Source organism: Bufo gargarizans, chromosome 2 (assembly GCF_014858855.1).
Source record: "Bufo gargarizans isolate SCDJY-AF-19 chromosome 2, ASM1485885v1, whole genome shotgun sequence".
In the NCBI taxonomy this organism is placed as follows: Eukaryota; Metazoa; Chordata; class Amphibia; order Anura; family Bufonidae; genus Bufo; species Bufo gargarizans.
Genome location: NC_058081.1, coordinates 686,590,090 through 686,734,268, shown reverse-complemented (window position 1 = coordinate 686,734,268; position 144,179 = coordinate 686,590,090). Strand labels below are relative to the sequence as shown.

Sequence of the window (144,179 nt, the reverse complement as noted above, 5' to 3'; positions counted from 1 at the left end):
ATAGTCTCTGATAGGGGCACGCAGTTTGTTTCCAGATTCTGGAAGGCTTTCTGTTCTCGCTTGGGGGTTCGGTTGTCATTCTCTTCTGCTTTCCACCCGCAGTCGAATGGCCAGACAGAGCGCGTCAATCAGAATCTGGAGACATATCTGCGTTGTTTTGTGGCGGAGAATCAAGAGGATTGGTGTTCTTTTTTGTCCCTTGCTGAGTTTGCTTTAAATAACCGTCGTCAGGAGTCCTCTGATAAGTCACAATTTTTTGGTGCATATGGGTTTCATCCACAGTTTGGGACTTTCTCGGGAGAGGGGTCTTCTGGTTTACCTGATGAGGACAGATTCTCCTCGTCTTTGTCATCTATTTGGCAAAAGATTCAAGATAATCTAAAGAGCATGAGTGAGAGATATAAGCGTGTGGCTGATAAGAGACGTGTGCTTGGCCCGGACCTGAATGTTGGTGATCTGGTGTGGTTGTCTACCAAGAATATCAAATTGAAGGTTCCCTCCTGGAAGTTGGGTCCTAGGTTTATTGGGCCTTACAAAATCCTGTCTGTCATCAATCCTGTTGCATACCGTCTTGATCTTCCTCAGACTTGGAAGATCCATAATGTTTTTCATAAGTCCTTATTGAAACCTTATGTTCAACCCATTGTACCCTCGCCTTTGCCTCCTCCTCCGATTATGGTTGATGGGAATCTTGAATTTCAGGTCTCTAGGATTGTGGATTCTCGTCTTGTCCGCGGTTCTCTTCAGTACCTTGTTCAGTGGGAGGGGTATGGTCCTGAGGAGAGGATGTGGGTCCCAGTGACGGACATTAAGGCCTCTCGTCTCATCAGGGCTTTCCATAGGTCCCATCCTGAGAAGGTGGGTTCTGAGTGTCCGGAGTCCACTCGTAGAGGGAGGGGTACTGTCACAACCAGACAGCTGAGAAGCTCTGACAGAGGCCTTTCAGAACCTCCTCCTTGAGTTTCTGTGTTGTGGTATTCAGCTCCTCCTCTCGTTAGCCTCTCTCAGCTGTCATGTGTTGGACTAATTGCTTCCCTTTAAATTCTTCCCCAGAAGGCTTTTCTGGGCGGCTTATACTACTTCCTGGAGTGTGTGTGCACGCTGACTCTGTCCTCCTGTTTGCTTCAAAGCTAAGTGTTGTACCTTTATCTGTTATTTTCTGTTTGCTGGATCCCAGGTGACCCTGACTCCCTCCGTATCTTGTGTAGGGAGCCGGTGGTCGTGTCCCCTCACTATTGTAGGGTGCTCAGGGCTTTATAGTCAAGGTTCGTGGATATGCAAACCTCCACCATTCGGATCTTTGCATAGGCTGAGCAGCCAGGGAAAGTGCTAGGTCTTCTGCAGGGGTCTCCCTTGGTTCCTTAGTTTTTGGATCCAGCGAGTCGTTTATACATGTTGCTTTGCCTTGTTTCCTGTACACCGTCCGTGACACTGTGAGACCATTAGATGTAATCTGTGTGAAAACATGGGCTATCCTCACAGAGATTGCCCATATGCATGGCACAACATCTGTAAAGAGCTTCCTGATGAGGAACTGGTGGAAGAGGCAGAGGCTGTAAAGGAGGAGGCCTTGATGTCAGGGACAATACTGACTAGGCAAGAAGTCCAGCAGAGGTTGGATATTGTAGATCCAGAACATCAGGACTGTGCATGGTGACATGGAGACTGTCCCTCAGGTCCAGCAACAGTCCAATGGAGCCTTGTCTGTATCACCATCTGTACCTGAGGAGATTAAGAGCATATGGGCAAACGGAGGGAGAAAGGCACGTCCTCCCATAAGCCAGATTACAACATGGGCCAAAGGTCCAATAAAAAAGTCAATACAGGTGCAGATATAATGGTGATATCTAGTAGGTATGAGGTTCTGACAGAGTCAGATGGTGACTGTGAGAGAGAGCTACAAAGGATAGACAACCAATGTCAAGACAACACAGGAGACCCCCCAACAAAAAGGAGACCCAGTGCCTTAGAAGATAAGGTAGAGTAAGACATTTAAATAAGACATTTTATATCGACGATGTCCTTTTAATCTGGAAGGGAGATCAAGATAGTCTTAATAGTTTTTTAATGGGACTCAATGACAATAATTTGAATTTAGTTTTTACCCAAAATATTAACACGACAGAAATAGAATTTTTAGATTTGGCAATTACGAGGGCAGCGGATAAATACATCTGCAAGACATATCAAAAACCCTCCTCTCGAAATGCTTTTATCTTGCACTCCAGTTGCCATTTGCCTAACTGGCTGTTAAATGTACCCTTCGGACAATTCCGTAGGCTGAAACGGAATTGCACCGAAGAGGCGCAATTCGAATTGGAAGCAATGCACCTGAGGGACAAATTCCTAGTGAAACAATACCCAACCAATTTATTAGAAAATTCATTGGAAAAGGTTAGGAAATTACCTAGGAGTGCATTATTAACTGTAAAAACAGTAGAACCAAAAGAAACGGATTCCCAATTCAGGATTATTCTGCCATATACAACACAGAGAAGAAAGGTGGAAGAAATTATTAAACGGCATTGGCATCACCTACTACAAGATAAAATACTAGGTAGGTTAATACCAGCCAGACCACTAATAACATACACAAGAGCAGCCAATTTAGGGATAAAAGTTGCCCCATCGATTAAAACTAGGAAAAGAATAACATCAAACTCTGGGAGATTAACGAATTTAAAAGGTTTTTACAAATGTGGACACTGTATATGTTGCAAAACCACAAAAATCCCTAGGAATGTTAAGACAGTATCCTCCACACAGAATTCTTTTACATGGGAGATTGAACAATTTCTAACATGCAACTCAGAGAGTGTGATCTATTTAGTTAAATGTCCGTGTGCAAGACAATATATTGGACGGACAAAAAGGACCTTGAGAGTGAGGATATCGGAACATATTTCTAATATCAAAAAGGGGTACGAAAAACACTCACTCTCAAGGCACTTTAAAGAAGCCCACGGACAAGATCCATCAGGCCTGTCATTTGTAGCACTAGAAAAAATTGATAGACACTGGAGAGGTGGAAACCATATCGAGCGGATGTCTAGGGCAGAATCCAAACAAATATACAATTTTGGAAGTCTAATGCCAGGTGGTTTAAATGCAGAACTGGAAATTTTTGGATTCTTATAGATTAGGTGGTGTGCCCCTTATTCAAGTGGAGATCACATGTTTAGCCGTTTACCGGCTCTGTGGTCTCCTCTTGTTTGATGTGCACACCACCAATTTCGTTATTCTCCAACATTGATATGAATATTATAAGAAAGATAAAAAGAAAATCTATAGAGGATGAGGCCCTTGAGGATATAGATGCCTTTTATGAATGAATATTTGTCATAAATTACTATGTTGTCCTTAAATTATTTTTAAAAAAACATTGATCCCCTGGACTATACCTTATAGTATATGTATTTTTATATATTTTTTCATATCATTTTATATATTGAGCATTATTGTTGTGATTTTATATTTGTGAAGAACTGTGAGTTGATATATTTATACTAACAAATAGGTTGCGGTTTGAATGCCACAAAAAACGCATATGCGATTTTAAAACCGCACCAAAAATCGCACCAAAAAACCGCAATGGGAGGAAAAGCGATTCCAGTCCAGATTTTGTGGATTGCTGATGAAGATATAAAAGGAGGGGATTTAACAACAGGGATATAGCTACTGAGGAAGAGGACTGAAGTCCTCGAAACGCGTTTAGCGTTATATCCCTGCCAACAACAAGCTTTTTACAAGCTTTCTACATGATCGACGATATTTGAATTACCTTCTACAAGTGGAGCGCTCCATTTTTTACCTACTCTGCAGCTCTCATCAGATCTTCGGACTGAAACACTCAAATCCCGCGATAACTCCGGTACACCACGTGACAAACGCCGGAGAGCGGAGACGCCGAGAGCGAGCAGAAGCAGCACAAACAGACGGCCGGAGATTCGTCTGGGAGGGTAAGCTACAATATTTACCCTAGAAACCGATCATATATCTCAAATTGGAAGTGACAAGATTGTTATACGAACTGTGAAAGAGAAATATAAAGTGAGTGATACTACTCCCCAACAGCATTTCATACAGCTTGTGGACTGGGCTACATTTTGCATTTAAAGTGACGGCATTGGTATCAAATTGGACATTACTGCCCAAACAGGCAAAGAATTATTTATTCTCCAACAGAGACTTTATTCATTTTTGGTGCGGTTTATGATCCAATATAATAAGATACTTTGCATTTTATTATTTATTTTTTAGGGGATTTTTTAATTACCATTTTTATATTATATGTATTTCATTGTTATATTAACGGTATAGTGATTATAATAAATTGTTGTTTGATGTGAAACCACATAGTGAGTGCCAGCCGCCTTTTTTCATTTAAACAAGTGGCAGACAGAGCAACTCAGACTCTGACCTATGATGATGGGGGCTTCACTGCTTTTATTATATTGTGCTCTGATGGCCGCGTTTTCTTTAAAAATAGCTTCAAGTAACATGAACAGTATAAAAGTAAGGAGTACGACACACACTGTGTACGACTATCTCAGGTACTGTATCTTATAGGGCTTTTAGGTGAGGCAGAAAGAGATTGGAGGTCTGGTCCTTCTTTCTGATCACTGTCTGTGGAGCCTTATGCTGGGATGACTATCATATTTACAACCAATAATGGGACAGTACATCAGTTAACAGAGGTAGCTATGGGAAGATGTCTGGTTCTAGAAGTCACTATTCATGGTAGAAGGCTCTGGCTCATTAATATCTATGGTCCACAGTCAGTGGCGGAAAGGATCCAGTTGTTAAGTGAGGTGAAGCAATATCTCTTTACCTCAGTTCCTGTAATAATGGCTGGAGATTTCAATGTCACTAGAACATTGGGTGACAGATTCTCTGGCCGAGCAGTGACCAGGGACTAAAAGCTTTAAAATAACATGATCTTGCAGGCAGGCCTAAGGGATGTCTTCACCCAGGGAGGTAGAAAGCCAAGCTTCACATACTCTTGTGCTGACAGAAGAAGAAAGTAGATTTGGCTTTTGTTAGTCTAGCAGACACTGTTAGTGGGATGAAGTAGCGAATAGTTCCTTATTCAGATTATCTGGCCTTGTTTTTCTGCTTGGGATCCATGAAGCGCCCTGATATTGGTAGGGGATTATGGAGACTTACCTCCAGTCTCCTGGAGGATCATTATATCCAGGATTGTGTCCACTCTTTTTTTCAGCATCAACTAGAGAGAGTGGACTTTTATGACAACATGGCTAACTGGCGGGAGGACGCCAAGGAGGAGATCAGATCCCTCTTAAGGAAACTGTCATTTAAGAAAGGGAAGAGAAAGCACAGCCAGTATCTCAAGCTTCAGAAATAATTAGTCACTGTATGTGGTGGGTGAGGATGAAAAACAAAAGATCAACCTGTGGCAGGCGCAGCACTATGAAGTGCCTTTTGCGCTGTGGCATTAGAAGAATTTTGGTATCTCTATGGAAACAGTAGGCTTAAAGAGCACACCAAATGCTTGAAATAACTTCTTTATTAACTTCAACTTTTCTTCATATAACACTGCCGCCTCCGCAGCAGATAGTCCATGTACATAACACGTGTTGAAAATATATGACAAAATGGCGGTATGATTAAGATGGTGTTCAACTGTTCGATCTTGTCATTCAACATTAAATGGTGGATATATTTCTCTCTTCAGTATCTGTACTGTCTCTTTAAGTTATTTAAGCACTTTATGCTCTCTCTGAGAGGTATATCTGAAGTCTAACTAATAGTTCTACTTGCAGTATGCAGTTAGCAGTGACTATTTGCAGATTGGTTGAGTATGATCTGGTATGGTTGCATGCAATTTGTATGGTTGCAATTGAATTTTCAATTGGTTGAACTATTTGGACCTCTTGTTCCCATAAAACTCAGCTTTCAGTGGAGTGAATGTCTCTTCAGCTCCTGTCTCTGTTGAGTAATTATTCTAGCAGCAGGAGCTGGGGGAATTCCCAGACAGGCTGCGTGTGAGGCTAGCTGTGATTGGTGAAAACTCTTGCTGTGTGAGAAGCTGGCTGTGATTGGTCTAGACTTCTGCCCAGCAACAACAGATTAACACTATGCCTTCTGTTGTTTCTGCTGTGTCACTGAGTCTACCTTATATTACAAAATTAATCTTAAAGGCATATTATCTTTTTCTGCTTCTGTGAACACAAAATATAACAGTTATATGACATCCAAAACATGAAGTCACAGTAAATAACTCTGCTTTGGTCTTTAACACATAAACATAGGAACTGTATTAAGGCTATTGGCAGATCTACCTGTATACACATATAAGCTATACTAGCAACCTAGGACAGGTCTTAGCTGGCCAGCTACACTTCCACCAAAATTAAATATAATTCTATGTACTTAGTGGTAGGACTTGAACATTAATTTGAGGAATTTTCCATCAAATTCTCACCTCTCAAGTGTCTTTTATCACTCTTAAGTAGTACAACTAACTTCTGTATAGGACGTTCCAACTTGAGTGGAGTAGTGACTTCTAGGTAAATCTTCTTCTTTTACTAACACTATGTCACCAACTTGGACATTTCTTCTAGGTGCTTGCCATTTACTTCTTAGCATAAGATTGGCTAAGGTCTCTTTCCTCCATCTATTCCAAAACTGTTCTGATAGATATTGAACTCTTCTCCATCTCCTTTTAGCATATAAAACCTCTTTGGTGAACTTGCCAGGCGGTGGCTGTATGTAATCAGACTTAAGGTGAAGTAGATGGTTGGGAGTTAAAGGGTCCAAACGTTGGATCATTGATGTTATCAACTGTAAGTGGACGAATGTTAACAATAGACATTACTTCATAGAATAGGGTCCTAAGTGAAGCATCATCTATTCTTCTGGTCTTCTTTTTCAACACTGAACTTTTTCTTACAGTTTTGATTTAAAATAAACTGCAATTCAGGGTTCGCGCTTGAACTTCGTCAGTAAGGAACAGTTCACACACAGCAACACTTCCACGAGACGATTTTATCTCGATTCAAAACAATTCCAGCTCCTCGGTCTCGATATCCACCAGCAATCACAGCTCTTTTATCCTTTAAAAGGAACACGACAGTGCAATACCCACGGGTTATTGAAACACTACGTATTTTATTTTACTTACAAGATTGACACTTGTTCACATCACATATAAAATCTATTTGCCCAACCCGGGTTTCGCTAGTTACACCAATGCCTTATTCAACATGCAGCATAAAGGCAGGGCAGAGTGCTGGTTGCAGTGTGCGATTGCATTTTGTGTTTTTGCGTTAATATATACGAGTTGCCCCCCAAAAATACTGATTGATGCAGGGGTGTGATATACCTATAATATACTTTCTATATAGTGCATTTGAACTGTGCAGCAGTTGTGTGTGGTTCTGCTGAGATACCGCAGCTATATAGAGGGACAAAAGCTATTGGAACAACTAATTGCAACTGGTGTGATATTTTTATCCAGTGACCGCCTAATGTACCTCCAGCCACAGAATCACAAGTTCTTTTGTGTCAGGTGAATGCCTAATTTTTGGGGCGTGTACTTCAGTGGCCTAAAATAAAAATTTTCGAGTCTTCAGCATGGCACATTATTAAGAGTTTCCTTTTAATACGCATAAAAATGGCCCCTGATTAAAATACATATTTTTTGTGGGAAATGTTGCCAATGATCCCCCTCTGGTATGTCACTGTCCATATTGTGGACTATTTGTGTACTTCTAGTAAGTGTTTGCTGGCTGCAAATATGACCTTAATGTTTTTTAGGCTCGCCTGCCATTAAAGTGAATGGGGCCCGCGGTTCGCGAACATTTGATCGCAAATGCGCGTTCGCGAATCGTCCCGGCCGATGTTCTTCCATCACTACTCATCATTACAGTCATCAAATAATATCCCTGGAATAGAACCAGAGTGTCCATCAGTAATAAGCCATTCCAGCACACAAAAGCAGTGAACCTCATCATGATCTGAGATGGATCAAATCCCTGGAAGTCAGGAAAAAGAAGAACAATGTGACATTGTGGAGGAATGTGTATATGGATAGATTATACTTTAAATGCAATTGGATTATGCTTGATTAATATTTTTCTATCCTTTTAACAGAAATGGAATCATGATAAATTGAGATGATGAGTTTACTCTACCTATATCAAATGTGTATTATTTCTGTTTAATGACCATTGTTTTTGAAATGTTTATTGAAATGTATATTTCACATTTCTTAGTTTTTATTAATAAAAATTGCTCCTGTGTACAATATTATAACTACTATAATACCGCTCCTATATACACGAATATAACTACTATAATACTGCTCCTGTGTACAATATTATAACTACTATAATACTGCTCCTATGTACAAGAATATAACTACTATAATACTGCTCCTATGTACAAGAATATAACTACTATAATACTGCTCCTATGTACAGGAATATAACTACTATAATACTGCCTCCTGTGTACAAGAATATAACTACCATGGGGGCGGAGCCTAGCCACGCTGCTGAATGGCCGCACGAGCTTGAGCTCCTCCAGCATTCCGGCTCCTTTGCCCTATATAAGCTTATAATTTGCCTGATTATGGGGAAACCTGGCAGAGAAAAGAACAGAGGAAGCTCAGAGTCTACCCCACTGCACTCCAAACAACCTGAGATGGAGAAGTTCCTTCGGAAAACGCTGAGGATTGCTGCGCAGAAAGGCCCCAATATGGCGGCATCTGTTGCTCATGACTCCGATGCAGGAGAACTTTCAGACGCAGGCAGCGGCTCCGATATATCAGACAGGAGGCCCAGAGACCCGCCTCTCTCAGAGCGGACCCTCCGCCGGGTCCTTGAATCTGCCCTCTCGCCTCTAAAACAGGATCTGTCCGACATTAAGGACGATATGAAGCACCTGGGTCAGAGGGTGGTCGTGCTAGAAGCCACGCAAGAAGCCATCATGACCTATGAGGGCAAAGCGTTGGAGGTGCTGGCATCTCACAAGGCCTTACTAAACGATGCCTTCCTGAAGCTGGAAGACCAGGAGAATCGTAGTTGCCGGCGTAACATCCGCATTCGCGGCCTACCTGAGTCGATTGCAGCGGAGGCCTTACCGACAGTGGTGCGCGAATTATTCGCCATGATGCTTGAACCTGACAGAGCGGCGGGAATCGTGGTGGAGCGCATACACAGGACGTTGCGCCCTAGGCCTAAGCCGCAAGAACCGCCACGTGATGTGATTTGTGGCCTATTGAGCTACGTTGACACCGCAGCCCTCCTGAAAAGACGACGAGAGATGGAGGTACTGGAGTATGAGAATACCCCGATCCAGATGTTCCAGGATCTCGCGCCATCCACTTTGGCCAAGCGGCGCCTATTCAAGCCTCTCCTGGATGTCCTGAGGAAAACATCGACCCCGTTCCGATGGCTGTACCCCTTTGGGCTGGCGGTCTCCAGGAATGGTAAACTACTTACCGTACGCTCACCAGCGGATCTTGACTCTGTTTGGAGGTCCCTGGACGTCCCTCCGGTGGAAATCCCCTCATGGCTACCGGCCGACCAAGATGGCCCCCTGCCCATACCACCTCGTGTGACCGCCTGGCAGACGGCATCCGCGGGCAGGCCGGACCGTTCGGGACGCAGCAAGATGGACAGGGTCCTCACCTGACTTGGACCGTGGCGGCATTGGCTGTGTTCGTAAGCATAAATCGCTGCTATTTTACTTCTCCAAACTTGGAGATGACTGTTTTTCATCCTCCTGTTTACCCTGGTTATCAGAGGCGAACTTGGCCTTTTCTCATTTTTCATTTTTTATTTCTCCGGCCTATCTCTTATTTTGGCTTAACGTTTTCCATATGATGTCATGCCAGAATTGTGACGTCTCGCTGTTGCTAATGGACGCTACCTCTAGGGCGGCGAACTTTGTTCCTCATTTGCAGGGTGAAGACCGGACGGATACTGGTGCTGGACGTATTTTTTGTTTTTGGTCTCTTTTGTTTTAGACCATAGGTGCTTTACTTGCCCCCTCGCCAGTCCAACCCTGTCTTGGCTGGTGATAAGTAAAGTACTAATCCCACCTCGGACGGGTACTTTGTCCGAGCTGATCACTTGTCAGTTTAACATGTTTAATGTTCTCTCCCCTATTTTTTGTTCTGTGTTCCCCTCTCCTCCTTCCCTCCCCTCTGCTCATATCAATTGTGTGCTTTTCCATGCTTCTGTGGGTGTCATATGCTTTTATTCACCGGACTGTATGCAGAAATGTCGTCTATAGTAGTCGCTTCACTAAATGCACATGGGCTGAACGAGCCATGCAAAAGGTCCCAGACACTATCTCTCCTTCTGAGGGATAAAGTCTCAGTGGCTTTTCTGCAAGAGACCCATTTCAGAACGGGCAAAATTCCTAATTTTCCCCCTAAAAAATTTGCCCAGTAGTTTCATAGTACACATGATTCGGCCAGTAGGGGGGTTAGTATAGCTGTGTAGCTGTGTATAAGTGCCTTCCCTTTAAGCACGCGGCCACCTCAGCAGACTCCGAGGGTAGGTACATTTTCGTAAAGGGTGTTCTAGGGGATTCCCCAGTGACCTTTGCCAATTTATACGCTCCCAATAAAGGCCAAGTACCATGGCTCGTTCAGACCCTTGCTTTATTGTCCTCCTTCTCAGAGGGTTTATTAGTTTTAGGGGGCGACTTCAACGTTGCCCTGGAGCCAGCGGTGGACACCTCGGCGGGCAGACCTTCTGTGTCTTATAAGCTCTTGAAAAGGCTAAAAATCTTCCTGAGAAAACTTAAAGTCTTGGACGTTTGGCGGACCTTGAACCCCAATGGCCGAGATTATACATTCTACTCGCATGCTAAGCTGTCCTTTCACAGACTGGATTATCTGTTCCTGTCTGATTCGCATATACGTAATGTCTCTGGAGCACGGATAGGTAATATCACATTATCCGACCATGCCCCTGTTATTATTAACTTCTCCCTGTCCGGTCCACAGAGGAAAGAGCGCTTATGGCGTGTCAATGATACTTTGATTTTAGACCCCAAACATGCTTGCAAAATTAAGGCCTTGATCTCAGAATTTTTTGCGCTTAATGACACCCCAGACTCCCCTCCTTCTCCTTCCATATTATGGGAATCCCACAAGGTTGTCCTAAGGGGGGAACTCATTGCTTTGGGGGCTTATGTGAAAAAGCAAAGGACACAAGCTTTAGATGCCTTACTGGCGACCATAGCCCGCCTTGAATCCTCCCACAAAGAATCACAGGCTATACGCACCTTAGCAGAGCTAACTGAAGCCAGAACGCGTTTAAAAAATTTATTGAATGTCACTTCTGCAAAGCTGGTACTGCGCTCACGTTTTAAAGCCTATGCCCATGGGAATAGAGGAAACAGACTGATGTCGGCCATTGCCAAGAAGCAGTTTTCTGACTCCTTTGTTTCCTCTATTAAGGACTCCAAGGGTAAGGTACATTAATCCACCCCAGATGTCGCCAAGGCGTTTTGCACCTTTTATGAGGCTTTGTATAATTTACCCCTTCCCAATGGGACTACCCCCGGTAATCTCTCTGAAGCCACAGATAAATTTTTGCAGACCCTGAACCTCCCTTCCATATGCTCATCCAAAGCTTCCCTTCTGACTAGACCCATCTCTGACTCAGAAGTTCGTAAGGTTCTCATGTCTATCCCATCAGGTAAAAGCCCCGGCCCCGACGGATTCTCCATTGCGTATTATAAATCCTTTCAGGATGTTTTAATCCCACGTTTCAAGAATTTGTGCAACTATCTTCTGACTGGGGGCTCCCTTGCTCCTCACTCCTTATTGGTGCACATTACTGTCCTCCATAAGGAAAACAAGGACCCGACTTGCTGCAGTAACTACAGGCCGATATCTCTGCTTAATAATGATGTGAAGTGGTGGGTGAAGATCTTGGCTACTAGGCTTCAGGATGTTCTGCCTGACATTGTACATGAGGAACAAGTAGGTTTTGTCCATAGCAGACAGGGGTCTGAAAACACGGTGCGGCTTCTCCATCTTATAAATTGGGCCAAGAGATCCTCTAAGCCTTTGGTCTTGGTGAGTACAGATGCGGAGAAGGCCTTCGACAGGGTCAGCTGGCACTTTATGTCGCGGACCCTGTCGAAGTTTGGCCTCCCAGACCAGTTTATTAGTGCCATTAACACCCTATATTCGGCCCCCTCTGCCATGGTCAAAGTCAATGGAGCATTATCCCCATCATTTCGCATCACCAGTGGGACGAGTCAAGGGTGTCCCCTCTCTCCTGCACTATTCATATTAGTGATGGAGACCCTTTTGTGTAAAATTAGAGCAGACCCGGTCATTAGAGGCCTCCAGATTGGCCCCTATACTCATGTTACTGCAGCATTCGCGGATGACCTTTTAGTCATGACCTCCAACCCTACAGAGGCCTTGCCCAAATTGTTGAATATATTTGAGGATTTTGGATTCGTATCCAATTTTAAAATAAATTATGGGAAATCCATGGCACTTAATATCTCTTGCCCCCAAACTGTGGTCAATAATCTTAAGCGCAATACCCCATTTACCTGGGCCTCCAGAGACATTACTTTCTTGGGGACGCATATTTCAGCTAATGTCCAAAACCTGGCCTCCCTCAACTATGTGCCGCTCTTGCAAAATGTCCGCACCCATCTACAGAACCTGAAACTCCCATTTGTTTCGTGGATTGGGAGAAAGAATTACCTTAAAACTTTTATCCTCCCCAAATTTTTATATTTGCTGCAATCCCTCCCTATTTGGCTACCAAATTCATACTTCACAGAGGTCCGCCGAGTGTTCACACGCTTCCTCTGGAATGGCAAATCGCTGCGTATTGCCTATTCTATCCTCACCAGGGACAGGAGGTTTGGAGGCTTTGGGATGTCAGATGTAAAGTCATATTACGCTGCTGTTCAGTTATGTAGATGTGTGGCTACTCTATCCCGCCAATCTAGCTCCCTTTGCTCACGTCTTGAGTCTGTACTGCTCACCAACCAAGACCAGCTTACTTTGTGGGGTGTTAGGCCCTTCTCAGCCAATCATTACGCCTCCTCCCCGGTCTGGAAGGGAATGCTAGTAGAATGGTCCAAAATGGTCCAATCCCAACTGTTTAGCTTTCCTAATCCCTGTATGCCCCTCAAATTACTGCAAAGCTACATCCACCCTTCTGTGTCAAACCCCTCTGGGATTTGGTCTAGGCTTGCTGACTTGTCCCTGCGGGATGTCCTTCTCCCAGACGGTAGTTTGCAATGGGACTTAATAATGGACCGCCCTGAGGTTAAAGCGGCTCCCTTTTTCCATTTGGCGGATTTCAAAAGAGATGCTAAATTGTGTATTGGACCCTTCGCTGGCAGCAGCTCCCCTTCTTGGCTTGAGAAGAAAGTCCTGGCTCCTAAGCCTCCCCTTAGACCATTATCCCAGATGTATAAGGAAATGCTTTCCTCCTTACCACCGGAGCTCGGATATGTGACCTCATGGGAACGAGAGCTTTCTTTGACCCTAACAGAACCGGAGAAAGCCTTTGTCCTGTCCCACTCGCACGGCTTCAGTCGTTGTGTGAGGATTCAGGAGAATTCTTTTAAGCTCCTTAGTAGGTGGTATAAAACACCTGAATTCTTACACAAGCTTAACCCTGAAATCCCCGTAGCATGCTGGAGGTGTGGCATAGAAACTGGATCCTTGTCACACATCTGGTGGCTCTGCCATAAGATCCAGCCGTTTTGGAAGCTGATAGAATCCCAGATCAATAGTGTATGCAAAACTAAGATCATCTTGGATGCCAAACTTATCCTATTATGGTGCCCTAATAGCACCCTAACTCCCGCTAAGAACAATCTCCCAACGATGTTGCTTACAGCAGCTAAATTACTAGTCCCCTTTTTATGGAAAACTGATTCCCCTCCGACTCTTCCTATGTGGACTGATAAGGTGGATCAAATCTACCGTTTTGGGGAACTAGCGCACTGGGAAACTAACTCACGCCACTGCTTCTTAAAGCTATGGTCCACGTGGAAAGTGCATAGGAATTTTTCCTAGTTTTCTACCCCCTCCTCCCCGATTGTTCCCCCCCTGTACTCTTTCTTTTCCTTTTGATGTATATCTCTGATGACGGCGACAATCGCTTGTATTGTTTACACATGATATGTAAGCTGGATGACTATCCTGAATCTTAATGTCACTGTACTGATGTCATGTGTGGGCGTGTGGCCTTGATTTTTACCTCAATAAAAAGAAATATGGTTAAGAATATAACTACCATAATACTGCTTCTATATACACGAATATAACTACTATAATACTGCTCCTATATACACAAATATAACTACTATAATACTGCTCCGATGTACAAGAATATAACTACTATAATACTGCTCCGATGTACAAGAATATAACTACTATAATACTGCTCCTATGTACAAGTATATAACTACTATAATACTGCCTCCTATGTACAAGAATATAACTACTATAATACTGCTCCTATGTACAAGAATATAACTACTATAATACTGCTCCGATGTACAAGAATATAACTACTATAATACTGCCTCCTATGTACAGGAATATAACTACTATAATACTGCTCCTATGTACAAGAATATAACTACTATATACCTTGATTCTGGATCCTAACCACGCTTGCAGACTCAAGAAGTCGCTTTCTGAATTTTTTGAGTTTAATGACACACCAGACTCCCCTCCCTCTCCATCCATACTTTGGGAATCCCATAAGGTAGTAATAAGGGGGGAACTTATCGCACTGGGGGCTCATGTGAAGAAACAGAGGACACAGGCACTAGATGCTTTACTAGCGGAAATTGCTCACCTGGAATCCTCTCACAAGGAGTCACAGGCCAGGCGTTGTATGGCAGATCTTACTGAGGCTAGGGTACGTTTGAGAAACCTATTAAATGTTACTTCTGCTAAGCTGGTCCTCCGCTCCAGATTTAAAGCCTATGCGCATGGGGATAGAGGAAACAGACTGATGTCGGCGATTGCCAAGAAGCAGTTCTCTGACTCCTTTGTATCCTCTATTAAGGACCCCAAAGGCAAAGTGCACAAATCCACGCCAGATATTGCCAAGGCATTTTGCGCCTTTTATGAAGCTTTATATAATTTACCTTCCCCAGAAGGTGCTACTACTGGTGATCTTTCAGAGGCGACAGATCAGTTTTTGCAATCTTTGGATCTTCCCTCTGTTTCTTCAACCAAAGCGTCCCAGCTGACTAGACCCGTTACTGACTCTGAGATTCATAAGGTGCTCATGTCCATCCCCTCGGGCAAAAGTCCGGGCCCGGACGGCTTTTCCGTCACTTATTATAAGACCTTTAGAGAGGTCTTAATTCCTCGTTTCAGGAATTTGTGCAATCACCTCCTTACTGGAGGCTCCCTAGCTCCTCACTCCTTATTGGCGCACATTACTGTTCTTCATAAGGAGAATAAGGACCCGACTTGCTGCAGTAATTATAGGCCGATCTCCTTGCTTAATACTGATGTGAAGTGGTGGGCGAAGATCTTGGCCACCAGGCTACAGGAGGTTCTGCCTGACATTGTTCATGAGGAACAAGTTGGCTTTGTCCATGGCAGACAGGGGTTGGAAAATACAGTACGGCTTCTCCATCTTGTGAATTGGGCCAAAAGATCCTCTAAGCCCTTGGTGCTGGTCAGTACCGACGCGGAAAAGGCCTTCGACAGGGTCAGTTGGCAGTTTATGTCGCGGGCCCTGTCGAAGTTTGGTCTTCCAGACCAGTTCATTGCAGCCATCTATACTCTATATTCGTCCCCCTCTGCCAGGGTCAAAGTAAACGGCTCATTGTCGCCACCATTTCGCATCACGAACAGGACGAGGCAGGGGTGCCCCCTTTCTCCTGCATTATTCGTTTTAGTGATGGAGACCCTTTTGTGTAAAATAAGAGGGGATCCTGATATTAAAGGCCTCCAGATCGGTTCCTACACACATGTTACTGCAGCTTTCGCGGATGACCTTTTGGTCATGACCTCCAACCCTAAAGAGGCCTTGCCCAAATTACTGAATATCTTTGAGGGCTTTGGATTTATATCCAATTTTAAAATTAACTATGGGAAATCCATGGCACTTAACATCTCTTGCTCGCAGGCGGCGATTAAGGCTCTTAAACGTGTGACTCCATTTACTTGGGCCGCCAGAGATATTACGTATTTAGGGACCCATATATCGTCCAATGTCCAAGATTTGGATTCCCTTAACTATACGCCGCTTCTGACATCTGTGCGAACGCATTTACAAAATTTGAAACTACCATTTGTATCCTGGATAGGGAGAAAGAACTACATTAAGACCTTTATTCTTCCCAAATTTCTGTATTTGCTGCAGGTGCTCCCTATTTGGCTGCCAAATTCATATTTTACTGAAATACGGAGAGTATTCACTCGCTTCCTGTGGAACGGGAAGTCTCCGCGTATAGCTTATTCTGTTCTCACAAGAGATAGGCGGTTTGGAGGTTTTGGGATGCCAGATGTGAAGTTATATTATACTGCCGTACAGCTCTGTAGATGTGTAGCCATTATGTCTCGCCAATCTACCTCCCTCTGCTCCCGTCTTGAGAATGCACTGTCAACGAACCAAGAGCTACTTACTCTATGGGGGATTAGACCTGTTTCAGCCAATCACTACTACTCCTCTCCGGTTTGGAAAGGTATGCTGGTTGAATGGTCTAAAATGGTTCAGTCTCACATATTTAATTTCCCTAATCCTGGTATGCCACTTAACTTACTACAAAGCCATATTCATCCTGCTGTGTTAAACCCCTCCGGGATTTGGTCTAAACTCGCTGGCATTCCTCTGCGAGATGTCCTTCTCCCGGATGGCAGTTTGAACTGGGATTCATTGGTGGATCTTCCCGAGGTCAGAGCTGCACCCTTTTTCCACTTAGCTAATTTTAAGAGGGACGCCAGAAAGTGTATGGGTTCTTTTACAGGCAATAGCTCCCCCTCCTGGCTTGAAAAGAAGGTATTAGCTATCAAGCCTCCCCCTAGGCCTTTATCGCAAATGTATAAGGAAATACTTTCTTCATTACCCCCGGAGCTAAACTATATGATCTCCTGGGAACGGGAGCTCTCTCTGTTACTTACGGAGCCGGAAAGGGCATTCATCCTGGCTCATTCACACGGCTTTAGTCGATGTGTTAGGATCCAGGAAAATTCCTTCAAACTTCTTAGTAGGTGGTACAAGACCCCTGAGTTTTTGCATAAACTAAACCCGCAGGTCCCTGAAATATGCTGGAGGTGTGGTACAGGTACTGGGTCTTTGTCGCATATTTGGTGGCTTTGTCACAAGATTCAACCATTTTGGAAATCAATTGAGGCATTGGTTAATCAAATATGTAACACTAAGATATTAATAGATGCTAAGCTAGTGCTATTATGGTGCCCTAACAGCTCTTTTACTCCTTCCAAACATGATCTACCTACGATGCTGCTTACAGCGGCTAAGTTACTTGTCCCCCTTCTATGGAAGAGTGATTCCCCACCGACTCTCCTTATGTGGACTGACAAGGTGGACCAGATTTATCGCTTTGAGGAGCTTGCACATTGGGAGACCAACTCACGGGCTCGCTTCTTAAAACTGTGGTCCCCATGGAAAGCCCATAGGAATTTTCTATGATAGAGCAGAAGTTATTTCACTTCCTCGTTTCCCCCCCCCCCCTCCTCCCTTCCCTCCCCCCCCCCCCCCTTCCTTACTGTTCCTCCCTCCTTTTTTCCTTTTTTATCTTTTCTTTATTATGTCTTATTGATTGAAGCAGGATTGCTTGTATTGTCTATACATGATATGTATGCTTGATGTCCACATGGCTACTTGTTGTCATCATTGTAATGTCATATGTGGGACTTGACCCAGATTTTTTGCTTTCTTTCAATAAAAAGAAATATGGTTAAGAATATAACTACTATAATACTGCCTCCTATGTACAGGAATATAACTACTATAATACTGCCTCCTATGTACAGGAATATAACTACTATAATACTGCCTGCTATGTACAGGAATATAACTACTATAATACTGCTCCTATGTACAAGAATATAACTACTATAATACTGCTTCCTATATACAAGAATATAACTACTATAATACTGCTCCTATGTACAAGAATATAACTACTATAATACTGCCTCCTATGTACAGGAATATAACTACTATAATACTGCTCCTATGTACAAGAATATAACTACTATAATACTGCTCCTATGTACAAGAATATAACTACTATAATACTGCTCCTCTGTACAAGAATATAACTACTATAATACTGCCTCCTATGTACAAGAATATAACTACTATAATACTGCTCCTATGTACAAGAATATAACTACTATAATACTGCTCCTCTGTACAAGAATATAACTACTATAATACTGCCTCCTATGTACAAGAATATAACTACTATAATACTGCTCCTATGTACAAGACTATAACTACTATAATACTGCTCCTCTGTACAAGAATATAACTACTATAATACTGCTCCTATGTACAAGAATATAACTACTATAATACTGCCTCCTATGTACAAGAATATAACTACTATAATACTGCTCCTCTGTACAAGAATATAACTACTATAATACTGCTCCTATGTACAAGAATATAACTACCAAGTCCGGTTCAGTTGGGAACTTTGTGTTTTCTGACATTAAAATGCATGGTAGATATTTGCATTTCACTTACCTATGCAGGGCATGGGCGCATGGTACATGAAGGGTATTTTGCACATAGGGAGCAGAGCGTAAAAGCCTCCGCAAACAATCAACACTGGATATCACTTAATGACGTGACCTCATGTATTTTGTATACTTCTGCTTGTCTCCCATTACACTGTATAATTTGACTGTGTACAGCTCTGTCTTGCATGGCAGAATGGATGCTCAACAGATGTGTTGAAACCTTTTGCTTGCTTACCAATAAAAAGAAATTTGACAAAGAATATAACTACTATAATACTGCTCCTCTGTACAAGAATATAACTACTATAATACTGCTCCTATGTACAAGAATATAACTACTATAATACTGCTCCTATGTACAAGAATATAACTACTATAATACTGCCTCCTATGTACAGGAATATAACTACTATAATACTGCTCCTATGTACAAGAATATAACTACTATAATACTGCTCCTATGTACAAGAATATAGCTACTATAATACTGCTCCTATGTACAAGAATATAACTACTATAATACTGCTCCTATGTACAAGAATATAACTACTATAATACTGCTCCTCTGTACAAGAATATAACTACTATAATACTGCCTTCTATGTACAATAATATAACAACTATAATACTGCTCCTCTGTACAAGAATATAACTACTATAATACTGTTCCTATGTACAAGAATATAACTACTATAATACTGCCTCCTATGTACAAGAATATAACTACTATAATACTGCTCCTATGTATAAGAATATAACTACTATAATACTGCCTCCTATGTACAAGAATATAACTACTATAATACTGCTCCTATGTACAAGGATATAACTACTATAATACTGCTCCTATGTACAAGAATATAACTACTATAATACTGCCTCCTATGTACAAGAATATAACTACTATAATACTGCTCCTATGTACAAGAATATAACTACTATAATACTGCTCCTATGTACAAGAATATAACTACTATAATACTGCTCCTATGTATAAGAATATAACTACTATAATACTGCCTCCTATGTATAAGAATATAACTACTATAATACTGCTCCTATGTACAAGAATATAACTACTATAATACTCTCCTATGTACAAGAATATAACTACTATAATACTGCTCCTATGTACAAGAATATAACTACTTTAATACTGCTCCTATGTACAAGAATATAACTAAAAAAGAAAAAATAATCACTGAAAAAATTGCCTAAATGGGAGGAAATGTTAAAAAAACCCAAACACTGTGGCGTGTTTATAACAGGGGGAGTGATCCGGACCACATGCACCACAAGGGCATCCTACACAAGATGGGATAATGTGTGGATGCAAATATAAAAATACATAAATCACTGCGAAAGGTGCACCACAATGATATGCAACTGACAACTCTGGCTAATCCTTCAAGCTGATGTTAAGAACTGAGACTTTAGCTATTGTATTCCAGTCAGGAACACATTGGAGCCATTTTGCACCACCATCAAGGTATCTCAGCGTGACATGGGTTCCTACCACTAGACTACCTGCGGTGTGTGAACACGGCCTGAGAGGTGCTAAGATACAACTTACAGCCAAGATCCAACATACCTCCATAGTGAGATCACTCAGGTAGTGGGAGAGATGATAAGGCTGTAAGCCCCGAATATAACTACTATAATACTGCCTCCTATGTACAAGAATATAACTACTATAATACTGCTCCTATGTACAAGAATATAACTACTATAATACTGCTCCTATGTACAAGAATATAACTACTATAATACCGCTCCTATGTACAAGAATATAACTACTATAATACTGCTCCTATGTACAAGAATATAACTACTATAATACTGCTCCTATGTACAAGAATATAACTACTATAATACTGCCCTGAATATACAAGAATATAACTACTATAATACTGCTCCTATGTACAAGAATATAACTACTATAATACTGCTCCTATGTACAAGAATATAACTACTATAATACTGCTCCTATGTACAAGAATATAACTACTATAATACTGCCTCCTAGCTGTGAGGACGTGTGTCAGTAGCTCTCCTGAGGCTTTGGATGTCTGGAGAAAGCCCAGGGCGGGGCCACTCTGGATGGGAATGCTCCCCAAGCAAGGCCCAGGCTTCAAGGCCTATTCTAGGAGATAATTCCCAGACTTCTCACCCCATGGATAAATATCCAAAAGTTTCTTTGGAAGGAAGGAATGTTCCGAGTGTTGCCAGTCCCAGTGCAGCAGGAAGCAAAGATGAAAAGAAAGTGTTGGAAGTAAAGAAGGAAACATCCCTGAGTAAGAGCATGGCTGCAGGTGTGCAATCCACCCCACCCGCAGTCAGACAGAGGAGAACATCCCTGGAGAAGCAGACCATGCAGGAGAATCTGCAACACCCTGTCCTGATGCGGTCTGACCGCACACGTTATGGGAGTGGGAACAGCGCAAAAGTCGCCAACACGACAGATGAGACCAGAGGGAGTACTGCAGGAAGGCTTCATGGGGCCACAAGTGCGCTCACTGGGACGAACCAGGGGCCCAGTCCCCAATCTGGCGATAGTGACCACGGCTGCACCAAGCCCAGTGCAAGGACCAAGCAGAGGGACGCCTGTGAGGAGCCATTCTGTGAGTACACTGCCGACACAGCCCCCCAATACTCAGTGTGCACCAGAACTAAGTCTGGCCGAGCGGATCCCAGCTCTGGTCAAGAGACTAGAGACATTAAAAAAGACAAAACTACAGCTGCAGAAACAGATAGATTGTGTCTATAAGTTAAAGGCAGCAAACCCCAACAATCAGGCTGTTCATGACAAGAAGCCGAGCTCCCTCGCTGTGCAGCTCGCTGACACTGTGCAGGACATGGAGGCTGTATTGGAGCAGATGGGACCAGTCGCTGAATCCTTCAGGAACCAGCAAAGATTTGAGGGACATGAGGAAAGACCTGCGCCAGAACCATCTCCATCTAAACCCAAGTCTCCAACCTGTCCAGATGACACCCAGCAGGCCTGTGCAAGACCAGTCCTCAGACCAGCCAGCTTCCCTTTTGAGAAAGGGAATTTGTACAGAGAAGTGGGAGAAAGTGTCCCCCTCCTTCTTCTCTAACATCTCGCGCGTGCGCACAGGCTGGCGCCAGTGTTCAGGTCATCGGGAGGTTGAGCGAAGTGCCGGCGCATGCGCACTTCGCTCCATGAAGCCGAACGGAGAAGTCTGCACGGGCGCATCAGGCACAGGCCTGTGCGCATGCGCGAGATGTTAGAGAAGAAGGAGGGGGGAGTGAGGGAGAGCCGGAGGCGTAACAAAGGATTCTGAGGCGGCGCTGATGTCAGAAAAGGAGGAGCAGGGCACGAACGGCGGCGGGTGCGGGCAGCATCTGGAAGACATGCACATCCCCTTGGGCACCTTAGTTGGATGAATGACAGGTTAGTTATAACATTTTTTTCACAAAATGAGCCTACAGATTTCAGTTATAAGACCACATTAGGAATCACTAAAGCTCCCTGAACATAACCATATTTTTAAATGGAGGGGCAAAAAACTGGTGACAGAATCCCTTTAAGGATGATGGTGGGGAGGGGGCTGTACAGTCTGATGCACAGCACTTCCCCCCTTTAGTTACACCAGAAGTATCAGACCCCATAGTGCAGGCGGTCAGCAGCCACCACAGCGCCCCCAAGTTCAGCAGGAGGGTGGAACTGGTGGTGTCTCCTCTGGTAATGCCTGGAGCCGTGGGTCACCATCCTTCACATCTAATGTGAACTATACAGGTCAGGCTTTTAAGAGGAGGAATGTGGTCAGGTTCAGACATAGAGGGGCCAAGGAGGAGTGGCCTGACAGGAGGTTTGTGGTCCGTGAACTTCTGTGCCACCAAATGGGTTTCCTGCCATCTAACATCCAGTGATAAACCTTCCTGACAGGCAGGGGTATGACGTCAGCTTTAAACTCATGTCTGACCTGGACCGCTTCTGGGCTCATTTCGCCTGGGTGAGAGATGCTGATGGCTGGAATAAGTTCAGCCTCATCCCCAGCTCTAGACCAGACACAGCAAACGTCACCATAATATTCTGGAACGAGTCGGTACCACACCAGGATATTGTTGTATGGCTAAAAAGACACTGTGACCTAATGTCAGATCTGACCAAGACCAGGGACGAGGATGGCATATGGACTGAGGGGTGGAAGGTCCTGGTAAAGTTATGGCAGGTTAACAACATTACCCAACATCTGCCCAACTCATTCTTTATTGGCCGGGAGAAAAGGGGTATGCTTCTATGCGGGTCAGCCTAGAAAATGTTTTAAAGGGATTGTCCGGTTTCAGAGCTGAACCCGGACATACCCTTCCGCCCGGCAGTGTGTTCAGTGACGTCACCGGCTCTGAGGGGCGGGCTTTAGCTCTGCCCGAGCCTCAGCACAATATGGGTGACAATATAGGTGACATAGTGCCTGACCAGTCCCAGCCAGGAGCCACTGAGGGGAACAGGGAGGTCACTGAGCAGGTTGTGGGCACGTCGTCTTCTGTCCCAGCATCAATAAATCCACAGAAAAGACGGAAGAAGGACAAAACCAGCCCTAAGCCTGAGGGGGAATGGACCACTGTCCAAAAACCTTCCAAAAAGAAAGTAGACCCCGGGTCAGGTGTCATGACCATAACAAATAGGTACGGTGTCCTATCAGAGTCAGACGCTGAGGAAGAGATGGAGAGAGAGTTAAAGAGAGTGGTAGATGAATTTAATGAGGACCAAGAGGGCGACCACCCCACAAAAAGGAAACCCCCGCGATCTAAACGTCTGTCCGAATCAGACATGGAGACAGGTGGTCGGCAGGTGGGCTTAGACTCAGATCTATGATGATGGGGTAATATCTCTGCTACTTGTGCTTTGCTTTGCTTTGATGGCTGACTTTAACCTTAAAGTGTTTTCCAGTAATGTGAACAGTGTCAGAGTGAGGAGGACCAGGCATGCGGTTTATGAACATCTAAGGTCTCTTGATGCTGATGTATTCTTCTTACAAGAGACACGTTTAAATACTTTAGGACTCTTACGGGAAGCCGAGCGTGAATGGCGGTCTGGTCCATCCTTTTGGTCACTGGCTGTAGAACCAAGTGCCGGGGTCTCTATCCTCTTTAACACCAATGATGTAACTATACATAGGTTGACAGAGGTATTGATTGGAAGGTGCCTAATTCTGGAAGTTACTATTCGGGGTAGGAGGCTCCGTCTTATCAATATCTATGGTTCGCAGACAGTGACTGAAAGGATTAACCTTTAGAATGAAGTGAAGCCATATCTCTTCACATCTATCCCTGTCATCATGGCTGGGGATTTTAATGCCACCAGGGAATCTAGTGGCAGGACCTCTAATAGGCCTCTTACCAGAGACTCCAAGGTCCTAAACAGAATTATTCAACAGGCCGGGTTGTCAGATGTGTTTGTGCAGGGTGGTCGGAAACCAAAATTTACTTATTTTTGTGGTGAAAGAAGAAGTTGGATAGATTTAGCTCTGGTGAGTCCTACAGAGACCATTGGTGAGAAAGATGAGAGGCTCGTCCCTTATTCAGACCATCTGGCCTTATATTTCTGTTTGGGTGTCACAAAGTGTTCTGGGACAGGTAGAGGGTTATGGAGACTTAATTCCAGTCTATTAGAAGACCCTTCGGTTCGGAGTCATGTTCACTCTCTTATACAGTGTCAGCTAGAGAGAGTGGACTTTTATGGCAAAATGGCCGACTGGTGGGAGGATGTCAAGGATGAGATCAGATCCCTCTTAAAGAGACTGTCAGTTATAAAGGGGAAGAGTAAGTATGGCCAGTATCTAAATCTGCGGAAAGAATTGGAGTCACTCTATTCGGCGGGAGGGGGTGACCAACAAAGGATAGACAGTCTGATATATGAGATGAGGCAGTATCAGTACAGCAGGTATACCTCCCTGGTTCTTGAACAGGATTATGGGACCTTAGGGTCTCCTGAATTGCCGGGAGCGAGTGGCAAATAAATCTGTCACCAGTCTCACTGACCCCCAGGGTGTTTTGCAAGAATCTCGGGAGGGTATCCTGGGGGTGGTGAGATCTTACTATGCTGACTTGTTTCAGAGGAAGGTTTTGGATAGTGACAAGATGACCCAATTCTTGGAGGCAACTCCGCTCCCTGATACTAATCATTTGGACTTTTCTCCTTTAACAGCAGATTTGACGGTGGCGGAGGTTAAAGAGGCCATTGATAAGTTACATCTGAAGAAGGCACCAGGTCCAGATGGGATAACAGCAGAATTCTATAAGACATTCAGAGACCTTTTGGCCCCAATCCTTGTGGATGTATATACAAATTGTCTAGAAAGTCAGCTGATGCCTCCATCCATGAGAGTGTCCTCGCTGATTCTGCTGTCCAAAGGTAAAGAGCCGAGTGACATCAGTAACTGGAGGCCGATTGCCCTCTTGAACGGCGACAGAAAGATTCTGGCAAAAATTCTGTTTTCTAGATTAGTTTGTCTGTCCTCAGCACTGTTGGCAGGCTGTCAGTTTGGCACAGTAAAAGGGCGGAACATCTCTGGAGCAGTCATCTCGATAAGGGAGATGTTTGAGAGATGTAAAGCCCTGAGGTGTAGAAGATATGTCGCGAGTCTTGACCAGGCTAAAGCCTGACAGAGTAGATCGTGAGTATCTATGGGCCACTTTGTCAAAGTACGGTATTCCAGGGCAATTCATCGATTGGCTGAAGACTTTGTATTGCGAGGCTGAGAGCTTTCCTCTGGTCAATGGTCGTCAGGGTGATACCTTCAGGGTTGAGGCAGGGGTGAGACAAGGTTGCCCACTGAGTCCGCTGTATGAGAACAGCTCACTGTGGGTGAACAGTGTCAGGGACTGGATATTGCCTTTTGCAGAATCTTGGGTGCGAGGCGGCAGTCTCAAGAGGGGTCGATGGACGAGTGACTACCTCCCCCAGTACCTAGACTATGGGCTGAAGTGTGTGAGAAGGTGGAAGATAGAGAAGTCCTACATTGAGGGTAAGCTAAAGAAAGATCTATTTGTGAGGATCTGTAGGGCTTTCTTTTGTTCTCCACTTGTCTTGAGGGATTGTGTGACTAGCACTTTACAAGAAAGTCTGAAGCTCCTCAATGGGAAACGTCTTCCCGCCAAATTCTTTGACATAGCTTGGTTGTTATTACTAGTGATGAGTGGCAGGGGTCATATTCGAATTCGCGATATTTCGCGAATATTTTTATAATTTCGTCGAATATTCGAAAATTCACGATTTTTTTTATTGAAAAAAATCGGCAAGGTAATGATTGTGTAATATGCGAATTTTCGTAATTCAAATTTTCGGATTCAAAATTTTATTGCGAATTTTTCAACTTACAACTATTAGACAAAGAAGATTATAGCACTATATTAGCTAAATTGCTCTATATTCGATTTTTTGAATATTCGCTATATTGCTATAACAGTTTTTTCGAATATTCGTAATATATAGCAATATAGCGAATATTCGAAAAAAACGAATATAGAGCAATTTAGCTAATATAGTGCTATAATCTTTTTTTTTATAGTTGTAATTTTTTTCCAATCTGAACTTCAGATGAGAAAAAAATTACAACTATTAGACAAAGAAGATTATAGCACTATATTAGCAAAATTGCGCTATATTCGTTTTTTTTTCGAATATTCGCTATATTGCTATAACTTCGATGCCGATTTTTTCAAGAAAAAAAAATCGTGCATTTTCGAATATGACCCTTGCCGCTCATCACTACTCCTAAAGTCAAGTATATTGCAGCCGTCTTATTGGCCCACAAGCTAGAAGCAGGAAGGGATCATGTGTACTGATTAAAAAAATATAAAAAAATCGGGAAAAAAATCGGAAAAAAATAGAATATTCGAAATTACGAATATATATATAACTATATTCGAAATATTCGCGATAAAAATTCGAAATTCGAATATTCGTGATCAACACTAGTCATTACATGGAAAGCTATTTGTTAGGGGTAACCTGACATTTTTAAGTGTTTCAGATAGGAACTGTCCTCTCGGTTGTCAGCAGGAGGAGACGATGGAGCACTTCATATCTGACTGTAGGGGTGGGAGGAGAATATGGGAAGAGGTGTCACAAAAGCTAAACATCCCATTACTGCAGTCCCTGACTTATCCTGATATCATCTATGCTGTTCCATCCAGAAATAGGAATGTAGACAGGGGGACAATGTACCTGATAATTTCTGTCATAAAATATTACCATTGGCACATGAGAACCCGCGTGTCTATACACAATGAGCCATTCCACCACACCACAGTCGTAAACCAAATAATGTCTGAGCTCCAGTGGGTTAAGTCATTAGAGATAAAGAGTAACCCGAATTATAGGAAATTATGGAGAAATGTGTCTTTGGTTTAAAACAGAAAATATGTTATTTGTTTTTTTGTTTTTTGTTTTTCCCTCTTCTTTTTCCTCCCCAGCAAATGTGGACTTTCTCGGTTTAATATAATTCTATAGGCATTCTAGTTGAGTAGTCATTGTGTGTACAATGCCTGTTATTTTTGGGGTTTTATATTGTAAGAATGTATTTTTATTGCATTTTTTTGTTTGTTTTCACAATAAAAATTGCCTCCTATGTACAAGAATATAACTACTATAATACTGCTCCTATGTACAAGAATATAACTACTATAATACTGCTCCTATGTACAAGAATATAACTACTATAATACTGCCTCCTATGTACAAGAATATAACTACTATAATACTGCTCCTATGTACAAGAATATAACTACTATAATACTGCTCCTATGTACAAGAATATAACTACTATAATACTGCTCCTATGTACAAGAATATAACTACTATAATACTGCTCCTATGTACAAGAATATAACTACTATAATACTGCTCCTATGTACAGGAATATAACTACTATAATCCTGCATCCTAAGTACAAGAATATAACTACTATAATACTGCTCCTATGTACAAGACTATAACTACTATAATACTGCTCTTATGTACAAGAATATAACTACTATAATACTGCCTGCTATGTTCAAATATATAATACTATAATCCGGCATCCTAAGTACAAGAATATAACTACTGTAATACTGCTCCTATGTATAAGAATATAACTACTATAATACTGCTCCTATGTACAAGAATATAAGTACTATAATACTGCCTCCTATGTACAAGAATATAACTACTATAATACTTCCTCCTATTTAAACGAATATAACTACTATAATACTGCTCCTATGTACAAGATGATAACTACTATAATACTGCTCCTATATACAAGAATATAACTACTATAATACTGCTCCTATGTACAAGATGATAACTACTATAATACTGCTCCTATATACAAGAATATAACTACTATAATACTGCTCCTATGTACAAGATGATAACTACTATAATACTGCTCCTATATACAAGAATATAAGTACTATAATACTGCCTCCTATATACAAGAATATAACTACTATAATACTGCCTCCTGTGTACAAGAATATAACTACTATAATACTGCTCCTATGTACAAGAGTATAACTACTATAATACTGCCTCCTATGTACAAGAATATAACTACTATAATACTGCTCCTATGTACAAGAATATAACTACTATAATACTGCCTCCTATGTACAAGAATATAACTACTATAATACTGCCTCCTATGTACAAGAATATAACTACTATAATACTGCTTCTATGTACATGAATATAACTACTATAATACTGCCTCCTATGTATAACTAATATAACACTTGTAGATAAATAGATAAAATGCCTTTATACATGTACCTCTTTGTTAGTTTTATTTTTACATATAATCATAAGAAACAGACATCAGTGAAAAGTATCTTTGTTTATTAGACGTCCGTAGTACAGCTTTATGGTCTAGGTTCTTGGAGAGGGCTTTCCTCTTAGGCGTTTCTGCATACATCCGAATTTTCTGTTTCCATCACATAATTAATCCACACCAGATAGTTGAAAACTTTGGTGTAGACTCCTGGTTTATTTGGTTGTCCACAGATTGGATGTCCCCATGATATGATCCCACATAGCTGTGAAGGCTCTGACCTACAAACCAGAGGGCCCCCAGAGTCTCCCTGTATATGAGAAGATAAAGTATAGTTATTTGCACAGGATAATTATGTTCTGTCTAGAGATAAGCAAATGTCCTGTAATTCGTTTTATGTCCAATTTTAACAAATTAGTCCAAAATTTTATTTGGGTCTGGATCAATTCTGCTCACATCAAAAGTGTTTCAATTGCCCTGAATATTGGTGTATGACACTCTGAGGTCTCATGGGTCTTTCTCTCTTGCATTTGTTTTCAGAATTTTCTCTCTCTCTCTCTTCTTTTTAAGCTTATTAACCTCCTCCCGTCACACTAACGCCGAAAGGCGTCATCTCTGCGGCGCTCCCAGGTCACACTAACGCCGATTGGCGTCATCTCGCGTGAGCCGAGATTTCCTGTGAACGCGCGCTCACAGGAGCGCGCGTTCACAGGATTGCGCAGTTCACAAGTTCATCTGCAGCCTGCCGGCCGCGATCATTGACTGGCAGGCTGTGGATTTTTGAATCGTCCAATGAAATGGTTATGTCAGACGCTATTTTGAAAATAGCGTCTGATATAACTCCTGCCTGGTCCTCTGGTGGTCCCTTTTGCTTGGATCGACCACCAGAGGACACAGGCAGCTCTGTAAGTAGCATCAAATCACCACACTACACATTAGATATTACCCTGTCATTTATTTAACCCCTTATTTAGCACCTGATCACCCATATTAGACTCCCTGATCACCCTGATCACCCCCTTATCCACCCCCCTGTCATTGATCACCCCCCCCCCTGTTAGGGTCCCTCATCCCTGCCAGGTAGTTAGCTACTTGCTAGGTAGTTTAGCGCCCAGCCCACCGCACCGCAGTCACTGATTTGTCGCTGATCAGCGTCATCGCTGTCGCTAATCAGCACTAGTACTATATAGTATCTGTAAGTGATCAATACTGATCGCAATCAGATCTATATAAGTACATTAGGGTCACCTTAGGTTCTACAAAAAACGAAGTGTTCGCCCGATCAGGCCTGATCTTGTGCGCACACTTGCGTTCAGTCCGCCCCACCGCAGTGACAGAATTTTTTTTTTTCTGATCACTGCAAAAACCGTAAAATCGCTGCGCCGCTATAAAAGATCACTTTTGAGCTTTTTGGATCTTTATTAGCGATCGCAGCTTTACTTCGCAAGCACTCCTTTTTACTAGGTAGGTTTGCTCTTTTTCCTGGGTAGTCTCAGAGGAATACCCCCTAAATTTAGTGAACCCAAAATGTCAAACAAGGGGTATTCCGCTGAAGAGGCCTACAGGATTCTGACCGTGATGGATGAAAGCGATGGGGACGCCTTATCCGCTGAATCCAGTGGTTCAGAATATGAACCTGTAGACAGCAGTGGCACTCTAACGGCTAGTGAGGATGACGAGGTAGAGGTCCCTGCTACGGCCAGACGTACCCGATCCCATGTAAGAGTTCTGCCTACCCTGCATGATGATCCTCATTTGCAGCAGAGTGGTGCTAGCGCTGATCTTGTTTATGGTGCGGCATACACCAGCAGCGCAGCACAGCCTGGACCTTCTACCAGCACTGCCGTAGTCCCTGGTGAAGTGGCGAGCACCAGAAGGGCAGTTCCAGCTGGTACGGTGGCACGTGCAATAACTCCCCCGTCGCAGCCACCGCGTTCACAGGCCCGTAGAACCCTTAGTCTCCCAGAGGTGCTGGCAAATCCTAATTGGCAATCCCCTGATTCCGCCGCACCCGTATTGCCCCCTTTCACCGCCCAGTCTGGAGTTCGCGTGGAGACGGCTCATTTAGGATCGGCCCTTCAGTTTTTTGAGCTGTTCTTCACCACGGATCTCTATGACCTAGTTGTGGCTGAAACCAACCGCTACGCCACACAGTTTATTACCGCCAATCCGGAAAGCTACTATGCCCAGCCTTTCCGGTGGAAACCAGTCACTGTTTCCGAGTTTAAATTTTTTTCTCCTCAGCATGGGTCTAACAAAAAAAAATGTATTGCGGTCATATTGGTCTAAAGACCCAATACATTTCATGCCCATGTTCTCTGCTGCAATGTCCAGGGCACGTTTTGAGGTCATCATGTGCTTTATGCATTTTGCGGACAATAGCACCTGTCATCCAAGAGGCCACCCTGCTTATGACCGGCTCCACAAAATTCGGCCCCTCATAGACCATTTGTCATCCAGATTTGCAGATGCGTATACCCCTAATCAAAACATCTGCATAGACGAGTCCCTAGTACATTTTACCGGGCGCCTTGGCATAAAACAGTACATCCCCAGCAAGCGCGCCCGGTATGGGGTCAAACTGTATAAGCTCTGTGAAAGGGCCACAGGCTATACATATCGTTTTAGGGTCTATGAGGGAAAAGACTCAAAACTGGAGCCGGTCGGATGTCCTGACTACCTGGGGAGCAGTGGCAAGATTGTCTGGGACTTGGTGTCACCCTTATTCCACAAGGGGTACCACTTATACGTGGACAATTTTTACTCAAGCGTGGCCCTCTTTCGGCACTTACATATAGTCGGAATTCAATGCTGTGGTACCGCGCGACCTAGTCGCCGGGGCTTCCCCCAACGGCTCGTTAGTACCCGACTTGCACGGGGGGAGAGGGCTGCCTTGTGTGACCAAGAACTGCTCGCGGTGAAGTGGAGGGACAAGAGGGACGTTTACCTTCTGTCCACCATTCACGCAGACACGACTGTACAAATTGAAAGGGCAACTGGTGTCATTGTGAAACCCCTCTCTGTCCACGACTATAACCTTCACATGGGAGGGGTGGACTTCAATGACCAGATGTTGGCTCCCTATTTAGTTTCCCGCAGAACCAGACGCTGGTATAAGAAGGTGTCTGTTTATTTGATCCAATTGGCGATGTACAATAGTTTTGTTCTCTACAGTAAGGCTGGGAGAACAGGATCCTTCCTAAAATTCCAGGAAGAGATCATTTCGGAAATCCTGTATCCAGGAGGGTCCGTGCCCCAAGGCCCTGATGTAGTGAGCCGGCTACATGGCAGACACTTCCCGTCTGTCTATCCTGGTACCCCAACTCAACGTTCCACAAGAAAAAGATGTCGTGTCTGTAGCAGGGGTGGAATAAGGCGTGACACCACCTTTTTTTGTCCTGACTGTCCTGACCAGCCTGCCCTATGCATAGGGGAGTGTTTCCGCAAGTTCCACACTCAGGTACACTATTAGCATAGGGATTGCGTACACAGGACAGGCACACAGGGGTCTTAGGGCCCTTTCACACAGAGCTGCCACAAACCTCTCCTTTCACCTGGGACAAAGTGCATAATGCACTTCGCCACATGTTTGGGCGATTTGCGCTTTGCACATTGTCCCATGGGGAAGGAGAGGTTTGTCCAATAAAGGTAAAAAAAACAAAACAAAAAAGAAAAAATCACCGGTAAGCAAAAAAGTTATTGTTCTGTTTCAAAAGTTTAGAAAAGTTAATGTTCTCTAAAGTTAATGTTAATAAAATTATTGCGTTGCGGCCTGGTTTTTTCTTTTTTGTTTTCTTGTTTTTTTACCTTCCAGGTGGACAAAGCGATCAAGCAGCTGCAGCACTGATGTGCATTCTGACAGAAGCATTGCGCTGCTGTCAGATTACACGCAAGTCGGTGTATGCGGCGCTGCAAGACGAGATTTCTACTCTGCAGTAACAGATACGTTTGCCGAAGCATACGAGCTGAGGAGGAGGCGGCGTTCCTATGCTTTGGCAAATACTTTGTATGTAAAAAAAAAAAAATCCCGGCAATGATTTATTCATCCACATCGATTGATGTGAATGGAGAAATCTGGTTTGCCAGGGCATACGAGCTAAGTGGGTATGGATGTAGGGCGGAGCTCCTATGTCCTGGCAGACGCCTTTCCCCTCCATTTTGTTTTTTGGGCAGAGATTTTTTCATCCACATTGATCGATGCGAATGAAGAAATCTGTGCCGTTCATTTTTTTCTTTCACCCCAGAGGCTGAACGGAAAAAAAAATCTCATTACCCGTATGCTCAATATAAGGAGAATAGCAGAAACTCCTAATGCAGGCCATACATGTAATGATTGCGGAGACCCTCAAATGCCAGGGCAGTACAAACACCCCACAACTGACCCCATTTTGGAAAGAAGACACCCCAAGGTATTCGCTGAGGAGCATATTGAGTCCATGAAAGATTTAAATTTTTGTCCCAAGTTAGCGGAAAGTGAGACTTTGTGAGAAAAAAACAAAAAAAAAATCAATTTTTGCTAAATTATGCCCAAAATTTTTTTTTCTATGAACTCGCCAGGCCCCTCATTGAATACCTTGGGGTGTCTTCTTTCCAAAGTGGGGTCACATGTGGGGTATTTATACTGCCCTGGCTTTTTAGGGGCCCTAAAGCGTGAGAAGAAGTCTGGGATCCAAATGTCTAAAAATGCCCTCCTAAAAGGAATTTGGGCCGCTTTGCGCATCTAGGCTGCAAAAAAGTGTCACACATCTGGTATCGCCGTACTCAGGAGAAGTTGGGGAATGTGTTTTGGGGTGTCATTTTACATATACCCATGCTGGGTGAGAAAAATATCTTGGTCAAATGCCAACTTTGTATAAAAAAAATGGGAAAAGTTGTCTTTTGCCAAGATATTTCTCTCACCCAGCATGGGTATATGTAAAATGACACCCCAAAACACATTCCCCAACTTCTCCTGAGTACGTTGATACCAGATGTGTGACACTTTTTTGCAGCCAAGGTGGGCAAAGGGACCCACATTCCAAAGTGCACCTTTCAGATTTCACCGGTCATTTTTTACAGATTTTGATTGCAAACTACTTCTCACACATATGGGCCCCTAAATTGCCAGGGCAGTATAACTACGCCACAAGTGACCCCATTTTGGAAAGGGAATACCTTGGGGTGTCTTCTTTCCAAAATGGGGTCACTTGTGGGGTAGTTATACTGCCCTGGCAATTTAGGGGCCCAAATGTGTGAGAAGTACTTTGCAATCAAAATGTGTAAAAAATGGCCTGCGAAATCCGAAAGGTGCACTTTGGAATATGTGCCCCTTTGGCCACCTTGGCTGCAAAAAAGTGTGACACATCTGGTATCGCCGTACTCAGAAGTTGGGGAATGTGTTTTGGGGTGTCATTTTACATATACCCATGCTGGGTGAGAGAAATATCTTGGTCAAATGCCAACTTTGTATAGAAAAATGGGAAAAGTTGTCTTTTGCCAAGATATTTCTCTCACCCAGCATGGGTATATGTAAAATGACACCCCAAAACACATTCCCCAACTTCTCCTGAGTACGGCGATACCAGATGTGTGACACTTTTTTGCAGCCTAGGTGGGCAAAGGGACCCACATTCCAAAGTGCACCTTTCGGATTTCACCGGTCATTTTTTACAGATTTTGATTGCAAAGTTCTTCTCACACATTTGGGCCCCTAAATTGCCAGGGCAGTATAACTACGCCACAAGTGACCCCATTTTGGAAATAAGACACCCCAAGGTATTCCGTGAGGGGCATGGCGAGTTCCTAGAATTTTTTATTTTTTGTCGCAAGTTAGTGGAATATGAGACATAGTAAGAAAAAAAAAAAGAAAAAAAAAATTCATCATTTTCTGCTAACTTGTGACAAAAAATAAAAAGTTCTATGAACTCACTATGCCCATCAGCGAATACCTTACGGTGTCTACTTTCCGAAATGGGGTCATTTGTGGGGTTTTTCTACTGTCTGGCCATTGTAGAACCTCAGGAATCATGACAGGTGCTCAGAAAGTCAGAGCTGCTTCAAAAAGCGGAAATTCACATTTTTGTACCATAGTTTGTAAACGCTATAACTTTGACCCAAACCATTTTTTTTTTACCCAAACATTTTTTTTATCAAAGACATGTAGAACAATAAATTTAGTGAAAAATGTATATATGGATGTTGTTTTTTTTGCAAAATTTTACAACTGAAAGTGAAAAATGTACATTTTTTTGCAAAAAAATCGTTAAATTTCGATTAATAACAAAAAAAGTAAAAATGTCAGCAACAATGAAATACCACCAAATGAAAGCTCTATTAGTGAGAAGAAAAGGAGGTAAAATTCATTTGGGTGGTAAGTTGCATGACCGAGCAATAAACCGCTAAAGTTGTGGAGTGCCGATTTGTAAAAAAGGGCCTGGTCACTAGGGGGGTCTAAACCTGTGGTCCTTAAGTGGTTAATGCAATGACAGCATTAGTAAATAATGTCAGAGTGACACTCACAAACAGCTATGGGTATATGCTTGGTTGATGGTGTTAACAAACAGTGTGTTTTAAAACACACCGCAGTGTTACATTTGTTAGGCTTTATTAAAATTTAAAAACATTCCATAAATTCTTCCTTATTGGGGACAGATGATTACCGATGTTTATACACACACGGTAGTTTTCAAAAAAGCAGTGGCTTGTTTGGAACAAGCATCCCAAAATTCTCCCTCTCTTTGGGAGAAGCAGCAGTGCAGTGTGAAACCTCAAGGACAAGGCAGGAGATGTGCTGCCGTTTAGGAGTAGTAGTGGTGGCAGGAGGAGTAGCAGATGTAAGAACATCAAAACAGTATGGAACACGATAAACAGGTAAACAGTAGCAGTGACATTATTAAGCTGGTGATAAATAGCCACTGTCAGCAATGGCAGATGTATTCATTTTCATCAGGCACAGATGTGTGGAAAACCACACAGATCCAAGTGGCTGATTATTTTTGACAAATTTAATGTTTTGCATACTGGCACAGGACAATTTTGCCCACTTGTGTGTGAAGATGGCACCGGATGCACTGAACACCCTCTCTGAGACAGTATATCGATAGCAAGTTGGGCCAGTTCCACCAGTTGGGCCAGTTCTAATCTTCCTCCCCAGAGGTCCATGGGATCAGGGACATATGGACATTTTTTTGAAGGCGCAGGACTGCATGACATTTGGATAATTACCACAACTATGGCCGGAACTACACCACCAGTAACTTGACCAGGTGGGAGTTCTGCTTGGCACAAGCTAATTGTTGGTCTAGAATAGCTTTCTCATAGCCACATAGTCCGTTATGGATGTCTCATGATGGAGTGGAGGACAAGGAGGAGGAGTCTCAGCTGATGAAGAATCTTATGATAATGGTGACAAGGATACTGTACTGCTTGATAATGTGGCATAGCTGCCATGAACAAGACCAGGAGAAGAAGGACAGAATTGTTCTGGTTAGAAAAACATGACAGCTTTTTTTCCCTATTGGACCCGATGAGCCGCCTCATGTGCTGCAATAGAGCCTTGGTATCTATGTTTGTGCTTAAACGTCCAAGTCTTATTTTCATCCTGTAGATCTTGCACACGACAGTGGTTTTGTGTGCCAGCCTGTGTGGAAAAAAACGGACATGCGGGAAATAATCACACAGCTAGCAGCAGCTGAGCTTGGCCTAGATCTGGCACGTTTCAAATCTTCACCAATGGTATCAGCGGCATCGCCAGTTCCCCATCTGACCACAATAGAAGCAGATGTGGTCCGGGTAGTTTATTTTTGAGATTTTGGCTGTATACTGCCTCTGCCCTTTATTTCCACTGTTGCTACCACACTACTTCTCTGATGTCGCCTCCTCCTCAGCTTCACAATCCAGCTGCCAGGTCCTATCCAATACACAATTATCATCATAGTCCTAAATCCTCACCGCCACTTTTATCAGATTGTGATATGCCATTGTGGGCTTCTTGTCTCCTACCTCCACCAGAACCTCCTCCTTGTGGAGACTAAACACTGAAACATCTCACACAAGTCATTAACAGCAAGACTTCCGTATTTTCCATAGCACATGGGGTGTTGTTGCCTCTTCTTAGAAAAATAATTATATTGATGCAGTAAAATGCTTTAATTAAACCGGTATATTAACGCAGAACAATGCATTAAATTAAACTGCAGTTTTAAACATTGACAAAATTATTAATGATTTTAAGTAAGAAAAGGGTACAGTTGCACAATGTTTGCAGCTAAATATATGGTGCTGGAGGTGCTGGGAATATACCTATAAAACACTTATAATGAATTTGGAAAGTCTTTAGACCATTTCACTTTTTTCACGTTTTGATCACATCGTTGGCTGAGCTCACAATGGCATCTGTGCTTCTGAGCTAGCCAAGAGCCTGAAGGATTAGCCAACATCCTGCCCTCATTGGCTGTCAGACTGTCAGCCAATAAGGGTGGCTGTGGGCAAGCCCCATTCACTCCCCGGGTCATGTGATCCTCAGTCTTCATCCTCCCTTTCTTGTTTACCTTGCATTTTAACAGTTAAATGTTGGGAACTGTTTTGCGAGATTCGTCCCAAGTAAAACACCAAAATTTCAAATGCTTATGGCTGAAGAATTTTTGTGAAATTTGCAAGAAATACAATTAGTTTATAAACAATTTTCACATCTCCAGGTCCATCACTGATAACTGACAGCAATCTGCTCTAGAGACATTTAAGAGGAAAGATAATGGCAGTGGGTGAATTGATATACAGCTGTGCGGATACAACCATACCTTCTTCAGATAGTGAGAGTAGAAAGGGGGGACGCAATATATTTTCAAAAATGAAATTTTACCTGGCAGGAATCTATGCCTCCTTCAAGAACTCCAGCACAAAGCATGTTCTCAGTAATACCATCATAGAATTCCTGACATTCGGCATCAGAAAAAGTGGTAACGTTGGCACACATCAGTACATCGGGGTGCATCACTGCAAGAAAGCAAACGTAGAAAAAAGAATTTAACTAGTGCACATGTCATTAAAATAGTGTCGAACCTTGTATATATAACAGGAGCAGTATTATAGCAGCTACATTCTGATACATAACAAGCAGGAATATAGTAGATATATCCTTGTACATAGGAGCAGTATTATAGTAGTTATATTCTTGTACATAGGAGCAGTATTATAGTAGTTATATTCTTGTACATAGGAGCAGTGTTATAGTAGTTATATTCTTGTACATAGGAGGCAGTATTATAGTAGTTATATTCTTGTACATAGGAGCAGTATTATAGTAGTTATATTCTTGTACATAGGAGGCAGTATTATAGTAGTTATATTCTTGTACATAGGGGGCAGTATTATAGTAGTTATATTCTTGTACATAGTAGCAGTATTATAGTAGTTATATTCTTGTACATAGGAGCAGTATTATAGTAGTTATATTCTTGTACATAGGAGTAGTATTATAGTAGTTATATTCTTGTACATAGGGGGCAGTATTATAGTAGTTATATTCTTGTACATAGTAGCAGTATTATAGTAGTTATATTCTTGTACATAGGAGCAGTATTATAGTAGTTATATTCCTGTACATAGGAGCAGTATTATAGTAGTTATATTCTTGTACATAGGAGCAGTATTATAGTAGTTATATTCTTGTACATAGGAGGCAGTATTATAGTAGTTATATTCTTGTACATAGGGGGCAGTATTATAGTAGTTATATTCTTGTACATAGTAGCAGTATTATAGTAGTTATATTCTTGTACATAGGAGCAGTATTATAGTAGTTATATTCTTGTACATAGGAGCAGTATTATAGTAGTTATATTCTTGTACATAGGGGGCAGTATTATAGTAGTTATATTCTTGTACATAGGAGGCAGTATTATAGTAGTTATATTCTTGTACATAGGAGCAGTATTATAGTAGTTATATTCTTGTACATAGGAGCAGTATTATAGTAGTTATATTCTTGTACATAGGAGGCAGTATTATAGTAGTTATATTCTTGTACATAGGGGGCAGTATTATAGTAGTTATATTCTTGTACATAGGAGGCAGTATTATAGTAGTTATATTCTTGTACATAGGAGCAGTATTATAGTAGTTATATTCTTGTACATAGGAGGCAGTATTATAGTAGTTATATTCTTGTACATAGGAGGCAGTATTATAGTAGTTATATTCTTGTACATAGGAGGCAGTATTATAGTAGTTATATTCTTGTACATAGGAGCAGTATTATAGTAGTTATATTCTTGTACATAGTAGCAGTATTATAGTAGTTATATTCTTGTACATAGTAGCAGTATTATAGTAGTTATATTCTTGTACATAGGGGGCAGTATTATAGTAGTTATATTCTTGTACATAGGAGGCAGTATTATAGTAGTTATATTCTTGTACATAGGAGCAGTATTATAGTAGTTATATTCTTGTACATAGGAGGCAGTATTATAGTAGTTATATTCTTGTACATAGGGGGCAGTATTATAGTAGTTATATTCTTGTACATAGTAGCAGTATTATAGTAGTTATATTCTTGTACATAGGAGCAGTATTATAGTAGTTATATTCTTGTACATAGGAGCAGTATTATAGTAGTTATATTCTTGTACATAGGAGCAGTATTATAGTAGTTATATTCTTATACATAGGAGGCAGTATTATAGTAGTTATATTCTTGTACATAGGAGGCAGTATTATAGTAGTTATATTCTTGTACACAGGAGCAGTATTATAGTAGTTATATTCTTGTAGATAGAAGGCAGTATTATAGTAGTTATATCCTTGTACATAGGAGCAGTATTATAGTAGTTATATTCTTGTACATAGGAGCAGTATTATAGTAGTTATATCCTTGTACATAGGAGCAGTATTATAGTAGTTATATTCTTGTACATAGGAGCAGTATTATAGTAGTTATATTCTTGTACATAGGAGCAGTATTATAGTAGTAATATTCTTGTACATAGGAGCAGTATTATAGTAGTTATATTCTTGTACATAGGAGCAGTATTATAGTAGTTATATTCTTGTACATAGGAGCAGTATTATAGTAGTTATATTCTTGTACATAGGAGTAGTATTATAGTAGTTATATTCTTGTACATAGGAGCAGTATTATAGTAGTTATATTCTTGTACATAGGAGCAGTATTATAGTAGTTATATTCTTGTACATAGGAGGCAGTATTATAGTAGTTATATTCTTGTACATAGGAGGCAGTATTATAGTAGTTATATTCTTGTACATAGGAGCAGTATTATAGTAGTTATATTCTTGTACATAGGAGCAGTATTATAGTAGTTATATTCTTGTACATAGGAGCAGTATTATAGTAGTTATATTCTTGTACATAGGGGGCAGTATTATAGTAGTTATATTCTTGTACATAGGAGGCAGTATTATAGTAGTTATATTCTTGTACATAGGAGCAGTATTATAGTAGTTATATTCTTGTACATAGGAGGCAGTATTATAGTAGTTATATTCTTGTACATAGGGGGCAGTATTATAGTAGTTATATTCTTGTACATAGTAGCAGTATTATAGTAGTTATATTCTTGTACATAGGAGCAGTATTATAGTAGTTATATTCTTGTACATAGGAGCAGTATTATAGTAGTTATATTCTTGTACATAGGAGCAGTATTATAGTAGTTATATTCTTATACATAGGAGGCAGTATTATAGTAGTTATATTCTTGTACATAGGAGGCAGTATTATAGTAGTTATATTCTTGTACACAGGAGCAGTATTATAGTAGTTATATTCTTGTAGATAGAAGGCAGTATTATAGTAGTTATATCCTTGTACATAGGAGCAGTATTATAGTAGTTATATTCTTGTACATAGGAGCAGTATTATAGTAGTTATATCCTTGTACATAGGAGCAGTATTATAGTAGTTATATTCTTGTACATAGGAGCAGTATTATAGTAGTTATATTCTTGTACATAGGAGCAGTATTATAGTAGTAATATTCTTGTACATAGGAGCAGTATTATAGTAGTAATATTCTTGTAGATAGAAGGCAGTATTATAGTAGTTATATTCTTGCACATAGGAGGCAGTATTATAGTAGTTATATTCTTGTACATAGGAGCAGTATTATAGTAGTTATATTCTTGTACATAGGAGCAGTATTATAGTAGTTATATTCTTGTACATAGGAGCAGTATTATAGTAGTTATATTCTTGTACATAGGAGGCAGTATTATAGTAGTTATATTCTTGTACATAGGAGCAGTACTATAGTAGTTATATTCTTGTACATAGGAGGCAGTATTATAGTAGTTATATTCTTGTACATAGGAGCAGTATTATAGTAGTTATATTCTTGTACATAGGAGCAGTATTATAGTAGTTATATTCTTGTACATAGGAGCAGTATTATAGTAGTTATATTCTTGTACATAGGAGCAGTATTATAGTAGTTATATTCTTTGTCAATTGTCTTTTTATTGAAAAGCATCAAGAAAAAGGAGCAACATCCAATGATGAATCATTCCAATGTCAATACATACAGTCTGAATTGCAGTTGACAAGTGCATAGACAATATACATAAGACATATGTAGGATGTACATTCCATGTCTAGTTCAGCAATTACAGCAATTGACAGTCAAGATGTAACCTGAGGTAGGCATAGTAAACACGAAACGGTAGGGGGCGAAGGGGGGGGGGGTTAGGGGGAGGGGCAGTGGAAGGGGGGGGGATACAAAATGTCCTTAGAACTGGACAGATACGGTCTCTGGCTGTTGAGATACGGTTTGATGAATCCAAAGAAAGGAAGACATATGACGTCTTTTGTTCCCACTAATGTGTCTGACACAACTACAGGGCTCGTATAGGGTTGTGGTTAGGGATGAGCGAACTCGAACTGTATAGTTCGGGTTCGTACCGAATTTTGGGGTGTCCGTGACACGGACCCGAACCCGGACATTTTCGTAAAAGTCCGGGTTCGGGTTCGGTGTTCGTCGCTTTCTTCGCGCTTTTGTGACGCTTTCTTGGCGCTTTTTGAAAGGCTGCAAAGCAGCCAATCAACAAGCGTCATACTACTTGCCCCAAGAGGCCATCACAGCCATGCCTACTATTGGCATGGCTGTGATTGGCCAGAGCACCATGTGACCCAGCCTCTATTTAAGCTGGAGTCACATAGCGCCGCCCGTCACTCTGCTCTGATTAGCGTAGGGAGAGGTTGCGGCTGCGACAGTAGGGCGAGATTAGGCAGATTAACTCCTCCAAAGGACTTGATTAACTGATCGATCTGCAGCTGTGGACCATTGAGCTGCTGATACTCAATTGCTCACTGTTTTTAGGCTGCACAGACCGTTTGTCAGTCTCATTTTTCTGGGGTGATCGGCGGCCATTTTGTGTCTTGTGGTGCGCCAGCACAAGCTGCGACCAAGTGCATTTAACCCTCAATGGTGTGGTTGTTTTTTGGCTAAAGCCTACATCAGGGTGAAGCTGTCACACCAAGTGCATTTAACCAGCAATAGTCTGTTCATTTTTTGGCCATATACAAAATCAGGGGCAAGCTGCGCCTGTCACCAAGTGCATTTAACCCTCAATGGTGTGGTTGTTTTTTGGCTAAAGCCTACATCAGGGTGAAGCTGTCACACCAAGTGCATTTAACCAGCAATAGTCTGTTCATTTTTTGGCCATATACAAAATCAGGGGCAAGCTGCGCCTGTCACCAAGTGCATTTAACCCTCAATGGTGTGGTTGTTTTTTGGCTAAAGCCTACATCAGGGTGAAGCTGTCACACCAAGTGCATTTAACCAGCAATAGTCTGTTCATTTTTTGGCCATATACAAAATCAGGGGCAAGCTGCGCCTGTCACCAAGTGCATTTAACCCTCAATGGTGTGGTTGTTTTTTGGCTAAAGCCTACATCAGGGTGAAGCTGTCACACCAAGTGCATTTAACCAGCAATAGTCTGTTCATTTTTTGGCCATATACAAAATCAGGGGCAAGCTGCGCCTGTCACCAAGTGCATTTAACCCTCAATGGTGTGGTTGTTTTTTGGCTAAAGCCTACATCAGGGTGAAGCTGTCACACCAAGTGCATTTAACCAGCAATAGTCTGTTCATTTTTTGGCCATATCCCAGTCTAATTCTGTCACTAAATCCATACCGGTCACCCAGCGCCTAAATACTAGGCCTCAAATTTATATCCAGCTAAATCTGTCCCTAGTGCTGTAGCTGGGCGAGTTATTTAGTGTCCGTTCAAGCACATTTCTTGTTCTGGGTTGAAATACAATTCCCAATTTAGCAATTTCATAATTTAGTGGTTCCTGCTATATCAGAGCTATTTGAAATCTATCCCAAAAAGGGTATATAATATTGAAGGTGCACATAGGGTCATTCAGAATAACTTCACACACACCCGCTACTGTGTATTTCCAAGTCTAATTCTGTCACTAAACCCATACCTGTCACCCAGCGCCTAAATACTAGGCCTCAAATTTAAATCCCTCTAAATCTCTCGTTACCGTTGTCCTGTTGTAGCTGGGAAAGTTATTTAGTGCCCGTCAAAGCACATTTTTTGTTCTGGGTTGAAGTACAATTCCCAATTTAGCAATTTCATAATTTAGTGGTTTCTGCTATATCAGAGCTATTTGAAATCTATCCCAAAAAGGGTATATAATATTGAAGGTGCACATAGGGTCATTCAGAATAACTTCACACACACCCGCTACTGTGTATTTCCAAGTCTAATTCTGTCACTAAACCCATACCTGTCACCCAGCGCCTAAATACTAGGCCTCAAATTTAAATCCCTCTAAATCTCTCGTTACCGTTGTCCTGTTGTAGCTGGGAAAGTTATTTAGTGCCCGTCAAAGCACATTTTTTGTTCTGGGTTGAAGTACAATTCCCAATTTAGCAATTTCATAATTTAGTGGTTCCTGCTATATCAGAGCTATTTGAAATCTATCCCAAAAAGGGTATATAATATTGAAGGTGCACATAGGGTCATTCAGAATAACTTCACACACACCCGCTACTGTGTATTTCCAAGTCTAATTCTGTCACTAAATCCATACCGGTGACCCAGCGCCTAAATACTAGGCCTCAAATTTAATTCCCTCTAAATCTCTCGTTACCCACCGCTGTACTGTTGTTGCTGGGCAAGATATTTAGTGTCCGTCAAAGCACATTTTTTGTTCTGGGTTGAAGTACAATTCCCAATTTAGCAATTTCATAATTTAGTGGTTCCTGCTATATCAGAGCTATTTGAAATCTATCCCAAAAAGGGTATATAATATTGAAGGTGCACATAGGGTCATTCAGAATAACTTCACACACACCCGCTACTGTGTATTTCCAAGTCTAATTCTGTCACTAAACCCATACCTGTCACCCAGCGCCTAAATACTAGGCCTCAAATTTAAATCCCTCTAAATCTCTCGTTACCGTTGTCCTGTTGTAGCTGGGAAAGTTATTTAGTGCCCGTCAAAGCACATTTTTTGTTCTGGGTTGAAGTACAATTCCCAATTTAGCAATTTCATAATTTAGTGGTTCCTGCTATATCAGAGCTATTTGAAATCTATCCCAAAAAGGGTATATAATATTGAAGGTGCACATAGGGTCATTCAGAATAACTTCACACACACCCGCTACTGTGTATTTCCAAGTCTAATTCTGTCACTAAATCCATACCGGTGACCCAGCGCCTAAATACTAGGCCTCAAATTTAATTCCCTCTAAATCTCTCGTTACCCACCGCTGTACTGTTGTTGCTGGGCAAGATATTTAGTGTCCGTCAAAGCACATTTTTTGTTCTGGGTTGAAGTACAATTCCCAATTTAGCAATTTCATAATTTAGTGGTTCCTGCTATATCAGAGCTATTTGAAATCTATCCCAAAAAGGGTATATAATATTGAAGGTGCACATAGGGTCATTCAGAATAACTTCACACACACCCGCTACTGTGCATTTCCAAGTCTAATTCTGTCACTAAACCCATACCTGTCACCCAGCGCCTAAATACTAGGCCTCAAATTTAAATCCCTCTAAATCTCTCGTTACCGTTGTCCTGTTGTAGCTGGGAAAGTTATTTAGTGCCCGTCAAAGCACATTTTTTGTTCTGGGTTGAAGTACAATTCCCAATTTAGCAATTTCATAATTTAGTGGTTTCTGCTATATCAGAGCTATTTGAAATCTATCCCTAAAAGGGTATATAATATTGAAGGTGCACATAGGGTCATTCAGAATAACTTCACACACACCCGCTACTGTGTATTTCCAAGTCTAATTCTGTCACTAAACCCATACCTGTCACCCAGCGCCTAAATACTAGGCCTCAAATTTAAATCCCTCTAAATCTCTCGTTACCGTTGTCCTGTTGTAGCTGGGAAAGTTATTTAGTGCCCGTCAAAGCACATTTTTTGTTCTGGGTTGAAGTACAATTCCCAATTTAGCAATTTCATAATTTAGTGGTTTCTGCTATATCAGAGCTATTTGAAATCTATCCCTAAAAGGGTATATAATATTGAAGGTGCACATAGGGTCATTCAGAATAACTTCACACACACCCGCTACTGTGTATTTCCAAGTCTAATTCTGTCACTAAACCCATACCTGTCACCCAGCGCCTAAATACTAGGCCTCAAATTTAAATCCCTCTAAATCTCTCGTTACCGTTGTCCTGTTGTAGCTGGGAAAGTTATTTAGTGCCCGTCAAAGCACATTTTTTGTTCTGGGTTGAAGTACAATTCCCAATTTAGCAATTTCATAATTTAGTGGTTCCTGCTATATCAGAGCTATTTTAAATCTATCCCAAAAAGGGTATATAATATTGAAGGTGCACATAGGGTCATTCAGAATAACTTCACACACACCCGCTACTGTGTATTTCCAAGTCTAATTCTGTCACTAAATCCATACCGGTGACCCAGCGCCTAAATACTAGGCCTCAAATTTAATTCCCTCTAAATCTCTCGTTACCCACCGCTGTACTGTTGTTGCTGGGCAAGATATTTAGTGTCCGTCAAAGCACATTTTTTGTTCTGGGTTGAAGTACAATTCCCAATTTAGCAATTTCATAATTTAGTGGTTCCTGCTATATCAGAGCTATTTGAAATCTATCCCAAAAAGGGTATATAATATTGAAGGTGCACATAGGGTCATTCAGAATAACTTCACACACACCCGCTACTGTGTATTTCCAAGTCTAATTCTGTCACTAAACCCATACCTGTCACCCAGCGCCTAAATACTAGGCCTCAAATTTAAATCCCTCTAAATCTCTCGTTACCGTTGTCCTGTTGTAGCTGGGAAAGTTATTTAGTGCCCGTCAAAGCACATTTTTTGTTCTGGGTTGAAGTACAATTCCCAATTTAGCAATTTCATAATTTAGTGGTTTCTGCTATATCAGAGCTATTTGAAATCTATCCCTAAAAGGGTATATAATATTGAAGGTGCACATAGGGTCATTCAGAATAACTTCACACACACCCGCTACTGTGTATTTCCAAGTCTAATTCTGTCACTAAACCCATACCTGTCACCCAGCGCCTAAATACTAGGCCTCAAATTTAAATCCCTCTAAATCTCTCGTTACCGTTGTCCTGTTGTAGCTGGGAAAGTTATTTAGTGCCCGTCAAAGCACATTTTTTGTTCTGGGTTGAAGTACAATTCCCAATTTAGCAATTTCATAATTTAGTGGTTCCTGCTATATCAGAGCTATTTGAAATCTATCCCAAAAAGGGTATATAATATTCAAGGTGCACATTGGGTCATTCAGAATAACTTCACACACACGCTTCTGTGCATTTCCAAGTCTAATTCTGTCACTAAATCCATACCGGTCACCCAGCGCCTAAATACTAGGCCTCAAATTTATATCCCGCTGAATTTGAATACAATACATTGGGCCAAATAATATATTTGTTGTTGTGGTGAACCATAACAATGAGAAAAACATCTAGTAAGGGACGCGGACGTGGACATGGTCGTGGTGGTGTTAGTGGACCCTCTGGTGCTGGGAGAGGACGTGGCCGTTCTGCCACATCCACACGTCCTAGTGTACCAACTACCTCAGGTCCCAGTAGCCGCCAGAATTTACAGCGATATATGGTGGGGCCCAATGCCGTTCTAAGGATGGTAAGGCCTGAGCAGGTACAGGCATTAGTCAATTGGGTGGCCGACAGTGGATCCAGCACGTTCACATTATCTCCCACCCAGTCTTCTGCAGAAAGCGCACAGATGGCGCCTGAAAACCAACCCCATCAGTCTGTCACATCACCCCCATGCATACCAGGGAAACTGTCTCAGCCTCAAGTTATGCAGCAGTCTCTTATGCTGTTTGAAGACTCCGCTGGCAGGGTTTCCCAAGGGCATCCACCTAGCCCTTCCCCAGCGGTGAAAGACATAGAATGCACTGACGCACAACCACTTATGTTTCCTGATGATGAGGACATGGGAATACCACCTCAGCATGTCTCTGATGATGACGAAACACAGGTGCCAACTGCTGCGTCTTTCTGCAGTGTGCAGACTGAACAGGAGGTCAGGGATCAAGACTGGGTGGAAGACGATGCAGGGGACGATGAGGTCCTAGACCCCACATGGAATGAAGGTCGTGCCACTGACTTTCACAGTTCGGAGGAAGAGGCAGTGGTGAGACCGAGCCAACAGCGTAGCAAAAGAGGGAGCAGTGGGCAAAAGCAGAACACCCGCCGCCAAGAGACTCCGCCTGCTACTGACCGCCGCCATCTGGGACCGAGCACCCCAAAGGCAGCTTCAAGGAGTTCCCTGGCATGGCACTTCTTCAAACAATGTGCTGACGACAAGACCCGAGTGGTTTGCACGCTGTGCCATCAGAGCCTGAAGCGAGGCATTAACGTTCTGAACCTGAGCACAACCTGCATGACCAGGCACCTGCATGCAAAGCATGAACTGCAGTGGAGTAAACACCTTAAAACCAAGGAAGTCACTCAGGCTCCCCCTGCTACCTCTTCTGCTGCTGCCGCCTCGGCCTATTCTGCTGCTGCCGCCTCGGCCTCTTCCTCCGCCTCTGGAGGAACGTTGGCACCTGCCGCCCAGCAAACAGGGGATGTACCACCAACACCACCACCACCACCTCCGTCACCAAGCGTCTCAACCATGTCACACGCCAGCGTTCAGCTCTCCATCTCACAAACATTTGATAGAAAGCGTAAATTCCCACCTAGCCACCCTCGATCCCTGGCCCTGAATGCCAGCATTTCTAAACTACTGGCCTATGAAATGCTGTCATTTAGGCTGGTGGACACAGACAGCTTCAAACAGCTCATGTCGCTTGCTGTCCCACAGTATGTTGTTCCCAGCCGCCACTACTTCTCCAAGAGAGCCGTGCCTTCCCTGCACAACCAAGTATCCGATAAAATCAAGTGTGCACTGCGCAACGCCATCTGTGGCAAGGTCCACCTAACCACAGATACGTGGACCAGTAAGCACGGCCAGGGACGCTATATCTCCCTAACTGCACACTGGGTAAATGTAGTGGCAGCTGGGCCCCAGGCGGAGAGCTGTTTGGCGCACGTCCTTCCGCCGCCAAGGATCGCAGGGCAACATTCTTTGCCTCCTGTTGCCACCTCCTCCTTCTCGGCTTCCTCCTCCTCTTCTTCCACCTGCTCATCCAGTCAGCCACACACCTTCACCACCAACTTCAGCACAGCCCGGGGTAAACGTCAGCAGGCCATTCTGAAACTCATATGTTTGGGGGACAGGCCCCACACCGCACAGGAGTTGTGGCGGGGTATTGAACAACAGACCGACGAGTGGTTGCTGCCGGTGAGCCTCAAGCCCGGCCTGGTGGTGTGTGATAATGGGCGAAATCTCGTTGCAGCTCTGGGACTAGCCAATTTGACGCACATCCCTTGCTTGGCGCATGTGCTGAATTTGGTGGTGCAGAAGTTCATTCACAACTACCCCGACATGTCAGAGCTGCTGCATAAAGTGCGGGCCGTCTGTTCGCGCTTCCGGCGTTCACATCCTGCCGCTGCTCGCCTGTCTGCGCTACAGCGTAACTTCGGCCTTCCCGCTCACCGCCTCATATGCGACGTGCCCACCAGGTGGAACTCCACCTTGCACATGCTGGACAGACTGTGCGAGCAGCAGCAGGCCATAGTGGAGTTTCAGCTGCAGCACGCACGGGTCAGTCGCACTACAGAACAGCACCACTTCACCACCAATGACTGGGCCTCCATGCGAGACCTGTGTGCCCTGTTGCGCTGTTTCGAGTACTCCACCAACATGGCCAGTGGCGATGACACCGTTATCAGCGTTACAATACCACTTCTATGTCTCCTTGAGAAAACACTTAGGGCGATGATGGAACAGGAGGTGGCCCAGGAGGAGGAGGAGGAGGAGGATGAGGAAGAGGGGTCATTTTTAGCACTTTCAGGCCAGTCTCTTCGAAGTGACTCAGAGGGAGGTTTTTTGCAACAGCAGAGGCCAGGTACAAATGTGGCCAGCCAGGGCCCACTACTGGAGGACGAGGAGGACGAGGATGAGGAGGAGGTGGAGGAGGATGAGGATGAAGCATGGTCACAGCGGGGTGGCACCCAACGCAGCTCGGGTCCATCACTGGTGCGTGGCTGGGGGGAAAGGCAGGACGATGACGATACGCCTCCCACAGAGGACAGCTTGTCCTTATCCCTGGGCAGCCTGGCACACATGAGCGACTACATGCTGCAGTGCCTGCGCAACGACAGCAGAGTTGCCCACATTTTAACCTGTGCGGACTACTGGGTTGCCACCCTGCTGGATCCACGCTACAAAGACAATGTGCCCACCTTACTTCCTGCACTGGAGCTTGATAGGAAGATGCTCGAGTACAAGCGCACGTTGGTAGACGCGCTACTGAGAGCATTCCCAAATGTCACAGGGGAACAAGTGGAAGCCCAAGGCCAAGGCAGAGGAGGAGCAAGAGGTCGCCAAGGCAGCTGTGTCACGGCCAGCTCCTCTGAGGGCAGGGTTAGCATGGCAGAGATGTGGAAAACTTTTGTCAACACGCCACAGCTAACTGCACCACCACCTGATACGCAACGTGTTAGCAGGAGGCAACATTTCACTAACATGGTGGAACAGTACGTGTGCACACCCCTCCACGTACTGACTGATGGTTCGGCCCCATTCAACTTCTGGGTCTCTAAATTGTCCACGTGGCCAGAGCTAGCCTTTTATGCCTTGGAGGTGCTGGCCTGCCCGGCAGCCAGCGTTTTGTCTGAACGTGTATTCAGCACGGCAGGGGGCGTCATTACAGACAAACGCAGCCGCCTGTCTACAGCCAATGTGGACAAGCTGACGTTCATAAAAATGAACCAGGCATGGATCCCACAGGACCTGTCCGTCCCTTGTCCAGATTAGACATTAACTACCTCCCCATAACCATATATTATTGGACTCCAGGGCACTTCCTCATTCAATCCTATTTTTATTTTCATTTTACCATTATATTGCGATGCTACCCAAAGTTGAATGAACCTCTCCTCTGCCTGTGTGCTAGGCCTAAATATATGCCAATGGACTGTTGCAGTGGTGGCTGACATGAAGCCTCATTCTCTGCTATGACATGCAGACTAATTCTCTGCTGACATGAAGCCAGATTGTCTGTTACGGGACCTTTCTCCTCTGCCTGGGTTCTGGGCCTAAATTTATGAAAATTGACTCTTACAGTGGTGGGTGACGTGAAGCCTGATTCTCTGCTATGATATGAAGACTGATTCTCTGCTGTCATGAAGCCAGATTGTCTGTTACGGGACCTCCCTCCTCTGCCTGGGTGCTGGGCCTAAATATATGCCAATGGACTGTTGCAGTGGTGGCTGACGTGAAGCCTCATTCTCTGCTATGACATGCAGACTAATTCTCTGCTGACATGAAGACAGATTCTCTGTTACGGGACCTCCCTCCTCTGCCTGGGTGCTGGGCCTAAATATATGCCAATGGACTGTTGCAGTGGTGGCTGACGTGAAGCCTCATTCTCTGCTATGATATGAAGACTGATTCTCTGCTGACATGAAGCCAGATTGTCTGTTACGGGACCTTTCTCCTCTGCCTGGGTTCTGGGCCTAAATTTATGAAAATTGACTCTTACAGTGGTGGGTGACGTGAAGCCTGATTCTCTGCTATGATATGAAGACTGATTCTCTGCTGACATGAAGCCAGATTGTCTGTTACGGGACCTTTCTCCTCTGCCTGGGTTCTGGGCCTAAATTTATGAAAATTGACTCTTACAGTGGTGGGTGACGTGAAGCCTGATTCTCTGCTATGATATGAAGACTGATTCTCTGCTGACATGAAGCCAGATTGTCTGTTACGGGACCTTTCTCCTCTGCCTGGGTTCTGGGCCTAAATTTTTGAAAATTGACTCTTACAGTGGTGGGTGACGTGAAGCCTGATTCTCTGCTATGATATGAAGACTGATTCTCTGCTGACATGAAGCCAGATTGTCTGTTACGGGACCTTTCTCCTCTGCCTGGGTTCTGGGCCTAAATTTATGAAAATTGACTCTTACAGTGGTGGGTGACGTGAAGCCTGATTCTCTGCTATGATATGAAGACTGATTCTCTGCTGACATGAAGCCAGATTGTCTGTTACGGGACCTTTCTCCTCTGCCTGGGTTCTGGGCCTAAATTTTTGAAAATTGACTCTTACAGTGGTGGGTGACGTGAAGCCTGATTCTCTGCTATGATATGAAGACTGATTCTCTGCTGACATGAAGCCAGATTGTCTGTTACGGGACCTTTCTCCTCTGCCTGGGTTCTGGGCCTAAATTTATGAAAATTGACTCTTACAGTGGTGGGTGACGTGAAGCCTGATTCTCTGCTATGATATGAAGACTGATTCTCTGCTGACATGAAGCCAGATTCTCTGTTACGGGACCTCCCTCCTCTGCCTGGGTGCTGGGCCTAAATATATGCCAATGGACTGTTGCAGTGGTGGCTGACGTGAAGCCTCATTCTCTGCTATGACATGCAGACTAATTCTCTGCTGACATGAAGACAGATTCTCTGTTACGGGACCTCCCTCCTCTGCCTGGGTGCTGGGCCTAAATATATGCCAATGGACTGTTGCAGTGGTGGCTGACGTGAAGCCTCATTCTCTGCTATGACATGCAGACTAATTCTCTGCTGACATGAAGACAGATTCTCTGTTACGGGACCTCCCTCCTCTGCCTGGGTGCTGGGCCTAAATATATGCCAATGGACTGTTGCAGTGGTGGCTGACGTGAAGCCTCATTCTCTGCTATGACATGCAGACTGATTCTCTGCTGTCATGAAGCCAGATTGTCTGTTACGGGACCTCTCTGCTCTGCCTGTGTGCTAGGCCTAAATATATGCCAATGGACTGTTGCAGTGGTGGGTGACGTGAAGCCTGATTCTCTGCTATGATATGAAGACTGATTCTCTGCTGACATGAAGCCAGATTGTCTGTTACGGGACCTTTCTCCTCTGCCTGGGTTCTGGGCCTAAATTTATGAAAATTGACTCTTACAGTGGTGGGTGACGTGAAGCCTGATTCTCTGCTATGATATGAAGACTGATTCTCTGCTGACATGAAGCCAGATTGTCTGTTACGGGACCTTTCTCCTCTGCCTGGGTTCTGGGCCTAAATTTATGAAAATTGACTCTTACAGTGGTGGGTGACGTGAAGCCTGATTCTCTGCTATGATATGAAGACTGATTCTCTGCTGACATGAAGCCAGATTCTCTGTTACGGGACCTCCCTCCTCTGCCTGGGTGCTGGGCCTAAATATATGCCAATGGACTGTTGCAGTGGTGGCTGACGTGAAGCCTCATTCTCTGCTATGACATGCAGACTAATTCTCTGCTGACATGAAGACAGATTCTCTGTTACGGGACCTCCCTCCTCTGCCTGGGTGCTGGGCCTAAATATATGCCAATGGACTGTTGCAGTGGTGGCTGACGTGAAGCCTCATTCTCTGCTATGACATGCAGACTAATTCTCTGCTGACATGAAGACAGATTCTCTGTTACGGGACCTCCCTCCTCTGCCTGGGTGCTGGGCCTAAATATATGCCAATGGACTGTTGCAGTGGTGGCTGACGTGAAGCCTCATTCTCTGCTATGACATGCAGACTAATTCTCTGCTGACATGAAGACAGATTCTCTGTTACGGGACCTCCCTCCTCTGCCTGGGTGCTGGGCCTAAATATATGCCAATGGACTGTTGCAGTGGTGGCTGACGTGAAGCCTCATTCTCTGCTATGACATGCAGACTGATTCTCTGCTGACATGAAGACAGATTCTCTGTTACGGGACCTCTCTCCTCTGCCTGGGTGCCGGGGCCTAAATATCTGAGAATGGACTGTTCCAGTGGTGGGTGACGGGAAGCCAGATTCTCTGCTATGGAACCTCTCTCCAATTGATTTTGGTTAATTTTTATTTATTTAATTTTTATTTTAATTCATTTCCCTATCCACATTTGTTTGCAGGGGATTTACCTACATGTTGCTGCCTTTTGCAGCCCTCTAGCTCTTTCCTGGGCTGTTTTACAGCCTTTTTAGTGCCGAAAAGTTCGGGTCCCCATTGACTTCAATGGGGTTCGGGTTCGGGACGAAGTTCGGATCGGGTTCGGATCCCGAACCCGAACATTTCCGGGATGTTCGGCCGAACTTCTCGAACCCGAACATCCAGGTGTTCGCTCAACTCTAGTTGTGGTCAATCAACCATCGTTAAGATGCTGGGGTACCATTCGCCTGTCTATATGCCACCCAGGGGGCCCATAACTTCTTGTGCCTCTCGTGAGATCTAAGTTCCCATCCCGCCAGTTCCTCCATACGGTGTATATGGTCCAGTTTATTCAACCACTGGGAGATTGTGGGGGGATCCGAACTCAGCCACTTTTGGGGTATGAGTAAACGTGCAGCCTGGATCAGGTGAGTAGGGAGTTTGTTCTTTGACGGTGATAGGTCCTTTGTGGGGAGCCATAAAAGAACCAGTTGGGGGGTTAGTGGCAGGTTAATTTTTAGCATTTCATTAATAATCCGGGAGACATTGTCCCAATAACCTCTAATTTTAGGGCAGGACCAGAAAATGTGTAGAAGAGTGCCACTTTCCTCCCCGCACCTCCAGCACCTGTCATGGTCACTCAGGCCACTAAGAAATAGTTGTTTGGGGGTAAGATACCACTGTGTGAGGACCTTATATGAATGCTCTTGGATCTTCACACAACGCGAAAAGCCATGCGAGTTCGCATGCATGCGGAGAATATCCGTCTCAGAGAAAGTAGTCTGAAGATCAGAGGCCCAGGTATGAACATATTGTGGGGTTATGCGACGATGGGGTGAGGTCAAGGCCATATATATGTTAGATATCAATTTGCGTTGAGGGGAGGGGGGGTTTGCTAACTTTTCAAACCATGTTGAGTTCACTACACATGGTTTCTGTGCAAGCAGTTGTTTCCCAGCAGCATTTACAGATATCAGGTCTAGAAAGTTAGCTGCCTTCCAGACCAGGCTGAGTGGGTGTTGCTCCGACAGGGTGCCTCTTGCTTTCTCTATAAATTCGGCCGTGGAGAAACCTTTTACCCTGTGCCAAATCTGAGAGACCTGAGTACCTGAGGGCTGGATAGTGTATGGTATGAGGTCAGCTGGCATCGCCCCGGGAGGGTTTTGTAGGAGCCCGTAGGCCTTGTTGAGCTGTCTAATGACCAGACTGTTGCCCTTTAGGAGTACATGGGAATGGAGTGATGTATTTGATTGGCCCCATAAAGCTGCCTTCTGCTGTTGGGTAAGCTGCCCTAGTTCCAGTTCCGTGCCCAATGTGTTGTAGGCAGGGGAATGGAGCTGCAACCACCTCTTCAGGTGTATGGCCCTATAATATGCTTGGACATCTGGCAGTGCTATACCTCCGTGACCACGCCCCAGTACAAGCCTCTGGTGAGGGGCCCTAGCCTTCTTTCCACCCCACAGGTAAGTCGCAAAAAGCCTACGGAGCTTTGTAAAGTACGAGTTAGGCAGGAATATTGGCAACATCTGTAGTACATACATAACTTTTGGAAGGACAAAAGCTTTTAGGATATTTTTCCTTCCTAACCAGGAGGAGTATGGGAGGCGAAGCGATTGGAGCAGTTTTTGGACCTCTGCTATTAGGGGAGTATAATTGAGCCGGAAAAGGTCGTCCATGGACGCGGGGATCTTGACCCCCAGATAGGAGACACACAAGGATTGCCATTTGAAGGGCGTAGTGGCTTTCAAAACGGCTATGGAGCTCACCGGGGCATTAACATTTAGTGCTTCTGACTTGGAATAGTTCATTTTGTAGTTTGATAGCCTACCGTATTCTTCAAATAGCTTCAAGAGATGCGGGAAGGCCTCGACCGGGTTGGAGACCATGATCAGTAAATCGTCGGCATAAGCCACATTGATATATTCCGTGCTGCTATTTCCTGTTAACACCCCCCTAATATCCGCATGCTCCCTAATGGCCTGGAGAAGGGTCTCCATAACCATTATATACAGGGCCGGGGACAGGGGGCAGCCCTGACGTGTCCCGTTACATATAGGGAAGGACGGAGACAAAGTACCGTTGATCCTAATTTTTGCACTCGGCCCTTTATATAGGGACATGACAGCCTCCTGAAACCTTGTCGGGATTCTAAACCGCGACATTGTCCTCCTCATAAAGTCCCAGCTCACCCGGTCGAAGGCCTTCTCCGCATCTACACTAAGAAGCGCTAAGGGGAGGTTTTTCTTTTTGGCCCACTGTATTGCAGTAATCAACCTACAGGAATTGTGATTCCCTTCCCTCCCTGGAACAAAGCCAGATTGGTCGGGGTGGATGAGTTTGGGGAGCAGACAACTCAGCCGTGTCGCTAGGATTTTGGCCCATATTTTTATGTCTACATTAAGTAGCGAAATTGGCCTATAGCTACCGCAGAGAAGGGGGTCTTTCCCAGGTTTTGGGAGTATGGTAACTGTGGCCTCCAAAGACTGCTTATGCAAGGTTTCCCCATTCAGAAGTGCATTGCACCACGTCACCAGATGGGGTATCAGAACATCAGGGAATTTCTTATAATAGCCCACCGGGAATCCATCCGGGCCGGGGCATTTACCTGCGGGCATAGAAGACAGTATGGTTTTCACTTCTAATTCAGTGACTGGTTCTAGCAAGGTATCACCTTCCTGGGAAGTTATCTGGGGTAAACTAAGGCCTCTCAGAAACAAGTCCGTTGCCTCTTGCAATGAAGGGTCTGGGTGGTCTGGGTCTGATAGGCCATAGAGTTCCCTGTAGAATTCCTGGAATTCTTCTGCAATATCAGCTGTTTTATGCAGCATACTTCCATTTCTGGATTTGATGTTGGGAATGAACATGGAGTCTCTCCTTTGTTTCGTGAGGGAAGACGTTAACTTAGATCCCTTGTCCCCGTGGGAATAATGTTTATATTGGGCGTATTGGTAGGCTTTAGCATTTTGAATGTTTAAGTGGTCCTTTAGCTGTGATCTCAGTCTGTTCAGTTCGGTCTGAGCTTCTACTGCTTTAGATCTTTTATGGACCGCTTCTTTGTCTGCTATCTGGGCCAAGAGATCTTGTAGGACCCTCTGTTTCTCTTTCTTGACTCTACTGCCTAAGGCTATTAATTCACCCCGGATGACCACCTTGTGTGTCTCCCAAAGTGTCGTCTGGGGCATACCCGGTGTTGCATTGGTCACAAAAAAGTCCCTAAGTTTTTGCTCTAGGGCTAGGGCGTCTGCACGCCTGTCTAACAACGTCTCGTTTAAGCGCCACTGTCTGACTGAGGCTGGAAGGCTGGAGAATCTGAGGGCAGCAGATACTGGGGCGCGGTCAGAGACGGTAACAGCACCTATGTCTGCCGAGTCCACCATGTCCACGGCGTTACTGGATAATAATATGTAATCTAATCGTTTGTGCGATTTATGCGGTGCCGAGAAAAAAGTGAAGTCCCTAGTATCTGGGTGGGCCAGTCGCCAGACATCTATCAGGTTCATATCCGAAATGTATCTGTTTATACATCCTAGTACTGACTGGGTCAATTGGGAGGAGCCGTCAGAGGCATCAATAATGGGGTTCAAAGTGACATTGAGGTCACCCCCAACTATCCTGATCCCTTCCGCAAACAACTCCAATTTACTCAGAGTGGTCCTCAACCATCCTTTCTGACCACGGTTAGGGCTATATAGACTGGCAAGTGTAACCTTTTGCGTGCCAATAAGGCCCTTCACGAAAACGAAGCGGCCCTCAGGGTCCGTCAGCTTAGATGTCAATGTGAATGGTACTTTTTTAGAAATAGCAATACCCACCCCTCTCTTTGCCTTTTCAAAAGCACTAAAATACCAGTGCTGGAAGTATGGGTTTGGAATTTTAGGAATATGTGTCTCTTTAAAATGCAGCTCCTGAAAGAAGCAGATATCTGTGTTATTCTTTTTTAGCAGACGGATGACCTGAGAGCGCTTTTGTGGGGTGTTAAAGCCCCTGACATTGTACGTTGTACATTTAATTGACGACATCATTGTGAGAGTAGGGTATCTTTGGAACCGGAGAACTCCAGTTGTGCACATCGACCGCATCTAGGGAGTGAACGAATAACATCACAACTAAAGATTTTGTCAACATGACAGATAGAACAGAGCAATGGCTCCCATGCCAGCAACACTGCAGCGGATCTATTGGCTGCAGTGAAGCGGGCGTGAACAGCCATGCAATCAGGCACATGTACCAGGTCTGCGCCAAGACAACCCTGGTAGGTGGGGGGGGGTACAAAGTGGAACCATATCATCATAATGGCGTCCAAATTGCGCCACCCGCTAACTGGTGCGAAATAGCACCTTGCATATTTGGTCCAAACAGTTAAGCATGAAAGTAACAGTGGTAAGGCAGAATATCTGCCCTGTTGGCACCAACAAAAACAGGGGCTATGCAATGCAAATAAGATACATGTATACTTGCGGATTATAGCTTGCAAAAGTCAAGTAAGAACTTGTCCCACTCTGGTAGTTGCAGAGAAACACAACAGAGATGCAGCAAGACATCTATATAGATTCCAGGACTTCAAGTGTCTCTAGACCTGTGCTGGTTCTTCTTCCTCTGTGGGGCTGGAAGCCATCCTGAAGCCTCTGGAAGGTCTGGCAGCTGTGTTCCAATCTCTGCAGACGGCAGCCATGATGGCACATCTAATGGATCTGTTTGAAGCAGCTCCCAGGCTGCCTGGAGATCTTGTGGCAGGCGAATGGTACAGCGCTTCCCATCCACGGCGAATGTGAGGCCAAAGGGGAATAACCACTTGTATGGCACTTTGTGATGGCGCAGGTGATCAGTGAGGGGTCGCAGCGCCCTCCGCTTATTCAGTGTGGAGGATGCCAGGTCTTGATAGATGGAAATCTTAGCACCTTCATGCAGGATTTCTTTCTTGTTTCTGGCGGCTTGCATTATGGCAGCAGTGTCTACATACCGCAGGAGACCGCATACCACGTCTCTGGGGTTCTCCTTCTCTTTCGGTTTTGGCCGGAGCGCTCTGTGGATGCGCTCTATTTGAACATCAGCCGCACTGGAACTTCCAAGGAGTAGGGAGAAAATGGCGCCGGCAGCTTCTGGTAAGCTTTCATGAGGGATGCTTTCAGGTAAGCCGCGGATCCGGAGGTTTTTCCTCCGATTTCTATTTTCCTGGTCTTCAATGAGAGAGTATGCAGTATCTAGCGAGGCTGCCAGAGCCATGGTATTATCGCTTGCTGCTCTGATGTAATTCGTGATGACCGTCTGGTCATGTTCCAGCGTTTCCACCCTCCCGCCGATGTGTTTTAGATCTGCTTTTATTTCTTGCAGGTCCTGTACGATTGGGGTAAGGGCCGCTGTCAATGCCTGCTGTATGAATCGTCTGGACACCGGAGCGGTGCTTAGAGGTGCAGGGCTTGTCTCGAGGCTTGTATCCTCCTCTCCCTCCGATTCCCTGCTCCATTCATCTGCTTCCGGCGGCGCCATCTTAGGACCGGCCGGTGCAGGAGCTGACGATTTTTTGTTGAGGTATTTCTCCATGTTGGAGGTTCTGCGCTCCGGTTTGCAGGCTTCTGGTTTCTCTCCGGGTGTATATCTGCCAACCTTTCTCATTCTGGGGTGGTTTGGACCGCTAAATTTACCAGTTAGCAAGGTGGTATGAAGGAGAGCTCTCCTACATGCGTCCGGCCAGGTCTGCAGCCAGGCTCCGCCCCCATAGTAGTTATATTCTTGTACATAGGAGCAGTATTATAGTAGTTATATTCTTGTACATAGGAGCAGTATTATAGTAGTTATATTCTTGTACATAGGAGCAGTATTATAGTAGTTATATTCTTGTACATAGGAGCAGTATTATAGTAGTTATATTCTTGTACATAGGAGCAGTATTATAGTAGTTATATTCTTTGAAAATTTTCTTTTTATTGAGAAAATGGCAAAAAAGGCATACTAGTAGAGTTGAGCGAACACCTGGATGTTCGGGTTCGAGAAGTTCGGCCGAACATCCCGGAAATGTTCGGGTTCGGGATCCGAACCCGATCCGAACTTCGTCCCGAACCCGAACCCCATTGAAGTCAATGGGGACCCGAACTTTTCGGCACTAAAAAGGCTGTAAAACAGCCCAGGAAAGAGCTAGTGGGCTGCAAAAGGCAGCAACATGTAGGTAAATCCCCTGCAAACAAATGTGGATAGGGAAATGAATTAAAATAAAAATTAAATAAATAAAAATTAACCAAAATCAATTGGAGAGAGGTCCCATAGCAGAGAATCTGGCTTCACGTCACCCACCACTGTAAGAGTCCATTTTCATAAATTTAGGCCCAGCACCCAGGCAGAGGAGAGAGGTCCCGTAACAGAGAATCTGGCTTCATGTCAGCAGAGAATCAGTCTGCATGTCATAGCAGAGAATGAGGCTTCACGTCAGCCACCACTGCAACAGTCCATTGGCATATATTTAGGCCCAGCACACACACAGGCAGAGGAGGGAGGTCCCGTAACAGAGAATCTGGCTTCATGTCAGCAGAGAATCAGTCTGCATGTCATAGCAGAGAATGAGGCTTCACGTCAGCCACCACTGCAACAGTCCATTGGCATATATTTAGGCCCAGCACCCAGGCAGAGGAGGGAGGTCCCGTAACAGAGAATCTGTCTTCATGTCAGCAGAGAATCAGTCTGCATGTCATAGCAGAGAATGAGGCTTCACGTCAGCCACCACTGCAACAGTCCATTGGCATATATTTAGGCCCAGCACACACACAGGCAGAGGAGAGAGGTCCCGTAACAGAGAATCTGGCTTCATGTCAGCAGAGAATCAGTCTGCATGTCATAGCAGAGAATGAGGCTTCACGTCAGCCACCACTGCAACAGTCCATTGGCATATATTTAGGCCCAGCACACACACAGGCAGAGGAGAGAGGTCCCGTAACAGAGAATCTGGCTTCATGTCAGCAGAGAATCAGTCTGCATGTCATAGCAGAGAATGAGGCTTCACGTCAGCCACCACTGCAACAGTCCATTGGCATATATTTAGGCCCAGCACACACACAGGCAGAGGAGAGAGGTCCCGTAACAGACAATCTGGCTTCATGTCAGCAGAGAATCAGTCTGCATGTCATAGCAGAGAATGAGGCTTCACGTCAGCCACCACTGCAACAGTCCATTGGCATATATTTAGGCCCAGCACACAGGCAGAGGAGAGAGGTCCCGTAACAGACAATCTGGCTTCATGTCAGCAGAGAATCATTCTGCATGTCATAGCAGAGAATCAGGCTTCACGTCACCCAACATTGGAACAGTCCATTGGCATATATTTAGGCCCCGGCACCCAGACACAGGAGAGGTTCATTCAACTTTGGGTAGCCTCGCAATATAATGGTAAAATGAAAATAAAAATAGGATTGAATGAGGAAGTGCCCTGGAGTCCAATAATATATGGTTAAGGGGAGGTAGTTAATGTCTAATCTGGACAAGGGACGGACAGATCCTGTGGGATCCATGCCTGGTTCATTTTTATGAACGTCAGCTTGTCCACATTGGCTGTAGACAGGCGGCTGCGTTTGTCTGTAATGACGCCCCCTGCCGTGCTGAATACACGTTCAGACAAAACGCTGGCCGCCGGGCAGGCCAGCACCTCCAAGGCATAAAAGGCTAGCTCTGGCCACGTGGACAATTTAGAGACCCAGAAGTTGAATGGGGCCGAACCATCAGTCAGTACGTGGAGGGGTGTGCACACGTACTGTTCCACCATGTTAGTGAAATGTTGCCTCCTGCTAACACGTTGCGTATCAGGTGGTGGTGCAATTAGCTGTGGCGTGTTGACAAAACTTTTCCACATCTCTGCCATGCTAACCCTGCCCTCAAAGGAGCTGGCATTGACACAGCTGCCTTGGCGACCTCTTGCTCCTCCTCTGCCTTGGCCTTGGGCTTCCACTTGTTCCCCTGTGACATTTGGGAATGCTCTCAGTAGCGCGTCTACCAACGTGCGCTTGTACTCGCGCATCTTCCTATCACGCTCCAGTGCAGGAAGTAAGGTGGGCACATTGTCTTTGTAGCGTGGATCCAGCAGGGTGGCAACCCAGTAGTCCGCACAGGTTAAAATGTGGGCAACTCTGCTGTCGTTGCGCAGGCACTGCAGCATGTAGTCGCTCATGTGTGCCAGGCTGCCCAGGGGTAAGGACAAGCTGTCCTCTGTGGGAGGCGTATCGTCATCGTCCTGCCTTTCCCCCCAGCCACGCACCAGTGATGGACCCGAGCTGCGTTGGGTGCCACCCCGCTGTGACCATGCTTCATCCTCATCCTCCTCCACCTCCTCCTCATCCTCGTCCTCCTCGTCCTCCAGTAGTGGGCCCTGGCTGGCCACATTTGTACCTGGCCTCTGCTGTTGCCAAAAACCTCCCTCTGAGTCACTTCGAAGAGACTGGCCTGAAAGTGCTAAAAATGACCCCTCTTCCTCCTCCTCCTCCTCCTCCTCCTCCTGGGCCACCTCCTCTTGCATCATCGCCCTAAGTGTTTTCTCAAGGAGACATAGAAGTGGTATTGTAACGCTGATAACGGCGTCATCGCCACTGGCCATGTTGGTGGAGTACTCGAAACAGCGCAACAGGGCACACAGGTCTCGCATGGAGGCCCAGTCATTGGTGGTGAAGTGGTGCTGTTCTGTAGTGCGACTGACCCGTGCGTGCTGCAGCTGAAACTCCACTATGGCCTGCTGCTGCTCGCACAGTCTGTCCAGCATGTGCAAGGTGGAGTTCCACCTGGTGGGCACGTCGCATATGAGGCGGTGAGCGGGAAGGCCGAAGTTACGCTGTAGCACAGACAGGCGAGCAGCAGCAGGATGTGAACGCCGGAAGCGCGAACAGACGGCCCGCACTTTATGCAGCAGCTCTGACATGTCGGGGTAGTTGTGAATGAACTTCTGCACCACCAAATTCAGCACATGTGCCAAGCAAGGGATGTGCGTCAAATTGGCTAGTCCCAGAGCTGCAACGAGATTTCGCCCATTATCGCACACCACCAGGCCGGGCTTGAGGCTCACCGGCAGCAACCACTCGTCGGTCTGTTGTTCTATACCCCGCCACAACTCCTGTGCGGTGTGGGGCCTGTCCCCCAAACATATGAGTTTCAGAATGGCCTGCTGACCTTTACCCCGGGCTGTGCTGAAGTTGGTGGTGAAGGTGTGTGGCTGACTGGATGAGCAGGTGGAAGAAGAGGAGGAGGAAGCCGAGAAGGAGGAGGTGGCAACAGGAGGCAAAGAATGTTGCCCTGCGATCCTTGGCGGCGGAAGGACGTGCGCCAAACAGCTCTCCGCCTGGGGCCCAGCTGCCACTACATTTACCCAGTGTGCAGTTAGGGAGATATAGCGTCCCTGGCCGTGCTTACTGGTCCACGTATCTGTGGTTAGGTGGACCTTGCCACAGATGTCGTTGCGCAGTGCACACTTGATTTTATCGGATACTTGGTTGTGCAGGGAAGGCACGGCTCTTTTGGAGAAGTAGTGGCGGCTGGGAACAACATACTGTGGGACAGCAAGCGACATGAGCTGTTTGAAGCTGTCTGTGTCCACCAGCCTAAATGACAGCATTTCATAGGCCAGTAGTTTAGAAATGCTGGCATTCAGGGCCAGGGATCGAGGGTGGCTAGGTGGGAATTTACGCTTTCTATCAAATGTTTGTGAGATGGAGAGCTGAACGCTGGCGTGTGACATGGTTGAGACGCTTGGTGACGGAGGTGGTGGTGGTGGCGTTGGTGGTACATCCCCTGTTTGCTGGGCGGCAGGTGCCAACGTTCCTCCAGAGGCGGAGGAAGAGGCCGAGGCGGCAGCAGCAGAATAGGCCGAGGCGGCAGCAGCAGAAGAGGTAGCAGGGGGAGCCTGAGTGACTTCCTTGGTTTTAAGGTGTTTACTCCACTGCAGTTCATGCTTTGCATGCAGGTGCCTGGTCATGCAGGTTGTGCTCAGGTTCAGAACGTTAATGCCTCCCTTAAGGCTCTGATGGCACAGCGTGCAAACCACTCGGGTCTTGTCGTCAGCACATTGTTTGAAGAAGTGCCATGCCAGGGAACTCCTTGAAGCTGCCTTTGGGGTGCTCGGTCCCAGATGGCGGCGGGCAGTAGCAGGCGGAGTCTCTTGGCGGCGGGTGTTCTGCTTTTGCCCACTGCTCCCTCTTTTGCTACGCTGTTGGCTCGGTCTCACCACTGCCTCTTCCTCCGAACTGTGAAAGTCAGTGGCACGACCTTCATTCCATGTGGGGTCTAGGACCTCATCATCCCCTGCATCGTCTTCCACCCAGTCTTGATCCCTGACCTCCTGTTCAGTCTGCACACTGCAGAAAGACGCAGCAGTTGGCACCTGTGTTTCGTCATCATCAGAGACATGCTGAGGTGGTATTCCCATGTCCTCATCATCAGGAAACATAAGTGGTTGTGCGTCAGTGCATTCTATATCTTTCACCGCTGGGGAAGGGCTAGGTGGATGCCCTTGGGAAACCCTGCCAGCGGAGCCTTCAAACAGCATAAGAGACTGCTGCATAACTTGAGGCTGAGACAGTTTCCCTGGTATGCATGGGGGTGATGTGACAGACTGATGGGGTTGGTTTTCAGGCGCCATCTGTGCGCTTTCTGCAGAAGACTGGGTGGGAGATAATGTGAACGTGCTGGATCCACTGTCGGCCACCCAATTGACTAATGCCTGTACCTGCTCAGGCCTTACCATCCTTAGAACGGCATTGGGCCCCACCATATATCGCTGTAAATTCTGGCGGCTACTGGGACCTGAGGTAGTTGGTACACTAGGACGTGTGGATGTGGCAGAATGGCCACGTCCTCTCCCAGCACCAGAGGGTCCACTAACACCACCACGACCATGTCCACGTCCGCGTCCCTTACTAGATGTTTTTCTCATTGTTATGGTTCACCACAACAACAAAAATATTATTTGGCCCAATGTATTGTATTCAAATTCAGCGGGATATAAATTTGAGGCCTAGTATTTAGGCGCTGGGTGACCGGTATGGATTTACTAACAGAATTAGACTTGGAAATGCACAGTAGCGTGTGTGTGAAGTTATTCTGAATGACCCTATGTGCACCTTGAATATTATATACCCTTTTAGGGATAGATTTCAAATAGCTCTGATATAGCAGAAACCACTAAATTATAAAATTGCTAAATTGGGAATTGTATTTCAACTTAGAACAAAAAATGTGCTTTGACGGACACTAAATAACTTTCCCAGCCACAACAGGACAGCGGTAACGAGAGATTTAGCGGGATATAAATTTGAGGCCTAGTATTTAGGCGCTGGGTGACCGGTATGGATTTAGTGACAGAATTAGACTTGGAAATGCACAGTAGCGTGTGTGTGAAGTTATTCTGAATGACCCTATGTGCACCTTGAATATTATATACCCTTTTAGGGATAGATTTCAAATAGCTCTGATATAGCAGGAACCACTAAATTATGAAATTGCTAAATTGGGAATTGTACTTCAACCCAGAACAAAAAATGTGCTTTGACGGACACTAAATAACTTTCCCAGCCACAACAGTACAGCGGTAACGAGAGATTTAGCGGGATATAAATTTGAGGCCTAGTATTTAGGCGCTGGGTGACCGGTATGGATTTAGCGACAGAATTAGACTTGGAAATGCACAGTAGCGTGTGTGTGAAGTTATTCTGAATGACCCTATGTGCACCTTGAATATTATATACCCTTTTAGGGATAGATTTCAAATAGCTCTGATATAGCAGGAACCACTAAATTATGAAATTGCTAAATTGGGAATTGTACTTCAACCCAGAACAAAAAATGTGCTTTGACGGACACTAAATAACTTTCCCAGCCACAACAGTACAGCGGTAACGAGAGATTTAGCGGGATATAAATTTGAGGCCTAGTATTTAGGCGCTGGGTGACCGGTATGGATTTAGCGACAGAATTAGACTTGGAAATGCACAGTAGCGTGTGTGTGAAGTTATTCTGAATGACCCAATGTGCACCTTGAATATTATATACCCTTTTAGGGATAGATTTCAAATAGCTCTGATATAGCAGGAACCACTAAATTATGAAATTGCTAAATTGGGAATTGTACTTCAACCCAGAACAAAAAATGTGCTTTGACGGACACTAAATAACTTTCCCAGCCACAACAGGACAGCGGTAACGAGAGATTTAGCGGGATATAAATTTGAGGCCTAGTATTTAGGCGCTGGGTGACCGGTATGGATTTAGCGACAGAATTAGACTTGGAAATGCACAGTAGCGTGTGTGTGAAGTTATTCTGAATGACCCTATGTGCACCTTGAATATTATATACCCTTTTAGGGATAGATTTCAAATAGCTCTGATATAGCAGGAACCACTAAATTATGAAATTGCTAAATTGGGAATTGTACTTCAACCCAGAACAAAAAATGTGCTTTGACGGACACTAAATAACTTTCCCAGCCACAACAGGACAGCGGTAACGAGAGATTTAGCGGGATATAAATTTGAGGCCTAGTATTTAGGCGCTGGGTGACCGGTATGGATTTAGCGACAGAATTAGACTTGGAAATGCACAGTAGCGTGTGTGTGAAGTTATTCTGAATGACCCTATGTGCACCTTGAATATTATATACCCTTTTAGGGATAGATTTCAAATAGCTCTGATATAGCAGAAACCACTAAATTATGAAATTGCTAAATTGGGAATTGTATTTCAACCCAGAACAAAAAATGTGCTTTGACGGACACTAAATAACTTTCCCAGCCACAACAGGACAGCGGTAACGAGAGATTTAGCGGGATATAAATTTGAGGCCTAGTATTTAGGCGCTGGGTGACCGGTATGGATTTAGCGACAGAATTAGACTTGGAAATGCACAGTAGCGTGTGTGTGAAGTTATTCTGAATGACCCTATGTGCACCTTGAATATTATATACCCTTTTAGGGATAGATTTCAAATAGCTCTGATATAGCAGAAACCACTAAATTATGAAATTGCTAAATTGGGAATTGTACTTCAACCCAGAACAAAAAATGTGCTTTGACGGACACTAAATAACTTTCCCAGCCACAACAGGACAGCGGTAACGAGAGATTTAGCGGGATATAAATTTGAGGCCTAGTATTTAGGCGCTGGGTGACCGGTATGGATTTAGTGACAGAATTAGACTGGGATATGGCCAAAAAATAACCACACTATTGCTGGTTAAATGCACTTGGTGACGGGCGCAGCTTGCCCCTGATGTAGTATATGGCCAAAAAATGAACAGACTATTGCTGGTTAAATGCACTTGGTGTCACAGCTTGACGAACCACACTACTGAGGGTTAAATGCACTTGGTGACGGGCGCAGCTTGCCCCTGATGTAGTATATGGCCAAAAAATGAACAGACTATTGCTGGTTAAATGCACTTGGTGACGGGCGCAGCTTGCCCCTGATTTAGTATATGGCCAAAAAATGAACAGACTATTGCTGGTTAAATGCACTTGGTGTGATAGCTTGACCAACCACACTACTGAGGGTTAAATGCACTTGGTGACGGGCGCAGCTTGCCCCTGATGTAGTATATGGCCAAAAAATGAACAGACTATTGCTGGTTAAATGCACTTGGTGACGGGCGCAGCTTGCCCCTGATTTAGTATATGGCCAAAAAATGAACAGACTATTGCTGGTTAAATGCACTTGGTGTGATAGCTTGACCAACCACACTACTGAGGGTTAAATGCACTTGGTGACGGGCGCAGCTTGCCCCTGATGTAGTATATGGCCAAAAAATGAACAGACTATTGCTGGTTAAATGCACTTGGTGTGATAGCTTGACCAACCACACTACTGAGGGTTAAATGCACTTGGTGACGGGCGCAGCTTGCCCCTGATGTAGTATATGGCCAAAAAATGAACAGACTATTGCTGGTTAAATGCACTTGGTGTCACAGCTTGACCGACCACACTACTGAGGGTTAAATGCACTTGGTGACGGGCGCAGCTTGCCCCTGATGTAGTATATGGCCAAAAAATAAACAGACTATTGCTGGTTAAATGCACTTGGTGTGACAGCTTCACCCTGATGTAGGCTTTAGCCAAAAAACAACCACACCATTGAGGGTTAAATGCACTTGGTCGCAGCTTGGATGCACTTGGTCGCAGCACCGCACAAGACACAAAATGGCCGCCGATCACCCCAGAAAAAAGTGACTGACAAACGGTCTGGGCAGCCTAAAAACAGTGAGTGAGCATTTGAATTTCAGCAGCTCAATGATGCACAGCTGCAGATCGATCGATTAATCAAGTGAAGTCCTTTGGAGGAGTTAATCTGCCTAATCTCGCCCTACTGTCGCATCCGCAACCTCTCCCTACGCTAATCAGAGCAGAGTGACGGGCGGCGCTATGTGACTCCAGCTTAAATAGAGGCTGGGTCACATGGTGCTCTGGCCAATCACAGCCATGCCAATAGTAGGCATGGCTGTGACGGCCTCTTGGGGCAAGTAGTATGACGCTTGTTGATTGGCTGCTTTGCAGCCTTTCAAAAAGCGCCAAGAAAGCGTCACAAAAGCGCCAAGAAAGCGACGAACACCGAACCCGAACCCGGACTTTTACGAAAATGTCCGGGTTCGGGTCCGTGTCACGGACACCCCAAAATTCGGTACGAACCCGAACTATACAGTTCGAGTTCGCTCATCCCTACATACTACATCAACATGCAGTGACATATACAAAATGATGATCAATAGCGTACATTGTTTAGAACATACATATCAGACTGTGAACATAAGCTTGACAGAGTTCCATGCGAAGATAACAGGACAGCAAAGCTACCCATTGTGCAGATACAGACAATATAACCACATCACATAGTGCTAATACAATATGGCAGTTATGAGCCCTTACAATGTACACCCATCTTGTAGCATGTCTAGTGAACATAATATCACAAAGAGTAGAGGAACAGGAGGGAGGAAAAATCAGGGAGGGTAAGGAATGGGTGAGGGGGAGAGGGAAGGAGAAAAGGGAAAAATGAAAACAACAATCCGTCCATGACACTTGTACATATGTAGCACATCAGTTAAATAAAGTGCAAAATAAAGTTTAATCATATAAGCAGGTACTATGCCACAATGGCTCTGACATGTTCTAGACTACCTGACAATAATGCGTGAGTACCGCACCTCTTAGTGGGCTTCTGAATTATCACTTCTATGAGACCCAGAAGCCTCGTCTCTAAAGAAGAGCCATGGTGTCCACAGCTTGACATATTTATTGTGGTTCCTGTCCTCCCAACTCGCCAGCTCCTCCATACGGCAGATATGGTCTACTTTATTCAATATAGTAGTTATATTCCTGTACATAGGAGCAGTATTATAGTAGTTATATTCTTGTAGATAGAAGGCAGTATTATAGTAGTTATATTCTTGTACATAGGAGCAGTATTATAGTAGTTAGATTCTTGTACATAGCAGGCAGTATTATAGTAGTTATATTCTTAACCAAATTTCTTTTTATTGAAAGAAAAATCAAGGCCATAGCCCACACATGACAGTACAATGATGGCAATAGGATACAAGATATACATCCAGCATACACGTCAAGTGCAAACAGTACCAGCTGTCATTGACATTAATCATACAAAGAAATCAAAGAAAAGAGAAAAAGGGGGGAAAGAGGACATCAGGAGGGGAGGGAGGGGAGGGAAACAAGGAAGGGATACACATCTGCTCCATCAAGTAAAGTTTCTGTAGACTTTCCATGGAGACCACAATTTCAAGAAGCGAGAGCGAGAGTTAGTCTCCCAATGCGCTAGCTCCTCAAAACGGTAGATCTGGTCCACCTTCTCAGACCACATAAGGACAGTCGGCGGGGAATCGTTCTTCCACAAAAAGGGTATGATCAACCTAGCCGCTGTGAGCAACATCGTTGGAAGGTCATGCTTGGTAGGTGTAAGGGACTTGTTTGGGCACCATAATAGAATGAGCTTAACATCTAGTGATATCTCAGTATCACATATTTGGTTGATTAGAGCCTCAACCGCGCTCCAGAACGGCCGGATCTTAAGACAGAACCACCAAACATGTGACAGAGATCCAGTGTCTGTGCCGCATCTCCAACATTTTTCGGAAACCTCTGGGTTCAGTTTATGCAAAAATTCAGGCGTTTTGTACCACCTGCAGAGAAGTTTAAATGAGTTCTCCTGGATTCTCACACAACGGCTGAAACCGTGCGAATGAGCCAGAATAAACGCCCTCTCTGGGTCCGTGAAGGCTATAGAGAGTTCACGTTCCCATGACGCCATGAAACGAAGCTCCGGGGGCAGGGAGGAGAGCAATTCTTTATACATCTGAGATAACGGCCGAATAGAAGGCTTAGTAGTCAAAACCTTCTTTTCAAGCCAGGAAGGGGAGCTGCTACCAGAGAGGAGTCCAACACACAGTTTGGTATCCCTCTGGAAGTTCGCTAGATGGAAAAAGGGTGCAGCTTTGACCTCAGGGAGGTCCATTACTGAATCCCAGTGCCAGCTACCGTCCGGAAGAAGGACATCCCGCAGAGCAGTGTCAGCGAGCCTAGACCAAATCCCGGAGGGGCGTGACACGGCAGGGTGTAGGTGACATTGAAGAAGTCTAAGCGGCATACAAGCGTTCGGGAAGCTAAAAGTACGGGATTGGATCATTTTAGACCACTCCACCAGCATGCCCTTCCAAACCGGGGACGTATAACAATGATTAGCTGAAACAGGCCTTATACCCCACATGGCTAACAATTCCTGGTCAGTCAAAAGAGCATTTTCAAGACGAGAACAAAGGGAATTGGACTGGCGAGACATAACAGTAACACATCTACCCAGCTGCACAGCAGTGTAGTAAAGCTTGACATCTGGCATCCCAAAACCCCCTAATTTCTTATCCCTAGTAAGCACAGAGTAGGCAATGCGTGGCGATTTGCCATTCCATAGGAAGCGTGTGAACACCCTGCGGACTTCAGTAAAGTATGAATTCGGGAGCCAAATGGGGAGGGATTGCAGCAAGTATAAAAATTTGGGGAGAATAAAGGTCTTGATGTAGTTTTTACGGCCAACCCAGGAAACAAACGGGAGTTTCAGGTTCTGTAAATGTGAGCGAACATTTTGCAGAAGCGGCATAAAGTTAAGGGAAATGAGATCCTGCACATTAGCTGAAATATGCGTCCCTAAATACACAATGTCTCTAGAGGCCCAAGAAAAAGGAGTTGCACGTTTAAGAGCAGTGATCACCGTTTGTGGACATGATATATTGAGAGCCATGGACTTCCCATAATTAATTTTAAAATTCGAAACGAACCCAAAATCCTCAAATACATTCAGCAACCTGGGCAAGGCCTCCCTGGGGTTCGATGTCATGACTAAAAGGTCATCCGCGAATGCTGCAGCAACATGAGTACAGGAACCGATACGTAGACCCTCAATCTCTGGGTCCAACCGAATCTTACAAAGTAGGGTCTCCATCACCAGCACGAACAATGCAGGGGATAAGGGACACCCCTGCCTTGTCCCATTAGTGATGCGAAATGGCGGTGACAGTGTACCATTCACTTTGACCATGGCAGAGGGGGCCGAGTATAACGTATAGATAGCTTTAATAAATTGGTCCGGTAAACCGAACCTCGACAGGGCCTCGGACATAAAGTGCCAACTGACCCTGTCGAAGGCCTTCTCTGCATCCGTGCTCACCAACACCAAGGGCTTAGCTGATCGTTTGGCCCAGTTGACAAGATGAAGAAGCCTTATGGTGTTCTCAGACCCCTGTCTGCCATGGACAAAACCCACCTGGTCTTCATGAACGATGTCGGGTAACACATCCTGGAGCCTAGTCGCTAAGATCTTTGCCCACCACTTCACATCACAATTAAGCAATAAGATCGGCCTGTAGTTGCTGCAGCATGTCGGATCCTTATTCTCCTTATGCAAGATCGTAATATGCGCCATCAAGGAGTGGGGAGCCAGAGAGCCCCCAGTGAGGAGGTGGTTGCACAGGTCCCTGAAACGAGGGATTAAAACATCTTTAAAGGACTTAAAGTAAGCAATAGAAAACCCATCCGGGCCCGGGCTCTTGCCTGAGGGGATGGACATGAGAACCTTATGGACCTCTGAATCGGTGACTGGCCTAGTCAGCTGAGATGCCTTAAGAGAGGATATGGAGGGGAGGTCTAAATTCTGCAGGAATTTATTTGTGGCTTCAGAAATATCAGTAGCAGCAGCACCCTCTGGGGGGGGCAGGTTGTAGAGCGCCTCATAAAAAGAACAGAAGGCCTTAGCTATATCTGGGGTGGATTTATGTACTGTGCCTTTGGGGTCCTTAATAGAGGAAACAAAGGAGTCAGAGAACTGCTTCTTAGCAATCGCCGACATCAGTCTGTTTCCTCTATCCCCATGTGCATAGGCTTTAAATCGGGAGCGTAGGATCAGCTTAGCAGAGGTGACATTTAAAAGATTTTTCAAATGTACTCTAGCCTCAGTGAGTTCCGTCAGAATGGCCTTAGCCTGGGATTCCTTGTGAGAGGATTCCAGGCGAGCAATTTTCGCAAGTAAAGCATCTAAGGCCTGTGTCCTTCGCTTTTTCACATAAGCCCCTAACGCTATTAGTTCCCCCCGTATAACTACCTTATGTGTCTCCCATAAAGTGGAAGGGGAAGGAGGTGACTCCGTTGTGTCATTAAGCACAAAAAACTCAGCAAGCGAGGTCCTGATTTTGCGAGCGTGGGAAGGATCCAAAATCAGGGTGTCGTTCAGACGCCAAATGCGTTCTTTTCTCTTTGATCCGGACAGGGAGAAATTGATAATAACAGGCGCATGGTCGGACAATGTGATACTACCAATCCGGGCCTCAGAGACATTGCGTATATGTGAGCCAGACAGGAACAGATAATCTAACCTATGGAATGACATCTTAGCATGTGAATAAAAGGTATAATCACGGCCATTAGGGTTCATAGTACGCCAAACATCAAGGACCTTCAATTTCCGTAGGGAAGATTTAAGCCTTCTCAAGAGCCTGTAGGACACAGACGGTCTCCCCAACGATGTGTCAACAGCTGGCTCCAGAGCCACATTGAAGTCGCCCCCCAGAACCAACAGCCCATCAGTGAAAGCTGATAAGGAGGCCAGGGTCTGAACGAGCCATGGTACTTGGCCTCTATTAGGCGCATAGAGATTGGCGAATGTAACCGGCGAGTCACCAATTACACCCTTTACAAAAATGTACCTGCCCTCAGGGTCCGCTGAAGTATCTGCATGTTTAAAGGGGAGGTTTTTGTGTATAGCTATACTAACTCCTCTACTAGCGGAATCATGTGTACTATGAAACCACTGAACAAACCTCTTAGGAGGAAGCCGAGGGATTTTATTCGTTCTAAAATGCGTCTCCTGGAGGAAGACCACCGAGACCCTATCCTTCAGAAGAAGGGATATGGTGTGAGACCTTTTGCATGGCTCGTTCAGCCCGTGCGCATTCAGGGAGGCGACTACAATTGATGACATGATACAATCCGTATTAGGCAGAGAAAGCACAAATTACCCATAGAAATGTCTAACAGAGTATAGCATATACGAGCAGGATGAGGGAAGGAGGAAAAGGGAAAACATGTAAAATAAAATAAATTAAGAAAAATAACCAACAACATAGTGGGCCGGTAAAAAAAACCCAGCTCAGATGTAATATACATCTAAAAGAAAGGTAGGTGTTCACCTATCACCATCCAAGACAGGGTTGGAGTGGCGAGGGGGCAAGTGAGACACCTCTAGGTCTACTACAAAAACAGAGACCAAAAACATAAAATACTTCCAGCACCGGAAACGATCCGGCCATTCCCCTGCAGTTGGGGGGGAAAGAAAAAAATGCCCACTGAGAGGCGTAGTCCCAAAACATGAGAAAAGAGTCCCGATTAAAACGTGACTTGTTGTAAAAACTCTAGGACCAAAAACATCATACTTTGTGAAAAGCAAAGCGAACCAAAAAGAAGGCCTCAACCTTCCATGTAAACACTAGGCTGTGAAGCCGGGAGACAGTCATCTCTCACATATGAACAGAAGGCAAGGCACGGTAACGGCAGCCTTTGCTAACAGGCAAAAATAATCAACGGCACCTTGTTCTGGGCTCAAGTAAGGGCCCTGTCCATCTTGCTGCGACTCATGCGATCCGACTTGCTTGCGGAGGCCGTCTGCCAAGGAGACATCCGCTGCGGAACAGGTAAGGGGCCATCTTGGTCGGCTGGTAGCCACGAGGGAATCTCCACCGGAGGGACATCCAGGGACCTCCAAACCGATTCCAGGTCCGCAGGTGACCGTACCGTAAGCAGCTTCCCATTCCTGGAGACAGCCAGTCCAAACGGATAAAGCCACCGGAACGGAGTCGATGTCTTCCTAAGAACTTCTAGGAGAGGCTTGAATAGGCGTCGCTTAGCCAGGGTGGATGGCGCCAGATCCTGGAACATCTGTAGCTGCGCGTTTTCGTACTCCAACACCTCCATCTCACGTTGCCTTTTTAAGAGGGCTGCGGTATCAATATAGCTCAATAGGCCGCAAATCACGTCACGTGGCGGCTCTTGTGGTTTAGGCCTAGGGCGCAGCGCCCTGTGTATGCGTTCCACCACGATCCCTTCCGCTCTATCTGGCCCCAGCATGGAGGAGAACAACTCACGCGCCACAGTCGGTAAGGCCTCTGCTGCTATCGATTCAGGTAGGCCGCGTATGCGTATGTTGCGCCGGCGACTCCGATTCTCCTGGTCCTCCAGTTTCAGGAATGCCTCATTTAGTAGAGCTTTATGGGACGCTAGCACTTCAGACGCTTTACCTGCATAGGTTAAGATGGCGTCCTGCGTACCCTCCAGCGTGACCACTCTCTGGCCTAAGTGCTTCATGTCGTCCTTGATGTCCGCCAAGTACTGCTTAAGAGGGGTAAGGGCCGATTCAAGGACCCGACGAAGGGTCCGCTCCGACAGAGGCGGATCTCTGGGCCTCCTGTCTGAGGTATCGGAGCCGCTGCCCGCATCGGATAGCTCTCCTGCATCAGAGTCCTGTGCAATAGACGCCGCCATATTGGCGCCTTTCTGTGCGGCAACTCTCGGCGTTTTCCGGAGAAATTTCTCCATTTCAGGCTGTCTGGAGCGCTGTGGGGTAGATTCTGAGCTTCCTCTTGTCTTTTCCTTGCCAGGTTTCCCCATAATCAGGTAAAATCCAAGCTTTTATAGGGTAAATGCGCCGGAATGCTGGAGGAGCTCAAGCTCGTGCGGCCATTCAGCAGCGTGGCTCGGCTCCGCCCCCTATAGTAGTTATATTCTTGTACATAGGAGCAGTATTATAGTAGTTATATTCTTGTACATAGGAACAGTATTATAGTAGTTATATTCTTGTACATAGGAGCAGTATTATAGTAGTTATATTCTTGTACATAGGAGCAGTATTATAGTAGTTATATTCTTGTACATAGGAGTAGTATTATAGTAGTTATATTCTTGTACATAGAAGCAGTATTATAGTAGTTATATTCTTGTACATAGAAGGCAGTATTATAGTAGTTATATTCTTGTACATAGGAGCAGTATTATAGTAGTTATATTCTTGTACATAGGAGCAGTATTATAGTAGTTATATTCTTGTACATATGAGCAGTATTATAGTAGTTATATTCTTGTACATAGGAGCAGTATTATAGTAGTTATATTCTTGTACATGGGAGTAGTATTATAGTAGTTATATTTTTGTACATAGGAGGCAGTATTATAGTAGTTATATTCTTGTACATAGGAGCAGTATTATAGTAGTTATATTCTTGTACATAGGAGCAGTATTATAGTAGTTATATTTTTATACATAGGAGCAGTATTATAGTAGTTATATTCTTGTACATAGGAAGCAGTATTATAGTAGTTATATTCTTGTACATAGGAGCAGCATTATAGTAGTTATATTCTTGTATATAGGAGCAGTATTATAGCAGTTATATTCTTGTACATAGGAGGCAGTATTATAGTAGTTATATTCTTGTACATAGGAGCAGTATTATAGTAGTTATATTCTTGTATATAGGAGGCAGTATTATAGTAGTTATATTCTTGTACATAGGAGCAGTATTATAGTAGTTATATTCTTGTATATAGGAGCAGTATTATAGTAGTTATATTCTTGTACATAGGAGCAGTATTATAGTAGTTATATTCTTGTACATAGGAGCAGTATTATAGTAGTTATATTCTTGTACATAGGAGCAGTATTATAGTAGTTATATTCTTGTACATAGGAGTAGTATTATAGTAGTTATATTCTTGTACATAGAAGCAGTATTATAGTAGTTATATTCTTGTACATAGAAGGCAGTATTATAGTAGTTATATTCTTGTACATAGGAGCAGTATTATAGTAGTTATATTCTTGTACATAGGAGCAGTATTATAGTAGTTATATTCTTGTACATGGGAGTAGTATTATAGTAGTTATATTTTTGTACATAGGAGGCAGTATTATAGTAGTTATATTCTTGTACATAGGAGCAGTATTATAGTAGTTATATTCTTGTACATAGGAGCAGTATTATAGTAGTTATATTTTTATACATAGGAGCAGTATTATAGTAGTTATATTCTTGTACATAGGAGCAGTATTATAGTAGTTATATTCTTGTATATAGGAGGCAGTATTATAGTAGTTATATTCTTGCACATAGGAGCAGTATTATAACAGTTATATTCTTGTACATAGGTTAGAGGATAGACATGTGCTGCTGAGCTCCCTGCAGGGAGGGGGCATGGCTTCTGACCCAGGTGGAGGGGAGCTGGGCTGATGATCCTGGGAAAGCCCAGAGCTTGGAGTGTGGCCTGCAGCATGGAAATGGTGGCTGGTGAGTCAACTAAACTTGTAGTGCTTCTGGATTGAGTACAACTGTGACAAAGAAGAGTTTATTTAAACTGGAAAGACAGATTTTCAAGTTAAATGATGAGATTAAGATAGAGACTGATCCAAAGAATAAGCTGATGAAGTATGAATGCCTGGATGACTGCACACATGAACTTGATATATTAAAAGATAAACTAGATAAAGAAACAAACATAATACCGAAAGTAGAAAGCTGGGCAATGGAGAAAAAGAGGGAGGCCAGAGCCCAGAATGTGAAGATAAAAGAAATCACTGGAAAAAAAGGTAATGATTATGGCGCTGTGTACAGTATGGTGGAGCAAGGAACCCCTTGGAGATATGTGGGTGCAGCGCCTGGAGGCTTTCAGGGTCATTATGTATTGGGTCTGAGCAATGAGTCTTTGAAAATGCTGGGAATATTATGGAGCAAAGTGTGTCATCCAACAAGTGGTTAATTGCAGTGGACTCAGCTTGTAACTCACAGCTAAGTGCTGTGGGCGAGACCCCGGTCAGCGCTGTGGACGAGACCCCGGTCAGCGCTGTGGGCGAGACCCCGTTCAGCGCTGTGGGCGAGACCCCGCTCAGCGCTGTGGGCGAGACCCCGCTCATCGCTGTGGGCGAGACCCAGCTCAGTGCTGTGGATGACACCCCGCTCAGTGCTGTGGATGACACCCCGCTCAGTGCTGTGGATGAGACCCCGCTCAGTGCTGTGGATGAGACCCCGCTCAGTGCTGTGGATGAGACCCCGCTCAGTGCTGTGGATGAGACCCCGCTCAGTGCTGTGGGTGAGACCCCGCTCAGTGCTGTGGATGAGACCCCGCTCAGTGCTGTGGATGAGACCCCGCTCAGTGCTGTGGAGGAGACCCCGCTCAGTGCTGTGGATGAGACCCCGCTCAGTGCTGTGGATGAGACCCCGCTCAGTGCTGTGGATGAGACCCCGCTCAGTGCTGTGGAGGAGACCCCGCTCAGTGCTGTGGATGAGACCCCGCTCAGTGCTGTGGATGAGACCCCGCTCAGTGCTGTGGATGAGACCCCGCTCAGTGCTGTGGATGAGACCCCGCTCAGTGCTGTGGGTGAGACCCCGCTCAGTGCTGTGGATGAGACCCCGCTCAGTGCTGTGGGTGAGACCCCGCTCAGTGCTGTGGATGAGACCCCGCTCAGTGCTGTGGAGGAGACCCCGCTCCGTGCTGTGGATGAGACCCCGCTCAGTGCTGTGGAGGAGACCCCGCTCAGTGCTGTGGAGGAGACCCCGCTCAGTGCTGTGGGTGAGACCCCGCTCAGCGCTGTGGGTGAGACCCCGCTCAGCGCTGTGGATGACACCCCGCTCAGTGCTGTGGATGAGACCCCGCTCAGTGCTGTGGAGGAGACCCCGCTCAGTGCTGTGGAGGAGACCCCGCTCAGTGCTGTGGATGAGACCCCGCTCAGTGCTGTGGATGAGACCCCGCTCAGTGCTGTGGAGGAGAGCCCGCTCAGTGCTGTGGATGAGACCGCGCTCAGTGCTGTGGGTGAGACCCCGCTCAGTGCTGTGGATGAGACCCCGCTCAGTGCTGTGGAGGAGAGCCCGCTCAGTGCTGTGGGTGAGACCCCGCTCAGTGCTGTGGGTGAGACCCCGCTCAGTGCTGTGGATGAGACCCCGCTCAGTGCTGTGGATGAGACCCCGCTCAGTGCTGTGGATGAGACCCCGCTCAGTGCTGTGGAGGAGACCCCGCTCAGTGCTGTGGAGGAGACCCCGCTCAGTGCTGTGGAGGAGACCCCGCTCAGTGCTGTGGGTGAGACCCCGCTCAGTGCTGTGGGTAAGACCCTGCTCAGCGCTGTGGGTGAGACCCCGCTCAGTGCTGTGGGTGAGACCCCGCTCAGTGCTGTGGGTGAGACCCCGCTCAGCGCTGTGGATGAGACCCCGCTCAGTGCTGTGGATGAGACCCCGCTCAGTGCTGTGAGTGAAAGTCAGCTCTCAGAGGAGACAACTACACAGACTGGGGCAGACATGGAGGTCAGTATACAGGACCCTCTGTCGTCCACAGTGTCAGGTACACAGCAGTCTGGAGCAGACACAGGTGGATCTGTAGGACAATCTGGAGTCAGTAAACCTATAGAGGAGAGGCCCAGCACTGATCCTCCTGCAGACTGTCCACAATTCAGGAGACTGTTCTCCAATTTCACAAGGCCGGCTAACCTACCTAGGGTTGCCACCCATACGGGGATGACCCGGACAGTCAGGGTTTTTTAATTCTGTGCCCGGGTACCTGGGCACAGGATTCATTTCAAACCGCAGACTTGCTCAGCTGACAGCTGGCAGTGAGCGGCGGCGAGTGGTGACCGTGAGCTGCCGGCGATGAGGTGTCGGCGGCGGGCGATCAGCTGTCACTGCCGGTACGGGGATCAGCTGTAAGTAATGCTAGCGCAGGGCGGTGCTGTCTTCAGACACTCCCTCCCTCCTTCTCTCTGCTAGTAAGAGGAAGTGACATCAGAGGGAGCGTGGGAGAAATCATCATCCGGCAGCCTGCACGTGGAGCAGTTTCTTCTTCTTTTCATCTGGGAGTCGACCTCTGAGACCAACGCCGTGACTGCCGTTCTTCTCCACACACCTGGACCTCTGAACTTTTAAGTGTTTAATAAAAAATATTAATTGGAAAGGGGGGGGGGCGGGCACGGCACTTGTTAGTATTGCACATAAAACATGCCTTTTGTATAGTTAATAACATTTCCTATATAAAGAGTCCGTTAAAGCACAAATATTGTATTTTTTCAGTACAAAATTGTATTGTGATACCTTGTGATTACCTACAATATATGTGTATAGTGTATACTTTACCAAAAAATTGCTGTGAGGTGCTAAAGTGTTCGGGTTTGGCTTGAAGAAAAGGTGGCAACCCTAAACCCACCTCAGAGGAGGAAGGAACGCTGCCAGAATTAAGTATACGGGTCCAGAAGAAAACCTCCCTTCCAGACTGTACATAGGGTTTAAGGCATCTGAGGTGTAGGCCCTGATCCATATCCCCTCAAGCAGGATCTTTGACATCAGCTTTAAGCTTCAGTATGATCTGGACTTATTCTGGAATCTATATAATGACACAAAGGAAAGGTCAATCTGGGAGCATCTACAGGTAATCCAGTTGTCCAAGCCTCAGGTAGTGAAGGCCACCATCTTGTTCCTGAGGTGGTGGCGCTGGCAGATCTGGAGCACTGGCTGAGCAGACAGTGTCTGTTTAAGAGTCATCCGGGAAAAATCTATGATGAAGAAGACATCTGGAATGGCGGATACGCCGTGAGGATACAACTAGAGCAGAACAATGGTGTGACCAGACATCTGCCGCACTCCTTCTACCTGGGCTCAGAGAGGGGGATATGCTACTACCCCGGTCAGCCGCGGCTGTGTCACAGATGTGGGGGCAGGCACCTCGCCATCAACTGCTCCCGTATTAAGTGCTCATTTTGTGGACAGTTTGGACATTCAAAAGGACGACTGTACAGGTCCGGTCATCTGTAACCTGTGCTTAGGAGCGGGTCATACGTTCCTGGACTGTCCACATGCAGATCATAATAAAGGCAGTGATGAGATCTTCTCAGAGGCCATGGAGGAAGGTAAGGAGGATGTCACTGCAAGAGCAGATACAGCCCCAGAAACTGACAGTCCTCATACTGAAGCAATGCAAAGTACTAGTGACCCTGCTGTAGATGGTAATGGTCCACTTGATGCACTACAAGTACCAGCAGAGGTAGAGACTGATAGCCCACCTGCTCCATTACAAGTACCATCAGCTGCTGAACTACAAGTACCAGCCACGGAAAAGACATCTCATGTAAAAAATAAAGTATCCAGAAATCCAGCTATAGAGACTAAATTACCACCTGTCGCACTACAAGTACCAGCCACTAAAGAGAAACCTCATATACAGAGTAAAGTGACTGGTAAAGCTGTTGCCAACCCCCCTAAACAACTGGCCTACACATCTACAGAACCTGCTGATCCGGGTGCAGGCCTCAGGAGGTCCTCTGTGGATGAAGAGGGGTTCTAAGGCAGTCAAAAGAAAGAACAGCACAGCAGAACCTTCTAAAAAAGTCACTGCAGCAAAAAGAACCCCAGATCCGCCAGTGCTGGCCATAACCTCCGGGCAGTATGGTGCGCTAGGGGAAGAAGAGTCAGAAGAAAAGGCAGAAATTGACAATGTTTCTTCACATAAGGCTACATGCACACGAACGTTGTTTGTTTCCATGTCCGTTCCGTTTTTTTTGCGGATAGGATGCGGACTTATTCATTTCAATGGGTCCGCAAAAAACGCGGACAGCACACCGTATTTTTTTTTCTAGTTTGCGCACAAGGATAGGCATTATTACAATGGATCTGCAAAAAAAAAGGACCTGCAAAAAAAACGGATGCCATAGGGAACGTCATCCGTTTTTTTTTGCGGACCGCAAAACACATACGGTCGTGTGCATGTAGCCTAACCCTGATGGTGACCCCCAGAAAGATGAACCTGACCCTCCAGTGTCCACCAAAATATGGGGCACTACAGGTCACAGTAGCGGAAGGAGGGAAAAGAGCAAGAAAACTAAGTGATACTCCTCAGACTAGAAAGGAGAGGAGAGAGGGTGATTGTTCTGATGTAGTGAAGTGATGTTTTGTTTTTTTTGTTATGTTTTTCCTGTGATTTATTGTAAATATATTGCAATATTTTGTTGCTAGTTTTTAAATAAAAAGATCATTACAGTAGTTCTATTCTTGTCCATAGGAGAGGATAGACGTGTGGTGCTGAGCTCCCTGCAGGGAGGGGGCATGGCTTCTGACCCAGGTGGAGGGGAGGGGAGCTGGGCTGATGATCCTGGGAAAGCCCAGAGCTTGGAGTGCGGCCTGCAGCATGGAGAGGGTGGAAGCGATGATCTGGAAATGGTGACTGGTGAGTCAACTGAAACTTGTAGTGCTTCTGGATTAAGTACAACTGTGACAAAGAAAAGTTTATTTAAACTGGAAAGGCGCATTTCTAAGCTAAGAGATGAGATAAAGATAGAGGCTGATCCCAAGAAAAAGCTGATGAAGTATGAATGCCTGGATGACTGCACACGTGAACTGGATATATTAAAAGACAAATTAGATACAGGTAAAAACACAATACCTAAAGTGGAAAGCTGGGCAATGGAGAAAAAGAGGGAGGCCAGAGCCCAGAATGTGAAGATAAAAGAAATCATAGAAATAAAAAGTAAAGATTACGGCGATGTGCATAATATGGTGAAGCAAGGAAGCGCTCAGAGATGTGTGGGTGCAGCGCCTGGAGGGTCACTGCTTTCAGGGTCACTATGTATGGGGTCTGAGCAGTCAGTCTCTGAAAATGCTGGGAATACTATGGAGCAAAGTGAGCCATCCAACAAGGAGTTAATTGCAGTGGACTCAGCTTGTTTCTCTGGTGAAGTGAATGAGAACAGCAATCCTGTGTGTGAGCAGGAGAGTGCTTCATGTATGGACATTGTGGGTGAGACCCGGCTCAGCGCTGTGGAGGAGACCCCGCTCAGTGCTGTGGAGGAGACCCCGCTCAGTGCTGTGGAGGAGACCCCGCTCAGTGCTGTGATTGAGACCCCGCTCAGTGCTGTGGGTGAGACCCCGCTCAGTGCTGTGGAGGAGACCCCGCTCAGTGCTGTGGAGGAGACCCCGCTCAGTGCTGTGATTGAGACCCCGCTCAGTGCTGTGATTGAGACCCCGCTCAGTGCTGTGATTGAGACCCCGCTCGATCGGCTCTCAGAGGAGACAACTGCACAGATTGGAGCAGACATGGAGGTCAGTATACAGGACCCTCAGCCGTCCACAATGTCAGCTGCACAGCAGTCTGGAGCAGACACAGGTGGATCTGCAGGACAATCTGGAGTCAGTAAGCCTGTAGAGGAGAGGCCCAGCACTGATCCTCCTGCTGACCGTCCACAATTCAGGAGACTGTTCTCCAATGTTACAAGGCCGGCTAACCCTCCACCTCAGAGGAGGAATGCTGTACGGATTAAGTATACGGGTCCAGAAGAAAACCTCCCCTCCAGACTGTACATAGGGAAAGTTCTTCTGAAGGACTTCATGAAATTTAAGGCATCTGAGGTATACGCCCTGATCCATATCCCCTCCAGCAGGATCTTTGACATCAGCTTTAAGCTTCAGTATGATTTGGACTTATTCTGGAATATATACAATGACACAAAAGAACAGTCAATCTGGGAGCATCTACAGGTGATCCAGCTGTCCAAGCCTCAGGTAGTGAGGGCCACCATCTTGTTCCAGTCTGAGGTGGTGGCACTGGCAGATCTGGAGCACTGGCTGAGCAGACAGTGTCTGTTGAAGAGTCATCCTGTAAAAATCTATGATGAGGAAGACATCTGGAATGGCGGATACACCGTGATGATACAGCTAGCGCAGAACAATGGTGTGACCAGACATCTGCCACACTCCTTCTACCTGGGCTCAGAGAGGGGGATATGCTACTACCCCGGTCAGCCGCGGCTGTGTCACAGATGTGGGGGCAGGCACCTCGCCATCAACTGCTCCCGTATTAAGTGCTCATTTTGTGGACAGTTTGGTCATTCAAAGGACGACTGTACAGGTCCGGTCATCTGTAACCTGTGTTTAGGATCTGGTCATACGTTCCGGGACTGTCCGCATGCAGATCATAATAAAGGCAGTGATGAGATCTTCTCAGAGGCCATGGAGGAAAGTCAGGAGGATGTCACTGCAAGAGCAGATACAGCCCCAGAAACTGGTAATCGTCCTGCTGAAGTAATGCAAAGTACTAGTGACCCTGCTGTAGAGAGTGGTGACCCTCCTGATGCACTACAAGTACCGGCAGAGTTGGAGACTGATAGCCAAACTACTCCATTACAAGTAACAACATCTGCTGAACCACAAATACCAGCTATTGAAAAGGCTTTGATATCCAGAAATCCTGCTGTGGAAACTAAAGTACCATCTGTAGCACTACAAGTACCAGTCACTGAAGAGAATTCTCATCTGCAGAGTAAAGTGACCAGTAAACCAGTTGCCAAACCACCTAAAGAACTGCCCTCTACGTCTACAAAGCCTGATGGTCCAGCTGCAGGGCTCAGGAAGCTCAGGAGGTCCTCTGTGGATGAAGAGGGGTTCCAGACTGTTAAAAGAAAGAACAGCGCTACAGCAAAGAAAACCCCGGATCCGCCAGTGCTGGCCATAACCTCCGGGCAGTATGGTGCGCTAGGGGAAGAAGAGTCAGAAGAAAAGATTGAAATGGACTATGTTTCTTCACATAACCCTGATGGTGACCCTCTGGAAGATGAACCTGGCCCTTCAGTGTCCACCAAAAGATGGGGTTCTAAAGGTCACAGTAGTGGAAGGAGAAAAAAGAATAAGAAAAACTAAGTGACCTGGATGAGGCTGAGAATCAGCTCTATAAATGTGAACAGTGTGAAGACCAAGAACAGGCGGCAGGCGATCTACCAACGTCTGTCTCAGGAGAGATCTGACATCTTCTTCTTACAGGAGACTTATTTGAAGAGCAATGCTCAGGTGTTTGCAGCCAAGAGAGACTGGAGACATGGAGCATCGTTCTGGTCCTTTGGGCTGGAGAGAAATGATGGTGTGGCGATTCTCTTCAATAAGATGGAAGTTGAGGTGGAGAGAGTCCTGGAGATCTGTCCGGGCCGCTGTCTGATGCTGGACTTCATACTGGACACTGTGTATTATAGAGCCATTAATGTCTATGCTCCTCAGACTAGAAAGGAGAGGAGGGAATTGTTCCAGCAGATGAAGCCATATTGTTTTACATCCAGGGTGTTTATAATGTGCGGGGATTTTAATAGTGTCTCCTGTAATGTGGACCGTTCCAGTAGTCATAAGCAATTGAAATATGATGAGAACTTCCTTAACAATATAGTCCAGCAGGCTCATTTAGTGGATCCCTATGGTTTGCGTGGCTCCAATAGAGCCTACACTTACCATAAGGCCGGTAACGCCAGTAGAATAGACCGGGTGTATATAAAACGTGAAGTGAGGAGCTCTGACTACAGGACGAGTCCCATAGAGTTCTCTGACCATTGTATGGTGAGTGTCACGCTGGATCTGGCCGGGGCCGTGGTCTGTGGTAGGGGCTACTGGAAGGTGAATGGCTCGGTGCTGCAAGATCCAGGGTTTAGAGAGGCCTTTACCACCTTCTATAATGACCGGAGGACCACCCAGTGTATGTGTGATGACACAGCGGAGTGGTGGGAGTGTATGAAGGGTGATATCAAGCAGTTTCTGATACGTGCTGCGAGGAGGCATAGTAATGTTGAGTATATGAGGTATTCTGCACTGAGGCTGCAGCTAAGCCGGGTATATGGTAAGATCAATAGTGGTGAGAAGATAGATGGTAAATACGTCAGCCAGATAAAGCAGGAGATGCGGGAGCTGCAGTATGACCGCCTCAAGTCTCTCAAAGCAGAGGGGCAGTTTGATAATTGGGGGGTTCACAACCCAGACCCCTATATTGCCTGTAAGAACAGGGTTAATAAGAAGCTTATGACCAGCCTGTTAGATGAGCATGGGGTGGAGCAGTCAGATCAGACTAAACTCCACAAGATTATTGGAGATTATTATAAAAATCTGTTTAAAGGCAGTCAGATAAGTGGTGACAGCATCAGAACTTACCTGAAAGGCGTCAAACTCCCTAAACTAGATCATGCACAAGCAGATGGCTTGGCCGAGCCAATAACTGAGGAGGAGGTGAAGAGGAGCATTGACTCCTTAAAAACCAAGAAGAGCCCGGGCCTGGACGGTCTGACCAGTGAATTCTATAAGGAGTTTAGAGATATATTAGCCCCAGACCTGGCGCAGGTCTATAATGATTGCCTCTCTGCCAGGAAACTTCTGCAGTCACAGTATAAATCTGTTCTGGTTCTCCTGGCAAAGAAAGGAAATCTAAAAGACTTAAAAAACTGGCGTCCATTGTCCTTACTGAACACCGATTATAAAGTCTTGGCCAAGATCTTGTATCACAGGCTGAGTGCGGTGGCAGATGACCTGATCATCTCCAACCAGACGTGTGGTGTGAAAGGCCGGACTATAGAGGACTCATTGCTGCTGGTGAGGGAAGCAGTGACCTACATCAGGCAGCACAGTGGAGGAGCATATGTGGTTGGGTTAGACCAGAGCAAGGCCTTTGACAGAGTCCATGATGACTACCTGTACCAGGTGTTGTTGGAGTATGGCCTTCCTGCACGCTTCGTACAATGGCTGCAGGTTCTCTATATGGAGGCGGTAAGCCAGCCTCTGATTAATGGTCACTTGGCAGAACCCTTTAGGATCATGTCTGGTGTAAGGCAGGGCTGCCCTCTAAGCCCATTATTGTACGTCTTCAGTTTGGATCCTTTTTTAAGAAAGTTGCAGGATAATAGAAATCTCTTGGGGTTAGAATGTCACCTACAGAGTAAAAGAGTGGACATAAAGTTCTGTGCTTATGCGGACGATGTGACGGTTCTGGTCTCGTCTAGTGAGGACTGTGCGGCCCTACAACAGGAGATAGCAGCTTTCTCTCGAGTGTCAAATTCTGCTGTGAATATGGATAAGAGCGAGGCGTTGTGGCTGGGGGGTGACCATGGGGTCTTCTCAGTGCCCTTTAGAACAGTGCAGGACAAGATAAAGATTTTGGGGATTCAGTTTGGAACTGTAGATGATGGGAAAGTGAACTGGGAGGAGAAGCTGGCGGTGTGTGAGCAGAAGGTGCAGTGCTGGAGGCACTGGAAGCTGACCTATCAGGAGAAGATCCGCCTGCTGAAAAGCTTCCTGCTCCCGCTATTCCTCTATGTCAGTGTGGTGTTCCCAGTGCCCGATAAGTTACTTACTAGACTGACCAATATCTTCTTCCACTTCTTGTGGGGTAATAGGGTGAATATAGTCAGGAGGAACATTGTCTATCTCCCCCAGAAGGAGGGTGGCCTGTCCATGCCCTGCCCAGAGCTCTTCTTTAACTTAATGTTTCTGATGAGGAATTTCTCATTTTGTAAGAGTTTAGAGTTGAAGCTGTGGAGTCGTCTGTTTAAGAACCAGATACAGCATTTTGTCTCTGTGTGGTCGGTAGGTGACCCCATTAAGAGGATCTCGGGGCGCATTAAGAATAACGTTTCCTGGTACGCGGTACAAGCAATTAGCAAGATCATTAAATGGAAAATCTTATATGGTGAAGTAAAGCAGCTCAGTAGGAAAGAGATGTATAGGAACCTGCTGTCGTCTCAGTTTAGTGCCCATATCCAGCTGAGGAACGCCCCGAACCTGGATGTAAAACAGGCTGTGAAAATCCTGGAGGACCCCAGAGTCCCCGCTCACATGAAGGATGTGTCATGGCTGGCATTTCATGGTAAAATGTATGTCAGGGACAATCTAAAGTGTAGAAATGTGCCAGACAGATCCTGCCCTAGAGAGCAATGCCGTCAGGTACTGGAGACCATGGAGCATCTTCTGCTGGACTGTCCGTTCAGTGTCCAGGTATGGGAGGCCGTGTCACGGTCCCTTCAGTTACCACATCTAGTGGGACAGCCGTATAATCAGCTTTTGTATGGAGACTTCCCCCCAGATCTCAGACAATACAGCAGAAGTGCCCTGTATGTAGTGAATGTGGTGACCATGTACCATCTGTGGTGTGCGCGGTGCTGCCTGGTCATCAACAGAGAGCTCCTGACCTGTGATAAAATCTCATATAATATCCTGGAAAGTCTGAAGATGATATATAAGAAGGACTTGAAAAATAACCGCAATAACATGTACTGGAGGAACATCCATGTGTCAGCAATTGTATAATGCATTGTGATGTCACTTTATATTTATTCTTTTCTATGATTTTATAGTAAGTGTATTGTAATATTTTGTTGCCTGTTTTTAAATAAAAAGATCATTATAGTAGTTATATTCTTGCACATAGGAGGCAGTATTATAGTAGTTATATTCTTGTACATAGGAGGCAGTATTATAGTAGTTATATTCTTGTACATAGGAGGCAGTATTACAGTAGTTATATTCTTGTACATAGGAGCAGTATTATAGTAGTTATATTCTTGTACATAGGAGCAGTATTATAGTAGTTATATTCTTGCACATAGGAGGCAGTATTATAGTAGTTATATTCTTGTACATAGGAGGCAGTATTATAGTAGTTATATTCTTGTACATAGGAGGCAGTATTACAGTAGTTATATTCTTGTACATAGGAGCAGTATTATAGTAGTTATATTCTTGTACATAGGAGCAGTATTATAGTAGTTATATTCTTGTACATAGGAGGCAGTATTATAGCAGTTATATTCTTGTACATAGGAGCAGTATTATAGTAGTTATATTCTTGTACATAGGAGCAGTATAATAGTAGTTATATTCTTGCACATAGGAGGCAGCATTATAGTAGTTATATTCTTGTCCATAGGAGGCAGTTATAGTAGTTATATTCTTGTACATAGGAGGCAGTATTCTAGTAGTTATATTCTTGTACATAGGAGCAGTATTATAGTAGTTATATTCTTGTACATAGGAGCAGTATTATAGTAGTTATATTCTTGTACATAGGAGCAGTATTATAGTAGTTATATTCTTGTACATAGGAAGCAGTATTATAGTAGTTATATTCTTGTCCATAGGGGGCAGTATTATAGTAGTTATATTCTTGTACATAGGAGGCAGTATTATAGTAGTTATATTCTTGTACATAGGAGCAGTATTATGGTAGTTATATTCTTGTACATAGAAGCAGTATTATAGCAGTTATATTCTTGTACATAGGAACAGTATTATAGTAGTTATATTCTTGTACATAGGAGCAGCATTATAGGAGTTATATTATTGTACATAGGAGCAGTATTATAGTAGTTATATTCTTGTACATAGGAGGCAGTATTATAGTAGTTATATTATTGTACATAGGAGCAGTGTTATAGTAGTTATATTATTGTACATAGGAGGCAGTATTATAGTAGTTATATTCTTGTAGATAGGAGGCAGTATTATAGTAATTATATTCATGTACATAGGAGCAGTATTATAGTAGTTATATTCATGTACATAGGAGCAGTATTATAGTAGTTATATTCTTGTACATAGGAGGCAGTATTATAGTAGTTATATTCTTGTACATAGGAGGCAGTATTATAGTAGTTATATTCTTGTACATAGGAGCAGTATTATAGCAGTTTTAGTCTTGTACATAGGAGCAGTATTATAGTAGTTATATTCTTGTACATAGGAGCAGTATTATAGCAGTTATACACTTGTACATAGGAGGCAGTATTATAGTAGCTATATTCTTGTACATAGGAGCAGTATTATAGTAGTTATATTCTTGTACATAGGAGGCAGTATTATAGTAGTTATATTCTTGTACATAGGAGCAGTATTATAGTAGTTATATCCTTGTACATAGGAGGCAGTATTATAGTAGTTATATTCTTGTACATAGGAGTTAGTATTATAGTAGTTATATTCTTGTACATAGGGGGCAGTATTATAGTAATTATATTCTTGTACATTTGAGGTAATATTATAGTATGTTACAATATAGTCTTGTACATAGGAGCAGTATTATATTAGTTATATTCTATTACATAGAGAGCAGTATTATAGTAGTTATATTCTTGTATATAGGAGAAGTATTATAGTAGTTATATTCTTGTACATAGGAGCAGTATTATAGTAGTTATATTCTTGTACATAGGAGCAGTATTATAGTAGTTATATTCTTGTACATATGAGCAGTATTATAGTAGTTATACTCTTGTACATAGGAGCAGTATTATAGTAGTTATATTCTTATACATAGGAGGCAGTATTATAATAGTTATATTCTTGTACATAGGAGCAGTATTATAGTAGTTATATTCTTGTACATAGGAGCAGTATTATAGTAGTTATATTCTTGTACATATGAGCAGTATTATAGTAGTTATACTCTTGTACATAGGAGCAGTATTATAGTAGTTATATTCTTGTACATAGGAGGTAGTATTATAGTAGTTATATTCTTGTACATAGGATGCAATATAAATGTAGTTATATTGCACATATGGAGCAGAATTATAGAAGTTATCTTTTTATGCATGGGACAGTATTATATTTATTATAAGTAGAGCAGGAGTATTATTTTTGGAATCTGTATTTAAAGGCCATTGTTGTTGACAGAAATTGTATAAGTAATGTTGAATATCTGTATATTTGTTGTTACCCTGAGGGCTGGTGGTTGTCCCCCATCCTGAGATTGAACAGTCTTCATCTTCCTCTATCACACTTGAGCACAAGGGTATGATAGCCACATATTCATTAAGTATAGCCGGTGATGCCAGTTTCAGGAGCATAATGTCATTGTCATCTGTCTTAATATTGTATTCCCCATGAATACATATTTTCACAGCATATGTTAACTGCTCTGTTTCTTCAGCATTTGTCAGATTATGTTTTCCGAGACGAACCTGGATGTTCCTATTGAGCAAAAATATTAAAGTTAATGAAAAACTCAGCTCTGCTACATATGGACTACTTATTGTATGACCTTGTATATTTAATGGTCAGTCTTTTTGCATAGACTTTACAGAGAACCAACAGGTAATGCAGATAAACAGGACACTTACGATGCATTGCAGTGAGCAGCTGTCAATACCCAGGATTCATTTATGAGCACTCCCCCGCAGATGAATGTACCAAAATAGTAGAGCGCCACCTGCCATGGCTGTGAATGACGGACACATTCCTCTCCTCCTATAATCCGTTCTACGGAATAGGCCTTCACTACTAAAAAGACCAAAATAATACAGAATTGTGCTCAGACAGGAGAATGCCATTGGTCACGTTGGTATACTGTAAATGGTCTTTTGCCTGGGTTTAGCCCTGAAAAATCACCTTAGGATATCAGAGAGCTAAGACTTTCTTTTAAAATCTGATTGCTCATATATAAAATATGAACAAACCATCCCTTATATAGAATAATAGATATATACCGGACATGTGATATTCATCTTTAATAAGCATAATATTCACTATTATGCTCATTAGTAATGGTAATTATTTTTCCATATAATTCACCCTAGGATATCAGGGAGATTATATGAACTTTTATGTAATGTATTCGTATACAGTGGATATACAAAGTCTACACACCCCTGTTAAAATTTCAGGTTTCTGTGCTCTAAAATAATAAGACAAAGATAAAATAAAACAAATAAACTAATATAATGTGGTTGCATAAGTGTGCACACCCTCTTATGACTGGGGATGTAGCTGTGTTCAGAATTAAGCAATCACATTCAGAATCCTGTTAGATAGGAGTCAGCATTCACTGGCCATTATGTAAAGTGCCTCGGATTAACCCCAAATAAAGCTCCGCTGCTCTAGTTGGTCTTTCCTGAAATTTTCTAAGTCGCATCCAACAGAAAAAGCCATGGTCCACAGAGAGCTTCCAAAGCATCAGAGGGATCTCATTGTTAAAAGGTATCAGTCAGGAGAAGGGGACAAAATAATTTCCAAGGCGTTAGATATACCATGGAACACAGTGAAGACCGTCATCATCAAGTGGAGAAAATATGGCACAACAGGGACATTATCAAGAACTGGACGTCCCTCCAAAATTGATGAAAAGACGAGAAGCAGACTGGTCTGGGAGGCGACCAAGAGGCCTACAGCAACATTAAAGGAGCTGCAGGAATATCTGGCAAGTCCTGGCTGTGTGGTCCATGTGACAACAATCTCCCGTATTCTTCATATGTCTGGGCTATGGGGCAGAGTGGAAAGACGAAAGCCTTTTCTTACTAAGAAAAACATTCAAGCCAGGCTACATTTAGCAAAAACACATCTGATATCTCCCAAAAGCATGTAGGAAAAGGTGTTATGGTCTGATAAAACCAAGGTTAAACTTTTTAGCCATAATTCCAAAAGATATGTTTGGCGCAAAAACAACACTGCACATCCCCAATAGAACACCATCCCCACAGTGAAGCATGGTGGTGGCAGCATCATGCCAAGGGGCTGTTTTTCTTCAGCTGGAACTGGGGCCTTAGTTAAGCTAGAGGGAATTATGAACAGTTCCAAATACCAGTCAATATTGGCACAAAACCTTCAGGCTTCTGCTAGAAAGCTGAACATGAAGAGGAACTTCATCTTTCAGCATGACAACCACCCAAAGCATACAGCCAAATCAACAAAGGAATGGCTTTACTAGAAGAAGATTAAAGTTTTGGAATGGCCCAGCCAGAGCCCAGACCTGAATCCGATTGAAAATCTGTGGAGTGATCTGAAGAGGGCTGTGCCCAGGAGATGCCCTTGCAATCTGATGGATTTGGAGTGTTTTTGCAAAGAAGAGTGGGCAAATCTTGCTAAGTCAAAATGTGCCATGCTAATAGACTCATACCCAAAAAGACTGAGTGCTGTAATAAAATCAAAAGGTGCTTCAACAAAGTATTAGTTTAAGGGTGTGCACACTTATGCAACCATATTATTTTATTTTTATATTTTTTTCTTCCCTCCACCTAAAAGATTTCAGTTTGTTTTTCAATTGAGTTGTACAGTTTATAGGTCACATTAAAGGTGGAAAAAGTTCTGAAATGATTTATCTTTGTCTCATTTTTTTTTACATCACAGAAACCTGACATTTTAACAGGGGTGTGTAGACTTTTTATATCCACTGTAGACATTCCTCTGCGAGCAAAATATAACTGCAATAACTGTGAATATGTATAATAATAATCATCTTTATATGTAATAATCAACATCAACTTTATTTACATTGGTCAATATATTCCACAGCACTTTACAATCAGAGGGTATTCTTTTCATATATTTCACCCTAGGATATTAGGGAGTTTAGACGAATGTTCAGGAAATGTATTAGTATAGATACTGCTCTGTGAGCTAAACATAACAGTACTTTTCTCTTTCCTGTCCTGGAGTCCAGGATGACAACTCTTGCCTGGACTGACACATTGGACTGAACAAATCAACTTTGAAAAGATTATTCCAAAAGTATCTTAACTCATTACTTATGAGTAATTTGTGGGCTACCACCGTAAAGCAATAGAAATACTAAATGCACAAACAGCAGCGGGTTCCTATACATTTAGGTCTCTTATGCTAACATAGCTTATCATAGAGAAGCCCTCATATGGTTCAGTAATAATGAACTGTACTTGCAACCAGACAGACAGCTTTTAAGGTGTGAGAGGGCGCTCTTATGTCGTGGGCCCCCATTAAGCTGCACAGATAGCACATCGGGTATGTTCACCTCTGAGGTTAGGATCCCCATACAATGATACAACTATGTCTTGCCCATAATCTGCCATCTCACCTGCTGACCCCAGCAGAGCTGCCACAAGTAGTAATAACATCTCTGACGACTGAGGATATGTCACTAGTACGTTCCTATTTAACCAGAGATTTTGATTATGTGGTGAATTATTAACATTTGGGGCTTGAATCTCAGAGCATAACATCCTGTGCACTACAGAAATCTAAATTTTCACTCTTGGCCCTTGTATTTGTGGATGAGTCAGAAAATGACATTTGCGGCCCTTATGGATGATTGGCATGTCAGCTTTCCATCTCGTATATGGTGATTGGCAAAATAATGGCTAGATGAATGACAACTCATTTTCTGATCCAGATATCTGCCCAGAGCTGTTGTCACTTCCCCTCCCCCACTCTACTTTGACACTAATAGGGTTAGTCATCAGGGGCAAAAGTGAGCACAAGAAGACGTTGCACCAGAGAGAATATAAAATCAGTGCTTTATTCTATGCATGGAGACAAGCTGCAAATCTATGTATTCGAAGGGGGGGGGGGGGTGGAAGCAGAGCTTTAATACCTCCATTTTGAATGACTGAAATGACATATTGGATATGTTACTGTTCTCATTTCTTCCAGCACTCCACCTCCGGCTGCATGGTTAATACCTGAATACACACAAGCGGAATAATCTCTCCAAGACTCAAGTTTACCACCTGCGCCTTTCCCAGGCACTCACTGACAAGTGTGGCCACATCCAAGGTCTTAGGATACAGATTTGGCACAAGAATCATTACCTGACAAAGGCTTAACACTGCAGGAATATACGCCACCAGCAATGTCACCACAATAATATTTGTACATGATGAGGAACTGTATTATCTGTGAAGCCATATGGTCACTTATCTGTTCGGAAAGCTTTAATACGAATGTCTACCTCCCATCACCATGACGTTCTTAGATGTAAAATTCTGTGCCGATTAATCTCAAAATTTGTTCACTGTTTCCTGGAATGGATATAGAGGTAAATAATAAATTCAGTCTGTTTTCTGGCACCACTAGAGGGAGACGAGGAGCTTACTTTAATGATATTGATGTGACTCTGCTGTCCTTGAAAGAAAGTTCTTCTCAAGAGTTCTCTTCTTTATTCAACCCCTAAGGGTCTTTGTCAGGCAGTTGGATTGGTTGGTGCTGTTCGATTTCAGTGTTTTTAAACTTTTTATTTGCTGTCGCACAACTGTACACGTGGTGGCGGTAAGCTCTGAACTGTAAGCTGACGCATAAAAGCATCGGGTTACATTGCGTGGGGCTGCAGATCGCTTTGACCATGCTATCATTAGACAGCTGCGGTTTCAGTAAGGTCCCTGAGACCAAGCAAAGTGGTCTCTCTGCGTAGCCTTGTTTTAGAGGGTGCTACAATGATCCATCGCAGTGTAAAAGACGGCAGGGGAGCTTTCTTTTTGATGTGAGCATCTCCTGCTACCTTTAAAATTAGCTGTGAGCCTAGAGTCTGTTAATGAACCGTTTTTCATTAAAAAAAAATAAGAAATTAAAAAGTTATAGCTATAGTTACTAGTTTTAGCAATAGTATAGCAGACCATGTTCACACACACTCCCCCCCCCCCTCCCCCACACACACACCTTTTTCATTCATAAAAAAATTAAATAAAATAAAAATATATTTATTAGTTTTAGTATTGTGGATTTTGTGCCTGTAAAATATACAAACATATTGTAATGGTAAACTTACAGAAAAAAGTAGCCTAAATGGGTGGAATTGCTCCAAACCCAGACACTGTAGCGTGTCTATAACAGGGGCAGCAATTTCCTCTGCATGCAGTCCGCAGATAACGGCAATCCCCAGCAAAAAATGCGTACAATGGAGGATGCCGGGGCGGACCGCATGCACCACAAGGGCACCTTAAACAAAATAATACATTGTGCAGATGAAAAAATATAGACATACACAAATCACTGCAAAAAATGCACCAAAATGATATGCAACTGACAATACTAGCTAATTCCTCAAGCCGATGTTAAAAGCTGAGAACTTTGCCAATATCTTCCAGTCAGGAACATATCAGAGCCCCTCATGCACCCTTCCTGACTGGAAAATATTGGCAAAGTTCTCAGCTTTTAACATCGGGACATGGTTTTCATTTGCAATTGTTGTATGACTCTGAGCCTGAAATTTGAAGGCACAAACAGCCGACCTACAGGTTTGTTAGGAGGGCTCTCCACCTGTAAAGGTAGAAGAAGAAAAGACAGATCCTCCATTGTACCTGAGGTGTCCAAGGCGGCTACGAAACACCTCACAGGAATAATGGGTTCTGGCCCAGAGTCACGTACTAAATGAGCATCTGGGAAACAACGGAAGAGAGCATCTGCTTTAATATTTTTGGGCCCTGGTTTATATGTTAAGCGGAAATGAAAGCGAGTGAAAGACAATGCCCAACGAGCTTGGTGGGAATTTAATCTCTTGGCACCTTCGATATACTCAGGGTTTTTGTGGTCGGTGTAAACCGTAATGGGATGTTCTTCACCCTCCAGCCAATTTCTCCATTCTTGAAAGGCCAACTTAACTCCCAGAAGCTCTCTATTGCCGATGTCATAATTGCACTCGGACAGGGAGAGCTTCTGAGAGATAAAGGCACAAGGATGAAGCCTCTCAGGATCCCCAATACTGGGAGAGAACTGCCCCCACACCAACCTCAGAGGTGTCAACCTCAAGGAGAAAAGGTCGAGAAGTGTCTGGATGAATAAGAATTGGAGCAGAGCAAAATGCTTGCTTCAGCGTCTCAAAGGTTTTACCGGCCTCTCTTGTCCACTTAAAAGGGTTCATTCCCTTCTTAGTGAGGTTCGTGAGAGGCACTACTACCGCAGAAAAGTTCCTAACAAATTTGCGGTACAAATTGGCGAAACCTAAGAAACGCTGTAATTCCTTCAGGTCTCTACTTGCTGTGGCCAGTCCAGGACAGCTGGAAGTTTGGTGGGGTCCATCACCAATCCTCTTTCAGAGACAATTTACCCTAGGAAGGGCAGTTCTCTCACTTCAAACAGACATTTCTCGAGTTTGGCGTCATTGATTCTCCCTCAGCTTCTGGAAAACCTGACACACATGATCCTGATGAGTCTGCGGGTCCGATGAGTAGATTAGTATATCATCTAAATAGACGACCACAAATCTACCTAAGAAATGCCAGAGGACATCATTGATGAATTCCTGGAAGACCGCGGGGGCATTACAGAGACCGAAAGGCATCTCGAGATACTCGTAATGCCCATTCATGGTATTAAATGCGGTCTTCCATTCATCACCCTTTCGGATGCGTACCAAATTGTATGCACCTCTCAAATCGAGTTTGGTGAAAACCCGGGCACCTGCCACCTGGGAGAACAAGTCGTCAACAAGTGGAAGGGGTACCGATTCTTCAACGTAATTCAATTGAGGGCGCGAAAATCGATACAGGGTCTCAATCCGCCGTCTTTCTTCTCCACGGAGAAGAATCCCGCTGTTGCGGGAGAAGTGGACGGTCAGATGAAACCCTTATCGAGGTTTTCTTTTATATAATCTTGCTGGGCCTGGATCTCAGGCCCAGTGAGATTATACAGATGTCATCTGGGTGGCATGGTACCCGGCAACAAATCAATGGGGCGAACATATGGCCTATGAGGAGGTAACACATCAGCCCCCGTGGGCTGAACACGCCCTGGAAGTGGTGATAGTGCTTAGGTAGTGCACTTAGCACCAGACAAATGCAGTGAAGCAATCAGAACTCCACCTGCAAATTTGTCCGGTGCGCCAGTCCATCACAGGATTATGAAGTCTCAACCAGGGGAGACCCAAAATCACAGGAGTGGATGGCATGTCCAGGGTTAACAGGCTTAAGACCTTCTGGTGACCAGCCCCCAAAGTTACCTGCAACCCAGGTGTCATCCACAGCGACCGGCCTTCTTGAAGGGGAGAACCGTCCACAGCAGTGACGGAAATGGCTGCTTCCGGCTCGAAGACTGGAATCTGTAGCTGTCGAACCAGAGAAGAGTCGATAAAATTTCCAGCAGATCCCGAATCAATTAGGGCAAAAATAGGATGATCCTTCCCTTGCCACTTAATGGAAATGGTTAAGAGAAGATGACATCTTTTAAGAGGAGGCAACAGAGTACCTAGTGGGTTCTCCTCAATTTCAACTAGGCTTAGTCGTTTCCCGGCAGGAGTAGTGGGCATTTCTTTAGCCGTTGACCAACTCCTCCACAATACAGACAAAGACCCTTGGTTAGGCGTCGAGCCCTCTCAGTAGGGGTAGAACAAGAGGACCCCAATTCTATCGGTTCCTCAGCTGGTTTACAGGGTCTTAGAGATGAGCTTGCTGACACTGGGTGAGAAGCCCCCTCCGGACGATGTTCCTGAATCCGACGATTAGCATCGATTGCCTGCTGGATTGCCACATCTACTGATGGGGGGTTTGGTAGAGACAATAGCAGATCTCTGACAGGATCAGACAGACCCAACCAAAACCGGTGCCGAAGAGCGGCATCCCCCCAGCTGTTAAAAGTGGCCCAGCGACGGAATTCGGCAGCAAATTCTTCTGCTGGGCGTCGTCGTTGTTGGAGGTGTTCTAGCTGGTTCTCAGCCATACGGGTGCGATCCGGGTCATCGTGCAATATACTCATAGCATTAAAAAAATCTTCTACTGAGCTGAGTGCTGGATCTCTCGGAGGTTAAAGCCCCAACGTTGCGGGTCCTTCCTTAATAGAGACATCACTATGCCGATCTTCTGCTTGGTATTACCCGAAGATGTAGGGTGCACCTCAAAATATAAGAGGCAGGCATCTTGGAAATTGAGAAACTCCTGCCTATTTCCTGATAAAACCTCAGTTAGAGGTATCGTGGGTTCCACTGTGCATTCTGCTAGAGTCGAGTCAACCAACCCCTGAACTCCCTGGAGGAGGAGTTTAAGCTCGTCCCCGACTGTTGCCAGTTGTGCATGGATCTTGTTGAAATTCACAGCTGAAATGTTTGTCCTCTGCTGAACCAGGAGATTGGCCGCTCCGGTCAACTCCACTAGTTGCTGCTGGATACGATCCATGATAACTGGAGATTGGGGCCCACTGTTCTGTAATGGTGCAGAACCCCAAGCAACCAGACAGATGTTTTAAACGACAGTGGATTTATTGAGTCAACGATAATTCAGTCAAAAGCTAGGGATCATACACAGGTAATCAAGCTGAATAAGAACCTCTGCAGGGAGAGACCAGGGAAGCAGTCCATGAGCAGGCCAAAGTTCATACACGTTATATCATTCCGAGAAGCATGGTACCGAGTGATGAGACGTCAGAGAATATCCAGGGTCTGATCCGAGGTCATACACGAGATAGATTGTTCAGCCAAGATAAAGTATCCAGAGGGAGGTCACTAGAGAATGGTCAAGGAAAGCAGAGGTCATACACAGGTAAGCTGGAGAGAGAAACGATCACCAACATACACACGGATTGCCAGAACAACAGTGGACACTGACCAGCCAGGGAGATCACCTTTTAAGTACCTGCTAGCCAATCAAAGAGTGCCAGGTGTCGATTACTCATAGGTCAGATGATGATCCTAATCCCTAACACTTGTGCAGCCTATCCCCTAATCTACTTTGAATTTGTGCACAGGTGCTTTTCCTGCCAGCGGCCAGCGTAGCACATAGGATATTCGTACAGATGTAGCAGTTTTAGCACTCAAGCTCTTAACTCATCGTGTTATCTTGAGACAAAAGCCATTGAAAAGCAGTTGAAGGTGTTTGCGTAGCGCATTTAGTTTAGATAACACGTCTCATAAATCATGAGCGTTAACTCTACTACATCCGTACGCTCGGCCGTGTATCCTTTTGTGAACCACTTCTCGAGCGTGCGTGCGGACGGACGCTTGATTGGCCTAGCACGAATACGGGACCATGCCGGCACAGACGCCGGAATGGAACCCACAGGAGATACCGGAGACAGGACCGGCCACACCAGCCTGGCCAATCTGCCTCCGAGACCCCAGTGGTCTTCCCCTCCGGCGCACATGCGGATGCACCACCGCATTTGTCCGCAAAGGAATCGGAGCCGCAGGCTCCACAGACGCATATGTGACCTGTCCCGCTACTCCAATGGGACCCCCCAAGGTCGAGGCAGGGGACCCAGAGGCCCGCTGGGATGGAGTGCCAGCAGACCCACTAAGCACCCCCCGACCTCTCCCCACAGACCGAACCCCACGAGGACCGCTGAAGGCCCCAGTGGACCGCGGAACAGGAGAGTGTCTCACACATACACACTTTTTTTTTCCTTTTTTGCTTTATTTAAAAAAAATTAAACCTAGAAATGTTTTATCTTGAAATCTTTTGTAACAGTTACCATTTTTTAAAATAGGAAATAGGAAAGAAAAATGTTTTTTTTTTTTTTTACATTTTAAATGGGATGTCTGTCATCTAATGGCACAAAAGAATGGTCTTAAGATATCCTGTGAAAAATAATATCAAATATATGTAGGTTGTCTGACAAAATAATTTTGGGAGTAAACACTCCAGTAATGAAGTGGTTGATATCACTCTGCAGGCCTTGACGTAGTCTACACAGCAAAGCTAGTGAGCTGCAGCAAACAGAACAAACATGCCATGCTCTGTATCTGCTCCTAATAATATGTGTGAAAACAAAAAATAAAAATAAGAAAAAGAAATAGAATTACTTCAATGAAACAAAGCTACTGTAGAATGTCACAGCAGCCTGGGCTTAAGATGTCAGTTCTACAGTACTTACATGACTAAAACTTGTGATATCACAGCAGTTAACCCTCTGAAATCAACGATGATGTCACAGAAGCTGAAAGCAGCTTACCTGACTCTACTAGTTGTGATTTCACATGAGCTCGCCTGACTGTTACCCAACCTACTTGACTGAAAGCTACTTGATTGTCACCTGACTAAAACTCACTTGTGATGTCACGTGAACTTACCTGGCTGACAACCACTTGTGATGTCACAGCAGCTTATCGAAGAGCTGTGATGTCATCAGGGCTGGCATTAGAAGGGCAAGCCTACAATTAACTGGGGCCCCCACACCTAAATATGCAAATAGGTGTCTCCCAGGGAAAAAGAACCATTTTGTTAGTGCCCCCTTCTGGAACTGGCTCCCTATGAGTCATGGTCCAACTTTTTAACGAGTCTTGGGACATTACCAGGGAAAAGGACCAAGGTAAAGCGAGGAGAGCAATATTGGCTATAAGGGGCCACTATTTTTCTATTAGAGAGCACTAGTTGCTATAAGGGCACACAAAGTGGGCATTTTAATTATGTGGGGACACAAAGTGGGTTGTTGCTACAGTTTGGAGGCTGAAAGAGGATTTAGTCATAATTATGCCCACCTTTCTGCCTCCAAACAGTGATAACGATCCCCTTTGTGCCATCACTTTTCTGGGGGCACAAAGGTGGGAATTTTAACTGGAGCAATGGACACAAAGGTGGGAATTATTACTGTGTTGGGAACAGAATTGGTCATTATTAATGTCAAAGCTGCATTATTACTTTGTAGGGGTACAAAGGGGCATTACTACTCTGTAAGGGGGAGGCACAAATGTGAACATTATATGTATACGGGTCACTGAAAGGAAAATTATTACTCTATACAGCATAACTGGAGTACTGCTATTATTGGGGATACTAAAAAGAACCATTACTGTGTGTAGACGCTATCACTTTGTGGGGTAGAATAGGAGGTATTTTCACTTTGTGGGACACAAAGGGGGGGCAATTTACCATCGGGGGCACATGTAATGCCTAGGACGCAATATACGGTATTATCTGTTTGGTGCTATTATGCTTGGGGCACCATCTATTGGGCATTGTTGTTTTCGAGAAGCTGTTTGTGTGGCAATTTTTTTGGGGTAACTGGATATGACACCATTATTTCTGAAGTACAGTAAAGTGGGGGCAGTGTATAGCATAGCAGGTACAATGAAAGGGGCGAATGGGGCAGCAACAAGCACAGAATTGGGGGTAGCAGAAAGATGGGGTGTTTGTGCAAGTTAGGAAAAGGTAGGTACTGGGTGTTGGAAAATTGGGGAACCAAAGATGGCTTGGCAAGTAACTCTGCAGACACAAGCCTAGACTGGAAGGAGAAGTCTTCCTGGCAGTCTGGGAGAAAACAGGACGAGTGAATAAGTGCAGAGTGTCTGATACTGTCCACTATATGGTCATGGTATAGTGGTAATTTGGGCCTCGTATAGTGGTATTGTTAGTAATATTGGTCTTTTTGTAAGTGACTGTGAATAGAGTACATAGTATATGATTGTATTGCTGGTACAATATTTTAGAATTTAGAGCCCCAATTTTAATTTTTCACAGGGCAACACTTTGTTTAAAATGGCTTTGGATGTCATAGCAGCTCCTCTGAATAAAATCCATTTGTGATGTCATAGAAGTCAGCTAAAACCTACTACTGATGTCACAGCAGCTTACCTGACTGAAACCCAACTGCGATGTCACGTGGCTCTCTAGACTCACAGTTGCAGCATCACAGAGGCATACTTGACTGAATTACATTTATAATGTCACATCAGCTCACCTGATTCACAGTTGTGATGTCACAGTAGTTTACCTGACTGAAACCCACCTGTCATGTCACAGCTATCTCAACTGAGATGTCACATCAGCTCGCCAGACTCAAACACAGTTACATCACAGAGGCCTACATGACTGAATCACAGTTATAATGTAACAGGAGCTTACCTGACTGAATCACAGTTATAATGTAACAGGAGCTTACCTGAATGAATCACAGTTATAATGTAACAGGAGCTTACCTGACTGAATCACAGTTATAATGTCACAGCAGCTTACCAGACTGAATCACAGTTATAATGTAACAAGAGCTTACCTGACTGAATCACAGTTATAATGTAACAAGAGCTTACCTGACTGAATCACAGTTATAATGTAACAGGAGCTTACCTGACTGAATCACAGTTATAATGTAACAGGAGCTTACCTGACTGAATCACAGTTATAATGTAACAGGAGCTTACCTGACTGAATCACAGTTATAATGTAACAGGAGCTTACCTGAATGAATCACAGTTATAATGTAACAAGAGCTTACCTGACTGAATCACAGTTATAATGTAACAGGAGCTTACTAGACTGAATCACAGTTATAATGTAACAGGAGCTTACCTGAATGAATCACAGTTATAATGTAACAGGAGCTTACCTGACTGAATCACAGTTATAATGTAACAGGAGCTTACCTGACTGAATCACAGTTATAATGTAACAGGAGCTTACCTGAATGAATCACAGTTATAATGTAACAAGAGCTTACCTGACTGAATCACAGTTATAATGTAACAGGAGCTTACCAGACTGAATCACAGTTATAATGTAACAGGAGCTTACCTGACTGAATCACAGTTATAATGTAACAGGAGCTTACCTGACTGAATCACAGTTATAATGTAACAGGAGCTTACCTGAATGAATCACAGTTATAATGTAACAAGAGCTTACCTGAATGAATCACAGTTATAATGTCACAGCAGCTTACCTGACTGAATCACAGTTATAATGTAACAGGAGCTTACCTGACTGAATCACAGTTATAATGTAACAAGAGCTTACCTGACTGAATCACAGTTATAATGTCACAGCAGCTTACCTGACTGAATCACAGTTGTGATGTCACAGTAGATAACCAGATTTTTAACATAGTTGCGATGTCATAGCAGCTCATCTGACTGAAACCTACTTGTAATGTCACAGCAGAGAGGCTGAGTTCACACTTCAGTTATTTGTTTTGGCTCACAATAACTGATGGAAATAACTGACCAAATAACTGAAGTGTGAATTCGGCCTTAGGCTACTTTCACGCTAGCATTAATACTTTCCGGTATTAAGATCCATCATAGGGTCTCAATACCGGAAAGAAAACGCTTCCGTTTTGTCCCTATTCATTGTCAATGGCGAAAAAACATAACTGAACAGAACGGAATGCCAATGTGAACAGATCCGTTTTCTCTGACACAATAAAAAACTGATCCGTCCCACATTGACTTTCAATGGAATTCATGACGGATCCGTTCTTGCTATGTTAAAGATAATACAACCAGATCCGTTCATAACCGATGCAGATGCTGGTATTATCAGTATTATCAGTAATGGAAGTGTTTTTGCTGAACCCTGCCGGATCCAGGAAAAATGCTAGTGTGAAAGTAGCCTTACCTGACTGTGTTAACCTGTTTCTGTAACTCCCCCTCATTGTTAGAGATGTCGCGAACATAAAATTTTCCATTCACGAACAGCGAACGCGAATTTTTGCAAATGTTCGCGAACGGGCGAACCGGGCGAACCGCCATTGACTTCAATTGGCAGGCGAATTTTAAAACCCACAGGGACTCTTTCTGGCCACAATAGTGATGGAAAAGTTGTTTCAAGGGGACTACCACCTGGACTGTGGCATGCCGGAGGGGGATCCATGGCAAAACTCCCATGGAAAATTACATAGTTGACGCAGAGTTGGATTTTAATCCATAAAGGGCATAAATCACCTAACAATCCAATTTTTTTTTGAACAACGTGGTTTAAAACATCCAGTGTGTGCATACGATCAGGTATGATGTTGTATCGATCAGGTAGTGTAAGGGTTACGCCCGCTTCACAGACATTGACAGACCAAACTCCCCTTTTAATGCACCGCAAACAACCGCAAACAGTCCATTTGCCCAACCGCAAACTTCCCATTTGCACAAGGTTGGATACCAAGCTAGCCATGTCCCGTTGATGTCATTTAAGGTTTCTTCCTCCACCCAGCCACGTACAACACCAAGGGTCCCCGAAAGGTGAATTGAATTGATTTTTCAAATGGGGAGATGGTTAAAAAAACGCTGGCTCCCTCCCCTTTGTTTGAATCCATGGTCACTGCGTCTGTGCCGTGCAATTTACTGTCCCACCCGATATGAGTGGTATTTTCTGTAGTACTATTCTCATCAGTTTAATCCCTGTTACGTCCCATATCAGGGATTGCCTTTTGTGAAAAATAATTTAGGCCGGGTATCTTCGACTGCCTTCACAGTGACAGACCAAACTCTGATACACCAAACTGAATTAATTTTAGGAACCGGGAGATGGAAAAAGCAGCTTGGTCGGTCCTCTTAGGCCTCTTTCACACTTGCGTTGTCCGGATCCGGCGTGTACTCCACTTGCCGGAATTACACGCCGGATCCGGAAAAACGCAAGTGTACTGAAAGCATTTGAAGACGGATCCGTCTTCAAAATGCTTTCAGTGTTACTATGGCACCCAGGACGCTATTAAAGTCCTGGTTGCCATAGTAGGAGCGGGGAGCAGGGGAGCAGTATACTTCCAGTCCGTGCGGCTCCCGGGGCGCTCCAGAATGACGTCAGAGCGCCCCATGCGCATGGATCATGTGATCCATGCGATCACGTCATCCATGCGCTTGGGGCGCCCTGACGTCACTCTGGAGCGCCCCGGGAGCCGCACGGACGGTAAGTATGCTGCTCCCCGCTCCCCACTACACTTTACCATGGCTGCCAGGACTTTAGCGTCCCGGCAGCCATGGTAACCATTGAGAAAAAGCTAAACGTCGCATCCGGCAATGCGCCGAAACGACGTTTAGCTTAAGGCCGGATCCGGATCAATGCCTTTCAATGGGCATTCATTCCGGATCCGGCCTTGCGGCAAGTGTTCCGGATTTTTGGCCGGAGCAAAAAGCGCAGCATGCTGCGCTATTTGCTGCGGCCAAAAAACGTTCCGTTCCGGAACGGAAGACATCCTGATGCATCCTGAAGGACGGACTGTCCATTCAGAATGCATTAGGATAATCCTGATCAGTATTCTTCCGGCATAGAGCCCCGACGACGGAACTCTATGCCGGAAGAAAAGAACGCAGATGTGAAAGAGCCCTTACTCCCAAGTTGGGGCACTGCGCGTGCACAGAGCAATGTGCTGTGACACCCTATATGAGTGGTGTCTTAACTAGTCCTATTCCTATTAGTTTATTCCTTGTGTCGAATTGATTAACCATTGTCGAATTAACTTACCATTACGTCATCCTGGAATAATTTAGTTCTGAGCTCTGTACTTGCTTTGTATTGGAATTGTTGGGGATTTTTTAAATTGTCTGCATTATTTCTAATAAACTATTAAGAGACTTTATTATGATTTTTTTATTTTGTGTATTAAAAACGCACCCATACAACTTAAAAAAAAGATAAATAAAAAAAGTCACTTTTGGTCTGATCATAATGAAGCAACGGCCTTATCATCTGGGGTGTGGCAACATTGCCAACACACTCATAGAGGTGATGATCGCTTCATTGTGATACACAAGCCCCTTCGCCACAACAAGGTAACGATCACGGAAGGGGAATTGACACTTGTATGTGCCTTTTTTTTGCTTTGTTTTTGCAGCCACAGTGCAGCACCAGAGGCCAGAAAAATTAGGCATGTACACATGCGTGAAAAACAATGTTATTGTTGCAGCCGCTGTTGTAGCAGCGGCCGGAAAAATTTATGTTTTCAAGGCAGAAAGGTGACTAAAACATTGGGGCTTGAACCCTAGTTGGTGGCGGAGAATTCACGGAAGTCATCCGGTATGCAGACATTAAATACAGCAGCGTAGGGACCATTTTGAGGCCAAGGCATGTCATCAGGCCTTTTGTTAGTCAAACGTTTCCCCCACTGTCAGTCCCTTCGGGATCCATGCCTCATTCATCTTAATGAAGGTGAGGTAATCAACACTTTTTTGACCGAGGCGACTTCTTTTGTCAGTGACAATGCCTCCTGCTGCACTGAAGGTCCTTTCTGACATTACACTTGAAGCGGGGCAGGCCAGAAGTTCTATCACAAACTGGGAAAGTTCAGGCCACATGTCAAGCCTGCACACCCAGTAGTCAAGGGGTTCATCACTCCTCAGAGTGTCGATATCTGCAGTTAAGGCGAGGTAGTCTGCCACCTGTCAGTCGAGTCGTTCTCTAAGGCTGGATCCCAAAGGGCTGTGACGATGTGTAGGACTGAAAAAGCTCTACATGTCCTCCATCAACAACACATCTGTAAAGCGTCCTGTCCTTGCCGCCGTGGTCCTGGTAGGAGGAGGATTACTTTGACCTCTTCCCCTGTTAGATTCCCGTTGTGCTGTGACATCCCCCTTATAAGCTGTGTAAAGCATATTTTTTAGTTTGGTTTTGAACTGCTGCATCCATTCTGACTTCCGGTAATTTAGTAACATTTCCGCCACTTTCTGCTTATACCGGGGGTCTAGTAGCGTGGCCACCCAGTACAGGTCGTTCTCCTTCATCCTTTTTATACGAGGGTCCCTTAACAGACATGACAGCATGAAAGACCCCATTTGCACAAGGTTGGATGCCGAGCTACTCATTTCCCGTTCCTCATCCTCACTGATGTCATTGACGGTCTGTTCTTCCCCCCAGCCACGTACAAGACCACGGGTCCCAGATAGGTGACAACAACGAGCACCCTGGGATGCCTGCTGTGGTTAGTCTTCCTCCTCCTCAAATCCACATTCCTCCTCTGACTCCTCTTCCTCATACTCCTCTTGCAGCGTTGCCGCAGGTCCAGCAAGCGATGCTGATAAGGCTGTTTCTGGTGGTGATGATGGTGACCACAACTCTTCCTCTTCCTCTTCACGCTCATCTACAGCCTGATCCAGCACTCTTCACAGGGCACGCTCCAGGAAGAAAACAAATGGGATGAGGTCTCTGATGGTGCCTTCGGTGCGACTGACTAGGTTTGTCCCCTTCTCAAAAGGAAGCATGAGCCTACAGGCATTGCCCATGAGCGTCCAGTAACGTGGCAAAAAAAATCCCAGCTCCGCAGAGGCTGTCCTAGCACCCCGGTCATACAAATACTCGTTGACGGCTTTATCTTGTTGGAGCAGGCGGTCGAACACTAGGAGTGTTGAATTCCAACGTGTCGGGCTATCGCAAATCAAGCGCCTCACTGGCATGTTGTTTCTATAAAAATCACGTGTTGATCACGGCACTCTATCTGAGGCTGATAGGTTTAGGGTGCACGTCTAGGTGCGTTCCTTGCTCCACCTCTCGGAACTAGTAAATATTTCAAAATAATTTAGACAGCACTCCAGTATGCGGTTAATGCATACTGGAGGCCGGCCCTCCATGCATCCATGCATGCAACTAGCCTGATGAAGGGCATGTGTTTTTGCCCGAAACGTTGCCTCAGTTCCTAAAAGGACCCTTATGTCCGGCAAATAAAAAGCATTAACCGCATACTGGAGTGCTGTCTAAATTATTTTGAAACTGGCATGTTGTTTCGGCGCTGAATGTCTGCAAAGTGCGCCATGGCCGTATAAGAACGCCTGAAATGGCCACACACCTTCCTGGCCTGCTTGAGGACGTCCTGTAAACCTGAGTACTTAGACACAAAGCATTGTACGATGAGATTCAACACATGTGCCATGCACGGCACATGTGACAACTTGCCCAAATTCAATGCCGCCAACAAATTGCTTCCATTGTCACACACCACTTTGCCGATCTCCAGTTGGTGCGGGGTCAGCCACTGATCCACCTGTGCGTTCAGGGCGGACAGGAGTGCTGGTCCGGTGTGGCTCTCTGCTTTCAGGCAAGTCAACCCAAGACAGCGTGACACTGTCGTATCCGGGATGTGGAATAGCCCCTGGGGAGCTGGGGGGGTTCAGTTGATGTGCAGCCAGACGCCGCAGCAGAAGAGGACTCAGCCGAGGAGATTATGGAAGAGGATGGAGTAGGAGGAGTAGAGGAGGTGGCAGTAGGCCTGCCTGCAAGTCGTGGCGGTGTCACCAACTCCGCTGCAGAGCCACGCATTCCATGCTTGGCAGCCGTCAGCAGGTTGACCCAATGCGCAGTGTAGGTGATATACCTGCCCTGACCGTGCTTTGCAGACCAGGTATCAGTGGTCAGATGGACCCTTGCCCCAACACTGTATGCCAGAGATGCCATGACTTCCTTTTCAATCACCGAGTAGAGGTTTGGGATTGCCTTATTAGAAAAAAAAATTGTCCGGGTACCTTCCACTGTGGTGTCCCAATAGCGACAAATTGTTTGAATGCCTCAGACTCCACCAGCTGGTATGGTAAAAGCTGGCGGGCTAAGAGTTCCGTCAAGCCAGCTGTCAGACGCCGGGCAAGAGGGTGACTCTGTGACATTGGCTTCTTACGCTCAAACATTTCCTTAACAGACACTTGACTGTGGGCAGATGAGATGGAACTGCTCAAGGTGAGAGGCGGAGTGGCGGGTTGTTGAGAGGGGGCAAGGAGGACAGCAGTGGTTGACGTGGCTAAAGATGCTGGACCAGGAGGAGGATGGTGGCTCTGATCTTGTGTGCTGCTTCTACTCGTCATCATGTGTTGATCCCATAGGCGTTTGTGATGTGCGATCATGTGCCTTCGCAAAGCAGTTGTACCTAGGTGGGTGTTGGATTTCCCACGACTCAGTTTCTTTTGGCACAGGTTGCAAATGGCATCGCTGTTGTCAGAGGCAGACACACACAAAAAATGCCACACTGCTGAACTTAGCAATGACGGCATTCTGGTGGTGGCAACAGCATGCGTTGATTGGCGTGCTGTCTGGCTGACCCCGGGTGCCGATACATGCTGTCTGACTGTGCCACTAGCTCCTTGCGACGACCTCCCCCTGCTTCTAACTCGTCTCCTCCTTCTCTCTGCATCCCCTTCTGAACTTCCCCCTCTTCATCTTCTCTTTGAGCAGGCACCTACGTGGCATCCACAGACACATCGTCATCATCAACCGCTTCACTTGTATCTGACACCTCAGCAAAGGAAGCAGCAGCGGGTACAACATCCTCATCATCACACTGTACGTCCATGTGTGTAATGCTGCCTGACTGAGACATATCCCTGTTATCTACATCCCCTGGCAATAATGGTTGCGCATTACTAATTTCATCCAACTGATGTGTAAATAACTCCTCTGAGGGATCAAGTGAAGCGGCTGTGGTGGCTGTGGTGGTAGTGGTGCTAGTGGTGGCGGGAGAGTGGTGACCAAAGATGAGCTGGAGGAGGATGGTGCGTCAAGGTTCTTAGCGGAAGCTGTTGAAGATTGGGTGTCCTGTGTAAGCCAATCAACTATTTTCTCCGAATTTTTGGGGTTCAGGGTACGTGGCCTCTGAACACTGGGCATTATTCCAGGGCCAGTGGAAATCACAGCACCACGAACACGACGGCCCCTGCGGCGTGGCCTGCCTCTGCCTGTCATTTTTTATTAGATAAGTGTTACTATGCGTGCAAGGTACTGTGCCACTCTATATAAGTGGTGGGCAGTTGGTACAGTACAGTCTGTGTGGGCCTGGCTGAAACACACGGGCTTGCAAATGTGATTAGATTACAGTTAAATTTTAAATAGAATTTTTTTTTCTGAAAGGTATTTGGGCGAATGACACCCTGTAACGGTATGAGTGTAGGCCTAGCCACTAGCCAGTAGCCACAATACAGTATGTGTGGGCGCCTGACACACACGGGCTTGCAAATGTGATTAGATCACAGAAAAATATTAATATCTCCAAGGTATTTTCTGTCACACCCTGTATGAATGGTGTGCACACAGTGCTGTCTGTGACTGAGCCTGCAGCCTCTCACACACGGGCAGCCAGGCAACTGCAATATATATATATATGAAAAAAAAAAAAAAAGCAGACTGATGTACCAGCCCTGAAAAGGGCTTTTTGGGGTGCTGTCAGGACGCTATCCTTACAGCAGATGAGTCTGTGGACACAGAACACTGCCCTAGCTAACGCTTTCCCTACTGAATCAGCAGCAGCAGCAGCAGCACTGTCCCTCCTCTCTCTGTGAATGCAGCTTTCGAATGAATCTAAAATGGATGCTGTCCTGGAGGTGGGAGGGTCTGGGAGGGAGGGTCTGCTGCTGATTGGCTGGAATGTGTCTGCTGACTGTGAGGTAGAGGGTCAAAGTTTACTCAATGATGATGTATACGGGGCGGACCGAACATCGCATATGTTCGCCTGTCGGCGAATAGTTCGGGACATCACTACTCATTGTATGGGAAATACTGAAATATCATAGCGCAGAGGCTTACCTGACGCCCAATTTTGAGGTCACATCAGTTACCGTACTGAAATCCACTAGTGATGTCACAGCAGCTAACCTGACAGAAACACGCTTGACACGAGTTACTCGACTTAGAGAGGTTCACCGGACTCTTAACTTTGATGACCTATCCTAAGGATAGCTCAACAATATCAGATCGGCAAGGGTCTGACAACCCTGCCAATAAGCGGTATGAAAAGAAGGCACATGCCATCTCCTGTCTCACTTTCTGCTTGCCATAGACATAGCAGCAGCGAGCAGGAAGAGAGACAGGAGATGGCACGTGCCTCCTCTTCATACCGCTTATCGGGGGGGGGGTCTGACCCCCTTCGATCTGATATTGTTGACCTAGCCTGAGAATAGGTCATGAATATTAAAAGCCTGGAAAACCCCTTTAAACTTTCTTTATGTTATCACAGCCGAGTAACAGTCAGTTGTCAGGGCTTCTGTGATGTCACCATAGCGTACCTGACTGAAATACATTAGTGACAACCTAGAACCTCCATTAACCCAAACTAATGCAGAACCCAGGACACCCAAAATGAATATTGACTCCAAGACCCTAAATTAAAATAGACCCCAGAACAGACTCCAAATCAATATAGCCCCAAGACTAGACTACAAAGTAATTCAGATCACAAAATTAATACAAACCAGAGGTCAAACTTCAATATTATTGCACACCCCAGAATATAGACCCCAGGTCAAACCCCAAAATTAATATGCACCCCAATCAAACCTAAAGAGCCCAGATGAAAGCACAAAATATAGACCTCAGATAAGACCCCAAATTAAAAAAATAACTCCTACCACAAAATTAATACAGACCCCAGTCCCTGGTCCCAAGAGCAGATGAAGACTGGGGAGTGCTAAACAGTAAGTAACTGCATCTATGCTTACCGCTCCCTGGGCCTCCTGTACTAACGAGTGCCCCCATGACTAATGGAGGTGCTCATTGGTTACAAAGGTAACCAGAACATTGCTGCAAGAGTTATTTTTGCTCAATAAAATTGCATCTTTTCTCACTTGTGACAAGGTGGCACCCTAGGCAGTTGACCAACTTTATTTACTCCTCATCCAAGCCCAGACTCCTACTCTGCAGCTCATGGCTTCTCTTGGCAGAGTACAGGTAAATATTGCAGAACATTGTTTCTGTTGATTCAGTAGAATCACTGATGATTAAGACAGGGGATTTAGAAGTGAGAGGTGTGTTGACTTTGAGGGAGGTGATTGCTACAGGAACGTGTGAGAGTCACAGATATTTAGCCTGAGGTGTGAAAAGTAATTAATAGTGTTGGTCGATCACCAAAGTGCTCGGGTGCTCGAGTAGAACACCTCGGGATCCTCAGGTGCTCTACCGAGCACCCGAGCACAATGGAAGTCAATGGGAGAACTCGAGCATTAAACCAGGCACCCCCTGCTCTGAAGAGGGGACGGTGTCTGGTTCACAGGAAAAGGTCAGAAATTGATAGAATCACCACCGAAATTGTTCGGGAACAGCATGGGGAGGATGTCTGGATGCATCTTGGATTCCCAGGTCGCTGCTGGGAACCATGTTGTCCAAGTAGTACGCCACTTTTACAGACTGACAATAATACGCACAAAACCGAAGATAAAATCAATTTTAGAGGAAAAATTGTTAGAAAACATTCTTTCCTGTATATTTGCTTGTATATAAAGTGAAAGTGCTGCCAAAAATTACAACAAAGAGGCACTCCGATACAACCTATATATCACATAAAGGAGGGCCTTATTCACATTGTGCTACAATTGTTGAGGTAGTGGGACTCCTACACTTATAAAGCCTATGCACTAAGGGCAAGGGCTGACAAAAATTACAAGGAACCGGCACTCCAATACACCCTTTATTACACATAAAGGAGGGCATCATACACAGCCTTGAAAAATTATGATTGATGGCCTGCTGGTGACCCTCTAAAACATTAGGGGTGAGGGCCTGCTGCCGAGCTGACCATCTAAACAATTTTGTGGGTGAGGGCCTGCTGACACAGACACCATTCTTCCTTTCAACACTTTTATTTTGTTGGGTGGTAATCGGCCACAGCTGATAATTTTAATGGCAACCATAAAACCTTTGAACCGTGTGATCTGCCAGCCGCTGGACTCCCAGCGGGCAGTTCCGCTCATTTCCTCCGATACCTCTCCGTTGTCTCGAACTGCCGCCATGGAGGAGAACCGCCCTCAAACGGGGCTCCGACCACCACCCAACAAAAACATGGCCTGCTCAATTCCATCCTGAAGACCGGAGAGGAAAATATCTAGACCAATTTCAGATAAGTGAACACCATCCGGCCTCATCAAAGAGCGATTATCGCCCTCCAGCTCACGATGACGAACAACCACACTTCCCCTGGATCTAACAAAACGGGAAATACGCGAGTTAACAGTTCTCCTACAACTTTCAATCGCAGCACCGCCCTGCCACACCACTCGTGGGACTATCTCCGACCACACCAAAACCAACTCCCGAAAAAACAATGGGAAACATTCCAGATCAGACCGCATAAGGGTCAACAATTCCACTAACGCAATGATGTGGGTCAACAATTCCCCACATCATTGCCACCTGCATGAATGACCACTGGCATGCAAGCCGATATCCACGACCTGCGAAAGGAATTGAGACCATCTCAAGCCACGGATTCCTCTCCATAAGACGTCCACATCCCGAAAGCCGAGGGACCTCCCGCCAGGCCGGCAATCAGCCCTCTGCGCCGCCCAAAAAATATAAGAGTGGCCGACTATCCACACCGCCGGTCACACCACACCTGCAAGAAAAAAGAGTCAGCAAAAGCGGAATAACAAAAACACAGAATAAGAATTTATCCCTGAGAAACAACAATACATTTTTTTATTTTTTTTTGTGCACCTCACAGCAACAAATCCGGCCTAACGTATCTCGCGAAGCAAGCCGATTTCCACCTACCAATTCTCATAACCTCCGATTCGGGCAGGCCTGCTCTAGCAGCTTCAGTAGCTGCCCCAATACGAAAAGAGTGGGTACCGAATTCCTTCGGATCCACCCCCAATACCTCTAAACAGGACCGGAAGACCCTAGCAAACTGGAACTTAGTCAGCGGGGAACCGTCTGCATGCACTAAGAAATTGCGGCACGGCTGGCGCAGCGCGCTGTAATCAGTAACTAGGCGGACCGGGCAAGCGACCCCCGGGACCGGACGCAGAGGGATCCACGCTCCCCTCCCAAACTGATCCGTCTTAGAGCGGACAACCCGAATCCTCAAGGAATCATTGCCCAAGACCACATCCTCACAAGAAAGACCACCCGCCCGAAGACCCGACGGAGCCACTAACTCACTAACTCGCAGAGCAGCAAAAAAGGCGACGCTAAAACTACACGAGAACAGCAGCGTCTCAAAAGGCGACATGCAGACCTCAGGAAGCATACCAATGATGCGGCACAACAGGTTAAACGAGACAGGACGCCGACTTTCCTGCGATACAAATTCCTTCCTACAACCCCTCAATGCCTGACGAATAATAAACTGCCTAGTAACATCCACCCAGCCGCGCAACTTGAAATGAAAGGAAACACCTGACAATCTCCGCTGCGAAACCGCTGCCGAAACACTGGCCTCCCTCAACCGCAACAACCATTCAATCGTCACCTCCAGACGCAGATCATCCTGAGAGCACACATCCCTGGAACCCACCATACCACACCACTCAGCCCACGCCTTACCATGCGCCTGCCATGTCGCAGGGAAAACCGACGATCGGACCAGGGACATCAGCTGATGGTCACCAACTCCCACAGGGAAGATGGGCAACTCCTGCCCACCGGGTCCGCTCCCAGCAGAAGGGAACAAAAGTCATGCCAAAGAAAACGTGAGAGAGCATCAGCAACTGTGTTCTCAACCCCCGGAACATGACGAGCCCTGAAATAGATTTTATACTCAAGGCAGCGGAGCACTAGGTGACGCAGAAGGGACAAGACAGGAAGGGAAGAAGATGACAAACTGTTACCTGCATACACCATACTCAAATTGTCAGTCCAAAACGACACATGTTTGTTGGACAACCTGTCTCCCCACAACTCCACCGACACAACAATCGGGAAAAGCTCTAACAGGGTGAGGTTCCTACATAGTCCGGCTTCCCGCCACGCAACAGGCCACTCATCGGCACACCATTCGGTCCCAAAAATCGCCCCAAAACCCACAGATCCGGACGCATCTGAGAACAGGGACAGCTCGGAATTCGGGGTAACAAGAGACAAGTAACAAGTGTGGCCATTATAAGATTGCAAAAAGGACTTCCAGATCCGCAGATCATCCTTCATAGACTTAGTGACCCGGATGTGGTGACGAGGAGACTTAACCCCATGGGCATCACCCTGCACGCAAAACATAATGAGCCCAACAGCGACTGCAACTGTAGGAGTGTAACCTTCGCAACCACCAAAAACCCATCAATTAAACCCATTATCTTCTGAAGCTTGTCCAACGGCAACCGGAAGACCATGTCCACCGTATCAATTTCGATTCCCAAAAAAGACAACCGCGTAACCGAGTCCTCCGTCTTATCCGCCGAGATCGGGACTCCAAACCGAGACATCATGACCAGAAAGGTATTCAGCAAGCGCAAGCAACCATCATCCTCACCTGGGGCCACAAACAGAAAGTCATCCAAATAATTCAACACGAACGAGGAGCCCGACTCATACCGCACGACCCACTCCAAAAACAAACCAAACATTTCAAAATAGTGACACGAAATAGAGCAACCCATGATGGGGAGACACGTGTCATAATAATACTGGCCGTCCACGCAGCAACCGAACAAATGAAAACAATCAGGATGAACAGGGAGAAGGCGAAAAGCAGACTCAATATCAGACTTGGCCAGGAGAGCGCCCCTCCCGGCATCCCGAACCAGTGAAACCGCCCGGTCAAAGGAAACGTACGACACCGAAGCATCCTCCGAACTAATGGCATCGTTCACCAACGAGCCCTTGGGATGAGACAGGTGCTGAATCAACCTGAACTTACCCGGTTCCTTTTTAGGGACCACACCCAGAGGGGAAACACGCAAATTAGGGAAGGGCAAGACAGCAAATGGGCCCCTAATCCTACCCAAGGACACCTCCTTCGAAACCTTCTCCCTAAGAACCTCCGGCAACTCCCTAGCGGACTTCAAATTAACAGAAAAAAACGGGAAACGATTAAGGACAAAAGGAATAAAGAACCCAAAAGAAAAACCAAACCGAAGCTGCGCAGCCGCCTGCTTATTGGGGTACTGGTCTAACCAGGGCCCCATCTCGGCCACGCTCACCGGGGTCCTTAAGGCTGGACTGTTAATGTGGCCTGGGGAACTTAATGGGAGGTCGGGTGCACTTATTCGCCGGGTGAGGTCCGCCACAGGCGGAGCACTCGTGTTTAAACCTACACAGCCCTGCAAACTTGCAGGTACCCTCATTGTACAACCAACAGGACCCAGGGCGGCGAACGGCCACCGGTCCATGGGAAGAAGGTCCCCCTGCACCAGTGGCCGCCGCTGGAAAGGGAGGAGGCCTCTGCGACATCATCAACCTCAACCATGCATCCGTCGCTTTAACCCCCCAACCCATCTCAGGATGCAACGCCAAGCGCTGCACCTACTTCCCTCCTGGGACGAGGAGGAGCTAGACCGCACCCTGCGCTGACGTGACCGCTGGGGAGGAGGTGGAGGTGGAGGCAACAAAGATTGCAGCAAAGCAGGGGGGGAGGGGGAGCATCCTGCACACTAGCTAAAGCAGGAACTGGCATGGTGACTTCAGCTAAAGGGGGGGCTGGAGGGTTAAGTGCCAGTACAAGGGGCTGGTCCTGCAGCACAGGGACAGACACAGCTTGAGAGGCAGGAGGAGTAAGAGGAACCTCCTGTGAGGAGGAACTACTAGCTTGCGCTCCCATAGCAGCACCGCTCAGCACAGACCCAGCCACACCAGTACATGCGGCCGAGGCAGAAGCAGGGACCGGAAGGGGCGGAGCTAAGGACATCCTGGCGCGAACAGGGAGCTGCCGACTGGCCCGAGAAGAACCAGCACAGACAGCAGCGCCCAAGGTAACAGGGGAAGAATGGGGGGGCTGTGACCAAGCCTAGCGGGGGGGCGGATTTGCCGAGCAGACCGCCGCCCCCCCGCTGAGGCACTCGGGTACATATCAGGGACAACCTCCCCAGCAGCACCCGCCACACCAGGGGAGAAGGAAGGCAAGGGAGGCCCAAGGCTGCTCAGGAATGAGCGCAGCCATCCCTCACCCCCCTCCGCCATTCTCACCAGCAAAACCTCCCGTAAGGGAGCATCACCTGCGGCCATCTCTATGCGGAGCTGCACCACGGCACCACGCTTCCGCTCAAAGAGGAAGGGGAAGGTGGGAGCCGGGCTTAAGTAACCGCTAGCCCCCGCCTTCTCCATCTCCCGGGCATTAACCCAAACATATCCTGCTGCAACCCCTAAAATCACTAGGGGACATAAACAACCCCACAGGGGCTAACAGGGAGGGAGAAGGGAGAAAAAAGGGGGGGGGTGTGGAAGGACCACCAGTTCCTGTCCACCCTCCCTATACAGTCAGGTGGCCGCCAAAAATTTTGTGGGCGAGGGCTTGCTGCCGAGCTGACCATCTAAAAAAATTGGTGGGCGAGGGCCTGCTGCCAAGCTGACCATCTATAAAATTTTGTGAGAGAGGGCCTGCTGCCGAGCTGAATATCTAAAAAATTTTGTGGGCGAGGGCCTGCTGCTGAGCTGACCATCTAAAAAACTTTGTGGGTGAGGGCCTGCTGCCAAGCTAACAATCTAAAACATTTTGTGAGGGAGGCCCTACTGCCGAGCTGACCCTCTAAAAATTTTGGGGTGAGGGTCTGCTGCTGAGCTGACCCTCTAAAACATTATGGTTGAGGGCCTGCTGGTGACCCTCAAAAACATTATGGTTGAGGACCTGCTGGTGACCCTCTAAAACATTATGGGTGAGGGCCCGCTGCTGAGCTGACCCTCTAAAACATTAGAAGCGAGGGCAGCCTAATAAGGCTTTTATGCCATGTGGCGGTGAGGTTGCTAGTGTTCACTCCCCTGCTCATTTTGGCCACCCAATTAATACTGGACAGGAATAAATCACAAAAAATGTTGACTCACAAGATGTGAAGCCACTAATATTACCCAAAAATTGAACCACAATCTTCACAAAGTGAAAATCGAATAAACTTTATTGACATTGTAAGAAAATTACATACATAAAGATAAAAGGCAGCACAAAAGTGAGATACAAGGATGAGGAACAGGGCCCAAGAGGCGGCGGAGAGGTCAGCACACCAAGAGACCAGGGAAAAGAATGATGCAGGATAAAAAAAATGAAAAAGAAAAAGAACCACCAAGACCGGTTTAAACAGTAGCCCCCAAGCTATGCATCAGCAAAGGCAAAATAAAAGGGCAAAAGACTTGGTGATTAGAGAAAGATATTCATACCCTGGATGGTGTGTCTCAGCCGCCTCCTAACCCAACGCCGTTTCGCCATTATAGCCTGGCTTCTTCCGGGGATATAGAACATTAGAAAAAACTTCCCCTATTATAATGCCCTCACAGGTGTGGAATAAAGTAATTAAAGGACCATAGTCATGCCTACATCAATGAATATGGAGTTTCGGATGATAGAGACCAATCAGCGGAATCACAGGGAGGTGCCGAAGGCGGGGCAGATCCGACGCGGCGGTCACGTGACAGAGCACATGATCGCAGCGTCAGAACCACATCGCAACCACCGCCTCTACCAGAAACCAATGGCCAATCTACAGCATAGGGAGGAGGTGCAGGAATACCGGGGGCAGGATAACTATGACGCAGAAGTCACACGGCAGAAGTCAAGAACACATCATAGCCACGCCTCCCACAGGACATATGCAAATGGTATAAATAAGAAGGATCAATCGGTAAGTCAAAAACCACACAAATGTGGCACAGGTTATAAGCAAAAACCAACCAAAGGACAATATGACAATTCAGTCATGTGACCTAACCAGGGGCGGACTGACCGGTCGGGCACTTCGGGCATGGTCCGAGGGCCCGGCCGGGATGGGGGCCCGCCCCAGAATAACATAACACCGGGCCCCGCTCACTGTAATAGTAATATTCCTATGTGAACAACTTGAAATCTCCTGCGATCCTCTCCCTCCCTGTACTCACATAGTATAGAGACTGCAGCAGGCAGTGTAATAGGAGCCGACAGTGGAAGCTAGCCCCGCCCCTCCCCGCCCTCCAACCAATCAGAGGCAGCCAGCAGTCCAGCACTGACTCACAGCACAGGGGAGTCGTGCAGGGACACAGAAAATAGTCTGAGGTTATTAGGGCTCTTTCACACCTGCGTTCTTTTCTTCCGGCATAGAGTTCCGTCGTCGGGGCTCTATGCCGGAAGAATCCTGATCAGTTTTACCCTAATGCATTCTGAATGGAGGGAAATCCATTCAGGATGGATCAGGATGTCTTCCGTTCAGGACCGGAACGTTTTTTGGCCGGAGAAAATACCGCAGCATGCTGCGCTTCTTGCTCCGGCCAAAAATCCTGAACACTCGCCGCATTGCCGGATCCGACGTTTAGCTTTTTCTGAATGGTTACCATGGCTGCCGGGACGCTAAAGTCCTGGCAGCCATGGTAAAGTGTAGCGGGGAGCGGCATACTTACCGTCCGTGCGGCTCCCGGGGGCGCTCCAGAGTGACGTCAGGGCGCCCCAAGCACATGGATCACGTGATCGCATGGCACGTCATCCATGCGCATGGGGCGCTCTGACGTCACTCTGGAGCGCCCCGGGAGCCGCACGGACGGTAAGTATACCGCTCCCCACTACTACTATGGCAACCAGGACTTTAATAGCGTCCTGGCTGCCATAGTAACACTGAAAGCATTTTGAAGACGGATCCGTCTTCAAATACTTTCAGTTCACTTGTGTTTTTCCGGATCCGGCGTGTATGCCCCCCATAACAGTGCCATCCACAGAGCCCCCATAACAGTGTGTCATCCACAGAGCCCCCATAACAGTGTGTCATCCACAGAGCCCCCATAACAGTGTGTCATCCACAGAGCCCCCATAACAGTGTGTCATCCACAGATCCCCATAACAGTGTGTCATCCACAGAGCCCCCATAACAGTGTCATCCACAGAGCCCCCATAACAGTGTCATCCACAGATCCCCCATAACAGTGCCATCCACAGAGCCCCCATAACAGTGTGTCATCCACAGAGCCCCCATAACAGTGTGTCATCCACAGATCCCCCCTAACAGTGTGTCATCCACAGATCCCCCCATAACAGTGCGTCCTCCACAGATCCCCCATAACAGTGCCATCCACAGAGCCCCCATAACAGTGCCATCCACAGAGCCCCCATAACAGTGCCATCCACAGATCCCCCATAACAGTGCCATCCACAGAGCCCCCATAACAGTGCCATCCACAGAGCCCCCATAACAGTGTGTCATCCACAGAGCCCCCATAACAGTGTGTCATCCACAGATCCCCCCCATAACAGTGTGTCATCCACAGATCCCCCATAACAGTGTGTCATCCACAGATCCCCCCATAACAGTGTGTCAATAGTTTTACATTACCTCTAGCTTGAAGTGCTGACTAATATAACATTTTAAATCTTTATTTCATTTCCTTAAAACTATTTTCCACGATATAGACATAATACTGTCAATCAAACGTCACAGAGGTGCTGAAGAGGTCGAGATATTTGCATTTTGTTAACCTTTATTTTTGTTTGCATTTTGTTAACCTCTACTGCGCCAAGTCGTCTTTTTCGCGCATGCGCAGTGTATTGGGGATCATTCACTCACAGGGACACTGTTATGGGGGGGGGATCTGTGGATGACACATATATAGCATAAGGTGCTATATATGTGTCACCCACAGATCCCCCCCCACAACAGTGTCATCCACAGATCCCCACAACAGTGCCATCCACAGAGCCCCCATAACAGTGTGTCATCCACAGAGCCCCCATAACAGTGCGTCATCCACAGAGCCCCCATAACAGTGTTTCATCCACAGATCCCCCATAACAGTGTGTCATCCACAGATCCCCCATAACAGTGTCCTCCACAGATCCCCCATAACAGTGTGTCATCCACAGAGCCCCCATAACAGTGTGTCATCCACAGATCCCCCATAACAGTGTGTCATCCACAGATCCCCCATAACAATGTGTCATCCACAGATCCCCCATAACATTGTGTCATCCACAGATCCCCATAACAGTGTGTCATCCACAGAGCCCCCATAACAGTGTCATCCACAGAGCCCCCATAACAGTGTCATCCACAGAGCCCCAATAAGTGTGTCATCCACAGAGCCCCCATAACAGTGTGTCATCCACAGAGCCCACATAACAGTGCCATCCACAGAGCCCCCATAACAGTGTGTCATCCACAGAGCCCCCATAACAGTGTGTCATCCACAGAGCCCCCATAACAGTGCCATCCACAGAGCCCCCATAACAGTGCCATCCACAGAGCCCCCATAACAGTGCCATCCACAGAGCCCCCATAACAGTGTGTCATCCACAGAGCCCCCATAACAGTGTGTCATCCACAGATCCCCCCATAACAGTGCCATCCACAGAGCCCCCATAACACCTTTTGGTTCAAAATATTTTTTATTTGGCTATTCCCCACCCCTCTTGTAATTGTTCCGCTACTTGTGGGCGCGCGTCCTGCAGCGCGTGATCCCGCAAGACCTGCCGCTGTAGGTCACGGGTCTCGCGGGATCACGCGCCACAGGATGGGATTGCCCACCGAAGTGACTGAACTCATGCCCATTTAGCCCGCAAGTAGCGGATCAGTGGAACAAGTACAAGGTGGGTGGGCAGGGCCGGCGCCACCAGTAAGGCGAATTAGGCAGTCGCCTAGGGCGCCATTTAGCAGGGGGCGCCCGTTGCGGTAAAAAAAAAAAAAGTTGGTTATATAAGTTCGGGTGGCCGGCCGGCCGCGCCCCTCATGCTGCGCCGCCTGCCGCTCTAAAGAATCCTGCCTGCTGTGTCTGCTCTGTGCTGTTGTTAATGTTGCGTGGCCGAGCTCTGTTCGGTCCGCGGTACAGGAGCTTTTGTTTCCTGTACCCGGCCGGACTGACAGGAAGTGCTCACTTAGTGTGCACTTCCTGTCAGTCCGGCCGGGTACAGGAAACAAATGCTCCTGTACTGTGGACCGAACAGAGCTCAGCCACGCTACACTAGAGGTGGGGGGTAGAATGAGAGTGACAAGGGAGGGGGGGGGAATAATGAGAGTGACAAGGGGGGGGGAATAATGAGAGTGACAAGGGAGGGGGGGGAATAATGAGAGTGACAAGGGAGGGGAGGGAATAATGAGAGTGACAAGGGAGGGGGGGAATAATGAGAGTGACAAGGGGGGGGATAATGAGAGTGACAAGGGGGGGATAATGAGAGTGACAAGGGAGGGGGGGGAATAATGAGAGTGACAAGGGAGGGGGGGATAATGAGAGTGACAAGGGAGGGGGGATAATGAGAGTGACAAGGGAGGGGGGGAATAATGAGAGTGACAAGGGAGGGGGGGAATAATAAGAGTGACAAGGGGGGGAATAATGAGAGTGACAAGGGGGGGGAATAATGAGAGTGACAAGGGGGGGAATAATGAGAGTGACAAGGGGGGGAATAATGAGAGTGACAAGGGGGGAATAATGAGAGTGACAAGGGGGGGAATAATGAGAGTGACAAGGGGGGGAATAATGAGAGTGACAAGGGAGGGGGGGAATAATGAGAGTGACAAGGGAGGGGGGGAATAATGAGAGTGACAAGGGAGGGGGGGAATAATGAGAGTGACAAGGGAGGGGGGGGAATGAGAGTGACAAGGGAGGGGGGAATAATGAGAGTGACAAGGGAGGGGGGGGGGAGAGAGTGACAAAGGAAGGAGGGGAGAAGAGAGTGACAAGGGAGTTCCCAGAGCCAGACCAAGAGCCAGAGACCAGATCATCTTATTGTCCTGGTGGTAAGTAGACAATGCAATATGTTTATTATGTAATTGTTTAGTTATTAATACTACATTGGAAACTAATTTACCTCACATTTAGGGTCCATTCACACATCCGTGTGTGTTTTGAGGATCCACAAAACACGGACAGCGGCAATGTGCGTTCCGCATTTTGCGGACCGCACATTGCCGGAACTAATAATATGCCTATTCTTGTCCGCTATTGCGGACAAGAATAGGACATGTTCTATTTTTTTCAGGATCGGAATTGCGGATCCGGGTCCGCAATTCCGGATCGGGTCCGCAATTCCGTTCCACAAAAAGAGACAGCTACAAGAAGCTGGATTAACCCTAAGGAAACATAGCAGTTCTTTTAATTTAAAAGCTGAGAAAGGGGTGGAACATGATATGGGCAGATCATCTGATAAGGCGGGGGGGGGGGGGCATTTTTTATCTTGCCTAGGGCAGCAAAAATCCTTGCACCGGCCCTGTGGGTGGGGGGATGATCTGTGGGGTTGCCCAGACGGCTAGGCCCTTCACAGTAGTTATGCCCAGATATGGATCCCTGAAAGGGATTAATAACTACTGTGAAGGGCCTCCCCCCCTTTCACAGTAGTTATGCCCAGATATGTGCCCCCTTCACAGTAGTTATGCCCAGATATGTGCCCCCTTCACAGTAGTTATGCCCAGATATGTGCCCCCTTCACAGTAGTTATGCCCACACTGCTTCTAACAGAGGCTCACTAATGGACGCTGAGATTAGATCACCTCATACGAGAGCATTGAATCAATGGTTTCCTATGGGGAAAAATTTGACCCTGGAGGTCATCATGCAGGGTGTGAGGACGTCCAGCGTCAGATACTAGACCAAAGGTCTATTTTACTCCAGGAAGCCCTCAGGTGGCTGCCGGTCACTAGAGGCCGACTTATTGCTGGAACGTATACAGTGCAGTTTCTCTAGAACATTGCAGCTCGATTTGCAAAAGGGACACTGTACCCCGACCACTTCAATGAGCTGAGGGGGTCTGGGTGCCTTTTGTGTCACTTTAACTTTGAAATCTTATTAAAGATTGTGTAGGGTGCGGCTGGAGGTGGGGCATGGAGGCGGGGCAAGGGTGGGGCTTGCAGCAGAACATGGGTGGGGCCTGTAAGGGGGCCCTTGATTTATTTTGCCCGGGGGCCCTGAGGGTTCTCAGTCCACCCCTGGACCTAACACATGTGTCACGAGGGTGTCAAGAGCCACGTCTGACTCCGTTATACCCGGGGTCAGGAAGTCGCAGCGGGTGGCTGCGCGCTCTATGTCTAAAGATCACGTTGTTTCTTAGTGATTGTTTTCTGTGTTTGCCTTGCAATCCTTTTTGTCTCACTCAGGGATCCGTAGCTTCTCCTCCTCAGCTGTTTCTTGTCTGCCACTCCCAACCTCCTTATATTCTCCTCTCACACTTCTCTAGTTGCCAGTTATAGAGCTTCCTGCCTGGACATCTATACTGACCCACTGGAGCTGTGAAATCCTGGTTGTTGTTCCAGAGTGCTACCCTCCAGATCCCTGTTGGGCTTTTTGTTGTCTCCTGTTGTCGCCCACCTGGGATTATATGTTTAGTCTGTATTGTCTGTCCTCCCCTTGGTGTTTTCCTTTAGAGCTAGTGGTGCGGACTAGTGTTCCCACCGCCCTGTTCACTATCTAGGGCTCATCTTAGGGAAAGCCAGGGTTTTAGGCACGTGATCGGCGTACGGGTGAGGAACCCGTCTAGGGACGTCAGGGCAGCCAGGTGCCAGCCGCAAGGTGAGTCAGGGGTCACCACCTTCCCTCTCACTTGGGCAGGGCCTTCCTCTTTCCCTCCGTGTCACGTATGTGATAGTCACGCCGATCGTGATATTATAACTGGCCCTTATTTTTTGAGAAAAAAAATAAATAAAAATAATATTTATTTTTTCTCTCTACTTAGAATCCAATATGGATCCTATTGCTGCTTTGGCAAAACAGCTTCAAGGCCTGTCTTTGGAGGTGGCAGGATTGAAGGCGTCTGTCCTCCAACAACAGCAGCAAATGCAGCAGACCGCAAGCCCAGCGGTTGCTATGGGTAACCAGGTTGTTACAGAACCCAAGGTTGTTCTTCCTGACAGATTTTCTGGGGGAAGGGACAAATTTGTGACGTTCCGTGAGGCCTGCAAGTTATATTTTAAGCTGCGCCCTTACTCCTCAGGTAATGAAGAACAGCGGGTGGGGATTGTTATTTCCCTGCTTCAGGGGGACCCGCAATCCTGGGCGTTCTCGTTACCCCCTGGTTCCCAGGCTCTCCGGTCAGTGGAGGGATTTTTTGGGGCTTTGGGTCTCATATATGATGACCCTGACCGAGTCGCCCTGGCTGAGTCGAAGTTACGGAGACTCCTACAGGGAGATCGGCCAGCAGAGGAATATTGCTCAGAGTTCCGTAGGTGGGCTACGGATACTCAGTGGAACTACCCGGCTCTCAGGAGTCAGTTCTGCTCTGAAAGGGTTAAGGATGCGCTGGCGCTGTATGAGACCCCCCTTTCCCTTGATGCTGTTATGTCCCTCTCTATCAGAATAGATAGACGTCTTAGGGAGAGATCGAAAATTCCTGAGCAATCGGTAACCTCTCCCAAGCAGCAGTTAGTCTGTACTGACTTAGATGAGCCTATGCAGCTAGGAAGAACTTCTCGTCAGGTCCGTCCTCCTGAGGTTCGCCGTAGGTGGGGGGCTTGTTTTTTCTGTGGGGGGAGGGGTCATTTCATTAATGTCTGTCCCTCCTTTCTCAAAAACAAAAGACCGTCGGAAAACTACTAACCCCAGGCTGTGCGGAGGATGTCAGCCGGGGGGTATACGTTTCCTCCATACGAACATCTCAATTTGTGTTGCCAGCGGTTATTGTTTTTGGTGTTAAGACGGAGTCTATTTCTTTTTTTTCTAGACAGTGGAGCAGGGGTAAATTTGATAGATGCCCATTTTGCCCGCACTATGGGTTTGTCTCTCTGTACGCTGCAGAGACCTATTCCCATATTCGCTATTGATTCTGCTCCTCTGTCTCAGAGAAACCTCACTCACATTGTCCATAACTTACACCTTCGGGTAGGGGACCACCATAATGAGTGTCTTTCATGTTACGTTCTGGAGGGCCTTCCCTCTCCTGTGGTATTGGGTCTTCCCTGGTTGGTAGCGCACAATCCAGTGGTGGATTGGCAGGCCAGGGAGATATTGAAGTGGAGTGAGCATTGCAGAGAGAATTGCTTAAATAACAATTGCTTAATCGCCTCCATAGCTTCCCTACCTACATTTATTTCAGACTTTGAGGACGTTTTTTCTGAAAAGGGTTGTCAGAAGCTACCACCTCATCGTCCTTATGATTGCCCGGTTAACCTGATTCCCGGTGCAAAATTACCCAAGTCCAGGTTGTATAATCTTTCGGGTCCCGAGAGACAAGCCATGAAAGATTATATCTCCGAGAGTCTGGCTAAGGGACACATCAGACCCTCTTCTTCACCCGTGGCCAGGGCTGCCATCAGAAATTTTGGGGCCCCTTACACAGCTCAAGGCCTGGGCCCCCTATCCTACCCCGCCCCTTTAGAATCCGTCCTGACTCCACCTCCCCTCCACCCCCAAGGACCTACCCCCAATTTCATAATTTTTTTACAACTACAAAGACAGTAAAAAGTGATAATCAGTGATTTCAGTAAGGAATTCATTTTTGACCAAATAATATGAAGCCTGCTACCACGACAAGGTAGACTCTTTTAAGCAGGACCCTCCACTAACACTAACTACACTACCTGTTCTAATATGCCCTAGCAATCTTCCCCTGGCACATTAAAAGAAAAAAAAAAAAGCACAAGGTTTACTGTTACAGTGTTATGGGGGGATCTGTGGATGACGTACTGTTATGGGGGGAATCTGTGGAGGACTTACTCTTATGGGGGGAATCTGTGGATGACACTGTTATGGGGGAATCTGTGGATGACACACTGTTATGGGGGGGATCTGTGGATGACACAGTTATGGGGGATCTGTGGATGACACACTGTTATGGGGAATCTGTGGATGACACACTGTTATGGGGGAATCTGTGGATGAAACATTGTTATGGGGGATCTGTAGATGACACACTGTTATGGGGGATCTGTGGATGACACACTGTTATGGGGGAATCTGTGGATGACACACTGTTATGGGGGAATCTGTGGATGGCACACTGTTATGGGGGAATCTGTGGATGACACTGTTATGGGGGAATCTGTGGATGACACTGTTATGGGGGATCTGTGGATGACACACTGTTATGGGGGAATCTGTGGATGACACACTGTTATGGGGGGAATCTGTGGAGGACTTACTCTTATGGGGGGAATCTGTGGATGACACTGTTATGGGGGAATCTGTGGATGACACACTGTTATGGGGGAATCTGTGGATGACACACTGTTATGGGGGGATCTGTGGATGACACAGTTATGGGGGATCTGTGGATGACACACTGTTATGGGGAATCTGTGGATGACACACTGTTATGGGGGAATCTGTGGATGAAACATTGTTATGGGGGATCTGTAGATGACACACTGTTATGGGGGATCTGTGGATGACACACTGTTATGGGGGAATCTGTGGATGGCACACTGTTATGGGGGAATCTGTGGATGACACTGTTATGGGGGAATATGTGGATGACACACTGTTATGGGGGAATCTGTGGATGGCACACTGTTATGGGGGAATCTGTGGATGGCACACTGTTATGGGGGAATCTGTGGATGACACTGTTATGGGGGAATCTGTGGATGACACTGTTATGGGGGATCTGTGGATGACACACTGTTATGGGGGAATCTGTGGATGACACACTGTTATGGGGGGATCTGTGGATGACACTGTTATGGGGATCTGTGGATGACACACTGTTATGGGGGGATCTGTGGATGACACACTGTTATGGGGGAATCTGTGGATGACACACTGTTATGGGGGATCTGTGGATGACACTGTTATGAGGGATCTGTGGATGACACAGTGTTATGGGGGAATCTGTGGATGACACTGTTATGAGGAATCGCTGGATGATGCTGTTATGGGGATCTGTGGATGACACACTGTTATGGGGAATCTGTGGATGACACTGTTATGGGGGATCTGTGAATGACACACTGTTATGGGGGATCTGTGGATGATACATTGTTATGGGGGATCTGTGGGTGACACACTGTTATGGGGGATCTGTGGATGACGCACTGTTATGGGGGATCTGTGGATGACACTGTTATGGGGGATCTGTGGATGACACTGTTATGGGGATCTGTGGATGACACACTGTTATGGGGGATCTGTGGATGACACACTGTTATGGGGGATCTGTGGATGACACACTGTTATGGGGGATCTGTGGATGACACACTGTTATGGGGGATCTGTGAATGACACACTGTTATGGGGGATCTGTGAATGACACACTGTTATGGGGAATCTGTGGATGACACTGTTATGGGGGAATCTGTGGATGACACACTGTTATGGGGGAATCTGTGGATGACACACTGTTATGGGGGAATCTGTGGATGACACACTGTTATGGGGGAATCTGTGGATGACGCACTGTTATGGGAATCTGTAGATGACACACTGTTATGGGGGATCTGTGGGTGATACATTGTTATGGGGGATCTGTGAATGACACACTGTTATGATGGATCTGTGGATGACACACTGTTATGGGGGATCTGTGGATGACACTTAACCACTCTCAAACCCAACTGGTCAAACTTGTTAAATGGATCCCAAACACAATATGCACAATAACACCCCCCACCCCCCTCCAACACTTAATTAACCCCTTCATGGCCTAAACATTTTTTTCAAAGCTGAACACAAAGCTGAACACAAAGCTAAATAGGGCTGGGAAGGGAGGGGTTAATAACAATGATGGAGGATCATGGCCCTGTGGGATAATCCAGAAAACAGCTTTGCATTTTACCCCTGAGCAAAGACCACACAACAAGTTGGACATGCAGTACTTTTAGTCCGGCGGCCTTTCGCCATGCACTGCCGTGCTGTGCCGGAGCTCCACCCCCGTCCCCATTATAGTCAATGGGGACGGAGCGGCGGTCCGGCGAAATAACGGCAGGACGGATCTGACAGGGTGAACAGCCTGTCGGATCCATCCTGCCGCTAGTTTGAAAGTAGCCTTACAATCTCATGGCTTCTAAGCAACAGATCGCATGGTCTTCACAGTCATCTGTCACTTCTCTTATCTCTCTGCTCCTGTCCCTTAATCTTATCACTGCTGCAGCCCGGTCATCAGCCTCAGTGTAAACTGCTCTAGTGACTCGCCGGCTCTTTTAACTCAAAGAATCGAATGAGTCTCTAACTAAGTCTGATCTTTAGATTATTTTAAAGGGTTTCTACCACATCGTTTTGACAAATTTAGTTGTCAGACACTAGCGATCCGCTAGTGTCTGCTCTACCAAACAATCCTAATATAATAGCTTTTTGTGCAGCCGTTTCAATAAAAAACGAACTTTTATTGATATGCTAATGAGCCTCTAGGTGCTATGGGGGCGTCTTTTCAGCACCTAGAGGCTCGGTCTACCTTCACAAAATGCCGCCCAGCGTGTCCCTCCAGCACGCCCATCTCCTCTGGAATGCGATCCTACCTCTGAGTCAGCGGACGAATTCTCGCGCCTGTGCCGTGCGCGTCTGTCTTTGGCGCAGTAAATGTCTGACCGCTGCCTGCACAGACATCTCGGTCATCGGCGCAGGCGCAGTGAATGTCTGACCGCTCCCTGCACAGACATCTCCACTGCGCCTGCGCCGATGACCGAGATGTCTGTGCAGGCAGCGGTCAGACATTCACTGCGCCTGCGCCGAAGACAGATGCACCGAAGACAGAGGTAGGATCACATTCCACAGGAGATGGGCGTGCTGGAGGGACGCGCTGGGCGGCATTTTGTGAAGGTAGACTGAGCCTCTATGTGCTGAAAAGACGCCCCCATAGCACCTAGAGGCTCATTAGCATATCAATAAAAGTTAGTTTTTTAGGCAAACGGCTGCACAAAAAGCTATTATAATAGCATTGTTTGGTAGAGCAGACACTAGCGGATCGCTAGTGTCTGACAGCTAAATTTGTCAAAACGATGTGGTAGAAACCCTTTAACCTGTGACTCATTCGATTCTTTCTTAGACTCCCTGTACTTGTGTCAGTGACTCAGAGCTGCTAGTGCTTGCCTTGCCTCAGCTCTGATTGGTTGGTGGGCGGGGAGGGGAGGGGCTGGCAGAAGCAGCTTCTACTCTAGGATCAGATTACACTCCTCCCGAGCCCCTCCCCTCCCTGCTGCCAGCGGCTCTGCTATTGTGTGCTGTGACTCACTGACTCAGACTGAGCGGCTTCACACGGATCGGTTCAGTGAACTGAATCGATTCAAATGAATGATTCGTTCATGAACTGGACATCACTAGCAAGGAATGATCAATTGCCCCCCTCTAGCGATGCAATAAAGTTCAACTCAAGTCACTGACAAATGAGAGGGGGTAAAAAAAAAAATAAAAAAAAAAAAAATTTTTTTTTTTTTTTTTTTTTTACATTCGAACTGGCCGGGCCCCCCACAGGGTCTGGGCCCCTTACTGGGGTATCGGCTGTACCCCCCTGATGGCGGCCCTGCCCGTGGCTGCAGGGTTTTTCTTTGTTAAAAAGAAAGATGGGGGCCTGCGTCCTTGCCTAGATTTCCGTGAGCTAACCCGGATAACCATCCGAGACCCATACCCTCTTCCTCTCATTCCTGACCTTTTTAATCAGATTGCGGGTGCTAGGTGGTTCTCCAAACTTGATCTTAGGGGGGCCTACAATCTGATTCGTATCAAGGAAGGGGATGAGTGGAAGACAGCTTTTAACACCCCTGAGGGGCATTATGAAAATTTAGTCATGCCTTTCGGTCTGACCAATGCCCCTGCTGTCTTCCAACATTTCGTTAATGATATTTTTAGTCATCTCATCGGCAGGTTTGTGGTAATATACCTAGATGATATCTTAATTTATTCGGCTGATCTGAAAACACATGAAGTACATGTCAGGCAAGTACTGCAGGTCCTACGGACGAATAAATTATATGCGAAAATTGAAAAATGTGTCTTCGCCGTTCAGGAAATACAGTTCCTGGGATATCTATTATCTGCTTCAGGTTTCCGTATGGATCCTAGGAAGGTCCAGGCAATTTTAGATTGGGATCTTCCTGAGAACCTTAAAGCTCTACAACGGTTTTTGGGTTTCGCAAATTTCTATAGAAAGTTCATTAAAAATTATTCAGTGATCGTTAAACCCCTTACTGACATTACTAGGAAGGGGACAGATTTTTCTAAATGGTCTGACGTCGCTAAAATTGCATTTTCCTCTCTAAAAGAGAGATTTACCTCGGCACCTGTTCTAATTCAACCTGATGTCTCTCAGCCTTTTATTGTTGAAGTCGATGCGTGAGAGGTGGGAGTGGGGGCTGTATTGTCTCAGGGTCCGTCTCCTGGCAAATGGCGTCCTTGCGCTTTCTTTTCCAAAAAGTTATCTACAGCAGAAAAGAACTATGATATTGGAAATAGGGAACTGTTGGCGATTAAACTGGCGTTTGAAGAGTGGCGTCACTTCTTACAGGGAGCAATCCACCCCGTCACGGTGATTACGGATCACAAAAACCTTCTGTACCTAGAATCGGCTAAGCGTCTCACCCCTAGACAAGCTAGGTGGTCGCTATTCTTTACCAGATTTAACTTTGTAATCACCTATCGTCCTGGGGCAAAAAATACCAAGGCAGACGCATTATCTCGTAGTTTCCCTGGAGGGGGTAATGTTAGTGATCCTGTACCCATTCTACAAAGAGGAGTGGTTGTCTCTGCTGTACACTCTGTTCTGGAGGGGAAGGTGTTAGAGGCCCAGGGGGACGCCCCGGCCTCTTGCCCCTCAGAGAAATTGTTTGTACCGTTAAACCTGCGTCTTGAACTATTAAAGGAACATCATAATTCGGCACTTGCTGGGCACCCGGGTAGTAAAGCAACCTTGGAGCTATTGTCTCGTCGTTTTTGGTGGCCAAGGTTGCGTCAGGATGTAATGGATTTCGTGTCTACTTGTTCTACTTGTGCACGCGCGAAAGTCTCTCATACACGTCCAGCAGGGTCTCTATTACCACTCGTCATTACCAATAGGCCATGGACACATCTATCAATGGATTTCATCACTGACTTACCTTTGTCTGCGGGTAAAACAGTTATCTTGGTAGTAGTAGACAGGTTTAGCAAAATGGTACACTTTATTGCGCTACCCGCACTTCCTAATGCTAAGACTCTTGCTCAGGTGTTTATCAGTGAAATCGTGAAGCTTCACGGGGTCCCTTCCGATGTGGTTTCGGATCGGGGAACCCAGTTTATTTCTAAGTTTTGGAAAGCTTTTTGTTCCCGTTTGGGGGTACACTTGTCCTTTTCCTCAGCTTTCCATCTTCAGTCGAATGGACAGACTGAGCGTACCAACCAAAACCTAGAAACATATTTAAGGTGTTTTGTGTCTGAAAACCAAGAGGTGTGGTCATCATATTTACCGTTAGCCGAGTTTGCCATAAATAATCGCTGTCAGGAATCCACTGGCAAGTCACCATTTCTTGGTGCATACGGTTTTCATCCCCAATTTTGTACTTTCAAAGAGGGGGGGTCTTCTGGGGTTCCCGAAGAGGAACGGTTTTCTTCATCTCTTTCATCGGTATGGCAGAAGGTGCAAGCTAACTTGAAAAATATGAGTGGTAAATATAAATGCATGGCCGATAAGAAACGGTCGCCAGGTCCGGACCTAGGAGTAAATGACTATGTGTGGTTGTCTACTAGGAATATTAAGTTGAAGGTTCCCTCTTGGAAACTGGGTCCTAGGTTCATTGGTCCTTATAAAATAGTAGCCGTCATTAACCCTGTGGCTTTTCGCCTGGAGCTACCTCAGACTTTTAAGATCCATAACGTCTTCCATAAGTCGTTACTCAAGAAGTATGTTCCACCTCTAGAACCATCACCGCTGCCACCTCCTCCTGTTATTGTGGATGGTAATCTGGAGTTTCAAATATCCAGAATTGTTGATTCTCGTCGGGTCCGCCGCTCTCTTCAGTATCTGGTGCATTGGAGGGGTTACGGTCCCGAGGAAAGAATGTGGGTTCCAGCGTCAGAGGTAAACGCCAACAGGTTAATTCAGGCTTTCCATGCCTCTCATCCTGAGAGACCTGGTCCTAAGTGTCCGGAGGCCCCTCGTGAAAGGAGGGGTACTGTCACGAGGGTGTCAAGAGCCACATCTGACTCCGTTATACCCGGGGTCAGGAAGTCGCAGCGGGTGGCTGCGCGCTCTATGTCTAAAGATCACGTTGTTTCTTAGTGATTGTTTTCTGTGTTTGCCTTGCAATCCTTTTTGTCTCACTCAGGGATCCGTAGCTTCTCCTCCTCAGCTGTTTCTTGTCTGCCACTCCCAACCTCCTTATATTCTCCTCTCACACTTCTCTAGTTGCCAGTTATAGAGCTTCCTGCCTGGACATCTATACTGACCCACTGGAGCTGTGAAATCCTGGTTGTTGTTCCAGAGTGCTACCCTCCGGATCCCTGTTGGGCTTTTTGTTGTCTCCTGTTGTCGCCCACCTGGGATTATATGTTTAGTCTGTATTGTCTGTCCTCCCCTTGGTGTTTTCCTTTAGAGCTAGTGGTGCGGACTAGTGTTCCCACCGCCCTGTTCACTATCTAGGGCTCATCTTAGGGAAAGCCAGGGTTTTAGGCACGTGATCGGCGTACGGGTGAGGAACCCGTCTAGGGACGTCAGGGCAGCCAGGTGCCAGCCGCAAGGTGAGTCAGGGGTCACCACCTTCCCTCTCACTTGGGCAGGGCCTTCCTCTTTCCCTCCCTCTGTGTCACGTATGTGATAGTCACGCCGATCGTGATAACATGACTGCAATTGAAATGCCATATCGCATGATCGGAAACCCTATTGGATAAAGTGCAACTGTGCAATCAATTATATACAGATATATAAAAGCAATGACAATAAAGCATTGAATCAAAATGCTAAATACATAAAGTGCAAATGTGCATATACTGTACATACTGTATGTGTAACAATTGTATATAATCATATATAGTCTAATATAAGAACATGAGTAGAGTTGAGCGAACACCTGGATGTTCGGGTTCGAGAAGTTCGGCCGAACTTCCCGGAAATGTTCGGGTTCGGGATCCGAACCCGACCCGAACTTGGTCCCGAACCCATTGAAGTCAATGGGGACCCGAACTTTTCGGCACTAAAAAGGCTGTAAAACAGCCCAGGAAAGGGCTAGAGGGCTGCAAAAGGCAGCAAAATGTAGTTAAATCCCCTGCAAACAAACGTGGATAGGGAAATGAATAAAAATAAAATAAATAAAAATTAACCAATATCAATTGGAGAGAGGTCCCATAGCAGAGAATCAGGCTTCACGTCACCCACCACTGGAACAGTCCATTGTCATATATTTAGGCCCTGGCACCCAGGCAGAGGAGAGAGGTCCCATAACAGAGAATCTGGCTTCATGTCAGCAGAGAATCAGTCTGCATGTCATAGCAGAGAATCATGCTTTACGTCACCCAACACTGGAACAGTCCATTGTCAGATATTTAGGCCCAGGCACCCAGGCAGAGGAGAGAGGTCCCATAACAGAGAATCTGGCTTCATGTCAGCAGAGAATCAGTCTTCATGTCATAGCAGAGAATCATGCTTCACGTCACCCAACACTGGAACAGTCCATTATCAGATATTTAGGCCCAGGCACCCAGGCAGAGGAGAGAGGTCCCGTAACAGAGAATCTGGCTTCATGTCAGCAGAGAATCAGTCTTCATGTCATAGCAGAAAATCATGCTTCACGTCACCCAACACTGGAACAGTCCATTGTCAGATATTTAGGCCCCGGCATCCAGGCAGAGGAGAGAGGTCCCGTAACAGAGAATCTGGCTTCATGTCAGCAGAGAATCAGTCTTCATGTCATAGCAGAGAATCATGCTTTACGTCACCCAACACTGGAACAGTCCATTGTCAGATATTTAGGCCCAGGCACCAGGCAGAGGAGAGAGGTCCCGTAACAGAGAATCTGGCTTCATGTCAGCAGAGACTCAGTCTTCATGTCATATCAGAGAATCAGGCTTCACGTCACCCAACATTGGAACAGTCCATTGTCATATATTTAGGCCCCGGCACCCAGACAGAGGAGAGGTTCATTCAACTTTGGGTTGCCCCGCAATATAATGGTAAAATGAAAATAAAAATAGGATTGAATGAGGAAGTGCCCTGGAGTACAATAATATATGGTTAAGGGGAGGTAGTTAATGTCTAATCTGCACAAGGGATAGACAGGTCCTGTGGGATCCATGCCTGGTTCATTTTTATGAACGTCAGCTTGTCCACATTGGCTGTAGACAGGCGGCTGCGTTTGTCTGTAATGACGCCCCCTGCCGTGCTGAATACACGTTCAGACAAAACGCTGGCCGCCGGGCAGGCCAGCACCTCCAAGGCATAAATGGCTAGCTCTGGCCACGTGGACAATTTAGAGACCCAGAAGTTGAATGGGGCCGAACCATTAGTCAGTACGTGGAGGGGTGTGCACACGTACTGTTCCACCATGTTAGTGAAATGTTGCCTCCTGCTAACACGTTGCGTATCAGGTGGTGGTGCAGTTAGCTGTGGCGTGTTGACAAAACTTTTCCACATCTCTGCCATGCTAACCCTGCCCTCAGAGGAGCTGGCCATGACACAGCTGCCTTGGCGACCTCTTCCTCCTCTGCCTTGGCCTTAGGCTTCCACTTGTTCCCCAGTGACATTTGGGAATACTCTTAGTAGCGCGTCTACCAACGTGCGCTTGTAATCGCGCATCTTCCTATCACGCTCCAGTGCAGGAAGTAAGGTGGGCACATTGTCTTTGTACCGTGGATCCAGCAGGGTGGCAACCCAGTAGTCCGCACACGTTAAAATGTGGGCAACTCTGCTGTCGTTGCGCAGGCACTGCAGCATGTAGTCGCTCATGTGTGCCAGGCTGCCCAGCGGTAAGGACAAGCTGTCCTCTGTGGGAGGCGTATCGTCATCGTCCTGCGTCTCCCCCCAGCCATGCACCAGTGATGGTACCGAGCTGCGTTGGGTGCCACCACGCTGTGACCAAGCTTCATCCTCATCCTCCTCCACCTCCTCCTCATCCTCGTCCTCCTCGTCCTCAAGTAGTAAGCCCTGGCTGGCCACATTTGTACCTGGCCTCTGCTGTTGCAAAAAACCTCCCTCTGAGTCACTTCGAAGAGACTGGCCTGAAAGTGCCGGCTGGGAACAACATACTGTGGGACAGCAAGCAACATGAGCTGTTTGAAGCTGTCTGTGTCCACCAGCCTAAATGACAGCATTTCATAGGCCAGTAGTTTAGAAATGCTGGCATTCAGGGCCAGGGATCGAGGGTGGCTAGGTGGGAATTTACGCTTTCTCTCAAATGTTTGTGAGATGGAGAGCTGAACGCTGGCGTGTGACATGGTTGAGATGCTTGGTGACGGAGGTGGTGGTGTTGGTGGTACATCCCCGTTTTGCTGGGCGGCAGGTGCCAACGTTCCTCCAGAGGCGGAGGAAGAGGCCGAGGCGGCAGCAGCAGAAGAGGCCGAGGCGGCAGTAGCAGAAGCGGTAGCAGGGGGAGCCTGAGTGAGTTCCTTGTTTTTAAGGTGTTTACTCCACTGCAGTTTATGCTTTGCATGCAGGTGCCTGGTCATGCAGGTTGTGCTAAGGTTCAGAACGTTAATGCCTCGCTTCAGGCTCTGAGGGCTCAGCGTGCAAACCACTCGGGTCTTGTCGTCAGCACATTGTTTGAAGAAGTGCCATGCCAGGGAACTCCTTGAAGCTGCCTTTGGGGTGCTCGGTCCCAGATGGCGGCGGTCAGTAGCAGGCGGAGTCTCTTGGCGGCGGGTGTTCTGCTTTTGCCCACTGCTCCCTCTTTTGCTATGCTGTTGGCTCGGTCTCACCACTACCTCTTCCTCCGAACTGTGAAAGTCAGTGGCACGACCTTCATTCCATGTGGGGTCTAGGACCTCATCGTCCCCTGCATCGTCTTCCACCCAGTCTTCCTCCCTGACGTCCTGTTCAGTCTGCACACTGCAGAAAGAAGCAGAAGTTGGCACCTGTGTTTCGTCATCATCAGAGACGTGCTGAGGTGGTATTCCCATGTCCTCATCATCAGGAAACATAAGTGGTTGTGCGTCAGTGCATTCTATGTCTTCCACCGCTGGGAAAGGGCTAGGTGGATGCCCTTGGGAAACCCTGCCAGCGGAGTCTTCAAACAGCATAAGAGACTGCTGCATAACTTGAGGCTCAGACAGTTTCCCTGATATGCATGGGGGTGATGTGACAGACTGATGGGGTTGGTTTTCAGGCGCCATCTGTGCGCTTTCTGCAGAAGACTGGGTGGGAGATAATGTGAACGTGCTGGATCCACTGTCGGCCACCCAATTGACTAATGCCTGTACCTGCTCAGGCCTTACTATCCTTAGAACGGCATTGGGCCCCACCAAATATCACTGTAAATTATGGCGGCTACTGGGACCTGAGATAGTTGGTACACTAGGACGTGTGGCTGTGGCAGAACGGCCACGTCCTCTCCCAGCACCAGAGGGTCCACTAACACCACCACGACCATGTCCGCGTCCGCGTCCCTTACTAGATGTTTTCCTCATTGTTACCGTTCACCACAATAAGAAAAATATTATTTGGCCCAATGTATTGAATTCAAATTCAGGCCTTTTTTTACAGACACCTAACACTATCTGGCTATCTATTTAGGTACCATATTACACTAATACAGGCACAGCAGTAACCACAGATTTAGCTGAATATAAATTTGAGGCCTATTATTTAGGCGCTGGGTGACAGGTATACATTTACGGACAGAATTAGACTTGGAATTGCACAGTAGCGTGTGTGTGAAGTTATTGTGGATGACCCTATCTGCACCTTGAATCTAATATACCCTTTTAGGGATAGATTTAAAGTAGGCCTGATACAGCAGAAACCACTGATTTAGAGAATTGCTAAGTTGGGAATTGTATTTCAACCCAGAACAAAAAATGTGCTTTGACGGACACTAAATAACTTGACCAGCCACAACAGTACAGCAGTAACGACAGATTTAGATGAATATAAATTTGAGGCCTATTATTTAGGCGCTGGGTGACAGGTATAGGTTTACAGACAGAATTAGACTTGGAATTGCACAGTAGCGGGTGTGTGTGAAGTTATTGAGAATGACCCTATCTGCACCTTGAATCTTATATACCCTTTTAATGGACAGATTTAAAGTAGCCCTGATACAGCAGAAACCACTAATTTAGGAAATTGCTAAGTTGGGAATTGTATTTCAACCCTGAACAAAAATATATCCTTTGCCAGACAGCAGACAGTATTACAATTGGCTGGCCACAGCTGAAACACCAGATTTAGGGTACTGCTATTTTGGCAATTGTATTTCACCCCTCAATAAAATAGCAAGCACAGCCAAGCCCCTGAGGTAGTATATGGTCAAAAAATAACCACACTATTGATGGTTAAATGCACTTGGTGACAGCTTGCCCCTGATGTAGGATATAGCCAAAAAATAACCACACTATTGATGGTTAAATGTACTTGGTGGCAGCTTGTGCTGGCGCACCACAAGACACAAAATGGCCGCCGATCACTCCAGAAAAAAGTGACTGAAAAACGCTCTGGGCAGCCTAAAAACAGTGAGCAATTGAATAGCAGCAGTTCAATGATCCACAGCTATATATCGATCACTGAATTAAGTCTTTTGGAGGAGTTAATCACTGCCTTTTCTCGCCCTAACGTCGCAGCTGCAACCTCTCCCTACACTGATCAGAGCAGAGTGACGTGCGGCGCTACGTGACTCCAGCTTAAATAGAGGCTGGGTCACATGCTGCACTGGCCAATCACAGCCATGCCAATAGTAGGCATGGCTGTGACGGCCTCTTGGGGCAAGTAGTATGACGCTTGTTGATTGGCTGCTTTGCAGCCTTTCAAAATGCGCCAAGAAAGCGACGAACACCGAACCCAAACCCGGACTTTTACGAAAATGTTCGGGTCTGTGTCACGGACACCCCAAAATTCGGTACGAACCCGAACTATACAGTTCGGGTTCGCTCATCCCTAAAAATGAGCCATAATAGTCGACATTGTAGATACAATAATATATGACATTACAAGTAGGGATGAGCCACCCCGAACTGTATAGTTCCGGTTCGTACCGAATTTTGGGGTGTTCGTGACACGGACCCGAACCCGAACATTTTCGTAAAAGTCCGGGTTCGGTGTTCGTCGCTTTCTTGGCGGTTTTTGAAAGGCTGCAAAGCCAAGCCAGCAGCCAATCAACAAGCGTCATACTACTTGCCCCAAGAGGCCATCACAGTCATGCCTACTATTAGCATGGCTGTGATTGGCCAGTGCAGCATGTGACCCAGCCTCTATTTAAGCTGGAGTCACATAGCGCCGCCCGTCACTCTGCTCTGATCAGTGTAGGGAGAGGATGCAGCTGCTGCTGTTAGGGCGAGATTAGGCAGGGATTTACTCAGCAAAAACACTTAATGAAGTGATCAATCTACAGCTGTGAATCATTCAACTTCTGCTATTTAAATGCTCACTGTTTTTAGGCTGCCCAGAGCGTTTTTCTGTCACTTTTTTCTGGGGTGATTGGCGGCCATTTTGTGTCTTGTGGTGCGCCAGCAGAAGCTGCCACCAAGTACATTTAACCAATAGTGTTTTTTTTTTTTTGCTATATCCTACATCAGGGGCTTGGCTGTGCTTGCTATTTTATTGAGGGGTGAAATACAATTGCCAAAATAGCAGTACCCTAAATCTGGTGTTTCAGCTGTGGCTAGCCAATTGTAATTATGTCTGCTGTCTGGCAAAGGATATATTTTTTTCTGGGTTGAAATACAATTCCCAACTTAGCAATTCCCTAAATCAGTGGTTTCCCGCTGTAGCAGGCCAAGTTTAAAACTATCCATAAAAGGGTATATTAGATTGAAGGTGCGGATAGGGTCATCCTCAATAACTTCACACGCTACCGTGCATTTCCAAGTCTAATTCTGTCCGTAAACGTATACCTGTCACCCAGCACCTAAATAATAGGCCTAAAATTTATATTCAGCTAAATCTGTGGTGATTGCTGTGGCTGGTCAAGTTATTTGGTGTCCGCCAAAGCACAGTTTTTTTTTCAGGGTTGAAATACAATTCCCAACTTAGCAATTCCCTAAATCAGTGGTTTCTGCTGTATCAGGCCAAGTTTAAATCTATCCATAAAAGGGTATATTAGATTGAAGGTGCTGATAGGGTCATCTTCAATAACTTCACACACTACCGTGCATCTCCAAGTCTAATTCTGTCCGTAAACGTATACCTGTCACCCAGCGCCTAAATACTAGGCCTACAATTTATATTCAGCTAAATCTGTGGTTACTGCTGTGCCTCTATTAGTGTAATACGGTACCTAAATAGATAGCCAGATAGTGTTAGGTGCCTGTAAAAAAAGGCCTGAATTTGAATTCTATACATTGGGTCAAATATTTTTTTTCTTATTGTTGTGAACGGTAACAATGAGGAAAACATCTAGTAAGGGACGCGGACGTGGACATGGTCGTGGTGGAATACCACCTCAGCATGTCTCTGATGATGACGAAACACAGGTGCCAACTGCTGCGTCTTTCTGCAGTGTGCAGACTAAACAGGAGGTCAGGGAGGAAGACTGGGTGGAAGACGATGCAGGGGACGATGAGGTCCTAGACCCCACATGGAATTAAGGTCGTGCCACTGAATTTCAGAGTTTGGAGGAAGAGGCAGTGGTGAGACCGAGCCAACAGCGTAGCAAAAGAGGGAGCAGTTGGCAAAAGCAGAACACCCGCCGCCAAGAGACTCCGCCTGCTACTGACCGCTGCCATCTGGGACCGAGCACCCCAAAGGCAGCTTCAAGGAGTTCCCTGGCGTGGCAGTTCTTCAAACAATGTGCTGATGACAAGACCCAAGTGGTTTGCACGCTGTGCCCTCAGAGCCTGAAGCGAGGCATTAACGTTCTGAACCTTAGCACAACCTGCATGACCAGGCACCTGCATGCAAAGCATGAACTGCAGTGGAGTAAACACCTTAAAACCAAGGAAGTCACTCAGGCTCCCCCTGCTACCTCTTCTGCTGCTGCCGCCTCGGCCTCTTCTGCTGCTGCCGCTGCCTCGGCCTCTTCCTCCGCCTCTGGAGCAACTTTGGCACCTGCCACCCAGCAAACAGAGGATGTACCACCAACACCACCACCTCCGTCACCAAGCATCTCAACCATGTCACACGCCAGCGTTCAGCTCTCCATCTCACAAACATTTGAGAGAAAGCGTAAATTCCCACCTAGCCACCCTCGATCCCTGGCCCTAAATGCCAGCATTTCTAAACTACTGGCCTATGAAATGCTGTCATTTAGGCTGGTGGACACAGACAGCTTCAAACAGCTCGTGTCACTTTCTGTCCCACAGTATGTTGTTCCCAGCCGCCACTACTTCTCCAAGAGAGCCGTGCCTTCCCTGCACAACCAAGTATCCGATAAAATCAAGTGTGCACTGCGCAACGACATCTGTGGCAAGGTCCACCTAACCACAGATACGTGGACCAGTAAGCACGGCCAGGGACGCTATATCTCCCTAACTGCACACTGGGTAAATGTAGTGGCGGCTGGGCCCCAGGCGTAGAGCTGTTTGGCGCACGTCCTTCCGCCGCCAAGGATCGCAGGGCAACATTCTTTGCCTCCTGTTGCCTCCTCCTCCTACTCGGCTTCCTCCTCCTCTTCTTCCACCTGCTCATCCAGTCAGCCACACACCTTCACCACCAACTTCAGCACAGCCCGGGGTAAACATCAGCAGGCCATTCTGAAACTCATATGTTTGGGGGACAGGTCCCACACCTCACAGGAGTTGTGGCGGGGTATTGAACAACAGACCAACGAGTGGTTGCTGCCGGTGAGCCTCAAGCCCGGCCTGGTGGTGTGCGATAATGGGCGAAATCTCGTTGCAGCTCTGGGACTAGCCGGTTTGACGCACATCCCTTGCCTGGCGCATGTGCTGAATTTGGTGGTGCAGAAGTTCATTCACAACTACCCCGACATGTCAGAGCTGCTGCATAAAGTGCGGGCCATCTGTGCGTGCTTCCATCGTTCACATCCTGCCGCTGCTCGCCTGTCTGCGCTACAACGTAACTTCGGCCTTCCCGCTCACCGCCTCATATGCGACGTGCCCACCAGGTGGAACTCCACCTTGCACATGCTGGACAGACTGTGCGAGCAGCAGCAGGCCATAGTGGAGTTTCAGCTGCAGCACGCACGGGTCAGTCGCACTACAGAACAGCACCACTTCACCACCAATGACTGGGCCTCCATGCGAGACCTGTGTGCCCTGTTGCGCTGTTTCGAGTACTCCACCAACATGGCCAGTGGCGATGACGCAGTTATCAGCGTTACAATACCACTTATATGTCTCCTTGAGAAAACACTTAGGGCGATGATGGAAGAGGAGGTGGCCCAGGAGGAGGAGGAGGAGGAGGAAGAGGGGTCATTTTTAGCACTTTCAGGCCAGTCTCTTAGAAGTGACTCAGAGGGAGTTTTTTTGCAACAGCAGAGGCCAGGTACAAATGTGGCCAGCCAGGGCCCACTACTGGAGGACGAGGAGGACGAGGATGAGGAGGAGGTGGAGGAGGGTGAAGATGAAGCATGTTCACAGCGGGGTGGCACCCAACGCAGCTCGAGCCCATCACTGGTGCGTGGCTGGGGGGAAACGCAGGACGATGACGATACGCCTCCCACAGAGGACAGCTTGTCCTTACCCCTGGGCAGCCTGGCACACATGAGCGACTACATGCTGCAGTGCCTGCGCAACGACAGCAGAGTTGCCTACATTTTAACGTGTGCGGACTACTGGGTTGCCACCCTGCTGGATCCCCGGTACAAAGACAATGTGCCCACCTTACTTCCTGCACTGGAGCGTGATAGGAAGATGCGCGAGTACAAGCGCATGTTGGTAGACGCGCTACTGAGAACATTCCCAAATGTCACAGGGGAACAAGTGGAAGCCCAAGGCGAAGGCAGAGGAGGAGCAAGAGGTCGCCAACGCAGCTGTGTCACGGCCAGCTCCTCTGAGGGCAGGGTTAGCATGGCAGAGATGTGGAAAAGTTTTGTCAACATGCCACAGCTAACTGCACCACCACCTGATACGGAACGTGTTAGCAGGAGGCAACATTTCACTAACATGGTGGAACAGTACGTGTGCACACCCCTCCACGTACTGACTGATGGTTCGGCCCCATTCAACTTCTGGGTCTCCAAATTGTCCACGTGGCCAGAGCTAGCCATTTATGCCTTGGAGGTGCTGGCCTGCCTGGCGGCCAGCGTTTTGTCTGAACGTGTATTCAGCACGGCAGGGGGCGTCATTACAGACAAACGCAGCCGCCTGTCTACAGCTAACGTTCATAAAAATGAACCAAGCATGGATCCCACAGGATCTATCCATCTCTTGTGCAGATTAGACATTTATAACTACCTCCCCTTAACCATATATTATTGTACTCCAGGGCACTTCCTCATTCAATCCTTTTTTTATTTTCATTTTACCATTATATTGCGGGGCAACCCAAAGTTGAATGAACCTCTCCTCTGTCTGGGTGCCGGTTCCTAAATATCTGACAATGGCCTGTTCCAGTGTTGGGTGACGTGAAGCCTGAATCTCTGCTATGACATGAAGCCTGATTCTCTGCAATGGGACCTCTCTCCTCTGTCTGGGTGCCGGGGCTTAAATATCTGACAATGGCCTGTTCCAGTGGTCGGTGACGTGAAGCCTGATTCTCTGCTATGACATGAAGTCTGATTCTCTGCTATGACTTGAAGCCTGATTCTCTGCTATGACATGAAGCCTGATTCTCTGCAATGGGACCTCTCTCCTCTGTCTGGGTGCCGGGGCTTAAATATCTGACAATGGCCTGTTCCAGTGTTGGGTGACGTGAAGCCTGATTCTCTGCTATGACATGAAGTCTGATTCTCTGCTATGACTTGAAGCCTGATTCTCTGCTATGACATAAAGCCTGATTCTCTGCTATGGGACCTCTCTCCTCTGTCTGGGTGCCGGGGCCTAAATATCTGACAATGGCCTGTTCCAGTGGTGGGTGACGTGAAGCCTGATTCTCTGCTATGTCATGAAGCCTGATTCTCTGCAATGGGACCTCTCTCCTCTGTCTGGGTGCCGGGGCCTAAATATCTGACAATGACCTGTTTCAGTGGTGGGTGACGTGAAGCCTGATTCTCTGCTATGACATGAAGCCTGATTCTCTGCTATGACATGAAGCCTGATTCTCTGCTATGACATGAAGCCTGAATCTCTGCTATGGGACCTCTCTCCTCTGTCTGTGTGCCGGGGCCTAAAAATATCTGACAGTGGCCTGTTTCAGTGGTGGGTGACGTGAAGCCTGATTCTCTGCTATGACATGAAGCCTGATTCTCTGCTATGACATGAAGCCTGATTCTCTGCTATGACATGAAGCCTGATTCTCTGCTATGACTTGAAGTCTGATTCTCTGCTATGACTTGAAGCCTGATTCTCTGCTATGACATAAAGCCTGATTCTCTGCTATGGGACCTCTCTCCTCTGTCTGGGTGCCGGGGCCTAAATATCTGACAATGGCCTGTTCCAGTGGTGGGTGACGTGAAGCCTGATTCTCTGCTATGCCATGAAGCCTGATTCTCTGCAATGGGACCTCTCTCCTCTGTCTGGGTGCCGGGGCTTAAATATCTGACAATGGCCTGTTCCAGTGGTCGGTGACGTGAAGCCTGATTTTATTTCAAGACACGGAGGCTCATATTGCTTAACCCTTTCTTTACTTCCACAAAATAGCAGCAAAGAATTAAACAGACAAAATCCACCAATGGGCACACAGCCCTCCCCCTAGTCAGGGTATAAAGGGACCACCCCTTAAGTCCATCCTCCTCTTTCTTTGCTGCTGCACAAGTTAAGTATTCCACCCTCCTGCTTGCAGGGGTGGTGGGTTTTTTGTCTAAATGTCATTTTACTGGTTTTCATCCCATTATAGGGCGTCTCTTCTCCCCTGATGTTCATGCCCGATTTTATCTGTTAGAACTGTGGTGCCGTTCGGCCGCCGTTTTTCCCTTACAGGTTCCCATTATCCCCCCCCCCCCTGCCTTGGATCGGGGATCTCTCTCTGTTTTTTCAGAGCGCCGGCTGGATCGGGTCGGCGATTACCTTTTTCGCCGATTACCTTTTTCGCCGCCGCTCCGTTCGCGTCCGAGATCTCTTGCTTCTTGCGGGATCTCGGCCGCCATCGCTTCTTCCTCAGTTTCGTTTCCCGCCGCTCCTATTGCTGCGTCCGAGATCTCGCGATACTGGGCGGGATCTCGGACGTCTGCTGTGATAAGCCGCACCGCTGTACTCGTGCAGCGTACGGCTTCACCCTGCATCGGTCCGGAACGGCGGCTCCTTCGGCAGCACAGAGTGACTAACTCTGCTTGCTGTTTTAGCATCTGGTAGGGTTAGTAGTTAGTGGTTAGCGGTGCTTGGTTTTTCTTCTTCCCTGGGATTATACATTTCATATACATAGTCCAGGACTATGTCTGCCCAGAAGGCCCCACCATCAGTGCTTGGGACTCCTGTCCCTGGAGACTCCCCTTGCCCTCCTCAATTTATGGGTGTTGCCCCAGCTGCTAGGGGGCCTGCTCAGGTCCCAGCGGATCCGCAGGCACTTACCTTGCAAAAGTCTATTTCTGAGGCCATTATCTCCGCAATGGGCTCTATGTCCTCAGTATTGACTCACTCTATATCCCAGGTCCTTATCGCCAATACCTCATCTACGGTGGCCCCAAACCCCGTGCCTTTGCCAGCCCCTATTGCCTCCAGAAGTGATATGACTGATGGCGTTGTTCCATCCAATGACGGCGCGCCTCGGCCGCGCAAAAGAGCCTGTCCGCGCCAGGCAGAAAAA

At 45.9% G+C, this 144,179-nt stretch overlaps 1 protein-coding gene across 1 annotated transcript; it reads right to left on the bottom strand.

Annotated features, from left to right (window-relative positions):
• Window positions 1–28,618: 28,618 nt before the first annotated feature.
• On the bottom strand, window positions 28,619–96,258 carry LOC122926307 (trypsin-like). Its single transcript, XM_044277680.1, has 6 exons — window positions 96,198–96,258; window positions 95,953–96,057; window positions 89,393–89,552; window positions 88,990–89,243; window positions 37,334–37,467; window positions 28,619–28,804 (listed from the first exon to the last, which is right to left on the bottom strand). Exons 1-6 carry the CDS (start codon window positions 96,256–96,258, stop codon window positions 28,619–28,621), a joined length of 900 nt encoding a protein of 299 aa, XP_044133615.1.
• Window positions 96,259–144,179: the final 47,921 nt, after the last annotated feature.

Coding starts and splice junctions, on each gene's coding strand:
- LOC122926307 (XM_044277680.1), bottom strand. CDS start 96,258: ATGCCCACTACTCCTGCCGGGAAACGACTAAGCCTAGTTGAAATTGAG. Junction 96,058..96,197: donor AATTGAGGAGAACCCACTAG/GTACTCTGTTGC, acceptor CTGGTTCGACAG/CTACAGATTCCAGTCTTCGA. Junction 28,805..37,333: donor GAGGCATAGATTCCTGCCAG/GTAAAATTTCAT, acceptor TCTCATATACAG/GGAGACTCTGGGGGCCCTCT.